The 113,359-nt window shown below is 45.0% G+C and overlaps 3 protein-coding genes and 1 pseudogene across 4 annotated transcripts; all 4 read left to right on the forward strand.

The window, feature by feature from the left end:
- Nucleotides 1–3,491: 3,491 nt before the first annotated feature.
- LOC116478622 (cytochrome P450 4F8) lies at nt 3,492–18,673 on the forward strand. The gene is made up of 13 exons (XM_032169999.1): nt 3,492–3,554; nt 3,880–4,078; nt 5,995–6,139; nt 7,461–7,514; nt 7,606–7,733; nt 10,175–10,296; nt 11,070–11,340; nt 11,676–11,742; nt 11,942–12,071; nt 16,337–16,470; nt 16,566–16,630; nt 16,796–16,878; nt 17,227–18,673. The coding sequence occupies exons 2-13, from the start codon at nt 3,881–3,883 to the stop codon at nt 17,390–17,392; spliced, it is 1,563 nt and encodes a 520-aa protein (XP_032025890.1). The 5' UTR covers nt 3,492–3,554; nt 3,880; the 3' UTR covers nt 17,393–18,673.
- A 9,295-nt stretch (nt 18,674–27,968) lies between these two features.
- On the forward strand, nt 27,969–45,864 carry LOC116478624 (cytochrome P450 4F3). 2 transcript variants are annotated; one of them, XM_032170004.2, is made up of 12 exons: nt 27,969–28,166; nt 30,562–30,706; nt 33,647–33,700; nt 33,792–33,919; nt 35,767–35,888; nt 36,522–36,792; nt 39,138–39,204; nt 39,392–39,521; nt 44,745–44,878; nt 44,972–45,036; nt 45,207–45,289; nt 45,699–45,864. In XM_032170004.2, exons 1-12 carry the CDS (start codon nt 27,969–27,971, stop codon nt 45,862–45,864), a joined length of 1,563 nt encoding a protein of 520 aa, XP_032025895.1. The 2 variants fall into 2 exon arrangements, with proteins under 2 accessions (XP_032025895.1, XP_032025896.1); XM_032170005.2 differs by lacking the exon at nt 30,562–30,706 and adding an exon at nt 32,338–32,482.
- Nucleotides 45,865–50,556: 4,692 nt separating this feature from the next.
- Nucleotides 50,557–56,225, forward strand: LOC116478625 (cytochrome P450 4F2-like; annotated as a pseudogene).
- Nucleotides 56,226–59,478: 3,253 nt separating this feature from the next.
- LOC116478623 (cytochrome P450 4F12) lies at nt 59,479–79,861 on the forward strand. The gene is made up of 13 exons (XM_032170002.2): nt 59,479–59,527; nt 59,921–60,119; nt 62,704–62,848; nt 64,685–64,738; nt 64,832–64,959; nt 66,846–66,967; nt 67,935–68,205; nt 69,303–69,369; nt 69,555–69,684; nt 78,619–78,752; nt 78,844–78,908; nt 79,113–79,195; nt 79,590–79,861. Exons 2-13 carry the CDS (start codon nt 59,922–59,924, stop codon nt 79,765–79,767), a joined length of 1,575 nt encoding a protein of 524 aa, XP_032025893.1. The 5' UTR covers nt 59,479–59,527; nt 59,921; the 3' UTR covers nt 79,768–79,861.
- The last annotated feature ends 33,498 nt before the right edge of the window (nt 79,862–113,359 follow it).

A 113,359-nucleotide genomic window follows, 5' to 3' on the forward strand; every position in this document is an offset into this window, starting at 1 on the left:
TAATTAAAGATAAGATTTGAGGAACTCACAGGATTCTTTACTCAGGAACAGGACGTAACCCATGCATCAGGAGATCTTTCCTGAGGGCTAATTGGGAAGCCTGCCAAATGTGACATGTAGGTTATCAGCAGAGACCGCGTCTGTCTTGTTCAACCTGTGTCCCAGGTCCTAGCACCATACCTGCTACCATTTAAGTGTTCATGTGAAGTTTGTTGTTGAGAAACTAATTACTTAAAAGTTAGAACTTGACCTCTCCATTTTACCGAGGAGGTTATGAGACTCAGAGGGTTACACAGCTAGTGAGTGGCAGAGCCTGGACTTGAACTCAGTTCTGCTGAAGCCAGAATGTGTTCCTTCTTGAACATTCAAGGACAGGGAAGGTGAAAATCCAGCTAGCGGGCAGCCCGTGTGCTTGTTCTAGGGAGACCGCAGGCCGATTCCTGGGAGCTGGGTCTTCATGGTGACACAGTAAGAACAACTCACCTATTGGCTAGGCGCAGTGGCTCACGCCTGTAATCCCAGCACTTTGGGAGGCCAAGGTGGGCGGATCACTTGAGGTTAGGAGTTCAAGACCAGCTTGGCCAATATGGTGAAACCCCGTCTCTACTAAAAATACAAAAATTAGCTGGGTGTGGTGGCTCATGCCTGTAATGTCAGCTACTCGGGAGGCTGAGGTAGGATAATCGCTTGAACCTGGTGGGGCGGAGGATTGCGCCATTGCCCTCCAGCCTGGGTGACAAAGTGAGACTCTGTCTCAAAAAACAAAGCAAAACAAAACAAAACAAAACAAAACAGAACTACTCACCTATGTTGTGGATCAACTGTGTCCCCACTGCACCAAATCCTTATTTATTTAAAAAAATTTGTTTTAATTATTACATTTATAGCAGCCCAGCTTGAAAAACGAAGCAACAGAGACATGTAGAAAGTTAAAAAGTCTCTACTCCAATGGTAATTTCTCCAATTCCATCGTGGTATGTGCATTCTTCTGGATTTTTTTCGATGCGCATACACGTGTACATACAGACACACACACATACACTCGTACGTTTTTTATATTGATGGGACCATTACTCACATCTTTAATTTGGAGCTTATTCTCTGCTCTCTCTGCCTGCGTCTGATAGAATGCTGGCAATGCTTTGTGATGCTTTAGGAGACACATTTGTCAGATGTGAAGACTTAGGCTTAGGAATTGATGAGTGGTGACTGAGGCTGGTCACTCTGTGGTCTGGTGCACTTTCCCACTGCCCCACTCTGGGTAGGGGTGGAAGGGCCCCTGCAGAGAAGCGCCAGCTTCTGTTTTCCCATGAGTGACTCCCCTCCCTCCGATACTCACTAGGGGACATTCCATAAGCCAGGCTGTGTGATTTGGCCCCTGAGATATTCCTGGTTGGATGAGAAATCTTGGGGAGACTCCAGCTTTCTCAGGCACAAAACTCCCAGAGTAGAGAGCTCCCTCTGGACTATCCCTCCTTCTCTCGGCCTCAATTTCCTGTTCTGCTACCTGGTCCAGGAATCAGGACCTCAGTGATGCACCTTGGCTTCTCCCAAGCTGCAGAGTCCTGCTGGGGTGTGAGTCCTTACTCATGGCTCATGAAAGTTCAACATCTGCTCATGGCTTCAATATTGGGCCAGATTTCGCTTCCCACCTTGGCCTTCCCAAGGATGAATTGTGTGGTCCCATGTGTTGGTGATCTCAGCATGAACTTCAAAGGAACAAGAACTCATGTGCATTTTTGCACAGCCTGGGTGCCCCATCCCATGGCTGCCCTTGGAGGATCTCCCTCTTCATTCATGTCTCTGCTAAAAGGTCACCTCCTCCTGGAAGCCCTCCCTGATTCTCTGATTTATCGGATTGTCTGATTTGTTGGATCATTGCCTGTCTCTTTATGTGATGTGACACCTTTGACAGCCGAACACTCACTGTTGCATCCCCAGTGCCTGGAACAGTGCCTGGCACGTAGTAGGTGCTCAAGAAACATATAGTTGCATGAACAGTCCTGAGAGGCATAGATTTTTCTTTTTATTTTATAACTGAAAGAAGCCCTGAGAATCAGAAAGGTTAAGGGGTTAACTCCCAGCATCCCTGCAAAGCCTGGAGCCAGGAATCTTAAAACAAGTCTGCTTAAACTGGAAGGATTGTATAGGGATTTCCTGGGGTTCTATTAAGATGCAATCTTGAGTTAGTATTTCTGGGTTGGGGCATGGGATTCTGCATTTCCTGCCAGCTCTCAGGTAATGCTCATGGCGCAGGTCCCTGGACCACACTTTGAGTAACTGAGCCTTACAGTTAAAGTGCATGTTGCCAGCTCCTTCCCTTCAGCTCCTCTTTTTGAGGCTCTTTCCTCTGAAGACTGCTCCTCTGTCCCCCTCTACAGCCCCTCATTCCACATCCCATCTCCCAAATGCAAAATCTGAGCTCACAGCAATTTGGGAGGCCGAGGCGCGCAGATCACGAGGTCAGGAGTTCGAGATCAGCCCAGCCAACATGGTGAAACCCTGTCTCTACTAAAGATACAAAAAATTAGCTGGGCGTGGTGGTGGGCACCTGTAATCCCAGCTACTCGGGAGGCTGAGGCAGGAGAATCGCTTGAACCCGGGAAGCAGAGGTTGCAGTGAGCCGAGCTCACCCTCCATCCCGTCGCGCCAATACACTCCAGCCTGGGTGACAGGGCGAGACTCCCTCTCAAGAGAAAAAAAAAAAAAAAAGCCTGAGCCCAGGAGGGGCAGTACTGCCCATCATCAAAGCAAGGACAGAGCAGAAGAAGGACTCCACTCAGGGTCCCCTGGCTCTGCCTTCCCCTGTCTGGACCTCGTCTGCTCACAGCTTCCCTCACCCTTACCCTTCACGGGCCCCCTCTGTCCTCCTATGCTGAGCCCAGCATCCAGGTTGCTTTTCCAGCTGGTCTCCTTATCTCCAGAATCTGACCCTGGGTAATCCCCAGTGGCGCTGCATTCTTTGTTCCTGCTCCTGTCCGTCAGGTCTCAGCCTAGGTCCTGGGCTGCTGGGAGGCAGGACTTGAATTCCTGCCAGGCTGGCAGTGGAGGGCAACAGGCTTCTGTCTCTGAATCTCCTAAATCTGCACTGAGAAATGGTGCACAGCATTCTCCTGGCCCACATTTGGAGGGGAACTCGGGGGATGTTTTGGGAGAAGGCTTGGCCTCACCCAGCTCACCTGGCACCTGAACACTTCATTCCTTTACCTACATTCCCCTGGTCTTGGAAAGGCAGGGTGGCTGCAAGTTTTGGGGCTCAGATCACCATTGGCTGCCCTCCAACTTACCCTCTGCCTTACATGAGAGGTGCTGAGGACTGAGTGGCCATGCTGGGTCACCCTGAATTGGTTCTTCTACAGTTATGGTCTCCACCAGTCCCCGGGGTTTGGTTGGCTGCCCTGGCACAAAGGAGGCATCCAGGCTGTGAGGATTGGCCAGCCCAGCCCAGGCCAGCCCAGCCTCCTGCAGTGTTTCCTAGATCTGGGGCCAGGAGCAAAAACCTCCTAGCAAAGGAGGAGAGGAGGTTGTGCGGGACAAGCTTCTCCTGACAGAAGGTGCCAGGCTGGGGGTGGCAGGGCTGGATAGGAAGGGGCACTGCCCAAGACTGGGGTGGCTCCAGGGAGCTGGCCCTGGTGATGGGTGCTTGCAGGTAACCAGAGGTCAAGTTGGCTGGTGGTTCTAGATGAAGCTGTCTGGTCTCTAGTCTCCTTGATCTCTAATTTGGTGTCACTTCTCTCCCCTCTCCCTTGGCCTCTTCCCCTGAGATTCCCTGAATCTCCCTCCATGCTCTTAACCATGTTTACCCATCATTGGTCCTGGAGCTCCCCAGCCCCTTTCCTAGGCCTCAGGACCTCACCCTCCATCCCGTCTGCCCTGCAGGATGTTGCTGCTGAGCCTGTCCTGGCTGGGCCTCGGGCCGGTGGCAGCATCCCCGTGGCTGCTCCTGCTGCTGGTCGGGGCCTCCTGGCTCCTGGTCCGCATCCTGGCCTGGACCTACGCCTTCTATGACAACTGCCGCCGCCTCCGGTGTTTCCCGCAGCCCCCGAAACAGAACTGGTTCTTGGGTCACCTGGGCCTGGTGAGTGGCAGGAGGGATGGATCTAGTGTCTCAGGGTGGAAGGGTGGAAATGGGGCTCAGGCTGAGGGGGTGGGCTGAGGTCTGGGATGGCAGAGAAACTCACTCATTCCTCTCCTCACTCGCTCGTTCCTCTCCTCACTCGCTCATTCCTCTCCTCACTCGCTCGTTCCTCTCTTCACTTGCTCATTCCTCTGCCCACTCACTCATTCCTCTGCCTTGCCATGCCAAGCCTTTCTCAACTCCTTGTCTAGGGGAAGTCACCCCTAGCCTGTTTTGAATTCTTTTCCTGACTGTTTTCAGTACACTAGTGAACCTCTGATGGGTTCCTGTGGGAGTGTCAGGGTTACACAGCAGGGATTCACCATTATTTCCACTTTATCCACTGCTGTACTGGAGGCCTCTTGAGCTCACTGTCTAGAACCCACTTTCTGCCTGGCTCATTTGCTTGTGTCTGCCCATCTCTGGGCTGCAGTTTTCCCATAGGAAGTAGCTATACACCCCCTACCCTCACATCGTGACACAGCTGGGCCAGAAGAGAGATGTGTCCCATCTCCACCCTACCCTTGCAGGGGCATCTTCTTTATCCCCACTAAGCTGTCCCAATGGGTTGTGTTGCCCAACCTGGATAAAAATTGGCCAGTGACTTCCTCTTTAAAGTTATCTGTGACCCTTCAGACCCTGCCCTTTCACTTAGACCTGCTGTCTCCTTTGGGCGATTTGGCATCAGTCTGTTCATTGGCAAGTGGCAGGATTGATGGGTGTGTCCACAGTTGCAGGGTGAGGGAGCACAGGAAGGACTAGCTCTGAGCTTGCTGTGCAGAAGCTGCTCTCTGGTGAGAGCTGCTGTTCTTCCTGACAGACAGTTAGATTCACCTCTTCTCCCCTGGGGGCTGCTGAGAAAGGAAGTTCCACAGTGTGCAGACCCTTCTCCATGGGAGGACCTGGAGCCCGTGAGGCCCAGCCAGGACATAAAAGGATGTGGGGACCAGTCCTGGGGACATGTCCTGAGGCCACATTGCTGCCCACACACCACCCTTATGGAGCCCACCCCACATGACTGTCTATAGGCTGGAGCCACTCCCAGGATGAGAAAATCCATCCTCTTTATTCAAGGTGGGCTTCTCCGTGAACAGACAGTGTGTCTTCTCCCTGTTCCCTGGGATGTAGCCTTGGAACTTAGATACTGCCCCCAAGAGAAGGGAGCAGGAGGGAGTGGAGATTACCCCTATATGTGCAGAATCTGGACATGCTGTTCATTGCAGAGGCTGTGCCACCTCTAAAGCCTGCAGTGGGACCTGCTGTGGCTCCTCCTGGGAAATGTATTTATTTCTCCAGAGTAATGGAATTAATATGATATCAATATCTACATCTATCTATCTATCTATCTATCTATCTATCTATCTATCTATCTATCTATCTATCTATCTATCTATGCGCCCATCTGTCTGTCTATGATCTGTCTAATCTATGGAGAGACAGAAGAGGGCATTTATTATAGGAATTGACTCATGTCTATGGAGGCTGAGAAGTCCCACTCTATGCCTTCTGCAAGCTGGAGAATCAGGGACACTGGTGGTACAATTCCATCTGGGTCCAAAGCCCTGGGAACCTGGAGTTCTAATGTCCAAGGGCAGGGGAAGATGGATGTCTCAGCTGCAGAGGAGAAAACAAATTCACCCTTCCTCCACTTTAACATTCTACCTGGACCCTCAACAAATTGGATGATGCCCACCCAGACTGGGAAGGGGAGATCCTTCTTCCTCAGTTTTCCTTCAAATGCTAATCTCTCTTGAAACACTCTCACAGACATACCCAGAAATAATGTTTGACTGGATATCTGGGCATCCCTTAACCCAGTCAAGTGGACACCTAAAATTAACCATCACAGGAGGTGATGGCCCTTGCCTTGCTTGCAGGTCTCCCCCACAGAGGAGGGCTTGAGGGTCCTGACCCAGCTGGTGGCCACCTACCCCCAGGGCTTTGTGAGGTGGTTGGGCCCCATCTTTCCCATCATCAACTTGTGCCACCCCGACACCGTCCGATCTGTCATCAATACTTCAGGTACTCCTGCAGAGCTTGTGGTGGTGGGCACAGGAGAACATGGGATGGCTTCTAGATCTCATCCCCAAAGCTTCTGTGCAGCTCTTGTAGTACTCAGCCCCTTCCTTCCTGCTTCTCTCTCAGCCACCTTCCTCTTTCCTTCCTGTAGTCACCAACCCCAACCTCAGTGTCTCTTCTCTCTGCTGCCATCTTCCCCACCTCTGTGTTGTTCTGGGAACCACTGGGGCCCCGAGAAGCCTTAATCCAAGGCCCTGTCCTGGAGGAATCCCCAAACTTGAAGAGATGGATGGGTACAGAGACATCCCCAACTTCATGGGGTTAAGAATGGGCCAGGAGGAGATAGGCTGTGACAGATCAGGGGAGAACAAGGTTTCTACTGGGGCAGGCTGGAAGGCTTCCTGGAGGAGGAGTAGCAGGAGCTGGGTCTGGAACGATGAGTGATAATTTTTTTTTAAGCAGAGGCAGGGTGATGCAGTGGGCAATGTTAGTATTCAAGACTCCGGGCAAGGCCTGGCATTAGCCTTGTCCTTCTGCAGGCCCAGAGCAGTGAGAAGGAGTTGTGGTTGGGGGAAGATCTGGGCTGCTATTTCCATGACATTCACCTCTTGTGGGTCGATTCCTTCTAACCCCAGCCTGTGGCACTTCCACCATATGCTCATTGCCCTCCTGCTCCAGGCCCCAGGGAGAGACCCCACCCCAGTCTGGAGCCCTACCCTTGCCCTCTGCCCTTCCCATCTTTGGACAGGCCAGGGAGAGCAGCAGAAGGGGTATCACCCCACGGAGACCATGGCTCAGGCCCCAAAATGCTGAGTGACTCTGGGCAGGTCCACGGCTCTCTCTGGGTGCTGAGGTGTCTTTCCATTGTGAGTGGTAGAAACTCAACCCCACACAGTCTAAGCCATTAAAGAGAACCTATTGACTGCAAAGTCCAGGGAGGATGGCCTTCAGGCACAACTGGATTCAGGTCTCACCTAATATCATCAGAATTCTGTCTTTAACTCTTATTCTGTAAATGTGTTTTGTAGAGTGTTGACTTATGCTTGGGTGTTGCAGAACATGTTGGATTGTGTAGGAGCCACGTCAAGGCATGCTGGGTGTGCTGTACCACGTTAGGGTGTATCATTGCTCTATAGTGTTGTTGCAGCCTAGTCCGGCCCCCTTTATGCCCCCCACCCTCCTTTCTTCTTCTGCCCATGGCCTCCTTCCTGCTATGCTGGGCTTGGAGAAAAGAAGTCCAAACCTCTGGCTGGGAGCCACCCTCCATACCCAAAGTCCCTCCTCTATTCCTCTCCATGGATGCTGATGGTCCTCATTCATTCAGATGCCATTACAGACAAGGACGTAATCTTCTACAAGACCCTGAAGCCCTGGCTGGGTAAGTAACTGTAGGTGGACGGGATGGGGACCAACTTGTGTGGTCAGGGGAAGGCTCTGCCCTTGCCCACAGCCTTTGGCTGCCCTACTAGGGGATGGGCTCTTGTCAAGTGTTGGTGACAAGTGGAGACACCACCGTCGCATGCTGATGCCTGCATTCCATTTCAACATCCTGAAGCCCTACATAAAGATTTTCAGCAAGAGTGCGAACGTCATGCATGTGAGTGCCTTGAACTCAGGGTCCCAACTGCAGCCTTAGGGTGGGGGGATCACATACAATTGGGTCTGGAATGTTGGCTCTCCTGGGTGGGTTTGGGGCCATTGCTCTTCCTCTCTGTGCCTTGATTTCCCCATGAGGTTAATAATCCTCACTAAAAGGTGGTAGGAGCATGTGATGGACTCATGTCTCTGACACTTAGTAGGTGGTCAAAAGGAGTCAATTTCCACATTTTTCTCACAGAATCCCTGTAAACTCAAGAAAGGAATGATGACACTTGCATAGTAGTCATTGCTGAGTACAGATCACTTCAAAACTAATTGGTTTAGAGCAATAAGGGTTTGTATTTGCTAACAAATCTGTGGGAATGTTGGCCAACCCTTCTGCAGGTGGATGGTATAAGAGCAGCTGTGGGTCAGGTAGGCAGCTTTGCTTGTGCCAGCTCAGTTCTCTCACATGTTTGGAGCTTTGCTGGCTTCTGGCTGATTTAGGATGGCCTCAGCTGGGACACCTGGACTTTTCTCCATGTGATTCTCTGCCTCTAGATGACACCCCAGGATTGCTCACATGGCAGAGACAGGATTCCAAGGCAGTGAGAGGAGGATGCAATGCTTCTCACTAGTTATTACTATTTATTTTATTTTTGAGATGAAGTCTCACTTTGTCTCCCAGGCTGGAGTGCAATGGTGCGATCTTGGCTCTCTGCAACCCCCGCCTCAAGCAATTCTTCTGCCTCAGCCTCGCGGGTAGATGGAATTACAGGCGCCCACCACCATGCCCAGCTAGTTTTTTGTATCTTTAGTAGAGACAGGGTTTCACCATGTTGGGCAGGCTGGTCTTGAACTCCTGACCTCAAGTGATCCGCCCTCCTCGGCCTCACAAAGTGCTGGAATTACAGGCATGACCTGCTGCACCCAGCCAACTTCTCACTAGTTATGGCCTTATCATTTTCACCACATTCTATTGGCCGAAAAAAGTAAAATGTCCACCATGAATCAATGTGGGGAAAAATAGGCTCCATCTCTTAATGGAAGTTGCTAAAAAATCACATTGCAAAAGATGTGGATGCAGGGAGAAGAGAAGAAATGGAGCCAAGCGTTTTGTAAAATGACTAGGATTTTTTTTTCTCCTGTGAGCTAATAAATTAACTTGTTACTTTTGCATGGATTCTGCCAGAAGACACGAGACTTCTGGGTCAAAGACAAAAGTTTATTACTCATGTCTCAGCAAGTGGCATGTGCATCTTGTTGGTTTGGATCCTTTCTCTAAGCCACCCAAATTCCCTGGGGTGATAAGGTGGGCTTCTGTAGATGCCTGCCATATAGTATATTTGCATGATGGGGAGGAGCATTAGGCTTAGAGAATCAGCTTTCAGAGCAAGCAGAATAAGCCTAACGTGTGTCCCAGAGGAGCCATTACCTTATACCCCAAGGCTGTTCTCTGCAAACACAATACTGAGAAATAGCCCAGATTAAGAACCTCAGGGTTGACCGGGTGTGGTGGCTCATGCCTGTAATCCCAGCACATTGGGATCACTTGAGGTCAGGAGTTCGAGACCAGCCTGGCCAACATGGCAAAACCCTGTCTCTACTAAAAATACAAAAATTAGCAGGGTGTGGTGGTGTGTGCCTGTAACCCCAGCTACTCAGGAGGCTGAGACAGGAGAATTGCTTGAACCTGGCAAGCGGAGGTTGCCGTGAGCCAAGATCGTGCCACTGCACTCCAGCCTGGGCAACAGAACGAGACTCCATCTCAAAAACTAACAAACAAACAAAACAAACAAACAAGAGCAACAACAAAACTTCAGAGTTTTGCATTCTTGGCATGCTCAGAAAAAAATGTTCAGGGGGATCACAGGGACTTTTTGTAATTAATTTATAACAATGAAGATGAATCAAGATAATATTTATTGAGAGCTCATCATATGACAGAAATGACGTAATATGCCTATTCCATGGTATATGTGGTCTCATTTAATTTACACAGCCCTGTGAGGTAGAGGATATTTTCCACCCTCTCCCCCATGCCATGACAAATGGTGAAACTGAGGGCCAGAGACGTTAGGGAGATTTCCCAAGTTCACCCAGCTTGTCAGTGAGTCTAAGAGTGGGGGAAAAGGGGTTCTAGCCTGGCTCACTGGCATCAAAGCAGGTCATCTTGATTGCTATTGAGGATTTGACAGGTGAGACCTAGATGAGGGCTGTGAGTTGACCAAGGGTACACACAGCTTAGGAATCACAGCTGGGGCTTGAACCCAGTCATGGGATCTTCATCTAATAGTAACAGCTTCCACTCTCACCCAAGCCTAGTCCTCCCTGGGGATGGGCGTCTGGGACAGAAAACCAGGAGCCTGCCTCTGGGGGAGTCCATCCTGGTGGTTGGGGTTGCAGGGGGACTCAGAGGAGCCAAGGCCTGGCCCCAGCCCTGTTCCCTTCTCTGGCCAGGACAAGTGGCAACGCCTGGCCATGGAGGGCAGCACCCGTCTGGACGTGGTTGAGCACATCAGCCTTATGACCCTGGACAGTCTGCAGAAATGCATCTTCAGCTTTGACAGCAATTGTCAGGAGTGAGTTCTTGCCCAGGGCCTGGGAACATGGGATGGAGTAGGGGGGTGGGTGTGGGGAGAGCAAAGCCCAGGGAGACAAGAAGAGCCTTCCTGGAGAGGTGATGAGAAGTAGGCATTGAAGGACCAAGAAGGAGAGAAAGAGAGAGAGAGAGAGAGACAGAGAGAGAGAGAAAGAGAAGTTTCCTCCAAACAAGTGGAACTGTTTGGGTCAAGGCAAGGAGGCTAAGATGAGCAGAGCATGTGCAACAGGCAGTTGGGAGACACTTGGAAATGAAGGTGGAGGGGTTGGCAGTAACTAGATCTTAAGGATCTTGAAAAGTCAGACGAAGGAAGACGAATTTTATCCAAGGTTCCTAGGGAGCCATGGAGGTGTTTGAGCAGATGAGACTCATGGTCAGTGCTGAGCTTGGACACTGGACTCTGTGGGACTCTATGGAAGATTGACTGTCATGTAGACGCAGCATGCAAGGATGCCAGGGAGAGGAAGTCTGAGTTTGGTGGAGAAAATGGGGCAGATTTGGGAGAAACTGAATAATAATAGGCAAGAGCAGATGTTTTGTAAGAGAGAGAGAGGAGATGCCCATGATGGCCAAGCTGTGCCCTGGGGACCTGGGGCAGGAGGCAGTTCACAGAGAGTGGGAGGCAGAGAGTGAAGTGTGCTTGCAGGGCACTCCTTTCTGCATGGAACGTGGTCCTGGGATTCTGGCTGGAAGGTGCTGCCAGGCTTTCATGTGTGTAAGTAGCTGCTTCCTCTCTCTGGACTGGCCCTGCAGGAAGCCCAGTGAATATATTGCCGCGATCATGGAGCTCAGTGCCCTTGTAGTGAAACGGAATAGCCAGTTCTTCCTGTACAAGGACTTCCTGTACTTCCTCACTCCCTATGGACAGCGCTTCCGCAGGGCCTGCCGACTGGTGCATGACTTCACAGATGCCGTCATCCAGGAGCGGCGCCGCACCCTCACTAGCCAGGGTGTTGATGACTTCCTCCAAGCCAAAGCCAAGTCCAAGACTTTGGACTTCATTGATGTGCTCCTGCTGAGCGAGGTGGGCTTCTCTGGGATCTGAATTCAAGAGGTAAAATGGAGCTTCAGGTCAAATGTCAGATTGAAGGACTGGACTTGATCCAGAGGGCACTAAGGAGCCATGGAAGGTGCTTGAGGAAGGGAGGGACAAGTTAGATAAGTTTTAGAGGTGATTGCATAGAAAGCTGCATAGAAAGCTGCCTGGGAAGAACAAACAGGAGGCCGGGAGGAAGCCTGTGGGGGTAGATCTGGAGATAACAAGGGAGGGATCCTTCTGGGATAATGGGTCTTCAGAGACTGTTTCAGTTTAGACTCCAGTGACCCCAGAACTAGTGTGATTGGGGTTCTTGTCTCCAGGATAAAAATGGGAAAGAGTTGTCAGATGAGGACATAAGAGCAGAAGCTAACACTTTCATGGTTGCAGGTGAGTGTCCCAGTCTGGGACTACAGTGGGGACAGGGGTCTCTCCACTCCAGGGAAGTGGAGGGCCGGCCCTGAATCACTTTATTCAGCCCAACCTCCCGCTCCCCTCAACCTTCCTGAGAGCCTCAATGTGTGGGCGCTGTCCACCCTCTGGGTGCTGAAGCAGCCCAGAGATTCAAATCTGCCTGGCTAACCCTCAGGCTATGACACCACGGCCAGTGGCCTCTCCTGGGTCTTGTACAACCTCGCGAGGCACCCAGAATACCAAGAACGCTGCCGGCAGGAGGTGCAAGAGCTTCTGAAGGACAGTGAGCCTAAAGAGATTGAATGGTGAGTGCAGGTGCTGGCGGCTGTTTCTGAGTCCTTCTCGTTGGTTCTTCTCCCCAGATGGGGGAAAAGGGGAGGATCTTTTTGATGATTCTGCCATTATTGCCTAGTGGGAACAGGAGTAGAGCCCAGAAACAGGGCTCTACTACTCTACCTAACGGGGGCTACCAAGGGTAACATTGCATGCTTTGGGGACAGAATGGTCTGGGAGTCCATATTTATTTCCCCACTAACTTGCTATGCAACATTAGTAAAATCAATTCCCTTTTCTGAACAACTTTTCTCCTTTGTAAACTGAGGGTGTGGGGAATTGCTGTCCCACAGGGCTGCTTGGAGAATTAATGGCAAAAACTGCAATGACTTTTGGACCAATCTAATATTATGATTTATCAAAGCATTCTCTTATCAACGCATGTTTGTATACTTTTCAGCCTTTTGGTATAAAAGACATGATGTGTTGAATATTGGTGTACCATGATCATTGCTGACATGTCATCTTTGAAGAACAGATTCCTAGAAGTGCAGTTGCTGAGCCAAAGACCATTTGAGTTTTACAATTCAATAGCTCTTGGGAAATCTACTCCTACACACAGATTTTGAGAATGCCAGATTTCCTCATAACCTCCCCAGAAGTGCCTATTATGAAACTAAAACATTTGCCAATCTGATAGGTGCAATATAATATTTTGTTATTTTAATGAACCTAACTTTAAATATGGGTAAACTTGAGCACTGTTTTCACCTGCTGATGAGCCATCCATATCTCTTTTTCTGTGAAGTCAGTTTTTGCATAATTTGTTTTTTCTACTTTGGGTCATACTAGTTTTCTTATTTATTTATAAAAGCTCTTTACATATTAAGAAAGTTATTTCTTTTTTCTGTTATGCAAAATGCATTGTCTTGGACTTTATTTTTATTTTTGGTTCATTTATTTGTCACCAAATTTATTAATTAATTTTTTCTTTTATAATTCCTGTTTGTGTTTCTTAAAAAATTATTTAAAAAACCCTTTTATACTCTAATAGTAAAATGCAAAACTCTTGTTTGCCTAATTTTAATAGGCTTATATATTTTTAAAAGTTTATTTATTTAACATTTTATCAATATTTTTCACATTTAGAAATGTTTCCCTTTGAAATCTATGTTGGAATCTATTTTTTCTCCAAATGTCTAATTGTCCCAATCAAGTTTAATGAATATTTTGTCCTTGTGTCATGATTCTAAATAACAACAAATTCACAAGAAACTATATATATATATCTACACACACATACTATATATAGTGCATACACTATATATATATATATATTTTAAGGCAACAAATAAAACCATATATATATATGTCTATCTATCTTAGGCATATATGTATATATATGGTTTTATTTGTTGCCTTCATTTTGTTCCATTTATCATGTAGTCCTACATGAGCAGCATGAAGTCTACTTTTATTGGTAGAGTTTGTTCTGTCTCATTACTTTGTGTTTACAGTTTTTTTTCCCTCGAGTTCCTATTTTTTTTCCATTTGAACTCTGTGATCAGGTTAGTTAGTTTGACAAATACTTTTGAAAATTTTAATTAATAAATTTTTTGGACCTTAGGTGCTAATGTTTGAGTTAACGATGCTCCTCAGTTCATGGCAAATTCTCATCATTTTTCTATACAATACGCATTTCTTCCCATTTATCTCAAATCTCTACTTCCAGCTCTCCATCAATATGATTACAAAATGATGGATACTTTTATTTGTAAAATTTGTTGTTGGGGTGGATACATTTTAAAATTCTATATATGTTTTTATTTCACAGATGTTGTGCTGGTTCTTACCTTTTCAGAAATATAGCACTATGATTTGTGCTACGTTTGCAGCACCATGGTTGCATGCTATGATTTGTGCTATATAAATGTAGCACTATGATTTGCAGCACCGTGGTTCTAAGTATATTTATTCTCCTGCTTTTAGCTATGATCTAGTCCTTTTCTCTTCAGTTCTGTAGTGGATACCTGGACTGCTTCTATCTCTCCAGTGCAATGACCATCTTTGTGCATATCTCTTTATCTGCATGTCTGATAATTTCTCTGGGATCTACAGTTGGGAACCAGCTTGCTGGGCTGTAAAACACACATCTTTCCTTGGCCATATCCTGGAGGTTGCCTTCCACATTGGCAGCTGCTGTGCACCCAACTATCAGTGCATGTGACCCCTCTACCCACACCTCAGCCAACCCTTGGCAACACCTACCTTTGGCCATTCTAGCCTCGAATAGATGTGAAGTGGTGTCTCATTGACAGCTAGCTTCCATTTCTATGATAGCCAGTGACTTTGAGCATCTCCTTGTACATTTCTCATGCTTGAGCATCCGTGAATTCTTAGATCAAATCCTTTGTCTACTTTTCACTTGGGTCACCTGTTCATTCTCTTGTAGATTTGCAGGAATTCCTGACATATTGAAGATATTGTTCTGGATATCTATCTATCTATCTATCTATCTATCTATCTATCTATCTATCTATCTATCATCTATCTATCTATCTATCTATCTATCTATCTATCTATCTATCTATATCTATCTCTATCTATCTATCTATCAATCTATCATCTATCTATCTATATCTTCGGCATCTTCTCTGAATCTCTTATCTCTCATTGGAATGTTAATTGGGTCCACTGTATCTTTTATTGCACAGAAATCCTTAATTTGCATGCATATTTATCCCTTATATTTTATCTTGTTTAAGCTTTTGGGGTTTTAAGAATTCCTGCTCCTAAGTCACAAAAATTTCTCCTATGTTATCATCTTTTAACGTTATAATTTTACCTTTCTCATAAAGGAAAAGACTCCACCTTGTATATGCAGTAGACAAGAACCTGTTTCTCTCTGTTCCCACATTTCCAGTGGTCTGAACAACTTCCACCACACTATCCATTCTCCAGGGGCGTGTGGACCTTCCTTTAGCAGATGTTAAGTTTCCCCCTATTCACAGGCCTGATTCTGAGCTCTCTACTCTGTTCTATGGATCTGTTTTTCTGTTCTTGCAGCAGTCCCACAGTTTTTTTACAAAATTATTTTATTTTTATTAGTATGCATTTGCAATATTTCTTAATATCTGGAAGCTTGGGTTCCCCTTCTTCAATCTTTTATTTAAAAATTGACCTAGCTTGGACAGGTCATGGTGGCTTATGCCTGTAATCCCAGCACTTTGGGAGGCTGAGGCAGGCAGATCACTTGAGATCAGGAGTTTGAGACCAGCCTGGCCAACATGGTGAAACCCCATCTGTACTAAAAACACAAAAATTAGTTTGGTGTGGTGGTGCACACCTGTATTCCAGCTACTTGGGAGGCTGAGGCACAAGAATCGCTTGAACCCAGGAAGTGGAGGTTGCAGTGAGCTGAGATCAGGCCACTGCACTCCAGCCTGGGTGACAGAGTGAGAATCCATCTCAAAAAAAGAAAAAAAATTGACCTAGCTCTTGATGAACTTTAAAATTCTTTCAATTAGAATAAGATATCAAAGTTCCAAAAAGAATCCAGCTAGATTTTTTATTAATTGCATGAAGTATATTGATTAGTTTAGAAATAATTGACACCTTTACAACATATGGTCATCCCACCCTACAGTGTGGAGTGGAGATTATTTATTCAAATAACTTTATAAGCCCTTTGTAGAGATTTTTTTTCCTGCTTTTGTTACCTCTTTATATAATTTTAAATACTTTTTCACACAAACAAATGAACACTTTTGTTTTTGAGATGGAGTCACTCTGCCTCCCAAACTGGAGTGCAGTGGTGTGATCTCGGCTCACTGCAACCTCTGCCTCTCAGGTTCAAGGGATTCTCCTGCCTCAGCCTCCTGAGTAGCTGGGACTACAGGTGCCCGCCACCATGCGTGGCTAAGTTTTGTATTTTTAGTAGAGATGGGATTTCACCATGTTGGTCAGGCTGGTGTTGAACTCCTGACCTCAAGCGATCCTCCTGTCTCAGGCTTCCAAAGTGCTGGGATTACAGGAGTGAGCCACTGCGCCCCGCTGGAATGAGCACTTTTAAGAGACGTCTTCTGAATATTGTTTTGCTCAGAAATACCTCCAAAACACCAGGTCAACTTTTCTTCTAGTAGTTTTGTGACTTTGGTTTTCTAATGCTTACATCTTTGTTGCTTCTGGAATTAATTTTGTTATAGGACTGAGGGTCAGAGGGAGGTGGTGAGAGGGTCTCCAGGGGCAGCAGGGGGGCCGTGTTTGCTCCCTGGACAATTGTTGGGTGTTTCCTCAGGGACGACCTGGCCCAGTTGCCTTTCCTGACCATGTGCCTGAAGGAGAGCCTGCGGTTGCATCCCCCAGTCCCTACAATCTCCCGAAGCTGCACCCAGGACGTGGTGCTCCCAGACAGCCGGGTCATCCCCAAAGGTGCCCTCCATGGCAGGGGAGGAGGGTCCTGGGCAGGGCGGTGGTCCCAGCAGGCAGCTCGGACCTTGTCCTTACTGTCCTCTCCTGCATGACAGGGAATGTCTGTAGCATCAACATCTTCGCAATCCATCACAACCCCTCAGTCTGGCCAGACCCTGAGGTGCTGCCCCTTCCTGTTTCTCCATCCCCGGGGCCTGGTCGGGGGAGGGGTCTTGTCCCAGAAAACCAGATACTTCCTCTCTACTCCACCCACATCTGTCTTATGTGGGGGTGGCTGGGTGTCCTGAGAGGCCCCATCAGCAGCCTTAACTTGCCTCCACCCCAGGTCTATGACCCCTTCCGCTTCGACCCAGAAAACGCCCAGAAGAGGTCACCTATGGCTTTTATTCCTTTCTCGGCGGGGCCCAGGTGAGGCCAGGGGGTGTCTGAGGTGGGCATGGGCTGAGGGTGGCACAGATGGCTGCCTTGTCAGATGCCTGACTTGTAGGACCACGCGTTTCTGTGATAGGGGTTTTAAAGAAGATCCTAGGAAAAAGGGTGTGCTCAGAGCCTCCTGCTCCGTCTGGTTTCATTTGGGGCTGGGGTCTGGGTTAGGCTCTGGGAATATGCAAGCCCACATGGTGGTCCAGACACAGCTTCCCTCCTGTCTGCCCAAGGTGATCTGGGTGGGGTTGGGGGTTCCTGGCCTGGTTCCTGGCGCAGTGGGACCGGGATCTGGGTCCTGGGTGCAGTCAGACCCTCCACCCTGGTCCCCAGGAACTGCATCGGGCAGACGTTCGCGATGGCAGAGATGAAGGTGGTCTTGGCGCTCACGCTGCTGCGCTTCCGCATCCTGCCCGACCACAGGGAGCCACGTAGGAAGTCGGAGATTGTTTTGCGTGCGGAGGATGGACTTTGGCTGCGAGTAGAGCCCCTGGACTGAGTCCTGCAGTGACCCACCCACCTACCTTTGCATCACCTACCTTTGCACCAACTACCTTTTCAGATTCCCGGGAATAAATCTGTGCTGGCTCCTGTGTCTGAGTCCCGCGGAGAGCCAGTAGGGGGCGCTAGAGGACTGCAGGGATCTAGGGCCTGGCTGGGAAGAGGCGGGGAGACGTCTCTGTGCCCAAGATGCTGACTGCCTCTCTGGGTGAGCACAGGATCCCCGTGCTGAGGGCGGGATCTCCCAGAGCCTAAGTAAAGACTTTCCCCCCCCAATAATTGTGTATTCTGATACACATTTTTCCAATTTAGAATCCCTGTTTTTTAGCTAGGTGCATAGCAGCCTGAAATACAGATCACATTTGAAAACCTTTCTTGAAGCTCAATTGGTTAAGTGACTGTGGCTGTCCCATGTGGAGAAGCCAAAGATTATGTGGTAATTCTGGTAACCTTTCTTAAGAGAAAGCTGCGATAGTCTCTCTGCTCAGTCCTCCCCTCTTCCTTCCTGCTGCTTGCAAGATTTTTTTTTTTTTTTTTTTTGAGACAGGGTCTCACTTGTCGCCCAGGCCAGAGTGCAGTGGCTCACTGCAACCTCCACCTCCTGGGTTCAAGTGATTCTCCTGACTCAGTGGCCCGAGTAGATAGGATAACAGGCGCCTACCACCACACCCGGCTAATTGTATTTTTAGTACAGACGGCGTTTTGCTATGTTGGCCAGGCTGATCTCAAACTCCTGGCCTCAAGTGATCAGCCCACCTCAGCCTCCCAAAGTGCTGGAATTGCAGGTGTGAGAATAAAAATTCTTGAGTTTCAATTTTTATTTTAGAATCAGGGGCTAACGTGCAAATTTATTAGAAAGGTATATTGCAACATGCTGAGGTTTGGAGTATGAATGACTCCATCACCCATGTAGTGAGCATAGTATCTAATAGGTAGTTTTTCAGCTTTTACCCCTCCCTGCTTCCCCTGTCTAGTAGTCCCCAGGGTCTGTTGTTCCCATCTTTATTACCATGTGTATCCAATGCACAGCTCCCACTGATAAGTGAGAACATGCAATATTTTGTTTTCTGTTCCTGCATTAGTTTGCTTAGGATAATGGCCCCCAGCTGCATCTATGTTGCTGCAAAGGACATGATTTTGTACTTTTAATGACTGCATAGTATTTCATGGTGTATTTCTACACATTTTCTTTATCCATTCCACCACTGATGGGCGCCTGTGTTGATTCAGCATCTTCGCTATTGTGATTAGAGCTGCAATAAACATGTGGACACATGTGTCTTTTTGGCAGAATGATTTATTTTCCTTTGGGTGTATACCCAGTCGTGGGATTGCTAGGTCAAATGGTAGTTCAACTCTCAGTTCTTTGAGAAATATCCTAACTGCTCTCTACACTCCATTAGTTTAGTGGCTGAACTAATTTATATTTCCACCAACAGTGTATAAATGTTCCTTTTTCTCCATAGCCGTGGCAACATCTGCTATTTTTTGACTTTTTAACAAATTGCTTGCAAGATTGATGTGGCATCTGGAGCTCCATCTTGGCCCATGAGGACAGGGACTGCTATTTAGGGCAGATGGGGCAGATGGCTAGAAGCAGTCAGGGTCTATGACCCTAGATCCATGCTGTGACCTGAATGTTTATGTAGCCCCCAAATCCATACATTGAAGCCTAGTCTGCATGTGGTGGTATTAAGAGGGGAGGCCTTTGGGACGTGATTAAGTTGTGAGCGCTCTGACTTCGTCAGTGAGATTACCTCTTATAACAGAGACCTGAGGGAGCTTGTTTGCCCCTTCCACCATGTAAAGACACATGCAAGGTGCCATCTATGAGGAACAGGCCCTTAGCTGACACTGAACCTGCAGGCACCTTGATCTTGGACTTTCCAGCCTCCAAAATTGTGAGCGATAAATACCTGTTGTTTATAAACTACCTAGTGTAAGTATGTTACAGCCAGAATGGGCTAAGATAATCCATATCCCCTTGGAATTGTGCTAAACACCACCTTGAAGTCGTATTATAAATGTCAGAATCCCAGTCTGCTATTCACTAGCTGATTGGCTAGGGGAAAACTCGTTTATCTCTGTAGCCCTGGTTTTGTTTACCACTTAATAGTATTCACCTCATTGGGCTGCTGTGAAGACCGAACAAGCCGGTATCTACAACATCCCTGAGCCACATCTGTTGGGTATTAGTGGTCCATGAGGGTTAATTGCCTCTCTTTCTCTTCTTTTTGCATCACATTTGAAGTTTTGACATTTTAAAAAATCACAAGAGGTTGCTTTAAGATTTGGGATGCATGGCAACCTTCTCTTGAGGAAAATTCATTCGAGTATTTTGTGTGCTCAAAATATCCGTTATTACATCCGAGAATCTACAGTGGACTTTGGTGAAAGGTTGGCCCAAAGCTTAGAACGGAAAAAATTAATTTTTCCAGAGAGGCACGACCCGGAATTTATTCTTGTCTAAAAAGTTCAGGTCATGAAGGTTTTCAGTAGTGAGAGGAAGGTAGAGGGTGTGGGCTGGGGTGGGGGTGGGGGGTGGGCCCGCCCCGCCCCGCCCCTTTCAGCACCAGGGACAACGGCTGCACCGGGACTTCCCCCTGTCTGACTGTAGGGGGCTCCCGCGGGGCACAGAGTCCAAGGACTGAGCGCCTTTCAGGGGCCAACAGATTGGGAACCTGGAAGGATTTTTGGCTGCAAAATAAGAATGGAACATTGCAAAACGAAATAAAGAACTATTTAATATATTCTAAGCTGAAAGTCAATTTGTTTTTCCTTCCCTTTCAAGTTTAAGTTTCATAAATAATGCATGCTTATAGAAGAAATTGCAAGAAATAAAAATCATCCGTAATTTCAAAATGTCACGATAATCACTGTTTATATTTTCCTGCATATGCTTCCAGTTTTTAATTCATATGTGATCTTTTTACATATGAAAATGTTTATTTACATCTATATAGCTGTATCGTATCGCATTTCCAAGTAATTTTGTTTACAAATGCTATTTTTCTGCCAAATGAGCACATGAAAAGATGCTAAACATTATTCCCATTATGCAAACCAAAAGCACAATGTGATGTCACCTCAACACCTACAGGATGGCTAGCATCTAAAAAAGGGAATATAACAAGTGTTGGAGAGGATGTGGAGTAATCGAAGCCCTCATCCATTCCTGGTGTGACTGTAAAATGGTGCAGCTGCTGTGGAAAACAGTCTGGAGATTCATGAAAAAGCAAAACATAGAATTATTATATGACCCAATTCCACGATATCATATTAAGCTCCTAGGTTCGTACTCAAAAGAATGGAAAACAGTCGTTCAAACAAAAAAGCTTGTACATTCATGCTTATAGTAGCCCTATTCACAATTGCCAAAAGGTAGAACTCAAATATCCATTAACAGATGGATGAATAAAGAAAATGTCATCTATTCGTACAATGAAATATTACTCAACCATTAAAAGGAATGAAGTACTGATACATACTACCACCTGGATGAACCTTGAATACATTATAGTGTGTGAAAGAAGTCAGACACAAAAGATCACATAGTGTATGATTTATTTATAAGAAATGTCCATCTGGGTGCGGTGGCTCATGCCTGTAATCCCAGCAGTTTGAGAGGCCCAGGCAGGCAGATCACTTGAGGTCAGGAGTTCAAGAACAGCCCAGCCAACATGGTGAAACCCCGTCGCTACTAAAAATACAAGAAAAATCAGCTGGGCATCATGGGATATGCCTGTAATCCAAGTTACTTGGGAGCCTGAGGCAGGAGAATCACTTGAACCCAGGAAGCAGAGGTTGTGGTGAGCTGAGATCATGCCATCACGCCACTGCACTCCAGTCTGGGCAACAGAGTGAGACTTTGTCTCAAAAAAATAAAAATGTCCAGAATAGGCAAATCTATACAGACAGAAAGGAGATTGGTGGTGTTAGGAGCTCTGGGGAAGTGGGAATAGGAAGTGCTAACGAGGTCAGGATTTCCTGTTGGGTGGTGAAGATGTTCTGGACCTAGAGAGTGATGAAGTTTCCACAACACTGTGAATATTCTAAATGCTACTAAATTGTACACTTTAAAATGGTGAATTTTATGTGAATTTTACCCAAACAAAAAATGCTATTTTATCTCAAATTTTTGTTAATTTGGGCACCTCACACAATATGCTGTTAACATCTTTCCATGACATCAAATCATTTTATGAAACATTATTTTGTGGTTTTAAAAAATATTTGGGTTATGTATTCAAACCACTCTATTTCTTAAAAATGGCATGATGTTACAAAATGATATAAAAGTGCTTTGTCTCACTTTGCAAGAATTGTCTTCATACAAGTTGACAGTTTGAGGTATCATTGGTTACAAATTGAGTAACTTCATCAAATAACTTTTGGGGTAAAGATTTCATTTTCAGAGCAATAGATAATAACTATTTTTTGTCTTTCTACTCAATATATGGGTAGTTGACATACCACAGTTACGGTGTTATAGTATTGTGTTTGTCTATGTACTTACAGTGAGTTTTGTACCTTCAGATGATTTCTTATTGCTCGTTAACGTCCTTTTCTTCAGATTGAGGAACTCCCTTTAGCATTTCTTTTAAGACAGGTCTGCAGATCCCTTAGGTTTTGTGTGTCTGGGAAAATCTTTATTTCTCCTTCATGTTTGAAGAATATTTTTGCTGGATATACTATTCTAGGATAAAAGTTCTTCCCTTTGGCACTTTAAGTATGTCATGCCACTCTCTCAGCATATGAGGTTTCCACCAAGAAGTCTTCTGCCAGACATATTGGAGCTCCTTTGTATGTTACTTGTTTTTTTTCTCTTGTTGCTTTTAGGATCCTTTATCCTTGGCCTTTGGGAGTTTAATTATTAATCTTTTTCTTTTTGACAGGATCTGGCTCTGTTACTCAGGCTATAGTGCAGAGGCATGATCTAAGCTCACTGCAACCTCTGCCCCCTGGGCTTAAGCCGTCCTTCAACCTCAGTCTCCCAAGTAGCTGGAACTACAGATGCATACCACCATGCCTGGCTAATATACATATATATGGTAGATACAGGGTTTTGCCATGTTGCCCAGGCTGGTCTCAAACTCCTGGGCTCAAGCAATCCACTTGCCTCGGCAACCCAAAGTGCTGAGATTACAGGCGTGAGCCACCCTGCCCAGCCTAACTATTAAATGTTTTGAGGAGGTAGTCTTATTTGGATTAAATCTGCCTGGTGTTCTGTAACCTTCTTGTACTTGAACGTTGATATCTTTCTCTAGGTTTGGGAAGTTCTGTTATTTTCCTGATCTCTCTCCACCTCCTCTTTAAGGGCAAGAATTGTTAAATTTGCCCTTTTGAGGCTAGATCCTCAAAATCCTCAGGATTTTCTAGATCCTGTAAGCATACTTCATTTTAAAATTCTTCTTTCTTTTATCTTCTCTGTGAATTTTCAAATAGTCTTTCTTCAAGTTCACTAATTCTTTCTTTTGCTTGATCAGTTCTGCTGTTGAGGGACTCTGATGCATTCTTCAGTATGTCAAATGGATTTTTCAGCTCCAGGATTTCTTTGGTTCTTTTAAGTTATTTCAATCTTGGTTCTTCTTAATTATTTCCATCTCTTTGTTAAATTTACCTAATAGGATTCTGAATTCCTTGTGTTATCTTGAATTTTACCGAGCATTCTCAAAACAGCCATTTTGAATTATCTGCCTGAAAGGTCACATATCTTTGTCACTCTGGAATTGATCACTGGTGTTGTATTTAGCTCATGTGGTGAAGTAATGTTTTCCTGGATGGTCTTTATGCTTGCGAATGTTTGTCAATGTCTGGGCATTGAAGAGTTAGGCATTTACTGTAGTCTTTGTGGTCTGGGCTTGTTTGTACCTGTCCTTCTTGGGAAAGCTTTCCAAATATTCAAAGGGAATTGAGTGCAGCAATCTAAGTCTTTGGTAACCACAGCTGTATCTACACAGGGAGCACCCCAATCCCAGTAATGCTGGGACTCTTGCAGGTTAGTAAAGGTACTGCCTTGGTTGTCTTGGGTAAGATCTGGGAAAATTCCCTGGATTCCCAGGCATAGACTCTTCTCTTCCCTTACTTTTCCCCAAACAAACGAGTCTCTCTCTCTCTTTCTCTGTGCTGATCTGTCTGGAGCTGGAGGAGGGTTGATACAAACACCCCTGTGGCATCTACCACTGGGACTGTGCTGAGTCAGACCTGAGGCCACCACAGCACTGGGTCTTGCCCAAGGCACACAGCGACCACTGCTTGGTTACCACCTGTGTTGACTCAAGGCCCAAGGGCTGTATAATCAGCATGTGGTAAATCTAGCCAGGCTTTGTGACCTTCCCTTCAGTGCAGTGAGTTCCCCACATCTCTGGTGGGTCCAGAGATACTGTCCAGGAGCTGTGGCCTGGAATCAGGGACTCCAGGTTCTCCATCCCACTGTGGCTAAGCTGGTACCCAAGCTGCAAGACAAGGTCCCCTTTACTCTTACCTCTCCTTTCCTCAAGCAGAAGGAGCTTCTCCCCATGGCCACTATGGCTGGGAATGTGCTGGGTCACACCTGAAGCCCGTATGGCACTGAGTCTCACCCAAGGCCTGCAACAAGTACAACCCAGCTACCACTGATGATTATTTAGGGCCTATGTCCTCTTTAATCCTTAGGTGGTAAATCCTGCCAGAACTGGGTCCTTCCCTTCAAGGTGGCATGTTTCCTTTGTCCAAGGGTGTGTTTAGAAATGTTGTCTGGGAGCTAGAGCGTGGAATGGGAGCCTCAGGATGCTGTCTGGTACCCTATTCTGCTGTGGCTGAGCTGGTATCCAAGCTGCCTCTCCTCAAGCAGAAGGAAGAAGTCTCTCCTGGAGCAGCAAGCTGTGCTGCCTGGAGTTGTGGGAGGGATGATGCTTGCCAAGACTCCCTTGGCTGCCCTGGCTGGTGCCTCACTAGGTTGTGTGCACCCCAAGTTCACTGGCTCTGAGCCCAGCGCAGCACCAGGACTTGCCCCAGAATTGCAGTCCTTGTAGCTGGATTTACCACATACTGATTGTAGAGCCCTTGGGCCTTTAACAAACATAGGTGATAGCCTTTCAAGTTTATTTAGGACCCTGGAGCACTTTAGCCTGTAATGGTGGTACTAGCTGGAACTCAGGTTCTGACCACTGGGATGGACAATTCCCTTCTAACTAGGGCTGGCCTAAATGCTTCCTCTGTCAGCACTGGCTAAATTCTACCCCATGTTGCTTTCTGCTGTGACAGGGCAGCGCTGAGTTTCAACGCAAAGTCCCGTAGTCACTGTGCTCTCTCCCCTCCACTCAAGCACACAGATTCTCTCTCCAGCCATGAGGCCACTTCTAGGAGATGGGTAAGTGTTAGTGTAGGCAATTTAAGACTCTTTTGGCCAGGCACAGTGGGTCACTCCTGTAATCCCAGAACTTTGGGAGGCCGAGGCAGGCAGATCACCTGAGGTCAAGAGTTCAAGATCAGCCTGGCCAACGTGGCGAAACCCTGTCTCTACTAAAAATACAAAAATTAGCTGGGCGTGGTGGCATGACCCTGTAGTCCCAGCTACTTGGGAGGCTGAGGCTTTAGAATCACTTGAACCTGGGAGGCAGAGGTTGCAGTGAGCTATCGTGCCATTGCACTCCAGCCTGGGCAACAAGAGCGAGACTCCATCTCAAAAAAAAAAAAAAAAACAAAGAAACAAAAAAAATTTACTCAGTAGGCACTCTGGTGATTTCGTCTGTCTCCAGGTGAAGTGCAGTGGATGATCTCCATGCAACCTCGCCTCCTGTTTCTGCTGTCAGCCTCTGATAGTTTGACCACCATGCCAGTTTTTTGTATAGTAGAGTTTTTTTTTTTTTTTTAAGGAGTGGAGTGCAGTGGCGCAATCTCGGCTCACTGCAAGCTCCGCCTCCCGGGTTTCACCATGTTGGTTAGGCTGGTCTTGAACTGCTGACCTTGTGATCTGCCCACCTCGGCCTCCCAAAGTGCTGGGATTGCAGGCGTGAGCCACTGCGCCTGGCCCAGTAGGCACTGTTTAAGAGCAGGCGTCACACAGTAGAAACTCTATGTAGACCATGAGTCACAGAGTGGGCACACTATGAAGAGCAGGTGGCAGCAGTAGGCACTCTTTATGTAGAGCAGGCAGCAGTGAGTAAGCACTCTTTATCAGGAGCAGATGATACTCAGTAAACACTCTTTATATAGAGCAGGTGGCATCTGTAGGCACTCTTTATCTAGAGCAAGTGGCATTCAATGGGCTCTCTCTCTTTTTTATTTTTTTGTGAGACAGAGTCTCACTCTGTTGCCCAGGCTGGAGTGCAGTGGTACGATAGCTCACTGCAACCTCTGCCTCCCGGGTTCATGAGATTCTCCTGCCTCAGCCTCCCGAGTAGCTGGGATTATAGGTGCCCGCCACCACGCCCGGCTAATTTTTGTACTTTTAGTAGAGATGGGGTTTCACCATGTTGGCCAGGCTGGTCTTGAACTCCCGACCTCAGATGATCTGCCTGCCTTGGCCTCCCAAAGTGCTGGGATTACAGGCGTGAGCTCCTGTGCCTGGCCAGTAGGCACTCTTTATGTATTGCAGGTGGTACTGAGTAGGCACTTTTTATGTAGCGCAGGCAAGAGTAGGAACTCTTCATGTAGAGCAAGCAGCACTCAGTAGGCACCCTTTACAGAAGGCAGCCCACAGTAGGTACACTTTATGAAGCACAGGTAACACTTGAGCAGGCAGCACTCAATAGACCCTCTTTATGTAGATCAGGAAACACTCAGTAGGAAGTCTCCATATAGAGCAGGTGGTATCAGTAGGCACTCTTTATGTAGAGCACTTGGCACTCAGTAGGCATGCGTTATGTAGACAGCACCTGGTACTCAGTGGGCACTCTTCATATACAGGGTGTGGCACTCAATAGGCACTCATTATGTAGAGCAGGTGGCACACAGTAGGCACTCTATGAGGAATATCAGGCACTGAGTAAACAGGGTTAATGTAGAGCACCAGGCACACAGTAGGCACACTTTATGGAGAGCACTTGGCACAGAGTAGACAGGATTTAGCACCTGGCACACAGTAGCTGCCCTTCATTTAGAGGATTGGCACACAGTAGAAGTACTTTCCATGCAGCCTTTGTGCAGAGTAGAGACTGGCACACAGCAGCTCAAGTGCTAGTTGCCACCCTTTCCCTTCACTCCTTTTTGGGGCTCCCTCCTCTTAGGAGCCCTCATTGTCCCCTTCTAAGGCCCTCATCCAACATCCCATTTCCCAGATGGGAAGACTGAGCCCAGGAGGTGCAGTACTGACCAAAGTCAGAGCAAGGATGAGGCAGAATGAGGACTCCATTCAGGGTTCCCTGGCTCTGCCCTTCCCCTGCCTGGACCCCGTCTGTTCCCTCTCATCCTTACCCTCCACGTCACCGCTCTGTCCTCTTATACTGAGTCCAGCCTCTAGATTTGCTTTTCCAGCTGGGCTCTTAATCTCCAGAATCTGACCCGGGTAATCCTCAGCGTGGCTGGATTCTTTGTTCCCGCTCCTAGCAGTCAGGTCTCCAACAGGGCCCTGGGCTGCCTGGAGGCAGGACTTGAACTCCATCCAGCAGCAGGGGGATAGAGGCTTGTCTCTTTCAGGTTGCCTGATTCAGCACCCAGAAGTGGTGCCCGGTGTCCTACTGGCCCAGGCTTAGAGAGGAGCACAGGAGATGATCTGGAACAAGGCTTGGCCTGACCTGGCTCACTTGACACCTGAACCCTCAAGTTCATGCTTTTATCTGCCACACACTCAGGAGGCACTCTTTAAGAGCAGGTGTCACATAGTAGAAACTCTATCTGACCCCTCTCTGCTTACTTTCCACCTTATGTGGGAGGTGCTGAGACCTGAGGATCCAGTGCCCGTGCTGTGTCACCCTGAGCTGGTTCCTCTGCATCGAGTTGGTCCCCCACACCCAGGTTTTGGCATGCTGCCCAGACATGGGAGGGGCACCCAGGCTGTGGGGATTGGCTGGCCAAGCCCAGCCCAGCTCAGCCTCCCACAGCCTTCCCTGCAACAGGGGCCAGGAGCAAAAACCTCCCAGAAGAAGGGGAGAGGAGGTTGTGTGGGACAAGGTGCTCCTGACAGAAGGTGCCAGGGTGGGGGTGGTGGGCCGGGGGCATCCTAGCCTGTGATGGAGACGGGCACTGGGCAAGGGGTTGGGTGCACACAGAGGTGAGCCCCGGCCTTCCCACATTCTCCATGGCCCAGGCCCAGGCAGCTCCTGGTTGCTGGCTTGGAGGATGAGTGGTTTTCCAACTGAAACCAAGCCCCTGCCAACCTCCCAATGATTCAGGCTGGGCCTTTCTGGACTTTAATCAGTTTCTCTCTCTTTCCCAATCTAAGTGCTTACCAGGTAACTGGAGGCTATTTGGCTGCTGGTTTTGGCTGGGCCTTTCTGAACTTTACCTCTCAGCCCCTGCTTATCCATCCCTGTATACTCTTACTGTTCTATCTCCAGCACTGCCCGTCCCTGCCTCTCTCCACTGTCCCTGGAGCTCCCTGGGCCCTTCCCTGGGCCTCAGGACCTCACTCACCATCCCGTCTGCCCTGCAGGATGCCACAGCTGAGCCTGTCCTCACTGGGCCTTGGGCCAGGGGCAGCATCCCCGTGGCTGCTCCTGCTGCTGGTCGGGGCCTCCTGGCTCCTGGCCCGCGTCCTGGCCTGGACCTACACCTTCTGTGACAACTGCCGCCGCCTCCGGTGTTTCCCACAACCGCCGAAACGGAATTGGTTCTTGGGTCACCTGGGCCTGGTGAGTGTGGCAGCAGGATGGGTCTGGGGTCTCAGGGTGGATGGACTTGTGAGGGGTAAGAATGAGGCTCAGGTGAGAGGGGGTAGGCTGGGGTCTGGGGTGGCAGAGAAGCAGGGGAGGCGTCTTACTCATTCCTCTGCTTATTCATTTCTGTGAGGTGCCAACCCAAGCCCTTCTCACCTCCCTGTTCTCCCACTCTTGGCCTGTGTTGAATCCTTTTCCTGCCTGTCTTTCCACGTTAATGCACCTCTGCGGGGCTCTTGGGCAGGGGGTTGGGTGCACAGAAACGTGAGTCCCTGGTGTTCCCACATTCTCCATTGCTGGACTCGAGGCCTCCTGCACCCACTGTCCACGGTCCTCTCCCTACCTGGCCTATTTCCTGTTATGAGGGTACAGGTAAGCCAGAGGAGAGGTGTGGGCTGTCTCTCACCTCCACCACATCCGGAGGCACCTTCCTCTTATCTTGTTCCTCCCCAGTAAGATGTCCCAATGGGGTCCTGTTGCCAAACCCACTTAAAAGTTGGCCACTCACTTCCCCTTTCAGAAGCCTTCCCTGACCTTTCTCCTCCCCCAGACCTTGCCCTCTGACTTAGACCTGCTCTCCCCTTTGGGGAACGTGGTCTCAATCTGCTCATTGCAAATGGCAGGATTGATGGGTGTGTCCACAGGTGAAGTGGGAGGGTGCACAGGATGCACTAGCACAGAGCCTGGTGCAGAAGCTTCTCCCAGGTGGGAGCCACTGTCATGATGGACAGTTAGAGTCACCTCTGCTCCCTTAGTGGCTGCTGAGAAGGGAAGGTCCCCTGTGTGCAGAACCCTCCCCATGGGAGGAACTGGAACCTGTGTGGCTGGTGGAGGAAACAGCCAGGGCATGAAGGGATGTGGGGACCAGCCTTAGGGACATGTCCTGAGGCCATACTGCTCCCCACAAATCTCTCCTGTGAGGCCCTCCTCATATGCCCGCCTCTGGGCTGAAATGACTCCCAGAACAAGGAAATCTTTCCTCTCAAGCTAAGTGGGCCTCTGTGAGTGGACAGTGTGTCTTTTCCTTCTGCCTTGGGATGCACTCTTGGGACTTGGAGGTGGCCGCAAGAGAGATAGAGCAGGAGGAATGTAGACAATAGATAGGTAATAGGATAGATGGATGGATAGGTGCACAGATAGGGTGAATAGATGGCTGGCTGGCTGGATAAGTGGGTGGGTAGATAGATAGATAGATAGATAGATAGATAGATAGATAGATAGATAGATACATACATACATACATACATACATACATAACAGGATAGATGGATGGATGGACAGATGGATGCATGGATAGGATGGATGGATGGATGAGTGGATAATACCTACATAGAGTAGTAGATAGGATGGATAGATTAGCTGGATAGATAGGTAGAGTAGATATGTAGGATGGATAGATTAGATAGATGGATAGATAAATAGCTAGATGATTGATAGATAATAGGATACATGGATGAGTGGGTGAATGTACAGATAAGATGGATGGATGGATGGATGGATGGATGGATGGATGGATGGATGGATGATGGATGGATGGATGGATGGATGGATGGATGGATGGATGGATGGATGGTTTGATGGGCAGATGGATATATAGATAGAAAAGTTAGATAGGATGAATAGATTAGATAGATAGATAGATGAATAGACAGGTAGGTAGATAGATAATAGGCTAGATGGATGAATGGATGCACAGATAGGATGGATGGATGGATAGATAGATATATAAGATAGAATGGATGGATTAGATAGATGGATAGATACATAGAAACATAGGTAGATAGATAGATTAGATAGATAGATAGATAGATACATACATACATAGATACATAGATAGATAGGTAGATATGTAGATATATATGTAGGTAAATAGATGGATAGGTAGACAGGTAGATGATAGATAAATAGATAGACAGACAGACAGACAGACAAACAGATAGATAGATAGAGAGAAGAGGGAGTTTATTATGGGAGTTGGCTCACAGGATTATGGAGGCTGAGATGCTTCATGGTCTGTGGTCTGCAGGCTGGAGAAACAGACACTGGTTGTGTAACTCAGAGTCCAAAGGCCTGAGAAGATGGAGTTCTGGTTTCCAAGGGCAGGAGAAGATGGATGTGCCAGCCCCAGAACAGAGCAAATTAGCCTTTCCTCTGCTTTTTTGTGCTACCTGGGCTCTCAACAGATTGAATGAGCTCTGCCCACACTGGGGAGGGTGATTTTTACTTCCTCAGTTTACCAAATTGAATGCCAGTCTCTTCTGGAAACACCCTCACAGACAGATGATCAGCTATCTGGGCATCCTTTAGCCCAGTCAAGTGGACACCTAGAATTAACCATGACAGGAGGTGACGGCCCCTGCCTTGCTTGCAGGTCACCCCCACGGAGCAGGGCATGAGGGTCCTGACTCAGCTGGTGGCCACCTACCCCCAGGGCTTTAAGGTCTGGATGGGCCCCATCTTCCCCGTCATCCGTTTTTGCCACCCCAACATCATCCGGTCTGTCATCAACGCCTCAGGTACCACCTGGAACACCTGGTGGTGGGTGCTGCGGTGCATTTGAGGCCTGTAAATCCCTCTATCCCCAAGCTCCTGTGTGGTCCCTGCAGTACTCTGGTCTCTCCTTTCCTTCTCTCTCAGCCATCTTCATCTTTCTTTCATGTATTCACCAATTCCTATCTCAGCATCTCCTCTCTCCATTGCCCTCTGACCCCCTGTCCTGGTGTTCTGGGCTGCCCAAGGGCCCCAAGAGAGCTCAACCCAAGGCCCTGTCCTGGAGGAACCCCCAAGCTTAAGGAGGTGGATGTGGACAGAGACATCCCCAACTTCATGGGGTCAAGAAAGGGCCAGAGGGAGATGGATGACAGCCCAGAGAAGAGCAAGTTCTCTGCTGGGGCAGGCTGGAAGCCTTCCTGGAGGAAGAGTTACTGGAGCCGTGTCTGGAAGAATGAGTAGGAATGTTTGAAAGGAGAGTGCAGGGTGATGCAGTTGGGCATCGTTAGTGTTCAAGGCCCCTTGCCAGGTCTAGCGTCACCTTGCCTGTCACAAAGCCTAGAACAATGAGGAGGATTTGTGGCTGGTGGAGGATCTGGACTGTTATTTCCGTGATGTCCATCTCTGGTGTGGGTCAAGTCCTTTTACCCCATCCTGTAGTTTGCCCTAAGTTCATTGCTCTCCTGCTCTAGGCCCTGGGAATCTTCAAAAGGAGACTCTACCCCAGCTTGGGGCCCTCTCCTTGACCCCTGTGCTTCCCTTCTTGGACAGGCCAGGCTGAGCAGGGGAACAGGCAGCATCCTACAGAGACCATGGCTCTGGCCTCAAAATGCTGAGTGACTCTGGGCTGGTTCCCAGCTGTCTCTGGTTATTGAGGTCTCTTTCAGTTGTGAGTGGTGGAAATCCAACCTGGTGTGGTCTAAGCAAAGAAAGAGAATCTTTTGATTTTAAAGTCCAGAGAGGTGGCCTCCAGGCATGGCTGGATCCAGGTCTCACACAATGTCACTGGGAGTCTGTCTTCCTCTCTTGGCTTTAGCTTTCTCCACGCCACTTTGGCTTTCAAGACAGCCTTTCCCTCATGACGTCAACAATGAGTCCTAGAAGCTCAATTCTCATGGGAAAGCCCACATTTCCCCCAGAGTTCCCAGAAAAGGCCCATGATTTACTTCTCCTGGCCTGGATCACTGGATCAATTTTTCACCCAATCCCTGTGTTTCTGATTGCCTAGTCTTGGCAGGCCTGGGCCTTCCAGAGCTACTGTTTTGGGGGCACAAAGAAGTTTGATGGTTAAGGACTCAGGCCATGGGTGCAGATAGACCCAGTCTCAGGCCTCAGGCTTGCCATGGTCTGGGACTATGGGCAAATTACTTTATCATTTAGAGCCTCAGGCTCTTCATCTGCAAAATGGGATGAATGAGAGCCCAGGGAACATGGTGTGTGGATCCACATTGGGAAAGGCCTTTTCTGTCTGTGTAAATGAAGGACTGGAGAGTCCTGCATGGGGATGTGAGGAGGAAGCCCAGGGGGGCTCAGCACTGAGAGGAGGATGAGATGCTGCTTGAAATTCTCAGGGAGAGGGCCTCCACCTCTTCCCTGCAGATCCTTCTCTCTCACAGCCTAGGAGAGCATGAATTGGGTCCTGTGTCTTTCTCTCCAGATTCACAGCTCAGAGGAAGGTCTCCTATACACACAAAGCCTGGCATGCACCTTCGGTGATATGTGCTGCTGGTGGGTGGGGCCCTGGCACGCAATCGTCCGCATCTTCCACCCCACCTACATCAAGCCTGTGCTCTTTGCTCCAGGTAGACACTGCACTGGCCACGCCTTGCCCACAGCTGGGGTCTCTGTGCTGCCTCCAGCAGGTCATGTGTCCATGTGCAGACAGGAGGGGCTGTGGTGGAGATGCCACTGCCTCCATCTCCCCTGGACTTCCATCTGTCTGACCTCTGTTCCTGTTTGCTCATGTCTGGGAAGTGTCTCTGTGATGGCTGTTATATGGTCAAGTCGGCTGTACAGCTACGTCTTGTCATGTGTATATTTACACCTGGGTCCTGGTTACACATGAAATATGTTAAACCTGGTTACATCTGGTATATCATTCCAACTGAGGTCATGTAGAGCTGGTCATGTGTGGGGTTCATCTGTGCCCAAGCACATTTGGGGCATGTGAGTGCCTGTTTGTTTCTTGTCTCAGGTGCTGTATGACATTGCCGTTTTCTTCTGCTGGTCACATCTGGGCCATATTTGGGGGTTGTGTGAGGTCTGGGACCCAGGGTCCCTATGTGAACTGTCTGAGACATTATTTGAGTCTTGTCTGAGGCATGTGTTATAGTATATTTGGGTCATACCTGAGGAACAGTCTGGGTCACGTGTTGGCTATGTCTGGGACGTTAAAGTTACCATATTTATATTCAACCTGGAGCCTGTATGTGGAACACGCTTTTAAGGTCATGTTAGACCATCTCATGTGCATGTTAGAGCATACTGTCTCATGTTAGGAATTGTCATGTATTTTGTGGCCATGTCAGGACATGTGAACACATGTCAGGGTCATGTCTCATGTCCAGGTCCATGTCAGAAGATGCCATGTCAGAAGATGTCAGAGAGTGCTGGGACAGACAGGGTGTCCTAGGTCCTTGTGAAGGCATTCTGTAGAGTGCTAAGCTGTGTTCAGGGTTTGTAGAACATGTTGGATCATGTAGGAGGCGTGTCAAGGCATGCTGGAGCCCTGACATAGCCCCTACATGCCATGTTAGGCAGTGTCATTGCTGTACTGTGCTACCGTAGCCTGGTCTGGTCTTCCCTCCCCTCCCCCATCCTGCCTTCTTCCTCTGCCCTTGACCCTCTTCTTGCTATGTGGGGCTTGGAGGGGAGAAGTGCAAACCTCTTGCTGGGAGCCTCCCCCCACCCCCAAAGTCCCTCCTTCACCTGCCTCCATGGCTCCTGATTGTCCTCATTTATGTCAGCTGCCATTGTACCAAAGGACAAGGTCTTCTACAGCTTCCTGAAGCCCTGGCTGGGTGAGTATCTGCAGGTGAACAGGGTTTGGAACAACCTGGGGGACCAGGGGAGGGAGATGCCCTCGCCCATGGCCCTTGGCTGCTCTGCTAGGGGATGGGCTCCTGCTGAGTGCTGGTGACAAGTGGAGCCGCCACCGTCGGATGCTGACACCTGCCTTCCATTTCAACATCCTGAAGCCCTATATGAAGATTTTCAATGAGAGTGTGAACATCATGCATGTGAGTTATTTGAAGCCAAGGCCCCAGCTGCAGCCTTTGGTTGGGGGGAACCACAGGCAGACCTAGTCTTGAATTTTGGCTCTGCTGGGTGCCATTTGGCCATTGCTCTTCCTCTCTGAGCTTTGGTTTCCTCCTCTGTAAAATGGGGATAATGATCCCTACTTAAAAGAAGGTCAAGGTGATGTAGTGGAGTCATGTTTCTGGCGCATAGTTGGTGCCCAGAAGGTGTCTGTTTCTATGTTTGCATCACCCGAACCCTGTAAACTCAAGAGGGTCATGACGACAATTGCATAGTAGCTGTTGCTGATAAGAAACCACCTGAAATCTCACTGGTTTAAACCAATAAAGGTTTATGAATCCTGATAAGTCTGTGGGACAGTTGGTGGGTTTGTCTGGATGTGGATGGAAGGGATCACTCATGGTACATGAGCAGTCTGGGGTCAGGTAGGCAGCCTTGTGAGTGTTGGCTGAGTTCTGTTACATGTTTGGATTTTGTCTGGCTTCAGACTGATACAGATGGCCTCAGCTCAGACCCCTGGATGTTCCTTCATCTGATTCTCTCTCTCCAGAAGGTGTCCCGTGGTTTACAATACAGACAGGGATCCAGGGAATAAGATAAGACTTAGCTTCGTTAGTTATCACCTCATCATTTTTACCACATTGTATTTTGACATCAAAAGCCAATAGTCCAACACAGAATCAATGGCGGGGGGTAAAATAGGCTCTGTCTATTATTGGGAGTTGCTGAAAAAGCACATTGCAAAGGATGTGGATATGGAGAGAAGGGAAGAATTAGGGCAAAGGTTTTGTGAAGTGTTCAGAATTTTTTAACTTTAAAATTGATGTTAAGCTAGTTACTGTTTCATAAATTATTCTGGAAGAACAAGAAACTCCTGGGTCAGAGACAAAGGATAGTTTTACTATTCATGACACAAAGAGCATTATGTGTTGCTTGTTAGATTGCATTTCTTCTCCAGGCCTCTCAAATCCCATGGGCTGACACAGGTGGGCTTCTATAAATGCCACTGACATCATATATTGCATTACAGGGAAGAGGTGATAGGCTTAGGAATCTGTTTTTATAGCAAGCAGAAGCAGGATATCCAGGGGGTGTCCCTTATCCTCAAAGTTATTTTCTGCAAACACAACTCTGAGAAATTTTTCAAGTTAAGAACATCAGCATCTTGCATTTGTGACATGCCCAGAAAGGGTGCTCAGGACTCATGGAGGACTACCTCTACAAACCTAGGATATTTTTATAATAAATTTACAACTGCAGGTGAGGAAACCCAACATTTATTGAGAACTCACAATATGCCAGAAACAATGCCATGTGCCCATTCCATGATACGAGTATATATTGTCTAATTTGATTTTAACAACTCTGCGAAGGAGAGATTATGTATTTCTGCCCCATGGTAGATGATGAAACTGCAGGTCTGAGAGATTAGGGAGCTAACCCAAGTTCACCCAGCTAATGAGTGAGCTTGGCATGGTGGAGCAGAGTTTCCAACATGAATTATATGGCTCCAAAGCACATCATCTTAACTGTTCCTGAACATATGACAGGTGGGATATAGGGGAGGGTAATGAGTTGACTAATGGCACACAGAGCACAGAGGACAGGGCTGGAACTTGAACCTAGGTCTCCTGACTCCCAATCTTGGGTCTTCATCTCTTAATAGTAACAGCTTTTGCTTGCACCATAACCTAGTGCTCCCTGGTAAAGGGTCCCTGGGGAGAAGATGAAGAGGCTTATTCTGGGGAGTGCATATTGATTGTTGGGGTTGGAGAGCTGCCCAAGGGAGCAAGGGATTTACCCCAGCTCTGTCCCCTTCTCTGGCTAGGCCAAGTGGCAGCTCCTGGCCTCAGAGGGTAGTGCCCGTCTGGACATGTTTGAGCACATCAGCCTCATGACCTTGGACAGTCTGCAGAAATGTGTCTTCAGCTTTGACAGCCATTGCCAGGAGTAAGGTCTTGCCCAGGGTCTGGGATCTCGGGCCGTGGACACAAAGTTGGTAGGTGGGGGGCGGGGGAGGACTGAGCAGGGGAATCAGACAAACCTTCTTGGAGGAGTTTTGTTATACCTGATCATTGAAGGACTGGTATGAATTTTATCTTGAGGTTTCTAGGGACTCATTAAAAGGGTTTGAACTGGTGGGTGAGGTCAAAGCGGGTCTCTGTCAGGGACTGACTCTAATGTAGCACTAAATGGAGTTAACACTGATGCAAAGAAGCTAGGGTGGAAGCTGGACCATGGACCAGTTGGAGGAGGATAAATTCTGAGCTTTGTGGACAGCTTCAGGAAGGAGAAGGGGCAAGACTCTATACTGGGAGGGACAGAGAGAATAGGAGCATAATGTGCAAACTATCCTCTGGGTGCCTAGCTGCGTGGAGGCATCTCGCAGAGATGGGATGCAGGGAGAGATAAGAGAGCCTGGAGAGTCGATTTCATGCTGATCCCCACCCTGCATCTGAGGGGCCATCTGTTCCTGGATACCCCGTTTATTGATAGGAGGTAGATCCTGGCTGCTGGTGGGAGGTGATCCTGGGGCTTCGGGTGTATTAAATTGTTGCCTCCCTTTTTGCCCTTATCCTGCAGGAAGCCCAGTGAATATATTGCCGCCATCTTGGAGCTCAGTGCCCTTGTGGCAAAAAGACACCAGCAGATTCTCCTGTACATAGACTTCTTGTATTATCTCACCCCTGATGGGCAGCGTTTCCGCAGGGCCTGCCGCCTGGTGCACGACTTCACAGATGCCGTCATCCAGGAGAGGCGCCGCACCCTCCCTAGCCAGGGTGTTGATGACTTCCTTCAAGCCAAGGCCAAATCCAAGACTTTGGACTTCATTGATGTGCTCCTGCTGAGCAAGGTGGGCCTCTCTGGGATCTGAATTCAAGAAGCAGAAGGGAGCTTCATGTGAAATGTCAGATGAAAGAATTTGAACTTGATCCAGAGGGCACTGGGGAGCAATGGAAGGTGACTGAGGAAGGGAGGGACAGGTCAGAGATAGGTTTTGGAGATAATTCTGTGGACTAGCACCTAGCAGGGGACTGCTAAATGAAATTGTGATGAGTCTGAGATTTACTCTATTTATAAGTTAATAAGTTAATTGGCCACCTTTTAATCTATATATCTACATCTATGCCTATGTCTGGGTCTATGTTTATGTTTTTGCTTATGTCTTTCTGTATCTTTGTCTCTGAGTTTGTGTCTCTGTCTATGACTATAACTACATCTATGTCTTTGTCTTTGGCCATATCTGTATGTCTTTGTCTGCATCTGTGTCTTCATCTTTGTCTATGTTTACGCCTTTGTCCCCTCCCTCCCTCCCTGCCTCCTTTCTTTCTTTCTTTCTTTCTTTCTTTCTTTCTTTCTTTCTTTCTTTCTTTCTTTCTTTCTTTCTTTCTTTCTTTCTTTCTCTTTCTTTCTCTTTCTTTCTTTCTTTCTTTCTTTCTCTCTCTTTCTTTCTTTTCTTTCTTTCTTTCTCTCTCTCTTCCTTCTTTCTTTCTTTCTCTCTCTCTTTTCTTCTTTTCTTTTTTTGATGGAGTCTCACTCTATCACCCAGGCTGCAGTGCAATGGCATGATTTTGGCTCACTGCAACCCCTGCCTCCCGTGTTCAAGTGATTCTCCTGCCTCAGCCTCCCGAGTAGCTAGGACTACAGGGGCACGCCACCATGCCTGGCTAACTTTTGCGTTTTTAGTAGAGATGAGGTTTCACCATGTTGGCCAGGCTGGTCTCGAACTCCTGACCTCAGGATCCATCCACCTCGGCCTCCCAAAGTACTGGGATTACAGGCGTGAGCCACTGTGCCCCACCTTGTCATGTCTTTTCTATGTCTGTGTTTATGTCTTTTTCTATATCTACATTTTTGTCCTTGTCTATGTCTATGTGTCTGTGTCTGTCTATCTTTTCTCTGTGTTTGTGTCTGTCTCAGTGTATGTCTATGTCCATGTTTTTTTGTCTGTGTCTATGATTATGTCTATGTCAATGCTATGTCTGTATCTTTGTCTTTTTTTTTTTTTTTTTTTTGAGATGGAGTCTCGCTCTGTCACCCAGGCTGGAGTGCAGTGGTGCGATCTTGGCTTACTGCAAACTCCACCTCCCGGGTTCAAATTATTCTCCTGGCTCAGCCTCCCAAGTAGCTGGGATTAGAGGCACCTGGCTAATTTTTTGTATTTTTAGTACAGACGGAGCTTCACTATTTTTAGTCTCAAACTCCTGACCTCGTGATCTGCCCGTCTCAGCCTCCCAAAGTGCTGGGATTACAGGTGTGAGCCACCGCACCCGGCCATATTTTTGTCTTTGACTGTGCCTGTGCCTGTGTCTGTTTTTGTCTGTCCATGTTTATGTCTATGAGTATTTGTGTCTGTGTCTATGTCTATGTCTATGTTTATGTGTATTTGTGTGTCTGTGTTTGTGTCTAAGTCTATGACTTTTTCTATGTGTGTCTGTGTCTATGTCTGTGTGTCTATGTCTTTGTCTATGTGTATGTCTATTGTGACAGAGGCATTAAATCTCTGGATCAGAGCAGCTCATGTCTTGCTTACAGCAATACTATCGGCCAGAGTAGGATTGTGGCACTGACTCTCCATCCCCAAGTCAAATTCTTCCAAGGGCAATGCAATGTTTTCACCTGTATGTGCAGCAGAGTTTGTACCCTAGGAAAGGCACCCTATATTATGAGTCTCAGCATATTTTCTATAGAGAGAGAGGGAAAGAAAGAAAAAGAGAGGGCACCAGCTTTGTGAGAGATTATGTGCTTTGCTCTGGATGCCATATTCCATAGACTTACAACTCAAATGTCTTCAGGGAGATAAGATTTATTTACCACTGTAGAGTGTGGGCAAATATCTTTGAAGCAATGCTTAATCTCTAATTTCCAAGACAGATTGCCATTTAATTATCCTGTAACCCAGGTTGCCAGTAATTTTTTCTCAGAAAGTTTTCATCAGGCAGAAACATGAAAGCATTCATGGGTCATTGAGTCTTCCCATTAGGGACCAAAGAAAAGGCAAGGAAGCCAGGGAGGAAGCCCATGGGGTCGGGGCTCTGGCCATGGTGACCAAGAAGGGTCTAGGAGTGCAAGATGGGCTTGGGTTTCTGGAAAGAGGATGAATCTTCAGAGATTGTCTCAGATTAGACTCAAGAGCCCTCAGAGGTACTGTGACTTTTTATGGGGGTGGGGATGGGGGAGTTATTGCCTTCTCTCCAGGATGAAGATGGGAAGAAGTTATCTGATGAGGACATAAGAGCAGAAGCTGACACCTTTATGTTTGAGGGTGAGGGCCCCAGTGTGGGGCTAGAGTGGGGACTTGGATATCTCCATTCCAGGAACAGGGTGGGTGGACCCCTCACACTTCCCATCCTCCTTCCCCCATCCTCCCCGAGGCCCTCAATGCATGGGTGCTGTCTACCTTCGGGTGCTGAAGCAGCCCAGAGACCCAAGCCTGCCTTGCTGCCCCCCAGGCCATGACACCACGGCCAGTGGTCTCTCCTGGGTCCTGTACCACCTTGCAAAGCACCCGGAATACCAGGAGCGCTGCCGGCAGGAGGTGCAAGAGCTTCTGAAGGACCGTGAGCCTAAAGAGATTGAATGGTGAGTACAGGTGCTGCTGCCCTGTTCCTGAGCCTCTTTCATTGGCTCTGTTCTCCAGGTGGGGAAGGGAGAAGGGGTTGTTTTTGTTGATTCTGCCACTATTGCTTAGTGGGAATAGGAGCAGAGGATCACAGGCAGGACTTAGTACCCATCCTGACTGTCTGGGGAAAGGTTATAGGCCCTTAAGACAGAAAGACCTGGGCTTCTGAAAAAATTGGTGATGATATGTGAGGACAGATAACGCCACTTAGCACGTGTTCAGCAAATGAACTTCCCCTCCTGTCTCTTCCTTTTCTCCCAGAAATATCATTTTTTTGAACGTCTTCACTTCTTGAATGTTTGCCCTTCTGTTCCCTAATTCCTACCCTACTGTCCGGTCCAGGGATTTACAAGGGAGACCTGGGGGTAAAATGCATCCATTCTTGTCCAGAACACTTGCATCATTCGTCCATCCAGTCCTCAGTCAGCAAATGCTCTCACACTGCATTCCCACCCCCAAATCTGTGCACAGCATCTTTCTGTGCTCTGGAGACCTGGGAAGGACCCAACCAGGGATCTATTTTCCAGGTTCTCCCAGCCTGGTGGGGGAACTGTCCCTGGGCAGGACAGTCCCAGCCCACGTGGGCAGGGATGGGGTTTACAGTAAGGGAAGCAGGACTAGGGGGATATAGAAAGTGTCTCAGTTGAGAGCCTGAATAATGATCAGTAGATAATTGGGTACAGTTGGGGAGCAGTGCTGTAGGTCAAGAAGACTGCCTGGGGTCTTCAGGGGAGGAAGAGAGAGAGGAGAGAGAGAGAGAGTGAGAGAGCGAGCGCAGGGTCAGGACAGAAAGGAGAAGGGGAGAGAGAGGGAGAGACTGAGTTGTGGTGAGATGATAAAACTGGAGATGGTAGCAGGGGCTGGCTGTGGAAGCCTTGGGGAAAATGTTAATGGCTTCAGTTTTAGCCCAAGGGCAACAGGGAGCCATGGGAAGTGTTTGAGCAGGGGAGGGACAGGTCACATCTGGGTACCAGGAAGATCTTTCTAGGGTTAGTGTGGAGGGTGTACTGGAGAGAACTAGCTATAGAATGAGGGCACAGTGGGGACATTCTGAGGCCCAAGCCAGGCCAGGGGCTGGAGGAAGGAGAGGAAGCATTGGAGTGGATGGGTGTCTTGGATTCAGTGTCCTCCCATCCACGCCTTTGCCCAGCACAGCAGTCCTGGGAGGGGAAGAAACATTTTTATGCTTTTAAAATAAAGAGTACTTTTGCAATTTTATTTTTTAAAACACATTTTTATTGATGCATAATAGATGCACATAGTTTTGAAATACATGTGAAAATCTAACACATTCATATAATTGATAAAGATCAAATCAGTGTACTTGGGATATCCATCGCCTGAAATATTTGTCTTTTCTTTATGCTAGAAACATAACTAACACAAGCAAACTACTTTCTAGTGTATAGTACACATTGTAAACTACAGTGAACCCACTGATCTATCGAGTGCTAGGTTTTATTTCTCCTATCAAACCTCACATTTGTACCCATTAATCAACTTCTCCTTATCCTTCCCTCCCCTCTGCCAATCTATCTTCTTTTTTCATGAGATCCACTTTTTCAGCTCCAACATGTGAGTGAGAACATGCGATATTTGTCTTTCTGTTTTTGGCTTATTTACTTACCACAATGACCTCCAGTTCCATCCATGTTGCCACAAATGACAAAATTTCAGTCTTTTAAGTGGCTGAATAGTATTCCATTGTGCATACACACTACATTTTCATTATCCATTCATCTACTGATAGACACTTAGGTTGATTCCATATTTTGGCTGTTGTGAATAGTGCTGCAATAAATACGGAAGTACAGATATCTCTTCCACAGATTTATTTTCTTTCTTTGGGATAGAAATTTCTTCTCTTTCTTTTCAGTAGTGGAATTTCTGGGTTATATGTTAGTTCTAGTTTTAGTTTCTTGAGGAACCTCTGTGCTGTTCTCTGCAGTGGCTGCACTAATTTATATTCCCGCCAACAGTGTGTGAGAGTTCCCCTTTCTCCATATCCTCACCAGCATCTATCGTTGCCTGTCTTTTTGATAAAAGCCATTTTAACTGGGATGAGATGATATCTCATTGTGGTTTTGATTTGCATTTCTCTGACGGTTAGTGACATTGAGCATTTTTGCATCTACCTGTTGGCCATTTGTATGTTTTATTTTAAGAAATGTCTATTCAGATCTTTTGCCCATTTTAAAATCAGATATTTGGTTACTTTTCCTACTGAGTTGTTTGAGCTGCTTATATAGTCTGGTTATTAATCGCTTGTCAGATGAGTAGTTTGTGAGTATTTTTTGCCATTCTGTGGGTTGATTCTTTGCTTTGTTGATTGTTTCCTCTGCTGTGCAGAAGCTTTTCCACTTGATATAATCTCATTTCTCTATTGCCTGTGCTTTTGAGGTCTTACATAGAAAGTCTTTGCCCAGACCCATGTGCCAGAGTATAAAACCAAGATTTCAAGCAAAATTATGCGTGTAGTTTAAAAAAATGGTCCAAAGACTTTATGACAAAAATGAAGTACCTTATTAAGCTCCACCTTAGGGGTGACTACAGTCAACAGTTTTCTGTGTATTCTTCTAGAAAATGGCTGTCCCGATGCCCACATTTATATGAACTCACACTGTGACTTTTATTTATATGAACACATACTTTGCTTTTCTTTGTAAATGAAAGTCCATAAAATAGACACAGGTCTGCTTATTATCTCTGAGATCTTTTACTTTTCTCAAAATATACATTTTGGAAAATGAGTTTGTTTTTAAATTTGTTCTTTGTCTTTAATTGACAAGTTTTAATTATATATGTTTAGAGGCACAATATGATGTTATGATATATGTATACAACCTGAATTATTAAATCAAGGTAATGAACAAATCCATCACTTCATGTGTTTATCATTTTTGTGTTGAGAACATTTGAAGTTTACTTTCTTAGCAATTTCAACTAACACAATACATTGTTCACTAACGGTACCGGGCTGGGCAGCAGATCTCAAAAACTTATTCCTGTTGTCTAACCGAAGCTTCTACTCTTTGACCAACATTTCACCCTTCTCTGTCCCTCCCCCAGCCCTGGCCTCTGGTAACCACCATTCTATTCCCATTTCTATGAGCTCAACTATTTTAGGTCCCAAGATAAGTAAGATCATGTGCGTTTGTCTTTTCTGTACCTGGCTTACTTCACTTAGCATAAGTTCCTCCAGGTTCTTCCATGATGTGGCAAATGAGATAATTTTTTCTTTTTTAAAGGCTAAATGGGATTCCATTGTGTATATATATACATCGCATGGAAAAACAGCATTAAATTACAAAATGAATGATAAAAAAGAGTTCTTCTTGCACCAAATGAGACATTACAGATAAGACTAGGGGTTTCCTTGACAATCCTGCCACCTGACCTAACCCTTTCTCATTCTCCAAAGGTGTCTCTAGAGCCATAGATTTGTTATCTATCTATCTATCTATCTATCTATCTATCTATCTATCTATCTATCTATCTATCATCTATCTATCTATCATCTATCTATCTATCATCTATCTATGTATCTATCATCTATTTCTATTATCTATCTATCATCTATCATCTATGTATCTCTATATCTATCATCTATGTAACTACGTCTCTATCATCTATTATCTATCTCTCTACTTATCTATCTACCTATTATCCATGTATCTATCTATATCATCTATGTATCTATCAATGATCTATCTCTCCATCATCTATGAATCATTAATTTTTATAAACATGTATCCATATACTTCTTGCTGTTTTACATGTACATATGTATATATTTGTCACTTTTTTTCATTCAACAGGGTGCCTTAATGCTATCTTTTTCTGAGTGCTGTATATTTTATTCCGTATTTTATTCAGCTCATTTCTATGTTGAAGAGGACATTAAACATTTTCAATTACAGTAGATATTTCCAATTTGCCTTCCAGAGTGTCCGTACTGATTTACCTTCTAGCCTGCAGTGTGTGATGAGACTAGTGATCCCTATTTCCTTCTTTTGTGTAGCTATATAGTATCCATTGTGTGGCTGTTTATCTAAACATTTTCCCATTAATGTATATTTGGCTTGTCTCCAAACTTTTGCTAAACTGGACATGATGCAGTCAGCACGTGTGCACAGTGACCATTCTTTACATGTATAAGCATCTCTGCAGGACAAATTCTGTGAAGTGCAATTGCTGAATCAAAGACCATTTGCACTGTATAATAATTATTTTTTTCGAGACAGTTTCACTGTTTTTGCCCAGGCTGGAGTGCAATGGTGTGATCTCAGCTCACTGCAATCTCCGTCTCCCAGGTTCAAGCAATTCTGCCTCAGCCTCCCGAGTAGCTGGGATTACAGGTGCCTGCCACCATGCCTGGGTAATTTTTTTGTAGAGATGGGGTTTCACCATGTTGGCCAGGTTGGTCTCGAACTCCTAACCTCAGGTGATCTGCCTGCCTCGGTCTCCCAAAGTGCTGGGATTACAGGCATGAGCCCCCGTACAATATGATTGCAAATCCTTTACTATTAGCTGAATTTTATGGCACAAACTTTCCCATAACTTTACCAATAGTACTATTGTACTGTTGAATTTTAAATCTTGGCCAATCTTCATATTTCTTCTTTCGATGGACATTTAAAAAAATAAGAGTGAAGCTGAACATCTCTTGCATGTGTTGATATTACTTGCTTTCTTTTTATGGAACTGATTTTCTTATTATTTTTCCTCTTTTTCTTTGGACTCTTTAAAAGTATTTACTTTTAAGACTGTGTATTAAGATTGATTTTTTTTCTGCCCAGTGTTGCAAAACATTGCCTTTTAACTTTTGGAGGGTACTTTTGATCAGTTTGTATGACGTTAAGTTGGTCCACATTTTTCTTTCACAACTGTAAAATCCATCCATTTCCTAGGATTTTGTTTGGGGTAGGTGGGGGCCCCTTTAACAAATGTGAAGTTTTCACTTATTCTCATGTCTTTTTCTGAGCTCTTTATGCTGTTCCATGGGTCTATTTTCTTGTTTCTGCAACAGTGTCACACTATTTTTATTCCTGCGACTTTGTAACAATTCTTTTAAAAAGTTTATTTCGTTACAGGGAGAAAAGGTCTCACTTGCAAACAGAGAGAAGCGGGAGAGTTGTGTCTTTGCTCCCTTGACAAGGATTGGGGCTGGGGTGTTTCCTTAGGGACGACCTGGTCCAGCTGCCCTTCCTGACCATGTGCATTAAGGAGAGCCTGCGGCTGCATCCCCCAGTTCCTGCCGTCTCTCGCTGCTGCACCCAAGACATTGTGCTCCCAGATGGCAGGGTCATCCCCAAAGGTGCTCACAGCCTAAGGGGGAGGAGCTCCTGGGTAGGAAGAGGGGCCCCTCAGGCAGGGAGCCTTGTCCTGACTGCCCCCTTCTCTCCCACAGGCGTTATCTGCCTCATCAGTATTTTTGGAACCCATCACAACCCAGCTGTGTGGCCGGACCCTGAGGTGTGGGCACCCCTCTCTGTTTTTGTCCGTTCCAAGGCTCCTAGAGGAGGGGGCAGGGTTTTGATCAGGAGAATCCAACATCACCTCCCTCCAAGACACACACCACTGTCTCTCCAAGGCCTGCAGACTGGGAGACCCCACCCAACAACCCTTCTTGGTCTCACCTACAGGTCTACGACCCCTTTCGCTTTGACCCAAAGAACATCAAGGAGAGGTCACCTCTGGCTTTTATTCCCTTCTCAGCAGGGCCCAGGTAAGGGCGGCCTGTGTCTGAGGCAGGGACGGGGAGATGGGTGCAGGGGTCTGGGCATGACAGTGGGGAAAATGGGGACATTGTAGACGGTCCGAGTTCCAGCTCTCCTTCCCTCACCTCCTCTGGAGTTTATGGGAAAAGGTCCATAGAGTAGGGTTGGGTTGGTCCTAGAAGGATCCCTAGTGTGCTCAGAGCTCCCTTCCCCACCACCTTGGTCTAGGCTGGGGGCTGGATCTGGGCTAGGCTCGCAGTATACGCAGGCCCACATGGGGATCCGGGCACAGATACTCCCTTCTCTGTTCCTCAAACTGACCTGGGCAGGGTTGGGTGTCCCAGGCCAGGTTTCTAGCTTGATGGGGCCAGGATGGGGCTCCTGGGTGCAGTCAGAGTTTCCATCTCTCTCCCCAAGGAATTGCATCGGGCAGGCATTCGCGATGGCTGAGATGAAGGTGGTCCTGGGGCTCACACTGCTGCGCTTCCGCGTCCTGCCGGACCACACCGAGCCCCGCAGGAAGCCGGAGCTGGTCCTACGCGCAGAGGGCGGACTTTGGCTACGGGTGGAGCCCCTGAGCTGAGTTCTGCAGAGACCCACTCTGACCCCACTAAAATGACCCCTGATTCATCAAAAGTGATTACCCTAAGACCCTATTCCACAGTCCTGTATTCCATCCTAGATATCTACTCAAAATAATTGAGACAAGTGTTCAAACAAAAAGACGCTTGTGCATGAATGTTCATGGCAGCCCTATTCACAGTAGCCAAACGATGAAAACAACCCCAAGGTATATCTTAACAGATGAAAGAATAAACAAAATGTGGTCCATCCATACAATGGAATATTACACAGCCATAAAGAGGAATGAAGCAGTGGTCCCTACTGCATTGTGGATGAACCTTGAATACATGATACTCAATGAAAGACGTCAGATGCAAAAGGTCACATAGTGTACGGTCCTTTTATATGAAATTTCCAGAACAGGCCAATCTGAAGAGATGCATAGCGGATTGGTGGCTTTCAGCAGCTGTGGGGAGGTGGGACTGAGGAGCGACTGCTAATCAGGATGGGGTTTCCTCCTGGGGTGGTGAAAATGTTCTGGATCTAGATAGTGACGAAGGTAGCACGACACTGTGAGTGCACTAAATGCTATTGAATTGGACCCTTCAGAATGGTTGAGACGGTGATTTTTATGTGAATTCTACCTAAACATACTATTACAGCTCATATATACTTTTTCCATCTGGATTCTTCACAAAGGAGTATGCTGTGAGCATCTTTCCATGACATTAAATCATCTTAGGAAACATTATTTTGTGTTCTTCAAAATGTGCATGTTAAGTATTCAAATCAGTCTTAAATTTTTAAAAAGATGTAATTTTAGGAAATAATTTAAAAGGGTTTTGTCTCAGTTTGTAAGATTTCTCTTCACGCACTTTAATGGCTTGAGGTATCATTATCAGTTACAAATCGAGTTATTCTTCATCAAATGACTTTTGGAGTAGAGATTTTATTTTTATAGTAATAGATGCACAGATATTCCTGTAAGATACAGGTGTGGTTAGACACTTTTCTAGAACAGGTATGCCCTGCAAACTCCACAGACACTGACTGTTTTGGTCTTATTAACAAGTAGACCACTGAGAAGGGAGAAGGTGACATTTTAGCTTTCCCAGGTAAAAGTGGTTTTCATTCTCACACCAATTTTATGGACTGGACGTTAACTCTCTTGCTCAAGGGCACTCTGTGAGTGGCAGAGTGGGGATAAATCTGGTTCGTTTGACATCAGAGGTCATGACTTTTCCTAACACAGAAGTGATTTTCAAAGTAAGTCTCTGCCCTAGGCACATCAGATCACCTGGGGACCACTCCAGAGTGAGTAGACGAGACTTTGACAGGGGTGCCTAATTTTTTTTTTTTTTGAGACACAGTCTTGCTTTGTTGCCCAGGCTGGAGTGCAGTGGCATGATCTCGGTTCATTGCAACCTCTGCCTCCTGGGTTCAAGTGATTGTCCTGCCTCAGCCTCCCAAGTAGCTGGGATTACAGGCACCCACCACCACATCCAGCTAATTGTTGTGTTTTTAATAGAGGCGGGGTTTTGCCGTGTTGGACAGGCTGGTGTTGAACTCCTAACCTCAGGTGATCCACCCGCCTCGGCCTCCCAAAGTGCTGGGATTACAGGCCCAGCCCAGTTTGATAGTTTGTTATCATGTTATACGTACACTTAGAATATGATCCAGCCATCTCATTCTAACAGCAATGAGAACTTAGGCTCCCCTCTCTACTAAAATACAAAAGTTAGCTGGTCATGGTGGCGTGGGCCTGTAATCCCGGCTACTTGGAAGGCTGATGCAGGAGAATCACTTGAAACCCATAGGCGGAGGTTGCAGTGAGCTGAGGTGGTGCCACTGCACTCCAGCCTGGGGGAGGGGGACATAGCGAGACTCGGTCTCAAACAAAACAAAACAAAACAAAACTACCAAACTGTTTCCAAAGCATCTGCATCGTGTTTAATTTCCATAAGTCATGTATGAGAATTCTAGGTCCTCCAAATAATTGGCAGTCCTTGGTAGTGTCAGTTTTTGTTTCAGCCTTCCTTATGGATACGCTGTGGCATATCCCTGAGATTTTAATTCGCACTTCCCAGTGACTAATGGCGTTGAACCACTCGTGCCTTCCTGTGCCTATTTGACACTCCTATATTTTCTTTGGTGAAGTGTCTGTTCAATCATCTGCTCATTAAATTTTCCTTCGGTTGTTTGCCTTCTTATTGTTGGATTTTGAGAGCTCTACGTACAAGTCCTTTGTCAGTTGTGTGATTTACAAGTCTTATTCCTAGACTCTGAAGTTCTTTCATAGAGCAAATGTTTTAAATTTTTATGAGGTAAGACTTATCAATATTTTTTTGTGAATTATGTTTACACTGCCATATATAGGAATTCTTTGCTTAACTGGAGGTCAAGGAGATTTTCTCCTACATTTTCTTTTAAAGGTTTTATAGTTTCAGAGTTTACATGTAATTCCATAATCTCTATTTAGTTAAATTTTGTATGGGGTGTGAACTGTGGTTTGACTGTTTTCTTGTATATGGATATCCAATTGTTCCATACAATTTTTTTGAAAGGAATATCCTTGGCAGGGTGCGGTAGCTCACACCTGTAATCCCAGCACTTTAGGAGGTCAAGGTGGGCAGATCATGAGGTCAGGAGTTAGAGACCAGCCTGGCCAATATGGTGAAACCACGTCTCTACTAAAAATACAAAAATTAGCCAGGCGTGGTGGTGTGTGCCTGTATTCACAGCTACTCAGAAGGCTGAGGCAGGAGAATCGCTTGAACCCAGGAGGCAGAGGTTTCAGTGAGCCAAGATTGTGCCACTGAACTCCAGCCTGGGTGAAAGAGCTAGACTCTGTCTCAAAAAAAAAAAAAAGAAAGAAAAAAGAAAGAAGGAATGAAAAGAAAAGAAAATCCTTTTTGCTTTAACTTGCCTTGCAGGTTTGTAGAAAACTCAATTGTTTAAATGTGGGTGGACATATTTCTGGATTTTCTATTCTATTTCATGTTGGCCCAATACTACACTACCCTGGTTACTGTTGCATTGTAGTATGCCTTTAAAGGAGTAACGGGAATCCTTCAACTACATTTTTTTCCCCAATAATTTTTGGCTATTCTGCTTCCTTTGTGTTTTTATGTAAATTTTATAATCAGTGTGTCTATTTCTACAAATAGTCCTGATAGGATTTGAACTGGGATTTCTGTGAATCTATAGATCAATCTGAGGAGACTTAATAATGATATTGATTCTTCCAATTCATGAATATAGTATACCCCTGTATTTATTTGTTTCCTTGAACTTCTTTTATCATTGTTTTGTAGTTTTCACCATGACAATCCTGCACATATTTTGTTAAATGTACAGCTGAGAATTTAATTTTTTCTGGTGTACAATGCTAATAAAATAGTGCTTTAAAAGATGTGTTTTCCAGTTGTTTATTGTTAATACATGATAGAAGTTTGTATCCGTTTTTGCAAAAGGCCACATAGTCAATATTTTAGGTCTTGCATGCCCTATCTGGTTTCTTCTTCTCTTTCTCCTTCTTCTCCTTGTACCACCTTTTAAAATATAAAAACATTCTTGGCTCATAGGCCATACATATACAGTACACAGGCCATATATGATCCATAGACCATGGTTTGCTGACCCTGGGATATAGGAATATGGTTGATTTTTGTATATTGTCTGTATATTGGATCATTCTTATTGGAATACAATAATGCTGTTATTTCCTCAGTCTTAAAACACTTCCCCTCTTGGCCTCATTTTCACACCAGTCAATGCTCCATTTCTTTGCCCCACTATGCAGCAAACTCCTTCAAAGAGGGACCCACACATGGGTGTCAAATATCTCCTCTCCCACTCCAAACAGGCTTTGAGAATCCTCTCAGGGGAGTGAGGGTTTATGAATGAGACATAAACCCACAGGACTCTGCTACACCTGTGTATGTAATTCTCAAAACACACTCAGGCCTGGTCTTGTTACTGGCTGCTATGAGACCTCCATCCTCTTCTGAATAAGTGTGAATGAGGCACTCTTTGCTGGACAGTTTGGGGACAACTGGCCCTACAGAGTCTTTATTAGTTTCATTGTATGTATATGTGAGAGCAAGAGAAGACAGAGTGTGTGGGTATGTGACTGTATGTGTTTGTGTGACTGTGTGCAGTGTTGTAACAGTAAATGTGTGTGCGTGCATACAGGCGCATATGTGAGGCATTCTGACTGGTGTTAGATGGCGTTTCATTGTGGTTTTGATTTGCATTTTTATATGATCAGTGATGTTGAATGTCAGGACATGTTAAGATATATTGGAGCTATGTCATATGTTCCAGCTTTATGTCAGGAGATGGTAGAAAGTGCCAGGAAAGACGAAGTATGCTAGGTCCCTGTGGAGGCATTTTGTAGTGTTGAGCTATGCTCAGGTTTTGCAGAACATGTTAGACTATGTTGGGGCCATGTCAGGTCGTACTGTAGCATGCTGTGCCATGTTAGGCTGTCATTGCTGCACTGTGCTGCTATAGCCTGGTCTAGTCTCCTCTCTCCTCCCCCATCCTCTCTTCTTCCTCTCTCTTTGGCCCCCTTCCTGCTATGTGGGGCTCAGAGAGGAGAAGTGCAAACCTCTAGCTGGGAGCCTTCCTCCAACCCCAAAGTCCCTCCTTTACCTGCCTCCATGGCCCTTGATTGTCCCCATTTATGTCAGCCACCATTGCACCAAAGGACAAGGTCTTCTACAGCTTCCTGAAGCCCTGGCTGGATGAGTATCTGCAGGTGAACAGGGTTGGGAAAAAAGTTGGGGGATCTGGGGAGGGAGATGCCCTTGCCCATGGCTCTTGGCTGCCCTGCTAAGGGACGGGCTCCTGCTGAGTGCTGGTGACAAGTGGAGCTGCCACCGTGGGATGCTGATGCCTGCCCACCATTTCAACATCCTGAAGCCCTATATGAAGATTTTCAATGAGAGTGTGAACATCTTGCACGTGAGTTATTTGAAGCCAAAGTCCCAGCTGCAGCCTTGGGGTAGAGGGACCACAGACAGATCTAGTCTGGAATTTTGGCTCTGCTGGGTGGCATTGGGCCATTGTTCTTCCTCTCTGATCCCTAGTTTTTTTTTTTTAATCTGTAAAATGGGTATAATAATCCCTACTTAAAAGGTGGTCAAGGTGATGTAATGGAGTCATGTCCCTGGTGCACAGTAGGTGCCCAGAAGGTGTCTGTTTCTATGATTCTGTCACCCAAGCCCTATAAAATCAAGAGGGTCCTGACGACAATTGCATAGTAGCTGTTGCTGATAAGTAAAAACTTGAAAACTCATTGGTTTAAAACAATAAATGTTTATGAATGTTAATAAGCCTATGGGACAGTTGGCAGGTACTTCTGTATGTGGAAGGGATCAGTCATGGTACATGAGCAACCTGGAGTCAGGTAGGCAGCTTTGCAGGTATTGGCTGAGTTCTCTCAATGTTTGGGCTGTGGCTGGCTTCAGACTGATACAGATGGCCTCAGCTGGGACCCCTGGATGTTCCTCCATGTGATTCTCTCCTTCCAGAAGGCACTCCATGGTTCACAATGCAGGCAGGCAGGTTTCCAATGAGTGACACGAGGCTTAGCTTCATTAGTTATTACCTCATCATTTTCACCACATTGCATTTCATCATTGAAAGCCAAAATCCCAGCACACAATCAGAAAAGGAGAGGAGGAGTAAAATAGGCTCTGTCTCTTAAGGAAAGTTGCTAAAAAATCACATTGCAAAGCGTGTGGATATAGGGGGAAGTGAAGAATTGGGGCGAGGGTTTTGTGAAGTCTCTGGGGTTTTATTAAACTTGCAAATTGGTAAGTTAGCTTGTTACTATTTCATGGATTCTGCCAGAAGACAGGAGACTCCTAGGTCAGAGACAAAGGGTGGTTTATTACTCATGGCACAGCAAGGAGTATGTGTTTCCTGTCATATTGCATTGTTTGGGGATACCCAAATCCCTTCGGGTGACATTGTTGGGCTTTTATAAATGCCTGCTCAGGTAGAACGTTGCATTACAGGGAAGGAGCATTAGGCTCAGGGAATCTGCCTTAATAGCAAGCAAAGTAAGCCTGATACAGGTCCAAAGGGAGTCATTACCTTATTCTTGAACACTGTTCTCTGCACACACAACTCTCAGAAATGGCTGAAGTTAAGAACTCAGTGTTTTGCATTTTTAGCATATCCAAAAGGGATACTCAGGGCTCATGGAGGACTTCCTGTCCCAACATAGAGATATTTTTGTAATCAATTTATTACAAGGCAGATAAGGAAAGCCAACATTTATTGAACACTCACTATATGCCATAAACAATGCCATGTGCCCATCCCATGGTACGAGTGTATATTGACGGATTTGATGTTCACTATTCTTTGAAGGAGATATATTTGCCCCACTGTAGAGGATGAAGCTGTGGGTCTGAGAGATTAGGGAGCTTGCCCAAGTTCACCCAGCTAATAAGTGAGCTTGGAGTAGTGGAACAGGGTTTCTAACCTTGTTTATGTGGCACAAAGGCACATCATCTCGACTGTTCCTCAAGATTTGACAGGTAGGATGTAGGGAAGGGTAAGGAATTCACCAAGGACATTCAGAGCTGGAACTTGAACCCAGGTCTCCTGACTCCCAGTCTTGCATCTCCATCTCTTAATATTAACAACTTTTACTCTCACTGCAATTTGGTTACCCCTGGGGAGGGATACTTGGGGAGAAAACAAAGAGGCTGCAATAGTGTGCCTTGGTGGTTGGGTTTGGGGAGGGGCTCAAGGAAGCCAGGGACAAGCCCATCTCTGGCTAGGCCAAGTGGCGCCTCCTGGCCTTGGAGCATAATGCCTGTCTGGACATGTTTGAGCACATGAACCTCATGACCTTGGATAGTCTGCAGAAATGTGTCTTCAGCTTTGACAGCCAATGTCAGGAGTGAGTCTTTGCCCAGTGCCTGGGAATTTGAGCCATGGACCCAAAGGAGTAGGCTGGGGGAGACAGAACTGATGAGAGCAAGCAGAAGTGCCTATGTGGAGGAGTTGTGTCAGTCTTTGAATGACTGGTACAAACATTATCATGAGGTTTCCAGGGAGATATTGAAGGGGTTTGAGCTAATGGGCATGGTCAGAGCTGAGCTCTGTGAGGGACTGACTGTAGTGTAGACACTAAATGGAGTTGATGTTGGATGCAAGGAGGCTAGGGTAGGGTAGGGACTTTGGACCAGTTGGAAGAGGATGAGGTCTGATTTTTGTGAACAGTTTCAGGAAGGAGAAGGGGCAGGATTATATATGGGGGGCAGGGGAGAGAGAATAAAAGCATGATGTTCAAGTTATGCTCTGGGTGCCTAGGGGCATGGAGGCATCTCACAGAGATGGGATGCAGGGAGATAAGGGCTTGGAGGATCAATCTCATGGCTGACCCCCACTCCATATGTGTGGGGTCATCTGTTTCTGGATACTCTGTTTCCTGATAGGAGGTAGCTCCTGGCTGCTGGTGGGAGGTGCTTCTGGGGTTTCAGACATGTTAAGTTGTTGCCTCCCTTTATGCCCTTATCCTTCAGGAAGCCCAGTGAATATATTGCCTCCGTCTTGGAGCTCAGTTCCCTTGTGGCAAAAAGAAACCCGCAGATCCTCCTGCACATGGACTTCCTGTATTATCTCACCCAAGATGGGCGGCACTTCCACAGGGCCTGCCGCCTGGGGCATGACTTCACAGACACCGTCATCCAGAAGCAGTGCCGCACCCTCACTAGCCAGGGTGTTGATGACTTCCTCCAAGCCAAAGCGAAGTCCAAGACCTTGGACTTCATTGATGTGCTCCTGATTAGCAAGGTGGGCTTCTCTGAGATTTGAATTCAAGGAGCAGAAGGGAGCTTAATGTCAAATGTCAACTCAAGGAACTTGGACTTGATCCAGAGGGCACTGGGGAGTCATGGCAGGTGCCTGAGGAAGGGAGGGACAGGTCAGAGATAGGTTTTAGAGATGACTCTGTGGAATGCACCTAGCAGGGGACTGCTAGATGTGAAACTGACAAGTATAAGATTTTACCCTGTTTATGCATTAATAAGCTAGTCTATATGTGTATTAATATATCTATATCTATATCTATATCTGTATCTATATCTATATCTATGTCTAGGTCATTGTCCATGCCTGAATTTGTGTCTATGACTATGTCTGTGTCTTTGTCATTGCTAGTGTCTGTCTTTGTATCTGCTTCTTTTTCTTTCGTTGTGTCTATATCTATGTCTTTGTGTCTTTTCTATGTCTATGTCTGTGTCTTTTCTTTGTCTATATCTTTGTCAATGTCTATGTTTATGTCTTTGTGTATGTCTGTTTATGTCTTTATGTATATGTCTTCGTCTCAGTCTTTATGTCTATGTTTAGTGTCTTTTCTGTGTCAACGTCTTTATCTAGATCTATGTTTGTGTCTTTGTTCATGTCCATATCTGTGTATCTATGTCTTTGTCTTTTTCTGTGCCTGTGTCTTTGTCTATGTCTATGTATATTTCTGTGTCTCTTTGTCTATGTGTATGTCTATGTCTACCTCTTTCTCTTTGTCTATGTCTGCCTATGTATTTATCTACATCTATATCTTTGTCAATGTCTGTCTTTGTCTATGTCTGTGCCTATGTCTATGTCATGTTTATGTCTTTGTCTATGCTCATGTCTATATCTTTCTCTATGTCTGTGTCTGTCTTTGTCTAATTCTTGGTCTCTGTCAATGTCTTCATCTTTGTCTATGTCTGTGTCTTTGTCTATTCTTTTTCTTTTTCTTTTTTTTTTTTGAGAAAGATTCTTGCTGTGTTGTCAGGCTGGAGTGCATGCAATGGCATGATCTCGGCTCACTGCAACTTCTGCCTCCCGGGTTCAAGTGATTCTGCTTCAGCCTCCTGAGTAGCTGGGACTATGGGTACCTGCCACCACGCTCAGCTAATTTTTGTATTTTTAGTGGAGACGGGGTTTCACCATATTGGCCAGGATGCTCTGGATCTCCTGACCTTGTGATCTGCCTGCCTTGGCCTCCCAAAGTGCAGGGATTACAGGCGTGAGCCACGGCTCCCAGTGTCTTTGTCTATTTCTATTTCTTTATGTCTACATCTATATCTTTCTCTATGTTTATGCCTTTGCCTATGTCTATACCTTTGTCTATGTCTATATCTTTGTCTATATTTGTGTCTGTGTCTATGTCTATATCTATATCTTTCTCTATGTTTATGTCTCTGTCTTTCTCTGTCCATGACTTTTTCTATTGTGACAGATGTCTATTGTAACAGGTGCATTAAACACCTGGATCACAGCAGCCCATTTATTGCTCACAGCAACACTAGCAGCCAGACTAGGATTGTAGCACTGGCTTTCATTCCCAAATCACATTTCTCCAAGAGCAATGCAATGTTTTTATCTGTATGTGGAACAGAGTTTGTGCCCTAGGAGAGGGGCTCCACATTACGAGTCTTGGCACATTTTCTATTTATTTTCTCTACACAGGGAGAGAAAGAGAGAGAGAGAGCACAAGAGAGAGTGCTTTATTCTGAAGCATAAAACAATTCTCTTCAGTGAGATGTAACAGTCTGTAGACTTACAACACAAATGTCTTCAGGGGAAATTAGTAAGGTTGTCTGCATTTACCACACTGGAATGTGAGTATACATCTTTGGAGCAATACTTAATCTCTAATTTCCAAGGCGAATTGTTATTTAATTATCCTGTAAGCTCATTTGCCAGTAACTTTTTCCCAGAAAGTTCTCAACATGTAGAAACATGAAAATATTCATGTGTCATTGATTCTTCCCACCAGAGACAAAAGAGGAAGCAAGGAAGCCAGTGAGGAAGATTGTATGGTGCGGACTCTGGTGATGGTGACCAAGAGACATCTAGGAGTGCAAGCTGGGCTTGGGTTTCTGGAAGGAGGATGGATCTTCAGAGTTTATTTCATGTTAGACTGAGGAGTCCTCAGAGCTGGTGTGGATTTCAAGTGTGTCTTGCCTTCTCTCCAGGATGAAGATGGGAAGGAGTTATCTGATGAGGACATAAGAACCGAGGCTGACACCTTCATGTTTGAGGGAGAGGGTCCCAGTGAGGACTACAGTGAGGACCGAGATCTCTCATCCCAGGGACGTGGTGGGTGGACCCTGGATGGCTTCACCCTTCCCGTCCCCCTTCCCCCATCCTCTCTGAGGCCCTCAATGCATGGGTGCTGTCCACCCTCTGGTGCTGAAGCAGCCCAGAGACCCAAGACTGCCTGGCTGCCCCTCAGGCTATGACACCACGACCGGTGGTCTCTCCTGGGTCTGACACAACCTTGCAATGCACCTGGAATACCAAGAGCGCTGCGGGCAGGAGATGCAAGAGTTTCTGGAGGTCTCTGAGCCTAAAGAGATTGAATGGTGAGTGCAGGTGCTGGTGGCTGTCCTGAGCTCCATGACTCATGTTGGCAATGCCGATAGCTCTGCTCCCCAGGTGGGGATGGGAGGAGGAGTTGTTTTTGTCTATTCTGCCACTATTGCTTAATGGGAGTAGGAGCAGAGGATGACAGGCAGGGCTTAACACCCAGTCTGGCTATCAGGGGAAAAGTTGCAGGCTGTAGAAAAGATCTACTCTGCTGAGAGAATTTGTGACAATGTGTGAAGGGAGATGATGCCACTTAACACATGTTTAGTAGATGAACTTCCCCTTTACTCCCTTCTTTTTATCCTTGAAATGTCATTTTGCATGCATCGTCTGTTTTAGTTATTGCAACAACCTTGTGAGGTGCTGCTGCTGAAATGCCCATTTACGGACATGAAGGAGCACAGCCTGGTGGTGAGGGGGGCACAATGTGAGGCTGGGTGGGTGGTCTGGGTGCACAGCCCAGATCCACCAGCTCCGTGACTGTGGGTAGTCACTTAAATATTTTCCAGACTCTATTTCTCATTTGTAAAATGGAAAAACAATATGGTTAATATACTTAAAAGACTTAAAACAGGCTCCATGACTCATGATGGCAATGTCTATGGCCGCCATTCCTGTTCTAGGCTGCCTGCCCATCCCACGCACACAGGAGATCCACAGTGAGCTGAGCCCCTCTAGCCACTGGGGGCACTTTCTTCTGTGTCCCTAGGACCCTGCTTGTTCATCAACCTCTGGCTTTGCTCCCTGAGCCTAACAGGGATGGAACCGCCAGCAGGTAAGGTCTGTCCTTGCAAAGGGAGTGGGGATTTTGGGGGATGCACCCTCCCAGACTGAGGCTGTAGGGCCAGGTGCCTGAATCCCCTGGCTGATTGAGCTGGCAAGGGTAATGGGGTGGGGGTGGTCTAGGGGCTCCGCAACACCCAGCCAGTGTCAGGAGAACTGCCTTCCCTACCATCCTGCTCAGCAGCTCTGCTAGGAGCCTCCTCCTTCAAGCCCCCCTCACCTGAGTCCACCCCACAGGGCAATTCTGGACAGGATCTAGGAAGGGCCAGGAGGAGAACCCTGGATTTGTTGGGCGGAGAATCATGCGTGTGGGAGAAGGAGCCAGGTGCTGATCCAAGGGCCTCAAGATATTTCCCCTTTGGGGCTACCACATTGCCTGAGATTCTTTCATTATAAATGTCCCTATGTTAATATGGCATCGACGCTAATGAATGGGGGTGGAAGCAGCATGGCAGAGAGGATGGATTTGGACTTGAGGGTCTCATAGGCTTGAGTTCCTATGAGCTCTGCAACTTGGACTAGAGGCATGCCCTCTCCCAGCCGCAGTTTGCTTTTATACTAAATGGACACCTTCCCTCCTCTGGATGCCATCACTCAGGTCTCTCCAACAATGCCCAGGGCTCTCATCTAGAGAGCTGATAGGAGGGTGGTGAGACAGCTTTGGGCATTGGGATGCAGGTGAGCATATGATACAGTCAGGTGCATGTTATGTAGAGCACCTGGCACATAGTAGGTGCACGTTATGTAGCGCACCTGGCACATAGTAGGTGCCTGTTAGGTAGAGAGCACCTGAGAGACAGTAGGTGTACTTTATGTGGAGTACCTAGCACATAGTATGTACACCTTATGCGGCATATCTGTCACCCAGTAGGTGCTCTTTATGTAGCATATCTGGCACACAGTAAGGCACACTTTATATAGTGTACTTGGCACACAGTGTGTGTGCTTTATGTCAAGTATGTTGCACAGAGGAGTTTTACTTCATGTAGGGGACCCAGTACACAGGAGAAGCATTTTTTTGTGGAACATCTGGTACACAGTAGGTGTGCTTTATTTGAGCACCTGGCACACAGCAGGCATGGTTTATATAAAGGGCCAGGGACTCAAGATACAGGTTTTGTGAAGGGTGCCCAGCATACAGTAGACACTCTTTATGTGGAGCACCTGGCACACAGTAGGTGCACTATATGTAGAGTAGCCAGCACACAGTAGACAAGATTTAGTGGATTACTTGATGCAGAGTAGGTGCGCTTTCTGTGGGTCACCAGGTACATAGTAGGCATGCTCAATGTGGAGCACGTGACACACAGTAGGTATGTTTTACATACGGCATGTGGCACAGAGTAGGCACGCTTTATATGAAGTGCTCTGCACAAAGGAAGCTTACATTATGCAGAGCATGCTGCACACAGTAGGTGAACTTTATATGGCACACCTGGCACATAGTAGACAGAATTTATGTAGAGTACCTGATACACAGTAGGTTCACTTTATATAGTGAGACTGGCACACACAGCAGGTGCACACAGTAGTGCTTTCCATACAGTGTTTCGCACAGAGTAGAGACAGGCACACAGCAGCTCAAGTGTTAGTTGCCATCCCCTTCCCTTCAGTCCCTCTTTTTGGAGCTCCCTCTTCTTAGGAGCCTTCCTCTATCGCCCTCTAAGGCCTCATCTGACATCCCATTTCCCAGATGGGAAGCCTGAGCCCAGGATGGCCACACTGCCCACAGTCAGAGAAAGGACAGGGCAGAACAAGGACTCCACTCAGGATCCCCTCACTCTGCCCTCCCCTGCCTGGACCCCCTGCCTCCGCTCTGTCCTCCTAAGCGGAGCCCAGCCTCTAGGTTTGCTTCTCCAGCTGGGCTCTTTATCCCCAGAATCTGAGGCGGATAATCCTCAGCAGGGTTGGGGCTGGATTTTTTCTTCCTGCTTCCAGCAGTCAGGTCTCAGCTCAGGCCTTGGGCTGCCAGGAGGCAGGACTTGAACTCTTGCCAGGCTGTGAAGCCAGAGATGAGAGGCTTCTGTCTCTGAATCTCCTAAGTCTGCACCAAGATGTGGTGCCTGACATCCTCCCCGCCCATGTTTGGAGAGGAGCCCAGATGATCTGGGACAAGGGTTGGCCTGGCCCAGCTCAGCTGGCTGCAAACTCTCATGATAAGTATATGCTTTTATCTGAACGCCCTTGTCTTGGAAGGGCAGGGTGGAGGTAAACTTGGGCCTCAGAGTCCCCTCTAACCACCCCCCAACTTCCCCTGCAAACTGTCAAGAAGGCACTGAGACCTGAAAATTCAGTGCTTCTGCTGGGGTACCCTGAGCTACACCCAGCTGGCCCAACCCCAGGTTTTGGCTGGCTGCCCAGGCACGGAAGACACACCCAGGCTGTGGGGATTGGCTGCCTCCGCCCAGCCCAGCTCAGCTCCGCCTCCTACGGCCTTGCATAGATCAGGCGCCAGGGCCAAAGATCTCCCAGCAAAAGAGGAGAGGAGGTTGCGTGGGACAAGCTGCCCCCGACAGAAGGTAGCAGGCTGGGGGTAGCAGGGCTGGAAGGTCTTGGCCTGGGATGAAGAGGGGACTGCCTAAGGCTGAGGTGGCTCCAAGATGCTGGCATGGGAAACTGGGGGTTTCCTGGTAACTGGACTCCTAGCAGACTCCCAAGGATTCAGGCTGGGCCCTTCTGGACTCTAATCGGCCCATCTCTTTCCCTTTCTGTGTGGTTACCAGGTCACTGGAGGCCACTTGATTGTTGGTTTTCGTTGGGACTTTCTGGACTTTAGATCTCAGCCCTTGTTTACTCACCCCTGAGCCCTCCCTGCCCTGCCCCCAGCAGTTCCTGACTTTGCCCCTATCCACTGTCCCCGGAGCTCTTCCCTGGGCCTCAGGACCCCACCCTCCATCCCGTCTGCCCTACAGGATGTCACTGCTGAGCCTGCCCTGGCCGGTCCTCAGACCGGTGGCAACGTCCCCGTGGCTACTCCTGCTGCTGGTTGTGGGCTCCTGGCTACTCGCCCGCGTCCTGGCTTGGACTTATGCCTTCTATAACAACTGCCGCCGGCTCCAGTGTTTCCCGCAGCCCCCAAAACGGCACTGGTTTTGGGGTCACCTGGGCCTGGTGAGTGTGACAGCAAAATGTGTCTGGGTCTCAGGGTGGATGGGCTTCCAGAGGAGCAGGAATGGGGCTCAGTGAGCTGGGTATTGACGGTGGCTGGGGTCTGCGACCCCAGAGAAGCAAGGGAGATGGCTCACTCATTCCTCTGCTCACTCACTCATTCCTCTGCTCACTCACTCATTCCTCTCCTCACTCACTCATTCCTCTATCCACTCACTCACTCCTCTATCCACTCAGTCATTCCTCTCCTCATTCACTCACTCCTCTCCTCACTCACTCATTCCTCTACCCACTCACTCATTCCTCTGCTCACTCACTCATTCCTCTACCCACTCACTCATTTCTCTATCCACTCACTCTTTCCTCTACCCATTCACTTATTCCTCTATCCAATCACATTTTGCTCTCTCCACCCACTCATTCCTCTGCTCACTCACTCATTCCTCTCCTCACTCACTCATTCCTCTCCTCATTCACTGATTCCTCTACCCACAGACTCATTCCTTTCCTCATTCATTCATTCCTCTGCAGTTCCATGCCAAATCTTTCTCACCTCCCTGCCCTCCCACCTCAGCCTGCTTGGATTCTTTTCCTGCTTGTCTTCCCTACCATAGTGCACCTCCCAGAGGCTCCTGTATGGGTGTGGGGTGCACAGAGCAGGGCTCTCCTGGCATTCCCACCTTCTCCACTGTTGGACTTGAGGCCTCCTGAGCCCACTATAGAGGGGCTGCTCCCTGCCTGGCCCATTTGCTTGTGTCTGCCCATCTCTGGGCTGCTGCTTTCCCACAGGAATTAGCTGTGACTTCCTTCCCCATGGAAGGACACAGCTGGACTAGAAGAGAAGGGCAGGCAGTCTCCCACACCCTCCCCTTCCAGGGGCGACGTGCTTTTCCCCCCTAAGATGTCCCAATGAGCCCTGTAGCCCAACCTGGATATAATTTGGCCACTCCCGTCCCCTTTCAGAAGCCGTCTTTGACACTCCCAAACCTTGCCCTCTGACTTGGACCAGCCCTCCCCTTTGGGGGACGTGGCCTCTGTCTGCTCACTTACAAAAGGCAGGATTGATTGGCGTGTCCACAGGTGCACAGGAGGCACTAGCACAGAGCCTGGCGTAAGTGAGGCTCTCCTAGGTGGGAGCTGCCATCCTGATGGACATTAGAGTCACCTCTGCTCCCCTGGGGGCTGCTGAGAATGGAGGGCCCTCAGCATGCAGATGCTTTGTCTGTGGGAGGAACGAATGCCCATGTGGACCAAGCAGGACACAAAAGGATATGGGAACCAGCCCTAGCGATATGTCCTGAGGCCACACTGCTGCCCACAAACCTCCTCCCATGGGGACCCTCCCATGTAGCAATCCCCAGATTGAAATCAATCCAGGATGAGAAAACACATCCTCTTGAGCAGACCTGTTTTCTCTCTCTTCTTTGGTATTTACCCATGGATCTTGGGGACAGCCCCAAGAGAGAAGGAGCAGAGGTCAGCAGAAATCACCTGCAGAATCCAGACACGCTGCTCACTGCAGAGGTTGCACCACATCCGGTGGCTGCGGGGGAACTTGCTCTGGCTCCTTCTAGGGAGGTGCATTAGTTAGGGTTCTCCCTAGAAACGGAACCTCCTTAGAAACAGATAGGGTGTTTCTTCTTACCTCTAATGCATGTATGTATGGAGACAGAAAGAGACAGAGAGATAAGAATTTATTATGGGAATTGGATAATGTGATGATGGAGGTCAAGAAGTCCCATGATATACCATCTGCAAGCCAGAAACCAGGGACACTGGTGGTGAAAATTCAGCCTGAGTCCAGAAAGGCCTGAGTACCTGGAGTTCTGAGGGCAGGAGAAGATGGATGTCCCAGCTGCAGAATAGAGAGCAAGTTCTTCCTTTCCTCTGCCTTTTGTCCTGTTCATGCCCTCAATGGATTGGATGGGTTCTGGTGTCTCAGGGTGGATGGACTTCCAGAGGAGTGGGACTTCCAGTTGGGGTTCAGGGAGCTGTGTATTGATGGTGGCTGGGGTCTGGGAACTCAGAGAAGCAAGGGAGACGGCTCAGTCATTCCTCTCCTCACTCACTCATTCCTGTGCCCATTCACTCATTCCTCTCCTCACTCACTCATTCCAATACCCACTCACTCATTCCTCTCCTCACTCACTCATTCCTCTCCTTATTCACTCATTCCTCTCCTCACTCACTCATTCCTCTCCTCACTCACTCATTCCTCTCCTCACTCACTCATTCCTCTCCTCACTCACTCATTCCTCTCCTCACTCACTCATTCCTCTCCTCACTCACTCATTCCTCTGCTCACTCACTCATTCCTCTCCTCACTCACTCATTCCTCTCCTCACTCCTTCCTCTCCTCCCTCACTCCTTCCTCTCCTCACTCGCTCTTTCCTCTCCTCGCTCACTCATTCCTCTGCACCTACTATTTCCAATCTGTTTACCTTTAAATGCTAATCCCTTCTCAAACACCCTCACAGACACACGCAGCAATAATGTTTGACTGGCTATCTGGGCATCCCTTAGCCCAGTCCAGTGGACACCTAGAATTAACCATCACAGGAGGTGATGGCCCTTGACTTGCTTTCAGATGACTCCTACAGAGGAGGGCTTGAAGAACTCGACCCAGATGGTTGCCACCTATTCCCAGGGCTTTACGATATGGCTGGGTCCCATCATGCCCTTCATCGTTTTATGCCACCCTGACACCATCCGGTCTATCACCAGTGCCTCAGGTACCCATGCAGAGCTTGTGGTGGTGGGTGCCAGGCCAAGCTTCTGTGTGGTCTCTGCAGTACCCAGGCCCCTCCTTGAGTACTCATGCCCCTCACTGAGACTTCCATATCAATGTCTTCTCTCTCCATTGCCATCTGCTCCCTGCCTTGGTGTTCTGGGCACCACTGGGGCTCCAAGAGGCCTCAACTCAGGGCCCTTTCTTGAAGGAACACCCATGCTTGAGGACATGGGTCTAGACAGAGACATTTCCAGCTTCATGGGGTCAGGAATGGGCAAGAGAGAGATGGGTATGACAACACAGAGAACTGGGGGTCTGCTGGGGCAAGCTGGAAGGTTTCCTGGAGGAAGAGTTGTTGGAGCTGAGTCTGGATCAATAAGTAGGATTTTTTAAGTGTGGGGCAGGATGATGCAGTGGGCATCATTGATATTTGGGGGCCCAGCCAGTCCTGGCACCAGCCTTGCCCATCCCTCAGTCCAGAGTTGTAGGAGGATTTGTGGCTGGTGGAGAATCTGGGCTGCTATTTATGTGGCATCCACCTATGATGGGTCAGTTCCTCCTACCTCATCCTATCACTCATCCACCCTAAGTTTCCTGCTGTCCTCCTACAGGCTTCAGGATTCTCCCATAGGAGAACCCACACCAGCTGCTTGATCTCCCCTTGCTCTCTGCTCTTCTCATCCTTGGACACACCAGGCTGAGCTAGGGAAGTGGCAGCATCCCACAGAAACTATGGCTCTGACCCCAAAATCCTTGGTGACTCTGTGCAGGTCACCAGCTCTCTGGCTGCTGAGGTCTCTTTCAGTTGTGAGTGGTGGAAACTCAACTTCGTGTGCTCTAAGTAAATAAAGAGAATCACAGGAGTGTAAAGTCCAGGGAGGGTGGTCTTCAGGCATGGCTGAATCCAGGTGTCAATGAACATCATCGGGAATCTGTCTCCTTTTCTTAATTTCACCATTTCTCTGCATCGCTTTTTCTTTTAAGACAGCCTTTCTCTCATGCTGTCAACCATGGGTCCTAGCAGTTCAGTTCTTGTCAGAAAGCTCACCTTTCCCCAAGGGGTCTCATAAATAGCCTATAGTTTCAATACTATACCTGGCTATATCTTTTCTGTTTAACCTGGGATCATATGGAGAAGTCATCATGTGTGTGGCTCAGCTGTGGCCAAGGACACTTGGGGCATGTCAGAGACTTTCTGGTTCTTCTCTGACATGTGATTTGAAATTGCCTTTTCTCCTCCTTGTCATCTCTTGGCCATGTTTGTAGCTTGTCCAAGGTCTGGGAGCTAGGGTCTCTTTGGAATTGTCAGAGTTATTATTTTAGTCTTCCTGAGCCAGGTTTCGGAATCCATTCCAATCAAGCTTGAAGAAAACTCTTGGTTACACCTGGGACATGTCTGAGACATTTAAGAAATCATATTTAAACCCTATCTGGGGCTTGTCTGTGGGGTACACAGAGGTCATGTCAGATTATCTCAGGTCCATGTCAGGAGATGACAGAGAGTGCTGTGGCAGACAGGGTGTCCGAGATCCTTTAAAGGTATTTTGTAGAGTGTGGAGCTGTGCTCAGTTGTTGCAGAATATGTTGGGATATATAGGAGCCATGTCATGGTGTGCTGGGGTGTGCTATGACCTGTTAGGTTGTGTCATAGATTTACTGTGCTGCTGCAGCCTGGGCTGGTCCTTCTTCCTCTAACTTCCCTTCGTCCTTTGCCCTTGGCCCCCTTCCTGCTATGCTGGGTATGGAGTGGGGAACGTGCTGGAAGGGAGCCTTGCCTTATACCTGAAGTTCCTCTCTCGCCCTCTACATGGCCCCTGATGGTCCTCATTCATGTCAGCTGCCATTGCACCCAAGGATGATCTCTCCATCAGGTTCCTGAAGCCCTGGCTGGGTGAGTACCTGCAGGTGAAAGGGGTTGGGGACAACCTTGCGGGAGGGTGGCGGAAGTGCTGCTCTTGCCCACTGTCCTTGGCTGCCCTATTAGGAGAAGGGGTACTGCTGAGTGGCGGTGACAAGTGGAGCCGCCACCGTCGGATGCTGACGCCCGCCTTCCATTTCAACATCCTGAAGCCCTATATAACGATCTTCAACAAGAGTGCGAACATCATGCTTGTGAGTCCCTTGAACTCTGGGTCCCAGCTGGAGTCTTGGGGTGGAGGGACCATGGACAGATCTAGTCTAGAATTTTGGCTCTTCTGGGTGGCATTGGGCCATTGCTCTTCCTCTCTGAGCCTTGGTTTCCTCATCTGTAAAATGGGGATGATAATCCCTACTTAAAAGGTCATTTACTTGGCACATAGTAGGTTCTCAGAAGGTGTCAGTTTCTGTGTTTTTCTCACGAGAATCCCTGTAAACTCAAGACAGTAAAAATGAAGATTGCATAGTAGTCATTGCTGATTACAAACCACTTCAGAACTCACTGGCTTAGAGCAATAAGCATTTACGATTGCTGACGAGTCTGAGACAGCTGGCCACTTCTTCTGGATGTGGAAGGGATCACTCTTGGCACATGAGCAGCTGTGGGTCAGGTGGGCAGCTTTGCTGATCCTGGCTCAGTTCATTCACATGTTTGGGGCTTCAGTACCTTCAGACTGATCTGGGATGGCCTCAGCTGTGACACCTAGACTTTCCCCCATGTGATTCTCTGCCTCCAGAAGACACCCTGTTGTTCACATGGCAGAGACTGGGTTCCGAGAAACTGAGAGGGGACTGCAATGTCTGTGGACATTGTCTTTGCAATGCTTCAAAGTTCAACCAGGTTTGAGTCTGTTAGAGTTATTACATCATCATCTCACCACATTGTATTGGCCAAAGAGAGTCGAAAGTCAAAAGTCCAGTACAGACTCAAAGGGGTGTAAAATAGAATGCATCTCTTAATGGGAGTTGCTGAAAAATTACTGTGGAAAGGGTATGAAAACAGGGAGAAGTGAGGAATTGGGGGGTCAGGATTTTGTGAAGTGTCTAGGATTTTTTTTAATATACAAGCTGATAAGTTAGCTTGTTACTGTCTCATGCATTCTAACAGACTCCTGGGTCAGAGACAAAGGGTAGTTGATTACTCATGGTACAATAAGCAACATGTACTTCCTGTTGGTTTGTATCCAACCTAAATTTTTTTTTTTTTTCCAAGTCAACCTAAATTCCATGGGAGTGACACTGGTGGGCCTCTGCATTAGCCTGCTCATGCAGTACGTTGCATGACAGACAATGGGCATTAGGCTTAGGGAATCTGCTTTAATAGTGGCAGATACAAGCCTGATAGTGGTCCAGGGGGAGTCATTGCCTTATCTCTCCAGGTTGTTATCTGCAAACACAACTCTGAGAAATGGCTCAGGTAAGAACATCACAGTCTTGCATTGGTGGCAACAGCAAGGATGCTCAGGGCTGATGAAGAAGTGCCTCTTCCAACACAGGGATATTTTTGAAATGAATTTATTACAATGGAGATGAATAAAGCAAACATTTACTCATCATATGCCTGAAAAAATGTCATGTCCCAATGCCAGGATACAAGTTGTCTAATTTAATTCTAGTAACCCTGTGAGGTTATGGTTATTTTTGTCCTATTGCAGATGACGAACTGAGGGCCAGAGAGATTAGGGAGCTGGACGGAGTTCAACCAGCCAGGAAGTGAGCTAGGAGTGGTGGAGCAGAGATTCTATCCTGGTTTATCTGGCCCCAAGGCAGATCACCTTGACCATTATTGAAGTTTTGACAGGTGGGACCTAGAGGAGGGCAATAGGTTGACCAAGGGCACACAGAGCACAGGAGACAGAGCTGAGACTTGAATGCTGGTCCCCTGACTCCCAGCCACGGGTCTTTGTCTCCTAATACTAACAGTTTCTGCTCCCATCCAAGTCTGGTCTTTGCTGGCAATAGGTTCCTGGGGCAGACGACCAGGAGGCTGGTTGTAGGGGAGTCCATCCTGATGTTTGGGACTGGGGAGGGGCACAAAGGAGGTAGGGCCCAGCTCTAGCTGTCTTCGTTTCTCTGGCCAGGACAAGTGGCAGCACCTGGCCTCAGAGGGCAGCAGTCGTCTGGACATGTTTGAGCACATCAGCCTCATGACCTTGGACAGTCTGCAGAAATGCATCTTCAGCTTTGACAGCCATTGTCAGGAGTGAGTTCCTTCCCAGGACCTGGGATCTGAATCCACAGACCAAAGGGAGTAAGTTGGGGAGGGAGGAATGAGCAAAGTAACCAGAAGTACCTTTCGGGAGGATTTATATCATAGCTGTGCTTTGAAGGTCGAGGAAGAGGAGAAAGTGCTGACTTTCCAGGTAGGTGGAAATATGTGTGTAAAAGCAAGAAGGTTAGGATGAGCCAAGCATGTGCAACAGACAGTAGAAATGAGGTTGTGGAAGTAGGGGCTAGATATTAAGGGCACTGAAAATCAGGAAAAGTGGTATGAAGTTTATCAAGAGATTTCCAGAGAGCTTTTGTAGTTTCAGCTGATGATGGATGTGGTAAGAGCTGAGCTGTGTGGGAAACTGATAGTCCGCCACCACGTCCATCTGATTTCTGTATTTGTAGTAGAGAGGTGGTTCGCCATGTTGTCCAGGCTGGTCTCGAAATTCCTGACCTCAGGTGATCTGCCCTCTTTGGCCTCAGAAAGTGTTGGGATTACAGGCGTGAGCCACTGTGCCCGACTGCTCCTTCTTTCTTACAGGGTGAAAGAGAAAGGGGGAGAGAGAGAGAGAGAGAGAGAGAGAGAGAGAGTTGGTTATGCTGGGGGCTGGAGCACGGCTGAACTGGAAGAGGATGAAGTCTGAATTGTGTGGACAGTTTTGGTAAGGAAAATGATCAGTACTGCATACTGGATGGGAAACAGGAGAGAAACATGGTGTCCAAGCTATACTCTAGGTGCCTAGGTGCATGGAGACAGCTCTCTCAGAGATAGGATGCAGGGAGAGAAGACAGTCTAGAGAGTCAGTCTCATGACTGATACCCACCGTGTATCTCTAGGACCATCTATTTCTAGATACTCAGTTTTCTGATGGGAGGTAGCTCCTGGCTGCTGGTAGGAGGTGTTCCTGGGGCTTTGCATGTGTTCAATTGTTGCCTCCCTTTCTGCCCTTGCCCTGCAGGAGGCCCAGTGAATATATTGCCACCATCTTGGAGCTCAGTGCCCTTGTAGAGAAAAGAAGCCAGCATATCCTCCAGCACATGGACTTTCTGTATTACCTCACCCACGATGGGCAGCGCTTCCACAGGGCCTGCCGCATGGTGCACGACTTCACAGACGCTGTCATCCGGGAGCGGCGCCGTACCCTTCCCACTCAGGGTATTGATGATTTCCTCAAGGACAAAGCCAAGTCCAAGACTTTAGACTTCATTGATGTGCTTCTGCTGAGCAAGGTGGGTTTCTCTACAATCTGAATTAAAGTGATAGAATGGAGCTTGATGTCAAACGTCAGATGAAATAAGCTGGACTTGATAAAAATGGCACTGGGAGCCATGGAAGATGCTTGAGAAAGGGAAGGTCACAGATAGGTTTTAGAGATGACTCTGTTGAATGCAGCCATCAGGGCACTGCTAATTCTGAAACTGTGAAGAGCATGAGATTTTATTCAACTTACAAGTTAGTGTGTTAGTCTTTCACATTTTTATGTGTATCTATATGTCTACGTCTTTGTCTATGTCTGTATCTATGATAAAAGATGCACCAAACCCCTGGATCACAGCAGCCCATTAATTATTTACAGCAATAACAGCAGGTGGAGTAGGATGGTAGTGCTGGCTCCCCATTCCTAGGGCAACACAATGTTTTTAACTGTAAATGCACAAGAATTTGCACCATAGGAGAGGGGCCCCCACATTATGAGTCTTATAGCTTATATAGGACAGCTAGCTCATATGCTCCTTCTTTATTACAGGGTGAAAGGGACAGAGAGAGAGAGAGAGAACGCTTTGTTCTGGAGTATAAACTACTCCTCTCCAGTGAGATGGCAATTTCTATAGTTTATAACCCAAATATCTTCTGGAAAGATAAGATTCTCCGAGTTTACCACTCTAGAATGTGAGCAAATATTTTTGGAGCAATACATAATTTCTAACCTCCAAGGCAAATTGCCATTCAAATATCCTGTACCCCAGGTTGCCAGTATCTTTTTCTCTGAAAGTCTGTATTATGCAGAAAAATGAAAATATTTGAGAACCATTGATTCCTGCCACCAGGGTCCAAAGAGGAGGCAAAGGATCTGGGGGAAGCCCTTGGAGTTGGGGCTCTGGTGATGGTGAACAAGAGAGATCTAGACGTGCAGAGTGCATTTGAGTTTCGGGAAGATCAGAGCTTCAGAGATTATCTCAGGTTAGACTCCGGAGTCTCAGAGATAGTATAATTTTTGTGTGTGTGTGTGTGTGTGTGTGTGTGTGTGTGTGTGTGTGTGTGTTGTGTGTGTGTGTGTGTGTGTGTGTGTGTGTGTGTGTGTGTGTGTGTCTTGCTTTCTCTTCAGGATGAAGATGGGAAGGCGTTGTCAGATGAGGATATAAGAGCAGAGGCTGACACTTTCATGTTTGGAGGTGAGGGTCCCAGTGTGGGATTACAGTGGGGACAGCGGTCCCTCCATCTCAGGATCCAGGTGGGTGGACCCTGGATCACTCCATTCTGCCCATCTTCCCCCTCCCTCCATCCTCCTGAGGGCCTCAATATCTGGGCGCTGTCCACCCTCTGGTGCCAAAGCCAAGCTTACCTGGCTGCTCCTCAGGCCATGACACCACGGCCAGTGGTCTCTCCTGGGTCCTGTACAACCTTGCGAGGCACCCAGAATACCAGGAGCGCTGCCGACAGGAGGTGCAAGAGCTTCTGAAGGACCGCGATCCTAAAGAGATTGAATGGTGAGTGCAGGTTCTTCTGGCCTGTTCCTGAGCCCATCATTTGTTCTGCTCCCCAAGTGAGGAGGGGTGGAAGAATTGTTTTGTTGATTCTTCCACTATTGCTTAGTGGGTACAAAAGCAGAGGACCACAGGCAGGGCTTAATACCAAGCCTGGCTGTCAGGGGAAAGGTTGCAGGCCTTTAGGACCAAAAGACCCGGGCTGCTAAGAGAATTGGTGACAATATGTGAGGACAGATAATGCTACTTTGCACATGTTCAGCAAATGAACTTCCCCTCCACTCTCTTTCTGTTCTCCCAGAAATATCAGTTTTTTCGAACATCCTCACTTCTTGAATGTTTGCTCAGGTGGGGAGGGGGAAGTTGTTTTTGTCGATTCTTCCATTATTGCTTAGTAGTACTAGGAGTAGAGCACAGTGGCCGAACTTGGTATCCAGCCTGGCTAGCAGGGGAAAGTTTTCAGACTTTTGGGACACAGAGTCCTAGCCTGCTGAGAGAACTAGGGACAATATATGAAGGCAGATGATGACACCTAGACATGTTCAGTGAATTTTCCCTTCACTCCTTTCTTGTCTTCTGTGAATTATCATTTTTTTCAAACATCTTTACTTCCTGAATGTTTGCTCTTCTGGTCCCTAATTCCTACCCTCCAGTCCAGTCCAGGGAGTCCTAAGGGAGACCTAGGGGTAAAAGTCATCTATCTTTTGTCTGGAACACCTGCATCGTTCATCCATTCAGTCTTCATTCAGCAAACTTCCACATGCCTTTCGATGCCAGTTCTGTTCCCAGAACCTTTCTGTGCTCTGGACACCTGGAAATAACCCTTCCTATGGATGTGTTTTCCAGGTACTTCTAGCCTAGTGGAAACAGTCCCACCACAAGACATTACCAGTCCACATGAGCAAGGATGGAGTTGAGAGCAAGAGAAGCATGGCTGGGAGTACAGAAAGTGTTATAGAAAGTGTTTCAAGCCAGATCTGGTGGCTGTTGCTTGTGATACCATGTACCAAGGAGGCTGAAATGGGAGAATCACTTGAGGTCAGGTTTAAGATCAACCTGGACAATACAGAAAGAACCCATTTCTAAAAAAGTAAAAAACCAAAATAATAAAGTGCCTCAACTGAAACCCTGAATGGTGATCAGTAGGTGTCTGGATGCAGTAGTGCCCTAGGTCAAAAAGAGACCCTGGGCAAAAATGCAAAAAGAGGGAGCAGGAGAGAGGGAGAAAAGTGAAAGAGAGGTTTGTGTGTCGGGGAAGGAGATGGTTATAAAGGGAGGAAGAAGGAAGAGTGAGGAAAAGCGAGGGAGCACAAGATAAAGAGAGGAGGGAAGAGAGAAGGAGACAGAGAGAGAATGAGAGAGAAAGGAAGTGAGTTGTGATGAGACAATAACTATGGACGTGAAAGCAGGGTCTGGCTGTGGAAAATATGGGAAAATGGTAATGGCTTCCATTTTAACCCAAAGGCAATGGGGAGCCATAACAAGTGGTTGAGCAGGGGAGGGACAGCTCATATCTGGGCACCAGAAAGATCTTTTCAGAGCTACTGTGGAGAGAGGACCAATTGTAGAATGAAGTCCCAGTGAGGACATTCTGGCACCTGAGCCAGGCCAGGGGCTGGGGATGGAGAGGAGGCAATGGACTGGACATGTGTTTTGGAGGCCGTGTCCTCCCATCCAAGCCTTTGCTCAGCACAACAGTCCTAAAAGGTGGCAACACTTTTTATGCTTTTAAAAACCAAGATATCAAGTAATATTGTGCACTTTGTAAACAAAAAAAGTGTCTAAAACATTTATAAAAATGAGCTTTCCTCACGCCTGTAATCCCAGCACTTTGGGAGGCTGAGGTGGGTGGATCACGAGGTCAGGAGATCGAGACCATCCTGGCTAACACGGTGAAACCCCGTCTCTGCTAAAAATACAAAAAATTAGCCTGGCATGGTGGCGGGTGCCTGTAGTCCCAGCTACTCGGGAGGCTGAGGCAGGAGAATGGCGTGAACCCGGGAGGTGGAGTTGGCAGTGAGCTGAGATCGCGCCACTGCACTCCAGCCTGGGCAACAAAGCGAGACTCTGTCTCAAAAAAAAAAAAAAAAAGCTTTCTTCTTAACTCTTACCCTAGTAGTTTTGTGTGTGTCCCTCCAGAAAATGGCTATCCTGATGCCCACTTTATATGAACGCAGACTTCTTCTATACAAATAAGAGTGTATAAAATAGACACAGTATTTTTTCCCAAGATGGTGGGTTGGAGGCAATGTCAGTGTGCCTCTCCCATGTGGAAGGACAGAATAGTGTGTAGAGATTCACAATGTGAACTTTCTTTTCCCAAGAAACAACACAGGGACTTAATAGGAAAACCAGAAGAATCCACAGACCCTTCAAAAGAAGCTACAGGCTGCATCCTACTCTGTAAGACAGGTGAAAAACTGTGAATTCCCAGAGGGTGAGAGGGGGAGAGACTGCCTCCAGGGTACACATCTTCACTGGGGAATCTGAAAATCCAGACCACAGGGGAAGACCTTAACTCTATCCAGGGCTTGAACTGATTTAGGGAGTGGTAAGAAATATAAAAGTAGAAGCAGCAGCAGGAAGTCCCTTGCAGGCATTCCCAATCTCCGGCATGGACTGAGGGAAGCCATTCCCTATTGTATCTCACAGGGGACCTTGGGGATGTCAGACAACTAGCTCAGACGAGGTCACAGGTTGAACGAAATGCCCAAATGAATTTCTTGAAATAACCTCAAGTGGGGATGAACTCCCTTGACCAGAACCCAGGAGGCAAGCAGGAAGTGTGCTGCAGACAGGAGTTCAGAAGCTGGGTGCCTGGCCTTGGACAGGGACAAAAAAGTGCATGGCCTGAAAGCATTGCTATTTCTGTGGGAAAAGCTTATGGCCTGGGGTAGGTCTGAGTTCTGTGCACAGACTGTCTGGATCTAAATCCAGTGCTATGAGTGGAATACTGCAGGTGTGAGACCCACCTAGTGCCAACTGCATGGGAGCTAGATGAGGCTTAGTGCCACCTGCTACTCTCCACTCCCTTGTCAAACTCTTCTGTGAGGCAGAGGCAGTTATATTCACCTCTGGAACATTACTCCAGTGACCTGAGAACCGCCCTCTGACTCTCACAGGGCAAAACAAACAAACAAAAAAACAGTTGCAAAAAAAAAAAAATACCTAGGAATATACTTAACCAAGGAGGTTAAAGCTCTCTACAAGGAGAACTACAAAACAGTGCTGGACAAAACCATAGGTGACACAAACCAATGAAAACACATCCCATGTTCATGGATTGGAAGAATCAATATTGTGAAAATGATCACAGTGCAAAGCAATCTACAGATTTAACGCAATGCCTATGAAAATACCTTCATCGTTTTTCACAGAACTGGGAAAAGCAATTCTAAAATTCATATGGAACAAAAACAGAGCCTGTGTAGTCAAAGCAATACCAAGCAAAAAGAAAAAATTTGGAGGCATCACATTACCAGACTTTAAATTACATTACAAGGCTACAATTACCAAAACAGCATGGTACTAGTATAAAAGTAGGCATTTAGATGAATGGAACAGAAAGGAGGACCCAGAAATAAAGCCAAATACTTACAGCCAACTGATCTTTGACAAAGCATACAAAAACATAAATCAGGGAAAGGCACCCTATTCAATAAATGGTGCTGGGAAAACTGGATAGCCACATGTAGAAAAATGAAACTGCATCCCCATCTCTCACCTTGTACAAAAGTCAAAGGCTTAAATTTAAGACCGAAACCATAACAATTCTATAAGATAACCTTGGAAAAACTCTTTTGGACATTGGCCTAGGCAAAGAATTCATGACCAAGACCACAAAAGCAAATGCAACAAAATCAAAAATAAATCAGTGGAACTTAATTAAACTAAAAAGCTTCTGCACAACAAAATAATAATAATAATAATAATGATAGCAGAGTTAACAGACAACCTACAGAGTGGGGGAAAATATTTGCAAACTATGCATCTGACAAAGGGCTAGTATCCAGAAACTACAAGGAACTCAAACAACTCAGCAAGGAAAAAAAAAAAAATTAGTTCCATCAAAAAGTGGGCAAAGGGCATGAACAGATAATTCTCAGAAGAAGATACACAAACAGCCACGAAACATGAAAAAATGCTCAACATCACTAATCATCACAGATATGCAAATTAAAACCACAATGAGATACCACCTTGTTTCTACAAGAATGGCCATAATTAAAAAGTCAAAAAACAATAGATGTATGTTGTGGATGTGGTGAAAAGTGAATGCTCATACACTGCCATGAAAATTAACATAACCTCTGTGGAAAACGATAAGGATATTCCTTAGAGAACTAAAAGTAAATCTACCATTCCATCCAGCAATCTCACTACTAGGTATCCACCCAAAGGAAAAGTGATTATATGAAAAAGACACATGCACACGCATTTTTATAGTAGCACAATTCACAATTGTAAAGATATGGAACCAACCTAAGTGCCCATTGATCAATGTGTGGATAAAGAAAATGTGGCATATATACACAATGGAATACTACTCAGTCATAAAAAGGAATGAAATAATGTCTTTTGCCACAACTTGGATGGGGCTGGAGGCCATTATTCTAAGTGAAGTAACTCAAGAATAGAAAACCAAATACCATATATTTTCACCTATAAGTGGGAGCTAAGCTATGAGGACACAAATACATAGAGAGTGATATAATGAGCTTTGGAGACTTGGAGAGCAAGGTTGGGAGCCGGGTAAGGGAGAAAAGACTACATATTGGGGACAGTATACACTGCATGGGTGATGGGTGCACTAAAACCTCAGAATTCACCACAGTAGAAATCATGCATGTAACCAAACCACTTGTATCCCAAATGCTATTGAAATAAAAGGAAATAAAGAAGAGACAGATCTGCACATTAACAATATATCTTTGGGAGCTTTTCTTTTCTTTTTCTCAAAATATGAGTTTTGAAAAATTAGTTTGTTTTATTTTTAATTGACAAATTTTAATTATATATATTTATGGGGTGCAATGTGATATTATGATATATGTATACAATGTGGAATGATTTTTTTTTTTTTTTTTTTTGAGACGGAGTCTTGCTCTGTCGCCCAGGCTGGAGTGCAGTGGCGCGATCTCGGCTCACTGCAACCTCCGCCTCCCAGGTTCACGCCATTCTCCTGCCTCAGCCTCTCCGAGTAGCTGGGACTACAGGCGCCCGCCACCACGCCCGGCTAATTTTTTGTATTTTTGGTAGAGACGGGGTTTCACCATGGTCTCGATCTCCTGACCTCGTGATCCGCCCGCCTCGGCCTCCCAAAGTGCTGGGATTACAAGCGTGAGCCACCGCGCCCGGCCACAATGTGGAATGATTAAGTCAATTTAATAAACATATCCGTCATCTCATATACTCATCATTTTTGTGGTGAGAATATTTGAAATTTGCTCTTTTAGCAATTTTGAGAAATTTATTATTATTAACTGTAGTCACCATGCATGTAATAGATCTCAAAACTTATTCCTCCTAATGGAAAATTGTACCCTTTGACCAATGTCTTTCCATTCTTTCTTCCTCCCTTCTCTGGTAACCACCATTCTCTTCCTGGTTTCTATGATTTCTGTGTTATTTCAGATCTCACAGGTAATTAAGGTCGCGTGCTGTTTGTCTCTTTGTGCCTGGCTCATTTCACTTAGCATAATGTCCTCCAGGTTCTTCCAGGTTGCCACAAATGAAAGAATTTTCTTCTGTTTTAAGGCTGACTAGCCTTCCATTTTGTATATATACACCACATGGAAAATGAGTTTTGAATTACAAAAGCAATGATGAGAACAGGTTCTTCTTGCACTCAATGGGACATTACAGATAGACAAGTGTTATCCTTGACATTCCTGCTACCCCACCTAATATCCCCCTTTCTCCAAGGGGGCCTGTAGAGACACTCATTTGTCATCTATCTGTCTGTTTACATCTATCTACTTATCTTTCTATCATCGATCTCCTTTTATATTCCGTATATTTTTTGTCCTATGGTATTTACATATATGGACATTTAGGAACATGTTTTTTCCACTCAATAATGTATCTGATAGCTATTTTTTCTGAGTGCTGAATAGCATTCCATGTTTTATTTGGCCCATCCCTTTCTTGAAGACACTTGTGTAAACATTTCCAATCATTGTAGATATGGCCAATTTGCCTTCCAGAGTCTCTGTACTGATTTAGCTTCTGGTCTGCATTGTGTGACAGGACTAGTGATCCTTATATTCTCCTTTTGTGTAGCTGTATAGTATTCCATTGTGTGGATGTTTATCTAAGCATCTCCCCATCCATGTATATTTGGCTTATTTCATCCTTTTGCTAAATTAAACCTGTGCAATCGGCATGTGTACAGTGAGCATTGCTCATATGTATAAGCATCGCTGCAGGACAAATTCCCAAAAGTGCAATTGTTGAATCAAAGACCATTTGCATTCTACAATTGTAATAATGATGGCAAATCCATTTCCATATTAGCTGAGTTTGACGGCACTAGCTTTCCCACAAATTTGCCAATAGTATTATTGTATTATTAAATTTAAAATTTTTGTCCATCTTCATATTTCATCTTTTAATGAGCATTTTCTTAAATAAGAGTGAGAAAGAACATCCTTTGCCCAAGTTGATAAGCCATTTATTTTCTTTCTATGGGAGTGGTCATCTGATATTTTCTGCTGTTTTTCTTTGGGTTCTTTTTTCTTATTTACCTATAAGAATGTGTATCACAATTAATGTTTTTCTTTCTGTATTTTGTTGCAAAAGATTGCCTTTTGACTTTTTTGGGGGATGCTTTTGGTTAATTTTTATGAAGTTACATTTGTCCATATTTTCTTTTGAACCACACTACCCATCTATTTCCCAGAGTTTTGTGGGGCTTCCTTTAGCAGATGGGAAGTTTTCACTTATTCACATGTCTGTCTCTGACCTTTTTAGTCTTTTGAATGCATCCCTTTTTATGGCATTGCCAGACTATTTTTATTATTGTGACTTTTCTTTTTTCTTTTTTTGAGATGGAGTCTAGCTTTGTCGCCCAGGCTGGAGTGCAGTGGTGCAATCTCGGCTTACTGAAACCTCCTGCCTCCCTGGTTCAAGCGATTCTCCTGCCTCAGCCTCCCGAGTAACTGGGACTGCAGGCACCCTCCACCACGCCTGGCTAATTCTTGTATTTTAGGTAGAGATGAGGTTTCACCACGTTGGTCAGGCTGGTCTCAAATTCTTGACCTCAAGTGATCCACCCACCTCGGCCTCCCAATACTCTGACTTTCTAATAGGTTTTAACATCTGACAGAGTGGCTTTTTTTTTCTTATTAAATCAACCCTTGAAAACATTTGTTATGTGATAAAGCGTATTTTTTATTTGGATTGAGGGAAACTTATAATGAAATACAGAGATTTCATGTTTCTTTTAAAGGTTAATCCAGGTATTTTATATTATTATGACTAGTATCTTTTCTTGTATCATCTTTTCATTTGATGGTTATTTCTACATGGTAAAACTAATGATTTATGCATATAAATTCTATGCCCAATGAACATAGTATATGCTAAAGGTGGTGTTGTGTATCAAGAGAAAAAATATAGATAATTAAGTAAAAGCTCTTGGGACAACTGGAAAGCCTTCTGGAAAAAAAGACAACTGAACCTGGTTTTCATGTCTTATGACAAGATAATGTTCAGATTAATCATTTTTTTCTAAAAGACTCCTTAAAGCTCTAGAAGGAGCCATGAGAACATTATTTCATAGCTCTAGAGTAGGGATAACCTTATTTTGACGTAAGTCCCAGGGGCTACGAAAAAGTGATAAACTGTTAAATGAGAAAAGATACACGCCAGGCGCAGTGGTTCATGCCTGTAATCCCAGTACTTTGTGAGGCCAAGGTGGGCAGATCACTTGAGATCAGGAGTTCAAGACCAGCCTTGTCAACATGGGGAAACCCCGTCTCTACTAAAAATAAAAAAAAAAAATTAGCTAGCTGTGGTGGTGAATGCCTGTAGTCCCAGCTACTTGGGAGGCTGAGGCAAGAGAATCACTTGAACCTGGGAGGTGGAGGTTGCAGTGAGACAAGATTGCGCCACTGCACTCCAGCCTGGGGGACAGAGACTCCATTCCCCCCGCCCCAAAAAAAAGATACAGAATAGTGTCTACAGTAGATGGTGTGCTCCTATATAATTTTTTAAGATGCTTAAAGTCAGCCCAGAAAGCGTACATTAAAAAAATAATAACCTGGCAACGTGTGGGGAGAAGTAAATGGCATTGGGCCATAGGAATGAATTATGTTTTATAGTTTTCAAATTCTGAACCAGATAATTGTGGACGGTATTAAAATTTTAAATAGCCACTGTAAAAGAAGAAAGATTAAGCAGAGAATTCAGCTCCTTTGCTGGATCTTAAATGTTTATAAACATTTTCCAGTGGGGCCTCTAGTGTTTTCTAAGTATAAAATCACTATCTGCCAAAATGATGCATTTACTCCCACATTTCACATTGCATGACTCTCTTTTTTTCCTTGCCTATTGCACTTGCTGGTATCTCTAGTGCCATGCTAAATAAGAGCAAAACATTGGATCTGGGTATTTTGTTTGTTATTCATTTGCATTTGAGTTTGCTTTCTTGCCACAGACAATATTTATTTTTATGCGAGTTTGTTAACTTTTTACTGCTGGTTTCTGGGTGTTTTCCTCAGAGTATTTATTTTTATCTACTTAGCTAAATTTTCTCTGGTACTTTTCTAATTCTCTGCTTCTCTAATTTTTTTCTGCTTTTTAAAATTCTCAAATGTTTGATCTCCATGGAGTTTATTTTGTGATAGGGAGAAAAGGTCTCACTTGCAAATAGAAAAGGTGGAGAGTTGTGTCTTTGCTCCCTTGATAATGATTGGGGCTGGGGTGTTTCCTTAGGGACGACCTGGCCCAGTTGCCCTTCCTGACCATGTGCGTGAAGGAGAGCCTGAGATTACATCCCCCAGCTCCCTTCATCTCCCGACGCTGCACCCAGGACATTGTTCTCCCAGATGGCCAAGTCATCCCCAAAGGTGCCCACAGCCTCAGGGGGAGGAGCCTCCTGGGTAGGAAGATGGTTCCCTCAGGGGGTCCTTGTCCTGACTGCCCCCTTCTCTCCCACAGGCATTATCTGTGTCATCACTATTATAGGGGTCCATCACAACCCAACTGTGTGGCCGGATCCTGAGGTACTGCCTTCCGCATTCACCACCACCACCCCCATCCTCTACTTTTTTGTGTATGAGTGTGAATTCCAAGGTTCCTAGTGGAGGGGGCAGGGTTTTGATGAGGAAAATCCAGCATCACCTCGCCCCAACACACACACAACTGTCTCTCCAAGGCTGCTGGACATAGGAAATCCCATGAGCAAATCTTCTTTGTCTCACCTGCAGGTCTATGACCCCTTCCGCTTTGACCCAGAGAACAGCAAGCAGAGGTCACCTCTGGCTTTTATTCCCTTCTCCGCAGGGCCCAGGTAAGAGCACCCTGTGTCTGAGGCAGGGATGGGATGATGGGTGCGGGAGTTAAAAAAGGGGACGTTGCAGATGGTCCCAGTTCCAGCTCTCCTTCCCTTCATCCCTTCACAGTTTATGGGAAAACGTCCATAGAATGGGGATGAGTAGGTCCTAGAGGGGTCTGCGGAGTGCTCAAAATCCCCTTCTCCATCTGCTGGTGTGAGCTGGGAGCTGGATTCAGGCCCAGTCTCCGGGACATACAAGCCCATATGTGGGGTCCCAGGGACGCTGAGTCCTTCTCTCTCTCTCTCAGGCTGAGCTGGGTGCTGTTGGGGGTCCCGGGCTAGGTTCCTGGGTTGATGGGACCCAAATGCGGGTCTTGGGCGCAGTCACAGTCCCCATTCCCGCCTGCAGGAACTGCATCGGGCAGGCTTTCGCCATGGCGGAGATGAAGGTGGTCCTGGCGTTGATGCTGCTGCACTTCCGGTTCCTGCCAGACCACACTGAGCCCCGCAGGAAGCCGGAACTGATCATGCGCGCTGAAGGCGGGCTTTGGCTGCGGGTGGAGCCCCTGAATGTTGGCTTGCAGTGACTCTCTGGCCCATCCACCTTTTTTTTTTTTTTGCAGATTCTCATGAATAAAACGGTGCTGTCACCTCTGCCTGGGCCTCACTGACAGTCTGCAGGGGGCTCTTGGGGACTGGGAGGCTTCAGGGAAGGGGCCTAACCTGGGTGGGTTAGGCGGGATGTTTTCCCTGAAACTAAGAACCTGACTGCCTCTTTGGCTGAGCACAGGGACTCCATGCTTATAGCAGAGTCTCTCAGAGCCCAAGTATGGACTTTATCTTGTGGACAGTATGGAGCCATGGGAGGTTTTTGAGCAAGAGAGGGACCAGGATTAAGAACGGATTTAAGAGATACGACTGAGGCTAAGTGAGAAGCAACCATAGGGGCAGATCCTTTCTTTTGGTCTGGGAGTGTCCCAAGACCGAGGTTCCTGGCCAGTTCAGAACACAAGGATAGAAGGGTGCAGCTTCTACCCTGGCAGGCTCTCAGGAATTCTGTTTCCTTTCTTGCTAACGTCCCACCCTATGTCTCCCCCTTCCAGTTGACAGCTTTTGTGACCCCTTTCCCTAACTTCAGACAGCTCCATTTTTTCCTCTTTTGAGCCCTCTGACTCTGCCCAGGCAGCCCGTCCGTCAGCTACTATCTGAATCCTCCCCCTAGTCTCTTCTACTATGTGCCAGGCACTCTCACAAGTGTCAGGGGTTGGGCATGTCTTCACCCTTTCACCTCTAGATTCCTCCTTCATTCCCATCACTGACCCATCTTGGGGTGGGGTGCAGTCAGGAACATCCTGTTTGACCCTTGAAATTCAAAGACAGATGATTGGAAACAAAACACCATCCCAAAGGTAGGGGATCTGGAGCCAGACTGTTGGGCTGAAGTCTCATCTTTGCTGTGTGACTTGAGCAAGTTAATTCCCCTCTATGCACTTCAGTTTCCTCAAACATATAATGTGGGCAACAATATTATCTACCTCAGAGTTGTTCCGAGGACAAAGTTTGAGGAACTCAGAACTGTGCCCGGTGCACACTGGATGCTTAATAAATGTGGCCATTATTACCTCCTCTCTGAGAAAGTCTGGCTATTAAAGCATGTTGCCTTTCAAGATAGTTTTTTTCTACCATGACTTTAAAGACTGTCTTGGAACTCATAGGCAAAAATTCTAATATTTGTGCTTCTTGAATAATCTCTTGCCTTTTACAGGGCTGTGCATTTAGGAGGCAATTTTTTCCAAGACTGGTTATGGGCACCTGAAAGTGCAAGGTGGTAGGAGAAGGAAAGAAGCCTCAGTTAATGTTTTAAAATGATGTCATGCTACAAACATTGACCTCTGTTCATAGCCTAAGGAACTCTGCACCACTGCACCCTGCAGACTTGTCAAATCTTCTCTCCAGCTCATATCCCTCCCTTGTTACACTCAGTCACCTTGTCCTTGATTCTTATCTCCAAATACATTATATTTTCTTGTTTAGGGCCATTGTACTTCCTTGGAACTCTTGTGAAAGATCAGTTGCCTATACTTACGTGGGTCTATTTTCTGGGATTTGTATTCTGGTCCATTGACCTATTTGTCTTTTACTAATACCACAACATCTTGATTACTGTAACTTTACAGTAAGTCTTGAAGTGGGATATTATCATTCCTCAAACAATGTTCCGCTTCTTCAATAGCGTGTTGACTATGTACATTTTATAGTATGTTGTACTATAGTACATTCAATAGTGTGTTGAATAGTATAGTACATTCAATAGTATGTTGTCTCTGTATGTACATTTTAGAGTTAGTTTGTTGATATCCATTAAAAAACTTTCTTAAATTTTTATTGAGACTGCATTGAATCTACAGAATTAGTTGGGAAGAACTGACATCCTGAGAATATTTTCTGCCTTATAAGAAATGCTCAAGGAAGTCCTGCATCTGGAAGTGAAAATAGGATAGCTACCATCATGACAACATACAAAAGTATAAAATTATCTGGCAAAGACTGGAAAAAAATTCACAGTGTGAATCTTTACACACTATTTTGTCTTCCAAGTGGAAGAAGCATACTAACAATGCCACCAATCCACCAACTCAGGAAAAAAATAAATAAACTGTCTTTTCTATAATCCACTTTTCAATGCGGGTGAGGTGTTATCTCACTGTGGTTTTGATTTATGTTTTTTGGGAAACAAAAGCAAACAGGAGTAGCTATATTTATATCAGATATAATAGACTTTAAGTTAAAATCTGTAAAAAGAGACAAAGATGTTTATTATATAATAATAAAGGGATCAATTCAACTAGAGCAAATAATTGCAAATATTGTAAATAGTTACAATATTATTTACACCCAATAGTAGAGTACCCAGATATCTAAAGCACAAATTATTAGATCTAAAGAGAGACATACACTCTGATACAATAATCACTGGGGACTTCAGCAACCCACTGTCACCATTGGACAGTTCATCTAGACTAGCAGTCTCCATCTTTTTTGGCACCAGGGACGAGTTTCACGGAAGACGATTTTCCCATGGACAAAGGTAGGGGATGGTTTTGGGATAATTCAAGCACATTACACTTATCATTAGATTCTCATAAGGATTGTGTAAACTAGACCCCTCATGTTTGCAGTTCACAATAGGGTTCACACTCCTATGAGAATTGAATGCTGCTGCTGATCTGCATTCGATCAACAGGGCAAGACGTGGAGCTCAGCTTTGCTTGCTTGCCCACCACTCACCTCCTGCTGTGCAGCCTGTTTCCTAACATGCATCGGACTGGTATTCTATATATACATATTTTAATTAATATATAATTAACATATAAATATAATAATATATAAAATATATTATTAATATATATTATAATATTATAATATGTCTTTCCTTTTTTTGGTGATCTTTTTAGTTTCTTTCATCAGTGTTTTACAGTTTTCCTTGCAGAGATCTTTCGCCTACTTATTTAAAGTAATTTCTATGTAATATATACTACTAAGAAATAGTATAATATATATGTGTATATATATTATATATATAACTTAGAAATGAATTTAACCTACTTAGTTAAATTTATTTCTAAGTGGCTGGGCGCCATGGCTCATACCTTTAATCCCAGCACTTTGGGAGGCTGAGGCAGGTGGATGATCTGAGGTCAGGAGTTCAAGATCAGCCTGACTAACATGGTGAAACCCTGTCTCTACTAAAAATACAAAAATTAGCTGGGCATGGTGGTGTGTGCCTGTAATCTCAATTACTTAGGAGGCTGAGGCAGGAGAATCACTTGAACCTGGGAGGTGAAGATTGCAGTGAGCCGTGATCGCGCCATTGTACTTCAGCCTGGGCTAGAAAAGTGAAACTCCATCTCAAAAAAAAAAAAATTCCTAAGTAATACAGATTACTAAGAAATAGTATAGTGTATATATGTGACTTAAAAATAAAAATAACTAAGTAGATGAAAGAGCTCTGCAAGGAAAACTATAAAATACTGACAAAAGAAACTGAAGAGGTCACAAAAAAAAAATAGAAAGACATTCCTTGTTGGAAGGAACATTATTTCAACATTAGTTGGAGGAACTAATATTGTGAAAATGACTCAACTACCAAGAATATTCTACAGATTTAATGCAATCGCTATCAAAATACCAGTGACATTCTCTAGAGAAATAGAAAAAAAAACAGATTCTAAAATTTATATGATATCATAGAACACTACACAGAGTTGAAGCAATCCTGAGTGAAAAGAAGAAATCTGGAAGAATCTCACTATCTGACTTCAAATTATACTACAAAGCTATAGTAATCAAAACAGTATGATACTGACATAAATAGAGACCAATGGAAAAAGACCAATGGAACAGAACATAGAACCCAGAAATAAATCCATGAATTTACACCCAGCTGATTTTCAACAAAGTTGCCAAGAATATTCAATGGGGAAAGGACAATCTTTTCGATAAATGATGGTGAAAGAACTGAATGTGTACATGCAGAAAATGAAACTAGATGCTTATCTCTTACCATATTCAAAAATCAAACCAAAATGGATTAAAGACTTAAATGCAAGACGTGAAACTATGAATTACTTGAAGAAAACACTGGGGAAATGCTTAAAGAAACTGATACTGGCAAGAAGTTTTTTGATAAGAACTCAACGGCATAGGCAACAAAGGTAAAATGGAGAAATGGGATTAAATCAAATGAAAAAGCTTCTTCAGAGCAAAGAAATCAATCAACGAAATGAAGGGACAACCTACAGAATGAGAACAAAAATTTGCACATTTTCAGTCTGACAAAGGATTAGTAATCAGACCATATGAGGAACTCAGACAACTAAATAGCAAAGGAAACCCAAAAATAATTCGAGTAAAAATGGGCAAATGATCTGAATGGACATTCCTCAAAAGAAGACATACCAATAGGTATATGAAGAGTTGCTCAACATTACTAACCATCTGGGAAATGTAAATCAAAACCACAGTGAGATAACACCTCATCCCCATTGAAATGGGGATTATAGAAAAGACGGTTTATTTATTTTTTTCCTGAGATGGTGGATTGGAGGCATTGTTAGCATGCTTCTCCCACTTGGAATACAAAATAGTGTGTAAAGATTCACACTGTGAAGTTTTTTCCAAGAAGTGACACAGGAACTTAACAGGAAAACGGAAAGAAACCACCCTTTGAAAGAAGCATCAGGCTGCAGCCTACACCATGAGCCAGGTGGACAACTGTAAGTCCCCAGAGTGTGAGAGAGGGATAAAGTGCCTCCAGGATATACAGTCCCACCAGGGAACCTGGCAATCCAGGCCACAGGGAAGGTTTTAATCCTTCCTTGTGGCAGGCCAACTGGGTGGCTGGGTCATAATCCTTCCGAGTACTGGAGCTGACTTAGTAAGCGGTGGGAGTATGTGAGAAGTGGCATCAGGACAGGCATTCCCAGTCTCTGGCATTCCCAGTCTCCAGCAGGACAGAGGGAAGCCATTCCTGATCCTACCTCAAAGGGGACCTCATGGACATCTGCCAGCTAACACAGGTGGTGGTCACAGGTTGAGAGAAACTCCCAACTGAGATTCACAATATAATCTCAAATAGGGGTAACTCCCCCTTGGTCAGAACCAAGGGGCAAGTGGGAAGTGAGCTGCAGCCCCCAGCACAGAAGCTTGGTGTTCCTCTTTAATGGGCAGGAGAGGCATGACCTGAAAGCTGCAGATACTGGCTCCTCAGGGAAGGTGTATGGCCTGGGGTACATTTGAATTCTGAGCACAGACTGCCTGGAACCTAGCTAGCTGCTGCTAGTGGAATACTGTGGGTGCAAGACTTGTCTTTCCAAGAGTGTAGGAGCTGGGTGTGGCTTATTGCCACCTGCTACTCCCCATTCCCCATACAGACTCTTCTGTGAAGCAGAGGCAGCTGTGCTCCTCCCTGGAACATTATTCCTGCAACCAGAGAACCACTCTCTGATCCCCAGTGGGGCTACTGCTTTTGTCCAGAGGTGGAGAGCCAGAGTGCAGACTTACCTGATTGAGCTCCCACTTGGCTTTGCCCCTCCACCTGCCCTGGTATATTAATACATAGGGCAGAAATGTTTGGGAGCCCTATGCCCCCCCTCCCCCGCCCTGCCACTGCCTGAGACACCAGAGTACCTCCTCTGGGTAACATGAGACAGACACAAATTCCACTGCTACTACCACAGCTGGTGCTGTTTTGCAAGCGCCACCTCCTGGCTGTGGGCCAGTTGACAGTGTCCATTATAGCATCTGCTTGCAAGCACAATAACAGCCAGCAGGAAGAAGAAAACTTGTGCATGACCCCAGCTATCACTATTGCCTGCATCCATCTGGTTAATCAAGAAGTTCCGAGTCTGTCCACATGACCAGTTTGTTACTACCACAGCTGGCATTTGAGAAAGCCAACACACTAAGGTTATTTATAACCGAGGAATCTCACAGAATCTACATCACTCCCCTTCTTCCCCCATCAGAGCTGGTGCTGGTACCACTGCTGGGGGTTTTGAGAATCGGTTACATCATTGGCCCCTTGCAGATATTCTCCAGCACCAGCATAAATTGTGGCGGCCCCACTGGGTGGCTAGACTCAGAGGAGCTGCAGCCTTCATAGTAGTCTGGCTCTCTGGGACTCCTACTTCTGGGGGAAGGGGAGTGCACCATATCAATGGAGCACATCATGAAACAAAATATTCCAGATGGTAGAACTTGAGTCCCACTTTCTGCATATGAGAAGTTGCTTTTCTTTTTCTTTTTTCTTTTCTTTTTTTTGAGACAGAGTCTCGCTCTGTCCCCCAGGCTGGAGTGCAGTGGTGCAATCTTGGCTCACTGCACCTGGGTTCAGGCAATTCTCCTGCCTCAGCTTGCCGAGTAGCTAGGGTTACAGGCACCTGCCACCGTGCCCAGCTAACTTTTTGTATTTTTAGTGGAGATGGGGTTTCGCCGTCTTGGCCAGGCTGGTTTTGAACTCGTGATCCACTTGCCTCAGCCTCCCAAAGTGTTGGGATTACAGGCTTGAGCCACTGAGCCTGGCAAGAAGTTTCTTTCAGCAGAGGCACAGGTGCAATGCTGGGTTCAGTGGGGGAAATGTCTGCAGATCTACTTCAACAGTCAGGCAGTTCTGGGGATCAATGAAAGGTCTTAGAGAAGGGGACTTTTTCTTCCCCTTGTCCACTACTGCAGACACAGCTGCAGCTTCTCCCATGACAGTTTGGCATGGCTACACATGTAGACATTCTCTCTGGAATAGTTCAGAGTGACTGTATTCTATAGGAGGAGCACTCTCCAGGTTCAGGCTTGCATGAGTGGCAGAGCCACAATCCCTCGCTACAGGGAATGTCAGTATTCCTGCAAATGAAAAGAAGTGCCTATCTGATCTGACTAGTCAGATCACTGGGTCAGGAGTGTATCTGGGAGGTGGATAGCTTTCCTGCTGTCCTGGCAGGGGAGCTGAGGAGGCTCCCTCCCTCCCCCTTGAAAAGACCTCAATGTGTTTCCCTGAGAGCTCCCCCAACTACATCTGTCAAGGATGGGACCTGTGCTCCCCACTAGGAACTGCATCTACCAAACTGCTTTAACCACAGCTGGTTTTTATTCGTGGATACCTCCCTCGACTGATCTAAAGCCTGAACTCTTCGACCAGGTGAAAAAAACATTGGGGGGATATAAATAAATAAATAAAGTGCATACTACTGGGGAATGAGATAAGCTTCAAGAGGCCTCTGCCCTTCCAACACCAACAGAAACAGTGAACCTGCCCTCACACTGAGCACATGGCTACTACAACTAGCATCTGAGAAAGCCACCATACAAAGACTCCATATAACCAAGGAACTCATACAGAGTCTGCACCCACGAAAGCACCCAGAGCTATAGGTTACAATAAACTCTATTAAAGTCACATCCTCAAGGGGAAAAAAGATCTAAGAAAAATCACAATTAATCAAAAATAAGTTCAAAAATAATTAGAAGAAGTAGTCTAACCAGATGAGTGGAAATCAGAAAAATAATTCTGGCAATATGACAAAACAGGGTTCTTTAACATCCATTAGCTCTCCAGCAATAGATCCAAACAAAGAAGAAATCTTTGAAATACCAGATAAAGAATTCAAAAGATTAATTATTAAGTTACTGAAGGAGATACAAGAAAGAAGTGAAAACCAACATAAATAAATTTAAAAATTAATTCAGGATATAAATAAAAAATTTTCTAAAGATATAGCTATTTTAAAGAAAAATCAATCAGAAATTCTAGAAATGAAAGACACATTTAGAGACTTACAAAATGCAGGGGAATGTTTTGAAAGTAGGCTTGACCAAGTAGAAGAAAGAATTTCAGAGCTCAAAGACAAGGCTTTGAGTTAAACCAATTAGAGAAAAATAAAGAAAAAAGAACTAACTTTTTTCTTTCTTTCTTTTTTTTTAAAAGAAAAGAAATGGAAAGTGTACCCAAGAAATACAAGATTATGTATAATGGCCAAATATAAGTATCACTGATGTTCCTGAGGAAGAAGATAAACAAAAAGTTTGGAAAACTTAGTTTAGGGAATAACTGAGGAAAACTTTCCTGGTCTTGGTAGAGATTTAGACATTTAAATATAGTAAGCTTAAAGAACTCCTGGGGAATTATTTGCAAAAAGGATATGACCAAGGCACGTAGTCATTAGGATATCTAAAGACAACATGATAGGAAGAATGCTAAGAGCAGTGAGGAAAAGCATAGGTACCTATAAAGGAAAACCTATCAGACTAACAGAAGACTTATCAGCAGGGACTTCATGAGCCAGAAGGAATTAGGGTCCTATCATTAGCTACGTTGTACAGAAAAACTGTCAGCCAGTAATTTTGTATCCAACAAAACTAAGTAAAAACGGAAGGAGAAATACCATCTTTTTCAGACAAGAAATGCTAAGGGAATTTGTCCTAACAGACCAGTCCTACACCAGCTAAAACCTGTTTTGCTAAACTACATTTATGCACAACGAACACAGAGATAAACTAAACCAAAAAAAAGTTTGAATGAAACCACCAGGATCCTTCTATCCCCACCACCAATGATTGCTAATTACTAATTGCTAAAAGGATTTCTAAGTCTTGAAATAAAAGGTTAATATGCACCAGAATAGAACCTCTTGAAAACATAAAACTCACAAGGCCTATAAAACGATAACATAATGAAGAAAATAAAGTATCTAGGTAACAATCTGATGACTGGAACAGTACCTCACATCTGAATATGTATGTTGAATGTAAATGGTATAAATACTCCAAATAAAATATATAGACTGTCAAAATGGATAAAAAAAATCACAAACCAAATATCTCCTGCCTTTAAGAGACTCACCCAACATGTAAGTATTCTTATAGACCCAAGGTAAAGTGGTGGAGAAATATATTCCACAACAATAGAAACAAAAAATGAGCAGGGGTAGTTATCCTTATATCAGATAAAACAGACTTTAAATCAATAACAGCAAAAAAAAAAAAGACAAAGAAGGACATTATATAATGAAAAAGGGATAATTCAACAAGATTTATCTTCAAGCAGGAGACATTACAACCCTAAATATATATGCACCTAACTCTTGATCTCCCATATTCATAAAACTATTACTACTAGATCTAAGAAAAGAGATAAACTGCAACACAATAATAGTGGGACACTTCAACACTCCACTGACAGATTGTTGAGGCAGAAAGTCAACAAAGAAACACCGAACTTAAACTGCACTCCATAGCAAAAGACTTGACAGATATTTACAGAATATTGTGTGAAAGAACTGCAGAATGTATGTTCTTCTCATCAGCACATGGAACATTCTCCAAGATAGACCATATAATAGTCCACAATAAACTTTTTAAAATCAAAGTCATATCAAGTATCTTCTCAGACTACGGTGAAATACAACTAGATATCAACTCCACAAGGAGCCCTCAAAACTACACAAATACATGAAAATTTAACAATCCGCTCGTGAATGACTTTGAGGTTAACAATAAAATGAAGATGGAAATTTAAAAAATTCTTTGAAATGAGTGATAATAGTGAAACAAGTTATCAAAACCACTGGGATACAGCAAAAGCAAGTATCTATTGCTAAGAGCAAAGGTTATAGCACTAAATACCTACATCAAAAAGTCTGAAAGATCACAAGTTGACAACCTAATGTCATACCTCAAGTAACTAGAGGAACAAGAACAAACCAAACCCAAAGCTAGCAAAAAGAAAGAAATAACAAAGAGCAAGGCAGAACCAAATGAAGTTGAGTTTAAAAATATAAAAGATTAGTGAAATATAAAGTTGGTTATTTAAAAAGATAAATAAAATTGATAGATCATTAGCTAGATTAGCCAACAAAAGAATAGAGAATATTCAAATTAGCTTGATTAGAAGTGAAAATGGAGGCATTACAACTGACATCACAGAAATATGATTATTCAAAACCACTATAAACACCTCTATGCATAAAAACTAGAAAAGTTAGAGGAAATGGGTAAATTCTTGGAAACATAAACTCTCCTAGTTTAAAATAGGAAGAAATAGAAGCCCTTAACAGACCAATAAGAAGTAGTGAGATTGAATCAGTAATAAATAAATAAATTGGCAGCAACAAAAAAGCCCAGGGCCAGATGAATTCACAGTCAAATTCTACCAGACATTCAAAAAATAACTGGTACCAATCCTACTGAAACTAGTCCAACAGATTGAGAAAGAGGGCATATTCTCTAACTAACTCATTTTATGAATTCAGTATCACTCTTATAACAAAACCAGGAAAGGACATAACAACGTACGAAAACGACAGACCAATATCCTTGATGAACATAGATGCAAAGATCCTCAACAAAATACTAGCTAACCAAATCCAACAGCACATCAGAAGGATTATATATGATTGTTAGGTGGGTTTCATCCCAGGGATGCAGGGATGGTTCAACATGTGCAAGTCAATAAATGTGATTAATCACACCAACAGAATTAAAAGCAAAAACCATTTGATCATCTCCATAGACACAGAAAAAGCATTCTATAAAATCCAGCATTGTTTTATGATAAAAAAAAACTCTCGACAAACTAAGCATAGTATAAATATACCTCAAAATAATAAAAGTCTTACATGACAAAACCACAGCCAACATCATACAGAATGGGAAAAACTTGAAAGCATTCCCTCTAAGAACTGAAACAAGACAAGGATGCCTACTTTCACCATTTCCATTCAATGTAGTACTGGAAGTCCCAGCTACAGCAATCAGGAAAGAGAAAGAAATAAAAGTCATCCAAATTAGAAAACAGGAGGTCAAACTATCACTGTTTACTGATGATACGATCGTATACCTAGAAAACACTAAAGACTCCACCAAAAGACTCCTAGATTTGGTAAATGAATTTAGTAAAATCTCAGGTTACAACATCAATATACACAAATCAGCAGCGCTGCTATACACTAGCAACAACCAAGCTAAGGATCAAATCAAGAACTTAATCCCTTTCATAATAGCTGCAAAAAATAAAATGCCTAGAAATATACCTGATCAAGGAGGTGAAAAATCTCTACAAGGAGAACTACAAAACACTGCTATAAGAAATCATATGGAAATACATCCCATGCTCATGGATTGGAAGAATCAATATTGTGAAAATGACTATACTGCCCAAAGCAATCTACAGATTCAATGCAATGTCCATCAAAATACCATAATTATTTTTCACAGAACTAGAAAAAGCAATCCTAAAATTCATATAGAAGAAAAAAGAGCCCAAATAGCCAAAGTACTCCTGAGCAAAAGGAATAAATCTGAAGCACCACATTACCTGATTTTATATTATATTACAAGGCTATAGTAATCAAAACAGCATAGTACTGCTATAAAGATAGATACATAGACCAAGGGAACAAAATAGAGACTCCAGAAATAAAGTCAAATACTTACAACAAACTGATTTTTGACAAAGCATACAAAAACATAAATTGGGGAAAGAATACCCAATTCAATAACTCGTCTTGCTGGGAAAACTGGATAGCCACATACAGAAGAATGAAACTGGATCCCTTTCTTTAACCATCTAAAACAATCAACTAAAGATGGATCAAAGACAAATATAAGACCTGAAACCATAAAAATTCTAGAAGAAAACCTAGGAAAAACACTTTTGGACATTGGCCTAGGCAAAGAATTTATGACTACAACCCCAAAAGCAAATGCAACGAAATCAAAAATAAATAAATAGGTCCTAATTAAACTAAAAAGCTGCTGCACAGCCAAAGAAATAATCAGCAAGGTAAACAAAAAACTCACAGAATGGGAGATAATATATTTGCAAACTATGCATTTGACAAAGGACTAATATCCAGAATCTACAAGGAACACAAATCAGGAAGAAAAAAAATAATCCCATCAAAATGTGGACAAATTACATGAATAGACATTTCTGAAAAGAAGATATACAAATGCCAACAAACACATGAAAAAATATTCAATACCATTAATCAGCAGGGAAATGCAAATTAAAACCACAATAAAATACCATCCTACCCCAGCCAGAATAGCCATAATTTAAAATTCAGAAAACAATAGATATTGGCGTGGATGTGTTGAAAAGTGAATGTTCATAGACTGCTGGGGGGAATGTAAATTACAATCTCTATGGAAAACAGTATGGAGCTATCTCAAAAAACTAAAGGTAGATCTACTATTTGATCCAGCAATCCCACTACTGGGTGTCTACCCAAAGGAAAATAAGTCATTATATGAAAAAGACACCTGCACATGTATGTTTATTGCAGCACAATTCACAATTGCAAAGATATGGAACCAACATAAGTGCCCATCAATTGATGAGTGGATAAAGGAAATGTGGTATATATACACCATGGAATACTACTCAGCCATAACAAAGAATGAAATAATGTCTTTTGCAGCAACTTGGTTGGAGCTGGAGGCCATTATTCTAATTGAAGTAACTGAGGAATGGAAAACCCAATACTGTATGATCTTGCTTATAAGTGAGAGCTAAACTATAGATATGCAAAGGCATACAGAGTGGTATAATGGGGATTGGGGACTCAAAAGAGGGCAATGGTGGGAGGGGGTGAGGGAAAAAAACTACATATTGGGTGCAATATATGCTACTCAGGTGATGGGTGCACTAAAATCTCAGACTTCACCACTATAGAATTCATCCTTGTAACCAAAATCCCCTTTTACCCCAAAAGCATTTGAAATACACACACACACACACACACACAAACACACATATATAAATATATATAAAATACAAAAAGTAACAGATGCTGTCAAGGATGCAGAAAGAAGGGAACACTCCTGTACTGCTAGTGTGAGTGTAAATTATGTTCACTATGGAGAACAATATGGAGGTTCCACAAAAAAAAAACATAAAAATACATGTATCATGTGATTCCACAATCCCACTGCTGGGTATATATTTGAATGAATGGAAATTGATATATCAAAGAGATATTGCCACCCCCCCCTGCATTTATAGCAAAACTGTTCACAATAGCCAGGATTGGAATCCATCTAAGTGTCCATCAACAGATGAAGTGAAAAAGAAAATGTACAAACACACAGTAGAATAGTCTACAGCCATTACAAAGAATAGAATCCTCTCCTTTGCAGCAAAATGGATGGAAATGCACATAATTATGTAAAGTGAAATAAGCCAAGCACAGAAAAGCAAGTATGACATGTTCTCACTCATATGTGGGAACTAAAAAAGTTGATCTCAGGAGATAGATAGTAGAGTAATGGTTACCAGAGGCTTGGAAATGTTGGAGCTGAACAAAGATCGATTGGTTAATGGGTGCAAAAATGCAGTTAGATAGAAGAAATCATTTCTGTCTTCAATAGTGCAGTAGGATGACTATGGTTAACAGTAATTTGTTGTATATTTCAAAATAGCTAGAAGAGAATATATGACATATTCCCAACACAAAGAAATAATAGATGTTTGAGGTGATGGATATCCCATTATGCAGATTCGACCATTACATTTTGTATATTGATATCACAATATCACAAGTAACCCATAAATATGTACAATTATTATATATCAATAAAAAAGAGAAAAAATGATGTAAAAAATAGATATTGAGTTTTTCTACCCAGGAACATGGAATATGTCTACATTAATTCAATTCTTTGATTTCTTTCATTAGAATTTTACAGTTTCCTCATATAAATCTTGTACTGTTTTTAAATTTATACATAAGAATTTTATGGGGATACTAATGTCAATGGAATTGTGTTTTTAATTTCCAGCTTCACTTTTATTGCTGCTACATAGTGTTTGACTTTTATATATTAACTTTGTATTCTTCAAACTTGCTATAATGGCTTATTAGTTCCAGGAGGGTTTTTGTTGTTTCTTTTGAATTTTTTGCATAGACCATTATGCTATCTGCAAACGAAGATGGTCTCTTTCTGCCCAATCCAAGTATTTTTTATTTCTTTCTCTTGTCTTATTGCATTTAGTCCTTCCAGTGCAATATTGAAAAGTAGTGATGAGAGAGGACATTCTAGTCTGGTTTCTAAGCTTAGTGGGAAAGCTTGTCATTCCTCATCATTAAGTGTGATGTTATCTGTAGGTTTTTTGAAGATATTCTTTACTAAGTTGAAGGCATTCCCTCCACTTTTATCTTACTAAGAATTTTTAATTATGAATGGGTGTGGGATTTCATCACATGCTTTTTTGCATCTATTGATGTAATCGTGATTTTTCTTCTTTAGCTTGTTGTTGTGATGGTTTACATCATTTTATTTTCAAGTATTGAACCAGCCTTGCATACCTGTGATGAATCCCATTTGATTATAGTGTATAATTATTTTTATACATTGTTGGATTCAATTTGCTAATATTTTGCTGGGAATTTTGCATGTATGTTCATGATAGATTTTAATGTATGTAGTTTTTCCTCTTTCTTTCTTCTTATTTTTCTTTATTTTATTTTATTTTATTTTTGCTTGTAATGTCTTTGTCTGGATTTGGTATTAGGGTGATGATGGCCTCATAAAATGAGTTAGAAAGTATTCCCACTGCTTCTATCTTTCAAAAGATAAAGTAGAACATTGGTAAAAATTTCCTCCTTAAATATTTGATGGAAATCATCAGTGAACCAATCTGGAGCTGAGGCTTCCTGTTTTGAAAGGTTATTAGCTATTGATTCAATTGCTTTAATAAATATAGGTTTATTCAGATTGTCTATTAGCACTTTCCTTTCATTCTTTCCTTTCTCCTCATAGTTTTGGGTAGATCAAAGGTGAATGATAATATATAAATGCGATTAAACATGTAGCTGATACAATTATAAAGTTTATGGAGAAACATAAGGTCTATATGTGCTATTTTACATACTTACAGAATAATCATGTAAAATATTTATGCAATAAGTATTGAATGACATTACAAAAATGTAGTTTGGTAAATATCACAGATATTTTAAAGAGATCATTCCAGGTACTGTTGTGGGGTGGGGGGAGGGGGGAGGGTTAGCATTAGGAGATATACCTAATACTAAATGACGAGTTAATGGGTGCAGCACACCAATATGGCACATGTATACATATGTAACAAACCTGCATATTATTTTAATTTTTATTTTAAGTTCTGGGGTACATGTGCAGGATGTGCAGGTTTGTTACATAGGTAAATGTGTGCTATGGTGGTTTGCTGCACCTATCAACCCCTTACCAAGGTATTAAGCCGCACATGCATTAGCTATCTTTCCTAATTTCCCCCTACCCCACCCCCTGGCAGGACCCAGTGTGTGTTGTTCCTCTCCCTGTGTCCACGTGTTCCCATTGTTCCGCTCCCACTTATAAGTGAGAACATGCAGTGTTTGGTTTTCTGTTCCTGCATTAGTTTGCTGAGGATAATGGCTTCCAGCTCCATCCATGTCCCTGCAAAAAGCATGATCTGATTCCTTTTTATGGCTGCATAGTATTTTATGGTGTATTTGTACCACATTTTCTTTATCCAGTCTATTATTGATGGGCATTTTTGTTGATTCCACGTCTTTGCTATTGTGAATAGTGCTGAAATAAACATATGCGTGCATATATCTTTGTAATAGAATGATTTATATTCCTTTGGGTATATACCTAGTAATGAGATTGCTGGGTCAAACAGTATTGCAGGTTCCAGATCTTTGAGGAATCACCACACTGTCTTCCACAATGGTTGAACTTATTTACATTCCTACCAACAGAGATTATTTTTAAGGTTAGTCAGGCAGAGAGGCATACAGCAAAGAAAACTAATTTTAAACTCAGTGACAATATCTTTCAAATTCCAGCCGGATCGCTTACTAGCTTTGGAATCTTGAGAACAAGATTCAGCTACTCTGGTAGCCCGAGTGCTGTAATAATTACATCAGAAATTGCAATTACAAAATTTAGAAGTGGAATCTAACCCCACAATTACGTTTCTCTTGTCTCTTTGTGGTGAATCCAATGTTTAATTTAAAAATTCAAATGAAAGTAAATAAAAGTGTTGGGGAACTCCTTTGCACTGGACTTTGCCCAGTAGTCCTGGAGGAGAAGATTCTCGAGCACAATTGCCTAAGCAGGAACCACCACAGCTCCATCAGAAGGAAGCTGCTGAGGCTTTGCATGCTGTTGTGCTGACCAGAAATCTACCATAAGGTAAATGTAAGCAGACCAGGGAGGGCTCATGACCTTGGATGGAAAATCACGTTTGGAGAGGAAGCTTGTTGCTCATCCCCTTCTATGCTCAGCTGCCTGGGTTTTCTTCCCTACCATTTTATTTGATAACAAGCTATCTAGAGAGCTTGATCCCAGTGCTGAGCCAGGAGGAGACACTTGTAAGCTTTGAAGGGGGCAGTTTCCTTTCAAAGACTGGAGAATATGTGTGCAAAGCTGGGGCAGGTCAGGGCAGAGTGACCTGCAGAGTGGTCTGAGGGCGTCTATGGGGCTAGAAGGATCCACACAAGTTCCTCATTCTACGATCCAAACCTTCACCTAGATTGTGGAAGTAGGTGAGACAAGAGTTGGGCAATGCAGACCTTTAATTCACCCTGATAGGCTGTAGTGTATGTTTCAGGCTCTTTCCTTTGACCCAATTAGCCTCCACTTCCAGTATATCTCTGTGCAGAAGGCTCAGCTACATGTGTCAGGTATTGTAAATCCTTAATATAAATCATAGTTTAACCTAGAATACACAGTCCAGGCAGGAGGAGGAGTTTCTCCCTTATCAGAAAGGAATGCAGTATCAAAAAATTCATGCTTAATGGGCCGAAAAGTAAATCAGAAATCCCCACAGGTGAGGGTATATCCACGATGGGGGTGGAGGAGAATTCTCTGCCCTCTGAGCTCCCTTGAATTAATTTCTTCCCAGGATGATGGAAACAAACATTTAATTCCTGGGCTTTTTCACCTGACAGAGCCCGGATCTTGTTTCTGGTTGTCATTTTACTTGGTGTTGTATTGACAAAGGGAAAGTCAGTGGCTTGGTAGCATCTTTGGTGGTTGGAGTGACCCAGGATCCCTGGTTCCCATCTCAAAAATAAAGGAGCCCACACAGCTAGGGCAGAGATGGAAAGGGAGAGATAGCCAAGAGGTTGGGGTACCTTGAGTGCTGTGGGGATGGGAGGGGTTGCAGAGGGAGCTGTGCCTCAGCACAACTGTATCCTCAGCTTTGGATGGACCTTGTGTGTTTCATCAGCTGAAGTTGGTGCAAGAATCAGTAGTGAGCAGCCCTTCACAAACAGCCAGTTGTGAACAGGTTCAGAACACTGGGGTCTGCTGGAGGCAGGATTGCATGGTGGTAAGAAGTCAGGCTCTAGGTTCAGGCAGAGCTGGTTCAAATCCTGACTCTGCCCCTTACAAGTTGTACATCCTCGGGTGAGAGCCACAACCTCACCAAGCTTCCGTTTCATCATTTTCACAACGAATCTACCTCAGAGGCTACTGTAAGCAGTTAATGAGATGACAAGGAGACAGTATTTGGCACAGGAGCGTGCTCAACTAGTCATGTCTACAGCCAAACAGAGCAGATGGAGAGAACAGGCTGGACCTTTAAGGCCCTTCTCCAAAACAGTGAAAAGCTATGTCTTTGTCCCCTGCAGGATCCAATCTAAACTCGAAAATGCAGCCCTCAGTCATGGCTTATCTCCCTCTCCCACTGCCTTGTACATGTGGACATATCCAATCATGCATTTTTGTATTCCATGCATTTAGTAAGTTCAGTCCCCGTGCCTGGTATGCCATTTTCTCTCTCAGCCAGGAGAATTCCTCCTGATCTTTTAAGACCCAGAGAAAACATTCCTTGCACATGGACATACCCAATCATGAATTTTTGTACTCCAAACATTTAGTAAGTTCAGTCCCCATGCCTGGAATGCCATTTTCTCTTTCAGCCAAGAGAATTCCTACTGATCTTTTAAAACCCAGAGAAAACATTCCTCTCTATGCATTTTTCCATAATGCCCAGCAGTTGTCTCAATCACAGCCCTTCACCTTGCACTGTGGTTGCTGGGTCATGTGTCCAGTACTGGATATGATATATCTCTGTGTCCCCAGAGTCTTGGACAGTGGTGGGTATACAGGAGCAGCTCAATATGCGCCTCATGTATGAAGTTCAATAACAGAGCTTTTCTATTGCCCAGAGTCCAAACTCTCAAGCCTGATGTTCAGTGTCCTCTAATAACACTCCTATATGCAGATGTTCTGCTCACATAGCAGGTGGCACATTCTATACCAAGTCTCCCTGGTAGAGAAGTACTATTATTACTCCCAGTTTGCACATGAGAAAGCTTAAGTTCAGAGATTTGGCTCTACTATTAACTGAATATTTGTGTACCTCCAAAATCTATATGTTGAAATCTTTACGCTCAATGTAATGATTTCAGAAGGTGGAGCCACAGGGAAGTGATAAGGGCATGAGGGTTGAGCCTTCATGAATGAGATTTGTGTGCTTATAAAGGAGACCCCAGAGCTGGCTCCCTAGTCTCACCATGTGATGACACAGCAATAAGACAGCCATCTATAACCAGGAAGTGGGCCCTCACCAGGCACTAACTCTGTCAGAGTGCTGACCTTGGACTTCCCAGCTTCCAGAACTATGGGAAATAAATTATGTTGTTTATAAGCCACCAGGTCTACGGTATTTTGTGATAGCAGCCAGAACAGACCAAGACAGAGTCATATTTCCCTGAGGTCAATGGCATGTTAGTGATGGAGCTAGAGACCAAACCCAGGGCTCTAAACAGGACATCAGCTGGAAAATCCCATTGGCATTACAGATCAATGGTGCCAAAACATTTGGAGAAGAGGCATGGCCATCCTTGAGCCACGGCTGAGCATGTGGCTCAAAACCTGACAATAACCTGTAGGTGGTTACACCAGGGGTTAGCAGCTGAGGGTGCACAGGGGAAATGGCTCCCACCATCATACCTACTGCCTTTGGATGCTGGAGACCAGAGATGGCATCTGAAGATGATTATGCAGGATTGGAGACAGGTCCACACACACCTCAGGCCCATGGGTTTGTGTTGATCTATCTGTAACCCAGAGTCCTTAATTTCTGCTGGATCCAAGATGAATGTACCCTAAAAATAGCTTGTATTGCATCATTGAGCAGCCAAATCCAGGTGGAATCATGAAAAAAAAATGTCATTACAAGAGGACATAGGCGGAAGTCTCAGAACAACTTAGAGCCTCTGGTCAACCCCGCATTTAGGGCTGAAGATCAAGATGGCCTCAAAGGGGAGAACTAGGGCCCAGGCCTGGCCCTGCCAGCTTCCAGGCACCAAAGGGGACTTTGGAAGTTTTTAGGGAACTATTAATATTTACTGTGGCAGGACCCACTGAGACTTAGTCTGGAACTGCACTGCACTTCCTGGCGTCACTGAACATCTTGGCAATCTCAGGCACCAGAGAACTTCCTTTAAAGAAGACACAAAAGAATATGGGTACCCAGAGGCTCAGAGCCGAGGTAAGTCCCAGGCCAGGCAGCATTCACCATAAGCTAAGCAAGGAGCCACTGGGCCTTAAGGGAACATCAGCAGTAGCCTGCCAGTATTCTCCATGGGCCTGCAGTGAAGGCCATGGGGTGAGGCTTCTCTGCCTGTGTAAATGGTGGGGAAGAGTAGGAAGGACTGCATCTAGTGGGTTGAGTGCCAGCTCAGCCACAATAAATACAACACCAGGTAGATTTCTAAAGTTTTGGTTCCAGTCCCTGGTACCCAATACTAGTACCAGTCGCTGGCAACCCTGGACCCATGCAGGGCATGGGGCAAGTCGCTGCCCTGAAGGGAAGGACACAAGTCCAGCTGGCTTCACCACCTGCTGACTATGGAGGCCCTGGGCCTTGAGTGAACTTAGGCAGTAGCCAGGTAGTAGTCATAGAAGGTTTTGTGTGGGATCCAGTGCTCTGCTGGTTTTAGGTCTAACCCAGCACAGTTCCAGTGCTGATGGCCACAGAGGTGCTTGTGTCAGTGCAGGCCACAGAGGTGCATGTGTCAGTGCACCCCCGACTCCTGGAGGCTTAGAACAGAGTGAGAGCAACTATGTTTGTTTCTGAGAAAGTGAGGGGGAAGAAATAAGTGTCTCTGCCTGGTAATCCAGAGAATTATCTTAAATGTCATCCAAGACCATCAAGGCGGTACCTTTATGAGTTTGCAAGAACCACATTGTTACTGGGCTTGGGGTGCCCCCTAATGCAGGTATAGCGTATATTACAACACCTAAGTCTTTGAATACCTGGAAGCCTTCCTAAGAAAGATGGGTACAAATAAACCCAGACTGAGAAGATTACAATAAACACCTAACTCTCCAATGACCGGACACAGATGAATATCCAGAAGCATCAAGACCATCCAGGAAAACATGACCTCACCAAAGGAACTAAATAAGTCACCAGAGACCAGTGCTGGAGATGCAGAGATATGTGACCTTTCAGCAGAGAATTCAAAATAGCTGTTTTCAGAAAACTCAAAGAAATTCAAAATAACACCGAGAAAGAATTCAGATTTCTATTAGATAAATTTAATAAAGAGACTGAAATAATTTAAAAGAATCAAGCAGAAATTATGGCATTGAAAAATGCAATTGACACACTGAAGAATACACAAGTCTTTTAATAGAAGAATTGATCAAAGACAAGAAAATGAGTGAGCTTGAAGAAAGGCTATTTGAAAATGCACGGTCAGAGGAGACAAAAGAAAAAAACTTTTAATGAAGCATGCCTACAGGATCTAGAAAATAGCCTCAAAAGGGCAAATCTAAGAGTTGTTGGTCTTAAAGAGAAGGTAGAGAGGAAGAGATTGGTGTGGAATGTTTATTCAAAGGGATAATAACAGAGAACTTCCCAGACCTAAAGAAAGATATCAATATCCAAGTACAAGAAGGTTATGGAACACCCAGCACATTTAACCCAAAGTAGACTACCACAAAGCATTTAATAATCAAACTCTAGAAGGTTAAGGATAAAGAAAGAATCCTAAAAGCAGCAAGAGAAAAGGAACAACATAAAATAGAGCTTCAATACATCTGGCAGCAGACTTATCAGTGGAAACTTTATAGACCAGGAGAGAGTGACATGACATATTTAAAGTGCTGAAGGAAAAATCTTTTACCCTAGGATAGTAAATTCAGTGAAAATGTTCTTCGAAGATGAAGGAGAAATAAAGCATTTCCAAGCAGTCCTTATTTATCAATCATAATATGGAATATAAATAAACTAAACTCTTCAATCAAAAGACATAGAGTTGCTCCGTGGATTAAAAAAAAAGACCCAGCGATTTGTTGCCTTCAAGAAGCACACTTTGCCTGTAACAATATACATAGTCCAAAAATGATGGGATAGAAAAAGACACACCATGCCTATAGAAGTTTAAAAAGCACAGAAGTAGCTAAATTTGTATCATACAATATAGATGTCAAGACAAAAACTATAAAAGAGACAAGAAGGTTGTCATCTCTTAGACCTAATTGATATTTACAGGAAATTTCCTCCAATGGCTGCAAAATATACATTCTTTTCCTCAGCATATAGCTCATTCTCAAGGATACACCAGATGTTTGATCACAAAGCAAGTCTGAAAACATTCAAAAAAACTGAAATAATATCAAGCATCTTCTCTGATCACAGTGGCCTAAAACTAGAAGGCAATAATAAGAGAAAATTTGGAAACTATGCAAACACATGGGAATTAAACAAAATGCTCCAGAATGACCAGTTGGTCCACAAAAAATTGAGAAGGAAATTGAAAAATTTCATTAAGTGAATGATAATGGAACCTCAATATACTAAAACCTATGGGATACAGTGAGAGCTATAAACTTTCCTCTTATTGCTGCCCTCACTCTATCCCGTAGGTTTTGGTAAGCCAGGCACAGAAGGACAAACATAACATGTTCTCAAATATTTGTGGGATCTAAAAATCGAAACAGTTGAACTCATGAAGTTGCCAGAGGCTGGGAAGGGTAGTGATGGGTGGCTGGGGGAGCAGGGGGGATGGTTAATGAGTAAAAAAATAGAATGAATAAAATTTAGTATTTGATAGCACAACAGGGTGACTATATTCAATAATAATTTAATTATATATTTAAAAATAACTAAAAGTATAGCAGGATTGTTTTTAACACAAAGGATACATGCTTGAGGGGGTGGATACCCCATTTTGCATGATATTATTATAATTTATTGCATTCCTGTATCAAACATCTAAAGTGCCCCATAAATGTATACACCTACTATATACACACAAACAAAATATATTTTTTAAAGTGGCAAAAGATACGAATAGACATTGCTCAGAAGAAGACAGAAAAAGCAAACAGGCATATTAAAAGATCCTGAACATCATTGATTTAGCAGAGAAGTGGAAATCAAAACTACAATAAGAAATCATCTCACCCCAGTAAAAATGGCTTCTATCCGAAAGATACGAAATAACAAATGCTGGTGAGGATGAGGAGAAAAGGGAAAGGGAACCCTTGTACACTGTTGCTGGGGATGTAAGTTAGTACCACCACTATGGAGAACAGTTTGGTTCCTCAAAAGACGAAAAATACAGCTACAATACCATCCACCACCCAACAATCCCACTGCTGGGTATATACCCCAAAGAAAAGAAATCAGTATATCAAAGAGATACCTGCCATTCTATGTTTATTCCAGCACTATTCACAATAGCCAAGATTTGGAAGCAATGGAAGTGTTCGTCAACAGTTGAATGGATAAAGAAAATGTGGTACATATACATGATGGATATAAAGCGATAAAAAGAAAGAGATTCTGTCATTTGTAACCACATGGATGGAACTTGAGGACAATATGTTACGTAAAATAAGCCAGACACAGAAAGACAAACTTTGCATGTTCTCACTTATTTGTGGAAGCTAAGAATTAAAACAATTGAACTTACGAAGATAGAAAGTAGAAAAATGGTTACCAGAGGCTGTTAAGGGTAGTTGGGGCTTCCGGGGGTGGGGGGAGTGGGGATGGTTAATGGGTACTAAAAATAGTAGGAACGAATGAATAAGACCTATCAGTTGCTAGCATAACAGATAGTAAGAAATGATTTAGTTAATTATTAATTAAAATACATCAATTAAAATACAGAGATTGTCAGAGTGGGTCAAAAAAATAAGACTCAGATATGTGTTTATTTTTAAACAAGAAAACCACTGTAAACATAAAGGCATATATAAAGTGAAAAGTAAATGGATGGAGAAAAATATACCATACCAACACTAATCAAAAGAAAGTAGAAGAAAAAGGTAACAAAGCGGCTAACACTCACAACACCTTGGCTCTTGGAAAAATTTTTGGTTTATTTGTATAGAAAGTTCTGCTTCTGTAGCACTTTCATAGGACACATTTAATGCCATTTCCATCATCAACTATGTCACTTCATCATCTGTGACCATATTTCTAGAGGGTCTCTCACTGGTTGCTATGGTGCCTCATTGATGATAAGCATACATGCAAGTCTTGTCCAGAGTATGCAGGATAAGGCAAAGGATAGTTTGTTTTTGTTTGGAATTTTATAGCATAAACATAGGATAAAACTTCTTCCAACCATGTCACCTTTTGACCTTGCAAGGCCATGATCTCTGCTTTTCTAGAATGAAATCTCTTTTAGTGTTGACCTTCACATTCCAGCACCAGCAGGAAGAACAGGTGAGGGCACTATGAGTAGCACTAAAAGAGCAGTCACACTGTAAAAATAATATTGATTCATCAGCTGGTGGAACCAATGGGTAGAACCAGGAAACAAGAAAATTAATGCATCCATTGGAGGCAAGGAAGTACATATCCTAGAATGACCCATTGAGATTGTGGAGCAACTGTGTCAAAAACGCTTGGAGGAGAGATGTGGCTATCTTATCAGGACATATTACAGCCCTATTATTAAGATATATTAAGCCCTATTACCAACCTCCTTTTTTCTCTTTCTCTCTTTGCCAGATTTTGCTCCAAATTCTTAGTTATTACATTTCCTGTACAGATAAAAAAATTTAAAGAACTCCCATTTTACTTGACACCTGCATTCTCTCTCTCCATCTCTCTGTCTCTGTCTCTCTTTCTTCTGTCTTTGTCTCTGTATATATCTCTCTCTCTCTCCTTCTTGGTCTCTCTCCACTTTTGCATTCTGACATCCTTCACTCAACTCAACATATTAATATCCACACAGAAACTTAGAGTATACCTCTCTCAAAGACAGTGAGGAACTTTACATAAGAACCAGTTTCTCTGAGGCGAGTAGTTTATTTTCCTTTGTACGTTTCTTCTAATTAAAAGAATAGTATTTATAAAACACTGGACATAGTGCCGATACATAGAAAAAGCTCAATGCTTGGTGGCATTTATGACTATCAGGTTATTCTTTCTTTTTCTTACACTAGGGGAAAATAAAATCTTTTTTGCCTGTTCATTCAAGAAGAACCATGTGCATAAGTGCCCAGACACATCCACGTGATGATCTCCACCTGTCCGTAGATAGAAGTGGGCTTCATCCCTGGGATGCAAAGCTGGTTCAACATACGCAAACCAATAAATGTAATCCAGCATATAAACAGAACCAAAGACAAAAACCACATGATTATCTCAATAGATGCAGAAAAGGCCTTTGACAAAATTCAACAACCCTTCATGCTAAAAACTCAATAAATTAGGTATTGATGGGACGTATCTCAAAATAATAAGAGCTATCTATGACAAACCCACAGCCAATATCATACTGAATGGGCAAAAACTGGAAGCATTCTCTTTGAAAACTGGCACAAGACAGGGATGCCGTCTCTCACCACTCCTATTCAACATAGTGTTGGAAGTTCTGGCCAGGGCAATTAGGCAGGAGAAGGAAATAAAGGGTATTCAATTAGGAAAAGAGGAAGTCAAATTGTCCCTGTTTGCAGATGACATGATTGTATATCTAGAAAACCCCATTGTCTCAGCCCAAAATCTCCTTAAGCTGATAAGCAACTTCAGCAAAGTCTCAGGATACAAAATCAATGTACAAAAATCACAAGCATTCTTATACACCAATAACAGACAAACAGGGAGCCAAATCATGAGTGAATTCCCATTCACAATTGCTTCAAAGAGAATAAAATACCTAGGAATCCAACTTACAAGGGATGTGAAGGACATCTTCAAGGAGAACTACAAACCACTGCTCAGTGAAATAAAAGAGGATACAAACAAATGGAAGAACATTCCATGCTCATGGGTAGGAAGAATCAATATCATGAAAATGACCATACTGCCCAAGGTAATTTATAGATTCAATGCCATCCCCATCAAGCTACCAATGACTTTCTTCACAGAATTGGTAAAAGTACTTTAAAGTTCATATGGAACCAAAAAAGAGCCCACATCGCCAAGTCAATCCTAAGCCAAAAGAACAAAGCCAGAGGCATCACACTACCTGACTTCAAACTATACTACAAGCCTACAGTAACCAAAACAGCATGGTACTGGTACCAAAACAGAGATATAGACCAATGGAACAAAACAGAGCCCTCAGAAATAATGCCGCATATCTACAACTATCTGATCTTTGACAAACCTGACAAAAACAAGCAATGGGGAAAGGATTCCCTATTTAATAAATGGTGCTGGGAAAACTGGCTAGCCATATGTAGAAAGCTGCAACTGGATCCCTTCCTTACACCTTATACAAAAATTAATTCAAGATGGATTAAAGACTTAAATATTAGACCTAAATCCATAAAAACCCTAGAAGAAAACCTAGGCAATACCATTCAGGACATAGGCATGGACAAGGACTTCATGTCTAAAACACCAAAAGCAATGGCAAAAAAAGTCAAAATTGACAAATGGGATCTAATTAAACTAAAGAGCTTCTGCACAGCAAAAGAAACTACCATCAGAGTGAACAGGCAACCTACAGAATGGGAGAAAATTTTTGCAACCTACTCATCTGACAAAGGGCTAATATCTAGAATCTACATCTGACTAATTTTTGTATTTTGAGTAGAGACGGGGTTTCACCATGTTGGCCAGGCTGGTCTTGAACCCCTGACCTCAAGTGATCCACCTGCCTCAGCCTCCTAGAGTGCTGGGATTACAGGCATGAGCCACCCGGCCCCCAACTCACTAATTCTCTCTTCAATTGTGTCTGACGTGCATTAAACTTCTGCTGGGATATTAATATTGTAGTTTTGGTTCTAAAAAATTATATTTCATTTTTTTTCAAATCAACCCTGCCGCTCTTTACAATGCTTTATTCTTTGAAGATATTTCCAAAATTACATTTCGTTATTTAATCTTAGTAAGCAATATTGTTTCATAGTCCTTGCCTGATAATTCCAGTATCTGAAGTCTTTGTTGGACTGTTTCTGGAGCTATGGGGAACTGGGAGATTCTGAAGGTGTTGATACCTGGGTCATGATGCACCCTGTCAAGTTTATGGGGAGGAAGAGGCAGAGTTGGAGCTCTTGGCCCCTCCACTCCATCTGGGCTTGCTGCAGGTGCCTGCAGTGTGACGTTGGCCTTGTTCCCTGCCCTCTGTGGCTTTGTGTTCCCAGAGGCAACCATAGAGGATGCTTCGCTTCTTCTGAGAATCACACCTCTGTATCTCTCCAGATCCCTTTCCTGATATCCATTGAGAAGAGACACCATCCTGGGAAACATCACCCAGAATCCAGTCCCATTTTTCCAAAACGCTTGGAATTGGGGCAGCCCAGCCCAGCCTCGCTAGCCGCAGGGGGTGGTGGTGGTGGTGTCGGGGGTTGATGGTGAGATCTTTAGGGAGGAGGTGATGTAAAAACTGAAACCTCAAATGAGAACAGGACTGAGACAGGTGAGAGTGAGTAGTGGTGGAAGGGGTCCCAGGCAGGAGGGAGGGAGGAAAGATGGAAGAAGGGAAGAAGAGAGGAAGGAAGTAAGAGAAGGAAGGAAGGAGTGAAGCAGCAAAGGAAGGAGGGAGGCAGGAATGGAGAGGGCAGTCCCAAGGTCCCCTGCCTCCCTCCTTGGACTTCAATTACCCTGCATCTTGCATCCCAAGCAGGCTCCTTAAGACACCTCTGGGAACCTGCCACTGGGGAAGACGCCTGCAGGGATGAAGTTCTCACCCTGGGTGCACTGTGCCCAGGGCCATTACAGGCCTGGCTGCAAGGCGTCCCTAAAGGTCTCTGATGAAGGTAAGTGGAGTCTTCTATTTCCAAACCCGCTTTCCAGGATGAAGTGGCAAGAGTACTGGGAGGTGGAAGGGAGAAGGCAAGAGAAGCATGGAAAATTGGAACAGAGGGAGGCACAGGTTTGGGAAAAGAAAAGAGAGGGAGCATGGCGTGAACCCGGGAGGCGGAGCTTGCAGTGAGCAGAGATTGCGCCACTGCACTCCAGCCTGGGTGACAGAGAGAGACTCCGTCTCAAAAAAAAAAAAAAAAAGAAAAAAGAAAAGAGAGGGAGCATGGGATGATATGGAGTAGGGGTTCTATAGCCTCAGCCACCTGACTCCAGGCTGGGTCAGCCTGTTCTCACTCCAAGTCCACCTACTGCCCAGAGCAGCCCCCTTTCCACCGCAGTCGTAGCCACCAGGGTCCATGCTGGGGTCGGGAGTGGTCTCTATACTAAGTTGTGGAGGAGGGTGGTTCTGAGCCAGGAGGGCGACACTGAGTGTGTCACCATGCACGTGGGTGTACTTAGGCATCACCCATGTGTACTCCTGCCTTCACTGTGTGTGTGTGTGTGTGCAGTTTTGTGTGCTTGTATGAGATTATTGTAGCTGCCATTTCAAAGTGCTGCAAACCTTGTGGCTTAAAACAAGATAAATGCATTCTTGCACGGTTCTGGAGGCTAGACATCTTAAAGCAAGATGTCTACAAAGCTACTCTCCCTCTGAAAATTCTAAGGGAGAAGATGCCTTGCCTCTTCTGGCTTCTGGGTGCTCCAGGCATTGATTGATTTGTAGCTGCATTGCTCCAATCTCTGCCTCTGTCTTCACGCGACCTTTTCCTCTGTGTGTCCTCCCCTCATCTTTGAAGGGCACCAGTCATTGGATTTAGGAAACAACCTAATTCAGAATAATCTCATTTTTATTTTTATTGTTATTATTTTTTGGACAGGATCTCACTCTGTCACCCAGGCTGGAGTGCAGTGGCATGATCACAGCTCACTGCAGCCTCAGCCTCCCAGGCTCAACTGATCCTCCCACTTAGCCTTCCAAGCAGCTATTACCACAGGCACACACCACCATGCCCAGCTACTTTTTGTAGAGATGGGGTTTTGCCATGTTGCTCAGGCTGGTCTCGAACTCCTGGATTCAAGCGATCCCCCACCCCTCACCCGCCTTGGTCTCCCACAGTGCTGGGATTACAGGTGTGAGCCACCACACCCAGCCGGTCTCATTTTTAGATCCTTACCTTGATAGCTGCAAAAGACTCTATTGCCATCTAGGGTCACATTCTTTTAGTTTAGTTTAGTTTCAGGGTACATGCACAGGATGTGCAGGTTTGTTACACAGGCAAGTGTGTGCCTTGGTGCTTTGCTGCACCTGTCAACCCATCATCTAGGTATTAAGCCCAGCATGCATTAGCTATTTTTCTGATGCTCTCCCCACCCCTGCCCTACCCCAACAGGGCCCAGTGTGTGTTGTTCCCCTCCCTGTGTCCAAAGGTCACATTCTGAGGTTCTGAGTGAACATGAGTTTTGGAGGGACACGATTCAACACACACAGTGCCCTCGCACATGGAATGGCTGTGTGTCTGCAGTTTATTCCAGCCCCAGATAAGCACCAGGCATTTGGCAAGGGCTCCGTAGGTGTGTGCAGAATGAGTGGTGGTGTCTCTGGTTCTGGCTGGGGGTGTCACTGCCAGTGTGCATTTCAGAGCCAGTGCGACTGTGTGGCATTGCTCAGATCTGTCTGCCTTTGCATCTGTGTGTTCAGCTGTATGATAAAGTGCATAAGCAGAAAGAGCTGGATGAGTTGAATTGTGTCTCCTTTGAGGAGAGAGGGCACTGGAGCAGGGTCTGGGAGCCTGCGTGTGTGCCAGCCTGGGATTCTGCATTTGCACCAGCCTGGGGTTCTGTGTGTGCAGCAGCCTGGGGTTCTGTGTGTGCACCAGCCTGGGGTTCTGTGTGTGCACCATTCTGGAGTTCTGTGTGTGCATCAGTCTGGGATTCTGCCTGGGAGCCCTCAGCTGGGAGAAGGGCCCTGGCCTTTCTCCTTCCCTAGGTCTAGACTTGTGCAGGGGAGTTGGAGAGCCCCCTTGGAGATTTCTGCTAAGGTGCTCTTCTGGGAAAGAGTGGGACAGAATGTGCCAGAGGGAGACAGGGAGCTGAGAGAGCCCTTTCTGTATTTTTCTTTTCTTTTTTTTCTTTTTCTTTTTTTTCTTGAGACAGGGTGTCTCACTCTGTCACCCAGGCTAGAATGTAGTGGCATGAACATGGCTCACTGCGGCCTTGAATTCCTGTACTCAAGCAATCGTCTCACCTCAGCCTCCTGAGTAGCTGGAACTACAGGTGCACATCACCACGCCTGGCTAATTTAAAAACAATTTTTTTATATAAAGATGGGATCTCACTATGTTGCCCAGACTCGTCTCAAACTCCTGGCCTCAAGCGATCCTCCTGCCTCAGCCTCCAAAAGTGCTGGGATTATAGATGTGAGCCACTGGGCATGACCCCTTTCTGTAATTTTTAGTAACATTTGTGCATTTAGGAGCAGGGACCTTGGAGCCTGTTGGTAGCCAGGAGAGAGGAAGAGGTGAGCTGCACGAGGGAGGGAGTGCTGGAGGGTCGGAGGCATTTACAGTGACAGAAGAAGATTCGTCTGGAATGAGGTTGAAGCCCCGGACTGTCACAGTGCCAATGTGAGTCACCTGGCAGGCAAGGATGAGTGGCAACCAGCTCAGCAGACAGCAAACAGCAATGATGACAAAGATGATCACAACAACGTCAGCTGGCAGCCTTGAGAACTGTGTGCTAAGCACTTGGCATCCCATCACCCAGGGAACCCCCAGGGCAGGTCTCTGGTTATCCCAGCATACAGTGAGAACCTGGGATTTGAACCATGGGTCTTGGTGACTCCACGGCCTGGGTATGTCTTAGAGAATTGTCTCTGGCTGTCAGAAGAGGGATGGGGCAGAGGAGGGGAGATTGGTAAGCACCGTGGGCTGAGAGAGAGGGCGTGAGGCCAGGGCTGGGGTTGTGTCCCTGCGATAGAGGGGCAGGGAATTAGGCTCAGAGATGGCAGATGAGGAAGAGGAGGGATGAAGAAGAGGAGGGAGTTGAGGCTGTGCTGCAGTTATTGGCTTGGCTGCCTGGGTCCCCTCCAGCCCACACATGCTACTTTTCTGTGTGGAATGATCGTTCCTAACTTGGAGCCAAATTGTCCATTTTCCATGTGGTATCCTGAGTCCTCCAAGCATTGGGCTAACCTTGGCTCTGAGAGATAGTTAGTGACAATCTTCTAGGTAGGGCTAGGAGGAAGTGTAATATTGGGGTGAACCAGGTCCGAAGTAAGTATTCGAAAACCTGCTATCAAAACAGTAGCTTTCTCATAGAAGTAAAAAGTAGGACAGAGGATACTAGAGGCTGGGAAGGGTAGGCAGAAGGGAGAGACAGGGAGAAATTGGCTAAAAGATACAAAATTACAAATAGAGGCCAGGGGGGGTGACTCACGCCTGTAATCCCAACACTTCAGGTGGCCGAAGCAGGCAGATCACTTGAGGACAGGAGTTCGAGATCAGCCTGGCAAACATGGCAAAACCTTGTCTCTACTAAAAATACAAAAATTAGCTGGGCGTGGTGGCAGGCACCTGTAATCCCAGCTACTCGGGAGGCTGAGGCAGGAGAATCACTTGAATCCAGGAGGCGGAGGTTGCAGTGAGCCGAGATCATGCCACCGCACTCCGGCCTGGGCAACGAGAGCAAAACTCCATCTCAAAACAAACAAAAATAAGTAAATACAAATAGAATTTAAAAACAGTAGGCTTCAGTTAATCAAAGATATCTATATAATTATATAGATACCATATATATACACACACATACACACACACACACACACACACACATTTTTGTTGGACTTAAACTGCAGATGTACTCCACAACTACTCAGTGATATTTTACCATCCTTATTTGATCATCATTGATATGCACAGCAGGGGCGATCTCATTTTATTTATTCGCATTTATCATCATGTCTCGCTTGTACTCCACTTCCCGACCCCCACCACAGACAGCTGTTCCATTTTGTTCAAAGTGTATCCCTTTATTTGCATGAATTCTTTTTTTTTTTTTTTTTGAGACAGAGTCTCGTTCTGTGGCCCAGGCTGGAGGGCTGTGGCGCCATCTCAGCTCACTGCAAGCTCCGCCTCCTGGGTTCACACCATTCTCCTGCCTCAGCCTCCCGAGTAGCTGGGACTACAGGTGCCCGCCACCACGCCCAGCTAATTTTTTTGTATTTTTAGTAGAGATGGGTTTTCAACATGTTAGCCAGGATGGTCTCGACCTCCTGACCTAGTGATCCTCCCTTCTCGGCCTCCCAAAGTGCTGGGATTACAGGTGCATGAATTATTATTAAATTCTCCAGCCTAGGTGACAGAGTGAGACTCGGTCTCAAAAGAAAAAAAAATCCTCTCTTTTAGCTTTTTTGAAAATATGCAGTAAGTTACAATTAGCCATATTCACCCACCAGTGTTGCAGATCTTACTGGAATTTTGCCAGTTTGTCAACTAATTCCCTCTTTATGTTCTAGGGCACAATTCATTTCATTTAGTTGTTATTTCTATTTTTCATTATCATTTTTGTTTGTCCTTTGCATCTTTAAATTTTCCTTTTATTCCAAAGATTATTATGTGATATGTTACTGTGGCAATGTCACGTAACTCAACCTGATATTTATGTTCTAAATATATAGGTAGTTTTAAGGGTCCTCATCATAGTAATTTCCAATTTTATTTCAGAATGCTCAGAAAACCTGGGTCTTTCTTATATTGGCAGTTGCTATAATTTAAGAGAACTTGAGTCTGATCATCCATGTCTGTTCTCAATCTTAAATTCTTTGTTTGTTTGTTTATTTTTGAGACAGGGTCTCACTCTGTCACCCAGGCTGGAGTGCAGTGGTGTGATCTCAGGTCACTGCAACCTCTGCCTCCTGGGCTCAAGCAATTCTCCCACCTCAGCCTCTCAAGGAGCTGGGATTGCAGGTGCATGTCACCATGCCCAGGTAATTTTTGTATTTTTAGTAGAGATGGGGTTTCACCATGTTGGCCAGGCTGGTTTTGAACTCCTGACCTCAAGTGATCTGCCCGCCTAGGCCTCCCAAAGTGCTGGGATTACAGGAGTGAGCTACCGCACCTGGCCCTCAGCCTTAAATTCTGAAATGTTTATTCCAGCCCCTGTGGCAGGTACATTATGAGCATAATCTTATTAAATCCTCATAACAACTGTGTCAATTTGGGATTATTATCAATTTTTTTTAGGGATGAGAAAACTAAGGCTCACAACAATCAAGGGACCAACCCACGGTCCCCTAGCTCTGAAGTGGGGATCCAACCCAGGTGTGGCTGAATAGAGACCACCGGGATTTAAAAATAGGAATAATTATTATTATTTTTATCAGTATTACTATTTGTGAGGTTCTTACTATGGGCCAAGACTTGTGCAAAGCAAGTAAGATGCATGATCTTATTTAAACCTTAACACAGTTTGTTTTTGTTTTGTTTTATGAGATAGCATCTCGCTCTATCACCCAGGCTGAAGTGCAGTGGCTCAGTCATAGCTCACTGCAGCCTCGACCTCCCAGGCTCAATCGATCCTCCCACCTCAGCCTCTCAACTAGCCAGGACCACAGACATGCACCACCATGTGTGGCACATTTTTTTATACTTCATAGACATGGGGGTCTTGCTATTTTGCCTGGGCTGGTCTCAAGCTCCTGGGCTCAAGTGATCCTTCTGCCTCAGCCTCTGACGTAGCTGGGACCACAGGCATGCACCACCATGCCTGGCTAATTTTTTTTTTTTTAGTTTTTATTTTGTAGAGGTGGAGTTTCACTATGTTACTCAGGGTGGTCTCAAACTCCTGGCCTCAGGTGACCCCCTCTGCCTCCGCCTCCCAAAGTGCTGAGATGACAGGTATGAGCCATCATTCCCAGGCTAAACTTCAGCACTTATTATTAACATATTTTTGGCCAGGCGTGGTGGCTCACGACTGTAATCCCAACACTTTGGAAGGCCGAGGCAGGTGGATCGCCTGAGGTCAGGAGTTCGAGACCAGCCTGGCCAACATGCTGAAACCCATCTCTACTAAAAATACAAAAATCAGCTGGCGTGGTAGCACATGCCTGTAATCCCAGCTACTCTGGAGGCTGAGGCAGGAGAATCACTTGAACCCAGGAAGCAGGGGTTGCAGTGAGCTGAGATCACACCACTGCACTCCAGCCTGGGTGACAGAGTGAGACCCCATCTCAAAAACTAAAACTAAAAATAAATAACATATTTTTGCACATGGAGTAACCATGGCTTGGACAGACGAAGGAGGTGCTCTCAGATGTCCTCCCAGGCAGGAGTCACTAGATACCCCCTTGCTCCTAACCACTGGGTCTTCTTTCTTCTCGTCCCCAACTAGGGGCGGCCGCCATGCAGGGGCTAAACCACACCTCCATG

This window comes from Hylobates moloch, unplaced genomic scaffold (assembly GCF_009828535.3).
Source record: "Hylobates moloch isolate HMO894 unplaced genomic scaffold, HMol_V3 SCAFFOLD_12, whole genome shotgun sequence".
Taxonomy (NCBI): domain Eukaryota; kingdom Metazoa; phylum Chordata; class Mammalia; order Primates; family Hylobatidae; genus Hylobates; species Hylobates moloch.

Coding starts and splice junctions, on each gene's coding strand:
- LOC116478622 (XM_032169999.1), top strand. CDS start 3,881: ATGTTGCTGCTGAGCCTGTCCTGGCTGGGCCTCGGGCCGGTGGCAGCA. Junction 11,743..11,941: donor TAACACTTTCATGGTTGCAG/GTGAGTGTCCCA, acceptor GCTAACCCTCAG/GCTATGACACCACGGCCAGT. Junction 12,072..16,336: donor GAGCCTAAAGAGATTGAATG/GTGAGTGCAGGT, acceptor GTGTTTCCTCAG/GGACGACCTGGCCCAGTTGC.
- LOC116478624 (XM_032170004.2), top strand. CDS start 27,969: ATGCCACAGCTGAGCCTGTCCTCACTGGGCCTTGGGCCAGGGGCAGCA. Junction 39,205..39,391: donor TGACACCTTTATGTTTGAGG/GTGAGGGCCCCA, acceptor GCTGCCCCCCAG/GCCATGACACCACGGCCAGT. Junction 39,522..44,744: donor GAGCCTAAAGAGATTGAATG/GTGAGTACAGGT, acceptor GTGTTTCCTTAG/GGACGACCTGGTCCAGCTGC.
- LOC116478623 (XM_032170002.2), top strand. CDS start 59,922: ATGTCACTGCTGAGCCTGCCCTGGCCGGTCCTCAGACCGGTGGCAACG. Junction 64,960..66,845: donor AGAGTGCGAACATCATGCTT/GTGAGTCCCTTG, acceptor TTCTCTGGCCAG/GACAAGTGGCAGCACCTGGC. Junction 78,753..78,843: donor TGGCCAAGTCATCCCCAAAG/GTGCCCACAGCC, acceptor TCTCTCCCACAG/GCATTATCTGTGTCATCACT.